The sequence below is a fragment of the Carassius carassius genome, chromosome 1 (genome assembly GCF_963082965.1).
Source record: "Carassius carassius chromosome 1, fCarCar2.1, whole genome shotgun sequence".
Lineage (NCBI taxonomy): Eukaryota > Metazoa > Chordata > Actinopteri > Cypriniformes > Cyprinidae > Carassius > Carassius carassius.
In genome coordinates this window covers 22,206,530-22,350,708 of record NC_081755.1, presented here as the reverse complement: position 1 = coordinate 22,350,708, position 144,179 = coordinate 22,206,530, and the positions used below count along the sequence as shown (strand labels likewise).

The 144,179-nt window shown below is 37.4% G+C and overlaps 6 protein-coding genes across 14 annotated transcripts in view; 2 read left to right on the top strand and 4 right to left on the bottom strand.

Moving 5' to 3' along the window:
* Positions 1 to 4,506, bottom strand: part of LOC132141841 (transcription activator BRG1) — a 20,782-nt gene extending 16,276 nt beyond the window's left edge. Inside the window, exons 1-3 of the mRNA XM_059551506.1 lie at positions 4,345 to 4,506; positions 1,206 to 1,492; positions 958 to 1,090 (exon numbers count right to left, since the gene is read on the bottom strand). Coding sequence (XP_059407489.1) covers positions 958 to 1,090; positions 1,206 to 1,427 — 355 coding nt within the window. The 5' untranslated portion in view covers positions 1,428 to 1,492; positions 4,345 to 4,506. The remainder of the gene's footprint in view (positions 1 to 957; positions 1,091 to 1,205; positions 1,493 to 4,344) is intronic.
* A 1,047-nt stretch (positions 4,507 to 5,553) lies between these two features.
* On the bottom strand, positions 5,554 to 19,563 carry LOC132141831 (interleukin-12 receptor subunit beta-2-like). The gene is made up of 15 exons (XM_059551498.1): positions 19,112 to 19,563; positions 18,395 to 18,694; positions 16,724 to 16,859; positions 16,468 to 16,616; positions 14,097 to 14,242; positions 13,554 to 13,698; positions 13,019 to 13,095; positions 11,722 to 11,968; positions 11,426 to 11,617; positions 11,203 to 11,304; positions 7,713 to 7,844; positions 7,391 to 7,534; positions 7,160 to 7,232; positions 6,627 to 6,702; positions 5,554 to 6,530 (listed from the first exon to the last, which is right to left on the bottom strand). Exons 1-15 carry the CDS (start codon positions 19,185 to 19,187, stop codon positions 6,150 to 6,152), a joined length of 2,376 nt encoding a protein of 791 aa, XP_059407481.1. The 5' UTR covers positions 19,188 to 19,563; the 3' UTR covers positions 5,554 to 6,149.
* Positions 19,564 to 22,456: 2,893 nt separating this feature from the next.
* LOC132111299 (relaxin-3-like) lies at positions 22,457 to 24,485 on the bottom strand. The gene is made up of 2 exons (XM_059518515.1): positions 23,977 to 24,485; positions 22,457 to 22,902 (listed from the first exon to the last, which is right to left on the bottom strand). The coding sequence occupies exons 1-2, from the start codon at positions 24,137 to 24,139 to the stop codon at positions 22,628 to 22,630; spliced, it is 438 nt and encodes a 145-aa protein (XP_059374498.1). The 5' UTR covers positions 24,140 to 24,485; the 3' UTR covers positions 22,457 to 22,627.
* Positions 24,486 to 26,290: 1,805 nt separating this feature from the next.
* LOC132141776 (MHC class II regulatory factor RFX1-like) lies at positions 26,291 to 53,409 on the top strand. Of its 9 annotated transcripts, XM_059551472.1 has the most exons (20): positions 26,291 to 26,450; positions 30,416 to 30,756; positions 32,658 to 32,767; positions 34,819 to 34,914; positions 35,185 to 35,341; positions 35,426 to 35,508; positions 36,261 to 36,358; positions 39,253 to 39,691; positions 42,663 to 42,862; positions 43,024 to 43,143; positions 43,225 to 43,358; positions 43,592 to 43,710; positions 43,815 to 43,924; positions 47,755 to 47,906; positions 48,137 to 48,234; positions 49,692 to 49,841; positions 51,037 to 51,245; positions 51,576 to 51,729; positions 51,913 to 51,958; positions 53,194 to 53,409. In XM_059551472.1, exons 2-20 carry the CDS (start codon positions 30,420 to 30,422, stop codon positions 53,352 to 53,354), a joined length of 2,973 nt encoding a protein of 990 aa, XP_059407455.1. In that variant the 5' UTR covers positions 26,291 to 26,450; positions 30,416 to 30,419; the 3' UTR covers positions 53,355 to 53,409. The 9 variants fall into 9 exon arrangements, with proteins under 9 accessions (XP_059407455.1, XP_059407450.1, XP_059407443.1 ...); XM_059551467.1 differs by having other exon boundaries at positions 35,185 to 35,508; positions 39,253 to 39,640; positions 42,681 to 42,862; XM_059551460.1 differs by having other exon boundaries at positions 35,185 to 35,508; positions 39,253 to 39,640.
* Positions 53,410 to 60,879: 7,470 nt separating this feature from the next.
* LOC132141765 (glutamate receptor ionotropic, NMDA 2C-like) lies at positions 60,880 to 130,407 on the top strand. The gene is made up of 13 exons (XM_059551428.1): positions 60,880 to 61,833; positions 82,312 to 82,753; positions 93,019 to 93,617; positions 103,679 to 103,793; positions 114,460 to 114,671; positions 120,907 to 121,075; positions 121,914 to 122,067; positions 123,171 to 123,296; positions 123,674 to 123,903; positions 126,144 to 126,304; positions 126,403 to 126,590; positions 126,667 to 126,899; positions 128,207 to 130,407. Exons 2-13 carry the CDS (start codon positions 82,328 to 82,330, stop codon positions 129,791 to 129,793), a joined length of 4,200 nt encoding a protein of 1,399 aa, XP_059407411.1. The 5' UTR covers positions 60,880 to 61,833; positions 82,312 to 82,327; the 3' UTR covers positions 129,794 to 130,407.
* LOC132111817 (E3 SUMO-protein ligase ZBED1-like) lies at positions 67,420 to 70,172 on the bottom strand. Its single transcript, XM_059519720.1, has 3 exons — positions 70,131 to 70,172; positions 69,305 to 69,974; positions 67,420 to 68,441 (listed from the first exon to the last, which is right to left on the bottom strand). Exons 1-3 carry the CDS (start codon positions 70,170 to 70,172, stop codon positions 67,420 to 67,422), a joined length of 1,734 nt encoding a protein of 577 aa, XP_059375703.1.
* Positions 130,408 to 144,179: the final 13,772 nt, after the last annotated feature.

The following is a 144,179-nucleotide window of genomic DNA, read 5'->3' as shown; positions in this document are numbered from 1 at the left end:
GCGAGGTCACAGCGTTTGGGTTCGCGCGCTCACAAGGTTTGCGAAAAGTAAAGGGAACAGGCTAAAACACTCTTGTGTGATACAGTGCTTAAATATAGTAGCAGCACATCATCTATGATGTATCACCTGAAAACGCGACACCCGCAAGCCTCTTCGGGTGAGAAAGGTAGCCAAAGCCAACCTACCGTGTCATCTATGCTAGCAGGTAGGAAATGTGACAAACAGCGCTCAGAGACTATTACCCAAAAGATATGCGGAATGGTTGAAAAAGACATGCTGCCCCTTGACTTTGTAAGTGGTGAGGGCTTTCTAGAGCTTAGACAAACGCCTTTATTTTCAAAGCGATCACCTTGTACCCAAACCATTTGAAACTAAGGAGCCATTTGTCCTACGATTACATACAACAAGCTCTTCGGCGCCTCGTTTGCGGGACTCATGTTTCGCGCTGTAGGGGATTTTAAAAAAGTGACGTGAGTGGCTGTGTGTGTGTGTGTGTGCGGGTGGCAGAGCGGCAGAGAGATGCGACAGAGTTGCGAAATTGCAGACGCGGCTCGAAATGGCTGTTATTTCAAATAGCGTACCATATTTTAAACTAATTGGTCAACCGGTTTCAACCGGCTAATGAGGCTCGGTGGTCGGTCAAGAAATTTTTTAGTTTTCGCCATCCCTAAAAGAAACAGCCAGAAAAATACCAAGAATGAGATCGATCGAACAATCGAACCAAAAACAGCAACAGACTTATGCAAAGAAACAGACCGGCAAACAACAGAAAGACAGATTGACGGATAGATATAGAGATGCAGACACAGCCATAGACAGATTGAAACAGATAGAACGCCAGAGACAGAGTAACAGAAACAAAGACAGAAAAAGTGATAGAGCATCAGAAAGAGTGATAGATCGGCAGTCATAGAGAGAGGAAAAAAAACAAGGCTCAGGCAACAGACAGACAGATACCTTGAGAGTGTTGGTCCATAGGACTGGGTGGAGGTCCCATGCCACTGTGGCCACCCTGTCTCATGCCCATACTCTTCATTTGAGCGTAGCGCTGATCTTCAGGAATGCCTTTCTCATGCATGCCTTCCATGGGCTTCAAAACAATACAAAATAAAGAATGACTCAAAGAAACCAACCAAACAGCAGAAACAAAACATGCCACAGAACCACAAATGAATCAGACACATGCCGATCAATTCTGGCAGTACCTTGTGCATCTGGTGCATGTTGTCCTGGGGGTAACCTGAGGGACCCTGTGGAGGTAGCGGGTGTCCTGAGGAGGGGGGCCCAGGGCTGGGGCCCATCATGCCATGAGCCGAGCCAGGTGAGGGTCCAGGACTAGGCCCTAACATGGCCCCTGGAGACGGCCCAGGGCCTGGGGAAGGGCCCGGCCGAGGGGTCCCGCCCATAGGTGGGTCAGGGGTGGACATCTCTCAGCAGAGCCGGAAGAAGGGAGAGGCAGAAAGAGAGCGATCTGTATGTGTTTTCAGAAAGCCTGTAATAGAAAATAAAACTAATTTGAATCTAGCAGCCTTGATGAACAAGATATATAGGGCCCTATGATTTAGGCGATGTGGGAAAACACTGACAGAATCGCAGAATCCAGTCATAAAAATGGAATTCGCAGTTTAATGCAGAATGTCACTGAGTTTGTCAAATTCTGAATTAATTAAAAGTAGGTCGTTATTACACAAATCAAATCGCCATATGAAGTAGTATCTGTAAATATTAAGCCACAAAAGTATATTTAAATATGAATCCTGCATGTTCTTTTCGTCTGTTAATGAATGGTGCAGATGTGCGGTTTCATTTTCTACACATATACTGAAGCGCGCGCAACGCTCACGGTGACTTCAGCATCTGCCATCTCACTAAATGAGGACAAACACAACAACATCTCCAGAACTGCTCTGAGAGTCCACTTCATGAGCATTTGACCCTTTGATTTGAGTAAAACTTGCTTTATATCACATACACAGAACTGTAATGGTATTCACGGCAACCAAGCATCAAAATAGCAGTCCAGTTTGATTTGAAGACATTGTGCCAATTACTTTTACTAAAATGAAACAATTTTTTTTTTAAGGAACAATCACAAAACATTTCTTCCATGTTTTAATTTTAATAGTAAATCCCATTTGTTTGCCAGAGAATTAAGTCTGCTTCATTTTCAATAATTAAAAGAAAAATGAAATTAATGTTTTATGCCTTCATTTGATAACCAGAAAAATTTAAATACACAACACAGAATTACTGAGAAAAAAAATGAATGAGGCTACTTTAAGAAAAAACAAATAAATCAAGTTGTTTTATGCATCCAAATAATTAGACATGCTAAAACACAGAATTTGGTAAGAAAAAAAATACAATTTCATAGGTCCCTAAACACATAGGACTAATTTTTATTAAACTTTCTAAAATATATATTCATTTTTGGTTTAAATATTTATATAAATATTTATTTATTAAATATTTAATATTTAAATAAATACTCAAATATATTTAACAATTTCAGCTAATAATAATAATGACCCTAATGCTTTAAAAGCTCAGTTTCTGTACATATGTAAAAACATATCTGAACTGCATTTCATAAATCTCAGAATTAATCCAATAAGAACTATAAAAGCACAGCCCTTAAATTGAGGCATAAAAGTGGGTTAATTAATCTGTGCCTTAATGCATGTCAATGACTACATTAAAATATTCCAGCGAAGACCCCACAGGGTGTTTTTTAAATCAGATTGTATTTTAGTTTGCCTTTAAGATACCAGTCAAATGTTAATGTATCTAAATGCCAATCTATGTGTGTGTGTGTGTGTGTGTGTGTGTGTGTGTGCATAGACATTAAAATATTTAGAAAATTTAAGGAGACTCTACGCTATTACAAATCACAGATCTTAAATTATCTTGCATTTAAAACATTAACAATTTCAAAGATAAAAGACTATATATTTTTTTAATCAAACTACATTTTACAACAATTAGACAGTATAAAAACATTAAATAACACTATTTTTTGGCCCCGAATGCTATAAAATGTATCAACTGTTTTACGTTTTCAATTTTGCTGATAGTCTTTAATAAAGAATGTCAGGGTTTACTTGTGACAACATGCTAGACCACTGGGGCAAGTTGTCACATGGTTGAATGAACCTTATATTTTTTCCCGGCCAATAACAATGGAAATGTTCAGTGGTGTTTAATAAATAAAAAAAAATAAAAATAAACACAGACACAAACACAAACAAATTCACCCTGAGAAATATTCACTGGAGCAAACATTGTGACAACTAGCCCCGGTGACATTACACAATGCAACTTCAATCTTCTACTGGCTCTTAGCAACTGTTTCTAACCATGTCACAAACATATGTGGTATTTCATTCATGAAACAGCTCAAAGTAAATTCTAATTAATACAAAATAAATAATTGTATCGCTGTAGAAAATGCATATGCCGGTTAACAATATTTAACACATATTTACAAAAACTTATAATTAGTTATAGTATAAAACAATCTTCTATTAAATAAGTGTTTTAATGAACAGTGAGAAAATAAAGGCCAATGTCTGTTTTTTTTTCAATGCTAACGTGAATTAGCAGCCGGCTAACATTGTACAGGTAAACATTAGCCAACAATATCATTAAAGCCCATTTCCAACAGGATAATAAATCACGGTATAATGCTGCAGGTAATCTGTGAAATGTATATAAAATTACGACAAAGCTAGACATTATTGTTATGGTTTTTAAGGACGTGATCCAACTAACGTTAGGGAACAAGAGAAACATTAAGTTAACTTAACAGCTCCATTAAAGCCAAAGACATAACACAAAATGAATGTAAAAACGGCTAAAACATTCCCTATATGTTTTTATACCCCACAGCTTGTGTTGGCGGAGAGTTTAAACGTTATTTACACTATTTAGATCAGTATAAAAAACACAAATACCCTAAAGGAAAGACAAAGAACGGCAAAGGACCCTGTTGTATGTACGTTATGTGATTACAAGTCGGCCATGCTGTGCTTCTCCGTGTCCGTGTGTGCTTTTAAAACCGAATTATAAAGCTCGGAGTCAGAGGTAAACACCGCGAGCGTCTCTTTTAAGATGATTGATCCTAGCCGCCTCCCGTACGCTTGACCCCGGTCCCCCGCTCGAGTTACATTCCCCAAACTTCTTCATTCATTCTGCCACTGCTGCGGCGGTGTAATGTCGGACTGATCCGAGCACAGCAAGCCCGCCAAACAAACATCACACGCGCGTTCTATAACGGCACAAAATGTATCAGTTTAAAAGTCATGTGTTCTACAAACACTGTGACGCGTTTAGAGCGTGACTTACAGTCGAGATTCTCGCCGGCCTCTTCGCCGTACTCTTGGGCAAATCTAGAAACAAAGGGCAGCGCAGCTAGTTCCTTTTCCCTCTCACTTCCCCCTACCATCAAGGAGTGAGGCTATCTCTAGTCGAGAGCGGCCTGAAAGCGTCAGGCAGCGGCTCGCGAGCGCCCCTAACAACAACGAGCGGAAGCTTTGAGCCTCGTGCAGAGCGGAATGTAGGCTGCATGACTCAATGGGGGATGGGTGCTGCTGCTTTCCTTCCTTATGGAAACCAACTTTGGATATTATAGCCTATGCATTTTTTATAGATATGTATGTGTCTATTCATATGTCTGTCTCTGTCGTGAACAGTAGATGATGAGTGCTATTTTGTAGCACAGTAAATCAGGTTCTGAACATACAACCAGTCACCTGATTACAGAAAATTCCAGAGACGCTTATAATATGAAAGCCAGCTGAATCAGCTATGTCTACTACAACATTAAAGGCATTTATAATGTTAGTTGGGACTTCTGTTTCAAATAAATGCTGTTCTTTTCAATTCACCAAAGAATCTTGAAAAAAAGTAACGACTGATTTCCATTCCAAACTATTAAACAGCACAACCAGTTTTCATCATTGATAATAAGAAGTGTTTATTCAGCAGCAAATTATTATTTCAGAAGGATAATGTGACGGCGAAGACTGGGGTAATGATACTGAAAATTCAGCTTTATATTGCAGTATATTTTTTGTGAAATGTATAGGAGTTACTTCAAACTGTAATGATATTTCAAAGTGTTTTTGAACAAATATGCAGCCTTGATGAGCAGAGACTTTTATTTAAAAAAAAAACCCCAAACGTTTGAATGGTACTATATTTTTTATATATTATATATATATATGGGTCGACTGTGCTGACATTCCAGAAGTCTGACTGGGGCAGCTTAAAATATCTTTATGGAATGGAAGCCTGTATAAAAAAAAAAATAAAATAAAAAAAACAATTCAAAATTTAAAAATCAATTTAAAAATCAGTTACAATAAATTATTTGTCTTGTTTTTTTGCATAACAAGGCTTTCATAAAATGGGTAAACTACACCAAAGACTACTACTTGTGACTAGTCCTATGTTCACCTACCAATTCTACATAATTTGCCATACAAATCACTGCAAAACTTGAAATACACTTATATCTATGATAGCCAAAAATAAGAAGCATATTCATATATATAAAAAATATTTATTATGTACAAAAACAAGATTTTTTTACATTCAGTTGTGTGCTGTGTCTCTACTAGTACTAACATCTTATTTGTGTCACGTGCAATGTTTTCCAAGTTAGAATACAAGGTTTAATGTGCAGAAATAACTAGAAGACATTCGTAGGTTGAATTCCCTGAAAAGTGTTAACCACATCTATCAAGACTTTGTTGTTTATCTGAGCACTTGGACCCGCTTAACATTAGCTCAACTTATAGCTTGAGTTTAGTTTGAGGCAGGAACATCTGACCAATGGCAAAAGGGAAGAGTATTCCAGAAACATGTATAGTCCTTATTCCACTTGACGATGCTAGTGGTGCAAAAAATATCTGTCAACTTTAAATGTTGTGGCTAGTGTAGAAGACTGTTAATGTAAAAATCAGTGCATAGTTGTGCAAGACCTCTCTCACGGATACATTTCATTAATAACACTTTCTTAATACTCTTTTCAGTGTCTGATTAAAAAGCACAATTTTGTTCTTCAGTAAAACACTTGGGACAAACACTTTCTGATTGTGTCACTTAAGGCACTACAGTACAGATGAAAAATCCTGAGGTATGAAAAGTTAATTCACCTCAATAGAAGGCAAAAAATGTCTTTCATAGTCCGAGACAAATTGCTGGTCCCACCACTCTTCCTCATCACCGCCATCCTTCTCTTCATCAGTGTCGACCATCTCGCTGTACTCCTTTGCCCAGCTGCCATGCTTTAAAATGCTTCCTCTGTTTGATTCCTCAGGCTCTTCCTCGGGCTCATCTCCACCTTCATTTGTCCTGCCCAGTCTATTTGGCAGCTGAAAATGTTGGAGTTCCACATCGATTAAAACCTTCTCCAGTTCAGTCTCTGATGGAGGAGTAGGTGTGTCGCGATCCAGCTTCTCCACGATCTCCAGCTCAGAGATCTTGATATTCAGTTCAGAAGGATAATAGAGCCGTGGCCATGCATGCTAGAAGAAAAGCCAAGACATGAATGGATATGGTTCTGTTTTTGTAAGTGTGACGTCTCTTTCATCTGGAACACTCAAAAGACTTTAGATTCTCACCTGAAAGTTCATATGCTTAAATGCTTTACTGTTAATTGGATCTGGGATCTTCACAAAACACCAGGTTGGTTGGTACCTAGAGAGGAGATATTAATTTATCACAAAATGTCAAATTTACTGTTTAAACTGCCAGTGATGCCACTGCTGAAAAGCAGAGCATAGTTCAAAATATGCTGAATGTAATGGAAATGATACACAACAGGTCCAAAAGCATATGTATACCACAACTATTGTGGATCCCAACATTTTGTCCCTTTATATATCTGCATATATAAAACTAGGTGGCTTTTTTTTTGTCAAATCTGACACCTTCGAAAAACATGAGACACTGAAAGTGAATGGTGAAAGAAATGCTTGAGACAAGTTGAACTTGAAGCGCTGAACTTATTTTAAGATGAGCACTGCATTTTTAGAGATGCTGCAAAAGATGTCTAGGGCGTATTTATATATTTCTGTGTGAATCAGCCCTTACAAGGGGATGTCCATGTACTTTTGGCCATATAGATGGAATTATGAAGAAAGGTAATACTTACACCAACACAATAACACAAAGTAATAAAACCAGGAACACCAATGCCATGAATACAACCAACAGGGTAACATTACCTAGGAGATGAGATGAATAGAAACCATTGGTTTACTACCTAAAGCTGAATATGTGATCTACATACTGTATGCAAAACAAAGATGTCTTTGGGTTTTGCATTAGATATATAATCCACAATACTAAGGAAGAAAGAAACCGCTCATCGTCTCATACTTACTGGATTTTTCATCAGTGGAGAAAGTGGTGAAGCTCCTGGCGCCTTCACCAGCAGTGCTCACAGCACTCACCCAGACCTGGTACTGCTGGGCCGGCTCCAGTTCTGACAACTGCATACTAGTTCTGATACTGCTTATATTAGACCCTGTTACATAGGCCAAAGGACACAGATATACACTACTAATCAAAGTATGGGGTCAGTACAATCTGCTCAAAAAAAAACAAAAAAAAAACAGTAAAAGCAGCAATATATTATTACAATTTTAAATAACAGTTTTCCATTTGAATATATTTTAAAATCATTCATTCCTGTGATGGCATACCTGTTTCTTTGATGCCCACTAAGTAATGCAGGATGACACCGTTGCTCTCATGTACAGGGATGGGGCTCCATATCAAAGTGGCAGAGGACTGAGAGATGTTCTTCACGTGGATTTGAGAGACTTTAGGAGGAACTAGAAGGGAAGATGAAGAGATGATCCAAACATGAAGGCTATATGACTAGAACATCTGATAACAGGATATCACATTTACTAGCCAAGTACTTTGTGCCCTAAAACAAGTTCAAAGTTAGAAAATGGAATGCACTACAATGTTTTTAATTAAATGTGTTGCAATATATAAGACAATTATCGACAATGCAATATACTTTTACAATGGATGCATTTTTAACAAATAAGATACACGATGTAACCTGTAAAGAGGTGCAAGTATAAATTCATGGTAATAACATCTGTTAAATTTTGCTGTATTTTGGCTCTCAGGAGAAGCTCAATTTTAAATGTTGTCATGTAGATTTGGGTCTATTGTCTTTGAAATAAAAGTGTATTCAGTGATTTAAAGGGATAGTTTACCCAACAATGAAACTTCTGTCATTAATTACACACGCTCACATCATTCCAAACCCGTAAGGGAAGGGATAACAGAAGAATTTGTTCAATACAGTTGTTATTTTGGTTTTCTTTGCACACAAAAAGTATTCATGTAGTTACATCAAATTAAAGGAAAAGTTCACCCAAAAAAGAAAATTTTCATTAATTACTCACCCCTTTGTCTTTCCAAACCCATAAGACTTCTGTTCTTCGTCAGAACACAAATTAATATATTTTTGATGAATTCTGAGAGCTCTCTGACCCTCCCATAGACAGCAATGTAACTACCACGATCAAGGTCCAGAAATGTAGTAAGGACATCGTTAAAGCGCCAGCCCAGCACTGAGGTGATGGAAGGGGGCAATGACATAGCACAAAGTAAAAAAAAAGACGAACAAACAAAAAAACCAAAAACCTTTTGTGGCCCATTCACGTCGCAAGACTACAGTGCCCAGGAGCTGACATTAGGTTTTGTTGTGGCCACAACATAATAACTCATGGGAACGTGATATTATGTCACGGCCACAAGATATTATTTTGAGGGAACGTCATATTAACTCGTGGGAACTTGATATTATGTCATGGCCACAAGATCATTTTGTCGAGGTAAGACATCCTTATGTTGTGGCCTTGAGATGATATGATGAGGGAATGACATTTTTCTTGTGGCCACGAGTTTTATGCGTAAACAAACCTGCGTGATCACAGCAACCCGGGGTTATCAGAGATTGATTCATTAAAAATGTAATTTTGAATTAAAAATTATTATATCAGAAATAATAGAAATAATAATATAATTAAATTATTATATTAACCATATGCCTTGGTCACCGGACTTCATTACGTGCGATAATCAACATTCAATTGAAGTTTATCATGAATAAATGTTACAAAAAGTGCATAATGTAAAATAATAAAACAAGAAAGCATATTTATCCATCCCACAGTCTTGTAAGTCCATTAACTGAATGTTTTCCCCCATTAATATTTGTATATATTATTATTATGATTAGCCTAATATTATATTCATTTTCCCCTTTTTGATCTCTTTTTTTAACGTTATGTAAATGCTCGAGATGCCAATCAAGCTTTGACTATGCTGACTGGAATTTTTGCTGGAATTCAGTTTAAATGCAACATATTTCATTTTGGCTAATTCATAGACCATAATTATAAATACTATAGTGTTTCGTTGAGGAATTAATCATTCACATAGTTTCAGTTGTAAATGAAAACACATCACATTCATTTATCATCTCACATGGGCATAAATACAATCATAAAGTCAAAACTTTATTGGTAGAACTGTCAGGCGTTTATTTGCAAAATATATGGTAGGCTAGCAAATACTAGCATAATTATACAAAAAGTTAACTAGGTAAAGCGATACACAAAAAAAGAGAAAGTGGAAATAACAATAAATATAAAAATATATCCCTAATAAGTTAATGTAATAGTAATAATAATATACAAATATTAAATTAAATGTTTAATGTTAATAAAAATGTTTAATCTATCTCTGACAATCCCGGGTTGCTATGATCACGCAGGTTTGTTCAAGCGAAGCATTCAAAGACGTTGAGTTGCATGTTTACATTGAAATAGGCTACAATGGAAAAGTACAGCAGTGGAATGAAAAATGCGAGTGAAAGACCCTACTATACTTTGCAAATAAAGATGGCAGAGTATTGAATAAAACAAAAGTGAAAAGTGAAGTGAAAGTCACATTTTGCCAAGTATGGTAACCCATACTCAATATTGGTGATCTGCATTTAACCCATCCAAGTGCACACACACAGCAGTGAGAAGTGAACACACCATGAACACACACCCGGAGCAGAGGGCAGCTATAGAACCAGCGCCCGGGGAGCAACTGGGGGTTCAGTGCCTTGCTCAAGGGTGTTGAGGGTAGAAAGAGAGCACTGTTCATTCACTCCCTCCCAACTACAACTCCTGCCAGCACAGAGACTCAAACCGGCGACCTTCAGGTAACTAGTCCAAGTCTCTAACCATTAGGCCACAGCTGCCCAGACAAAATCGCATAGCCACCAAGTTTGGAAATCTGACATCCAGAAAATAAGGCAGCAGGTTTACCACAAATATGGACAACGTGATACCACCACAACCATCAGAAATACTTAATTGTGCCTGCTTTACAATGAAACACAAGCTCATTGTTGCGAGTGATTCCCTGACAATAACACATTAATTGCGACAAATTTAACAGATGCATAATTTTAAGTTAGAACCACTTGAACAGCAACAAAATATAACAATACAGCGAAACATATAACTATAATCTATCCCTCTATCAAACATAAAAATTATTTCATCATACCTTGTGCTTATTTAGTAGTGCTGCATTCTCAGTTGAACCGCTTGCACGGGAAGTTTGTGCGTCAGAGTAACAATTAAAATGTGTCTTTGTGAAATGGACCGTCCAAAATTGTTGCTATAGTAGCATCATATTACTGCTAGAAAGCCTATGCATTTGGCAACTATATATTTTAAATAAACTATTATATTTCATAATTAAAATATATTTTCACATTCATCTTGAGTAAGGGGGTTGGATAGTCCAAGTCCAAATACTCATTGTATGGGTCAAAATTACAGATTTTCTATTTAATATCCAAAAATCTTTTAAGATCATGTTCCATGAAGAAATTGTGTAAATTTCCTACCGTAAATATATCCAAACTTAATTTTGATAAGTAATATGCATTGCTAAGGATTTCATTTGGACAATTTTATATTCCAGATTTTGAAATAGTTGTATCTTGGCCAAATATTGTCCTATCCTAACAAACAATTCAATGAAAAGCTTATTCAGCTTTCAGGTGATGTATAAATCGCATTTTAAAAAACTGACCCTCATGACTGTTTTATGTGGTCCAGGGTCACATTTTTGGGTGAACTGTCTCTTTAAGAGATGTCATACCTCCTTCAAGTGTGTATGCAATCGCTGACTTGAGGAAAGTGCTGTGGTTGTTGAAGACTGCAAACAGTGACACATTATAAGCCGTGTAGTTCCAGAAGTCACCTGTGGATGATGACAAACACAAAATCACTATCAGCATCAGAACAAACTACAGCTTTCTTTCTCTCTCTCTCTCTCTCTCTCTCTCTCTCTCTCACACACACACACACACACACACACACACCTGTGAGTGTGACAGATCTCTGGGTTCGGTTTACTCTGACCCAGTTCAGGCACGGTGAGTGAGGTACTACAGACACGTGCTGGACCACATACTCCAGGACTCTCTCAGAGAACTGTGGGTGTATGGACCATGAGACCCGCAGCTGCTGGCTCTCACCTATTACACTTAGATTCACCTCAGGCGTCCTCTGTCCTACAGGGCATGAATATGATAAATATCATCAAAGCCACGCATTATATGCTGTTATAAAATGCTAATTACTATTAATATTTCATCAGAATATTGCATAGACTTACCCCTCTCAGCAAACAGCATGTACGTGGGGTCCGATGTGCCAGCTGATGTGTTGGCTGACACAAAAACTTCAATAACACCTGGCTTGAGCGGGAAGTGTCTGAGCTGCCGGCAGCTCTGGTCAGCGAGCTGCTGACTTTCAGTGTTTCTTCGTTGCCTGGAGACCTGCTTGAACTCCGTGCCATTTTTAAGCTTCAGAGTTACAATATAGTTGATAACATCCCCTCTAGCTTGAGACAGGGGCATTTCCTGAGACACAGTGAAAGACAATCAAATGTTGATGATCTGCTGAATCATGACTGACCCACAAAAGAAGAACCAATTAGACTGATGCATTATCTCAATATTGTCAAAATTTTTATGATATTTGATATATATCTCAATATGTTTGCATTTGCATTTATATGATAAAAAAAAACATGATTTTCTTTTGCCAATTGAAAAAAAAAATAGACTGAACAGCTAATTTAAGCAGTAAAAAAAAAATCTAGACTAAGTGATAACTTACTGCTTTTGATTAAATGAACACATATGTAACTGAAGTAGTGTAAAACAAGTACAGAAAGTACATTCTGTCAACTTCTTTAGTGCATGCAATTCACAATTTACACTATGCAACTGGAAGAAATAACTAAACTGGGATAAATATTTTATTATTTATTTATTTTTTTAAAGGTTTTTAGTTAAGAACACAAGTCTGTCAACTGTCATATATATATATATATATATATATATATATCAAAGACTTTTGCACTCTCTTTGTCTATATTATGAAAACTGGTGAATATAACAGTGAAAAACCCTAATAGTAATTCCGATCGCCCATAGTCTCGGTTTCTCTATTCAAACATCAGTGGTCGAGTATGTGCATTTATTCAGCGATCACAATGGCAAACAATACAGTCGAGATCTCATGACAGAACACAGACCGGCTGAATGACGCTTTCATTAGCTGCTAAACTCCAGCTTGTTAGAGTTTTCAGATCATCATTTGTGGTGTTTCCGCAATGAGGAGTGAGCATGTGCGCAGAAAATGTATCCTTGTAAAACTGAAGCTCTGATTCATGGATTTAAACTCTTGTTATCTGGCAACCGCTCTTATGAAAGCTCTCGTAGTAGAGGTGTGTAGAGCAGTCTGCAGTTACATGTTCCTTTTTAGAACGTTCGGCGCGTTCTTTTGGGAAAGTGTGCTTGAATTTAAAATATTTGATATTCCCGATATTTTCAAATTTTACATCGTCATCAAAATGATTTCGATATTATCGCTAATATTCGATACATCGCCCAGCCCTACCCTACCTTCCAATAGACGTTACAGACAGTCTCGTCAGAATTGGGGGCACAGTCACTCCAAACATCCAGATGTCCAACCGGTGCTGAAGAGAGAGAATATTACAGACACAGAGTCACCATCACTGATCTCGTTCTGTGGCACGATATTTAGAAAAAAAGGAATGAAAGAAATTATAAATGAATAAAGGGTGCTAAATAAAAGTACTAAATAAATTACATTTTAAATTAGAAAAGGCTCATTTTAAATTTTAATAACATTTCGTTGTTGTTACTGTATTTTTGACCTAATAATTGCAGCCTCTGTGAGTGTGAGAGACTCAAAACATTACAGGAAGTCATTCTGGATACAGAACATGGTGGTGGCTCTTGTTCAAATCTGAATTGCTTTTCTACTTAGGACTCTAAAACACGACTGACATTCACATCCATATTCTACTGTTGAGTGAATGTGCATCATGACCATCTACAATAAAACAATAACACAGCAATAAATGAGTACACCAATGTCTTCAATTAATGCAACAAGGGGTCTTTCTCTGACCTGCAGGGGGCGTTCTGACTGAAAACACTGAACTCCAGTTACTCATGACTTTCTCTTCATATCCACAGTGGCAGCGAACACGAAAACTGTACTGTGTGAATGGCTGGGGATCCTCCAACACAAAACTGAACTGGCAATCATCCACCTGCACAATACGAATTCAACAGAGACACAATGTGCTTCATTTCTGGCAATATATTTGATTGCATTTTTTATGGTAATGGCAAAATAAAAGCTGACCTGGTTTACAATTTCCTTTTTATTTGAACAATCCAATACTGAGTATCAAATCCCAAATATCTATATTTTAATCAACATACTTTTTTAATGGATGTGATTATATTTTCATTATACTTTACTTTTAGAACACCTCCCATCATACAGATGGATTTCCTTCATTACAGAAACTCAGTTGAGTGCGCATGAATTAAAATCGTCCAGAGCTGCACCCCTGAAGCAAGTAAAACCAAAGCTTAAAGGAAAATGTTGAACTACTCTTCCAAATCAGAATGGAGTCAAATCAGTCTCTATTTCTCCGCTCACCTCAGTCCAGTCCAGCATGTGATTGTGTGCACGGTACTGCACTTGACAGCTCACGTCCAAGTGGCCCACTCTGTCACACTCCATGTCCCAGATGAGTTCTATTGATTCAGAGGCGAGGGTTAGATATTTTGGGGGATTTGGCCGGCCTATGAAAAAAATAGGGAAAAGATTAAAAGCTAGCACAAGGTTAACTTACAGTTTTTGCTTTATAGAACACTTCCTTGGGACTTTTAAAATATGTCTTTTGTGTAATACAGTAAAAAGAGAGAAGTACTGTTATTTTTGAAAAATAAATCACAATTATAAAAATATATATTTTAACATTTTAAAAAGTAATGTATTCATGTGATGACTAAGCTGAATGTTTAAAGCATTATTATCATTACTCCACTCCTTCAGAAATCATTCTAATATGCTGATTTGATGCTAAAAACACATTTATTATTATTATCAATGCTGAAAACAGATGTCCTGCTTAATATTTTGAGAAAACAATGCTAACTTTTTTTTAAAGATTCTGTTGACAAGAAAGTAGTGTTGCACGGTGCACCGATACTTCAAAAGTACCGCGATTCTCAGAAATTAAAACGTCACGATTTCTAAATTTATTAGTATCGATACTTCAAAGAATGACTGCGTTCCAGATTTGTAAGTGACGTATTTCATGTTGGTGTGTACAACGCACGCTTCTAGTGCCTCCCTATGGACGGCTGTGTTTTTACTCCTCACGCAAGCAGCAGCAAAAAACACTACAGCGAGATGGCTGCATTAGTGGCTTTACTAAACTGATTTGGCTTTACTAAAATGTGTGCATAATCGAATTAAATAGTTTAAATAATTAACATAATTAACATTTTCATTGTTTGGTCAGACAGTTCATATATAATATTCACATTAATCGGGGATTAAACTTGGAGTTATGTTCTGTATGCGAAATATGAAAACGAGCGTATCTGCACAGCACATATAACTGCGCTTTGTATCTGCTGATTGCTGATCGAGATTTACATCCTTGGCTCACTGACCCGGTATACTCTCAATCATTTCATTTACGAATGAAGATGTATCAGTTCCTTTAACTCGTTCACGAATGAGAAGATCTCTCGATCTCGTTCAGTGAAGGGCGGATTCGTTCATTACATTCAAAAAATCACATGCTCCGTCACATCTTGAGTAACTCTTTGACAGGATGAAACAGTTCACAGGGCTGTTCACGAGCTGCGCATGCGCTGCTAATAGCGCCGAGATCGCGCGCTGCTGTGGAGGGAATGCTGTGGAGAAGAAATATGAGTCTAATAGCAACGTGTCTTCCGCGATGTCCCCGATGCACGGGTCGGGGTGGGTGAAGTCATTTTACTTTATTTGCGGGCTGGGGCGGGCCAAATAATTTCATAAAAGCGGGACCCGCGGGTTGGAAAAAAACCCGACCCGCGCATCACTAGGCTGCATGCGGGAGCACAAGTGATACTGTGGCCGCCGGTCCACGACTGGTAGAAAAAGATGACGCTCATTAAAGCTCACTGGCTGAGTTTTCTCCTCTGAAAGAAAAGGTTGCACAACTGACAGAATAAGTTACAATATCTGAGATATTGCTGCTAAATTTTATTAACTTGTTTATTCATTTTTTTTTTACTTGAATGCCATTGCTTAAATTGATATTATTTATATTTTGACATTTAATCTTCTGAGTTCAGAAACATTGTTTAATATAGTCGCGGTTCATATTTTTATTCAAAGTTCAGAATCAAGATACATTTATTACTCTTATGTTTCTCATGATAACTGAGATAATGCTGCTAAATTTATTCTTTCTTTACCTTGAATGTCATTGCTCTAATTTATTTTTTATATTTTGATATTTCATATTTTGTTCAAATGTTTAATATATCTGCTGTTCATATGTTCATTTATTAGTGTGTTATATGATTAGAATGTGGTCCCGGTTTTAAAATAAAGCAAATCAATGATATTTGAGAGTGTATCTTCCCTTTTCAGGAAAAGTATTCCATTTCTTGAATAGGTATCGGTATCGAAAAAATAATTTTGGTATCGTGACAACACTTCAAGAAAGCACAGTATTTATTTAAAATATGAAAAATTTACTGGATCCTTGCGGAATAAAAGTAGTAATTTCTTTAAAAATATAACAAAACAAAAAATCGCAGCGCTTGTATATATCTAGGGAGATGAATATGAGAGACTCTGGAGGTGATGCACACTTTTTTTACACTTATTCATAGTAATAATCATCAGAATTGTATCTATACTGAATACTGTACAATGCTTTTATTAGAGCCAATAAATTGTGACAAAACTGTGCATGGTATAAAGAAAGCAAGCAATGGTTTACAACAGAGTAAACATGACTAACCGATTCTTCCCGTGTTGAAGTAAGACTTTTCAGACTGTTCAGAACCTAGGATGTTTTTGGCAGTGACCCATGCTGTAGTGTCAGTTTCTTTCATATAATCAAGCCGGTTTATGACTGCACTCTCACTACTGCTCTCCACAGACTTAATCCTGTATATAAATACACACACACACACACACACACACACACAAAAACATGTCAGATGCTCTCATATGTCCATATTTAATGCAATGGTGGTGCTTGTAAGAAAACACACCCATCATAAACTTCCCAGTGAAGGGTGTAAACAGTTGGAATCAATGGCTCATTGGATTTAGTCCAAGAGCAGTAAATGTCTTCTTCTTCCATGTCTTCAATGGCACAATCAGGGCGAGATGGGGGAGATGGTGGATCTGTAAAAGATGGAAAGATGTCAAACATTCTGGAGGGAAACCAAACAAAAGAAGTTGAAGGGAGAAGAAATAACCATTCCAAACAACAAAGTGTGCTGCAAGAGCACCATTGCCTTTCATACTGAGAAAACAGGAAGTCATGTGGGGAAATCCGCAAAAAAAAGCCAGCAGACTGCCGCACACTTCCCCTCCTCGTCTAATTTTGGACAATATCTCAACACACCAGCATTTCTTAAAGAATGTTCAGGTTCAAACTAATTAAGGTCTCTTACCAAATAAAATCATGAACAGTTACATATTCAGCAGATGCTTCTATTCAAAATGACTTGCACTGCATTCATCTTATCAATGCATGTATTCACTGGGAATCAGTCCATGCTGTTTGAGCTACAGCAACACAACTTTCAGTAATGCATGGGTGGGTCACTTACAAATGGACCTTAGTCAGGGTAGCACCATGTTTAATTTTTTACAGGAATGGGAAAAAAGGCTATGAGTGACAGAAGTATAATGTGTTCAGCAAAACACTGATGAAATGCCTTTCCGATTGAAGGTTTTATTAGTCAAAAACTTCATTAAAATAGTTTTGGAAGTTGTGAGTTGTGAAACATCGCATGATCTTGTGACTGCAACTCTATCCTTCACAGCCTCGTTTTCATCCGTCATAAATTTAATAGGGTGTCTAACACGGACTAAAGCCTACTGTAGTCCATTTCTGAACACAGATTACATCATAAAATTGTAGTTGGTGACATAATCTATTCCAATACACATTTTAGAAGATATAGTCAGACTACTTTTTGATTACTTCTGATCTAACATTGATCTGAATGGGATGATGTTGTACTATATTAAAGGTAAAGTTCACCCAAAAATGTTAATTAATTCCTCACCCTCATTTCGTTCCAAACCCGTAAAACCTTCGTTCATCTTCAGAACACAAATTAAGATATTTTTGATGAATTCCGAGAGCTTTAAGACAATAAACCACGCAAAAAATCTTAATCTTTTTTGAAGGTTTGAACGAAGGTTCTACGGGTTTGTAACGACATGAGGGTGAGGAATTGATGACAGAATTTACATTTTTGGGTGAACTAGCTCTTTACTATAAAAATACTAATGTTGTAGGAATAATTTACTGCTTTGTGAATATTCTAATTTTAGAACTTTTGTTATTGGAAGTATTTAATTTTTGGAATCTGATTAAATAATCCAGATGATATTATATAATCCGTTACTACCCAGACCTGTGCGCTTATAATAGAATCAAACAGAGCAAGCAATCCCAGAAGGCTTAGAAACAAAATATGCATATTGTATTTTCATTAAACCCCTTATAGTAATTCTTCCATTTAAAACGTGCGTGGTGTTGTGTGTGATCCCGGTGGAAAACATCTGTTTATGAATACCCAAATGCTGTATTTAATTTGTTTTTCTTGTAAACGACTCCCTTCTAGGACCGGTGTGCGCAGAAAACATTCCCAGAGCTAGTAATGAGACCATCAGAGATAAACAGTCAATTCTGTCATACTCACAGCCTCCTCTTACTGTAACGCTGCACGTCTCTGATGTATTCCCTTTACACATGCAGCGAATATGCTCTCTGTGTTCTGCTGCGATGGAAAAGTTGAAGGTTTCTTCGGTACTGGCACATGTGCTCAGAAACTGATGTCTGTGGTCAAGTTTGATAACATAGAGCTGGCAGAGACCACAACTGTTAGCTCTTCCCCGTGTACTGGTGTGGCACAGAACAGACACATTGTGGCCCACAGGAGCAGCTTTATCCCACAAGCAGTTTACAGCCACTTCAGAGGAGACTAAACAAATAAAAAAGACTAGAAAACACAAGAAGAACAAGTTGAGGCAACGGAACTTGACAAAGACAAAGTTGAACATGAATTCAATGGTCTGTCCTGTGAATATCTGCTGTATTGTTTAATGCAGAACAAAAACACTACTTTGTCTCAATATAAAGTGACCCAAAAAGTATTTGAACTCTTGATGAATAATAATGTTGCAATAGATTGCAAACTTAGTGGCATCTGCCAACAAATGCTGATGGAACTTTTCTTTTCTGATTCATTTTGCTTTATATATGGATTTTTTTCATAAAATCAAACTCAAAACTTACGTTTTTAGGTTTTAAATTACGAAACAAAGCACTTTATTTCACAAATAACAATATATTTATATATTGTTACTTATATCTATATGGCAGAATGAAACATTGAGCACGAAACACTGTTGCCCACCTTGAGAACATATCCACAAGTAAAGTATAGTGACAAAATGCACTTTTACATTCTGCCATGCCATCGCTCGAGGCATTCGAGCACGCAAAAAGTCCAGTGTGACGCAACGTCCCGTTAACCGAGTAATCACACAATCAAGGGAATTCCACGATCAGGCATTTGTTTGTTTCGCTCCACCGTGACATCGCTGTCCCGCGAGACGCACAATAAGGCTCTCCGGCGTTTTCCCCACTTGTCGTCAGTCTTATTTCCACGAGGCAATTAAAAATAGTAACATCGCTCTCTGCATCCTGGAACGAGCATTTTCTGTTTCTTGTGATCTTGTTCCTTTTGGTTTCCTGTATGTTATAATTATAAGTTTAATTTCCGTCGATTAAGTTGCAGACACCGTTCTCAAACCTCTTCAGAAGACAAGCATTAAGTCGCCTTACGCGTAAACAGGGAGAAGTTCACACGTCTGAGTACGCGCATTGAAAGCCTCCGCCCATACGTCACCTACGCAAAGACAGTTGACCAATCAGGTCAAAGGCACTCAGCAAGTTCCTTAGCGCAATGAACTTCAGGGGAAACTGAAACTGACATCCAGGGCTTGTCCAAATACCTACACGTGAGGGTTTGGCCCCTTGAAAGCGAGTGCACGCAACAGAAATTAATTAAGTGCTTTAAGATGCCCCATAATTACTAAACTGTGTCATCTGCTGTTATAGAGACTAATGAACAGACATCTAGACTTCAAAGCATATAGGCCTTATGTGTGTGTGTGTGTATATATATATATATATATATATATATATATATATATATATATATATATATATATATATATATATATAAATTATTATAAATTATGGTCTTCACACTCACATGAACAAATACAGGAAATAGCCTATGTCCTGCAAGTAGACAAGCGATGGAGCCCTTAGTTTCTGTGGGTTTAGGCCACCTGAATAATCAAGGATGATCAGGCTGTGGTCAAGCAAGCCGCAGTTCAGAAAAACGAGGCCTGGCAGCGGAGATTGAAATGAGTGTGCTCTCGTACTAGTATGATTATGATTCAGGAGCAACACAGAAAGAACACGCTTTCAGGTCGCCTTCATGTAGACGCTCAGAATAGAGAGATAATATAACAAGATGTCATGTTTCCACTTTTACTTCTGCTAAGTAAAATAGAAAAATGTAAAAAATGTCAGCGGGAGTGGGCTGGTCCGGGAATCGTAATAACACTTTGACCCCCAACTTATACACAAACATAGCCTACCTGTTAAATAAATGAAACTGTTCGCTTATATTTTAATTCTGAACTCTGAATTCTAATTCTGAATTCTAATTCTGAATTCTACTTGCCCTGTCTCTTTGCTTTGGTGTGGCTGGTTAAGTGAATGACCTATGCGTGACAGACAGATCGTTAACGGTTTGTCTATGTGGTAATACATCGGGGAGGACATCCAAAAGTCCACCTATCTTTCATAGACCTCAAATATAGATTTTCATCTAAAATATGTATGTGGTAACAACTTTACATGGCCGCTCAATCTAATGTTAACCTACAGAAATGTGCGCTATTGAAGTGTGTGTGGAAACTGCACAGCAACGCTCACAGCAGGACAGATGCTCTCACTTGCTTTTAAAATACTCCGTCATTTTTGGTCATACAGATAAAAGTAATACATTTTTACTCAGAATAACTCAGAATAACAATGAAACGTTGTGCTTTTGTAAAATAATTAAAGCAAACAAGATGCGGTTTCTGCCATCTGGGTCATGTGAACTTGAGCAAGAAACTTCTAAACTTTCTGTATGAAAAATAAATCTATAGAGAGTGAAATGACTACTTTCAAATGAAAATAAATAAATAAAATAGAAAATGTGTTTGTTAGCATGGATGATTTACATTAAATTTAATGTGTGTGCAGTGCACAATGTGCATTGTTTAAGATTGCTTTCAGTTCAATAAAATAACAACAACAACAACAACAAAAAAAACTAAATTTTACATTTTTATTTAACTAAAGTGGGCATGCTATGATCTGTACTGTATTTTTTTTTTGTTGTTGTTGTAACTAACATATTCTGGCCAAAAATAATACAACACAGGAGTGTGAGGGAACGGGAGTCATTCTTCCGGGATTGAAACGGGACGGGACTTTCCCCCAGTTTTTCCGTGGGATTGGGACATGACAGGAATTTTTTTTTTTTTTTTTTTTTTGCAGAAGTGGGACGAGAGAGATTTGAAAATTCACTCCCATGTCACCCTCTAAAGACCCCATTTTTCATAAATAGAATAAAACAATGGTATAAGTTGTTATAGGGGATGTCCCATACTATATACAAAGCCTACCTCACATGAAAACTTTTTACTGCAACTTTTTCCAGATATGGGACATTCTACACTTTAGAAGGCTGTAAAGACCTCTTAGAAACCCAATGTTCAGTTCTTACAGGTTATGCCCCATATCGACACACCTCATGTGAAATCATTTGACTGCAGCGTTTAAAGATATTTGTCATTTTACACTGCATATAAAGCTCTAATGTCAGATAAAGTTAAAGACACAAATAGCCAGTTCTTGTATGGGACATTTCAGATCATATGCCAACCTACATATGAAGTTATTCTGGGCATCTACGTGAAGGCGATCTGAAAGCGCGTTCTTTCTGTGTTGCTTCTGAATCATAATCATACTAATTCACGAGCACACTCATTTCATTCGCGGCTGACTAGACCGTGTTTTTTTGAACTGCAGCTGGCTTTGCCACAGTAAAAAAAAATGTGCTTCATACTGTAACCTCTAAATGAATTGACCTGACCTTAACTGAACTTTTTTTTTGTTTTTTTTTGAGTCAGATGCATAAATCATAAAGGACTTATTTATTTTGATTTTACTTTTTTACTGTACAGTTTGGCAAATTTGATAGGCAAATTTATGATCAGTCATAACTCCTGCATCAAGCAAGTGGTCTTTAGGAAACAAATTATTTTCTCCTTTTGAATGGAGCTGACACTAAAAGGATCCAGACGTCTGCCAACACTAATGAGATACTAATAATAACTTGTATTTTGGATTTTTCTAATTTAAAACATCAATAGCTATATATATATATATATATATATATATATATATATATATATATATATATATATATATATATATATATATATATATATATATATATATAATTATTATTATTATTAAAAGTTTTCATAAATTGTTATGGCTAATATGGTTAAATATGCAAATGAGCACAAACTGATTCATTAGCATAATCATTTTTATTCATTTACTCTAGATAAAGATTAAAAAGTGAACACACTGCATTGAATGCAAAAAAATAACATGACTTTACAACATCAACCATTCTAAAATCTTTAGTTAAATTAACTGCAAGATGCATAGGAGTTCAATGCAGACCATTTACAAGTCTCAGGCACAATATATGAATGGAGATTGAAAAAGTCAGCACAGGAGAAGCACACACACACTTTTTATTCACTCATGCTATAGAGCAGTTAGTCTCTCAGCAAAGGGAGCTGATTTCTCCTTTGCTGCAGCCCCACTTGCAGCAGGCGTTGGACAGTCCCACCACTACATCACGTCCTTTTCTGTCCACGGTACGCAACGCTTCAAGCACCTCCTGTGAAATGAGAGAGCGCGCTGGCCTGCTGAACAAGCCGCCTTCCTGTTCCCCTTGTGCCAGTGATGGAAGATTTGAGTCAGGGGCATGCTGGGAGGATGGTGCAGCACTGTCTGGAGCATTACTGTCATACGAGCTGAATAAGTCCAGTATTTCATCTGTGAAATAAGAGATGCTGTTGCATGTAATAGTTGTAAAACTATACATGAATCACTATGATTTCTGGTGAAGAAACTCTTTTCAACTCTTCTTTTTCTAAGTTTTAACAATTCATTAAAGAAATAGCAAGTTACACATTGAATTAAACATGGAATTTTGAAATAGAAAGACTAGTGTTTTGCTTGTGGAACGTACTCCAATAATGATTTATGCACAACTCCTAAAGAATATATTAAGTCTGTACGCTTTGATGAATTTGAAAGATATCAGAGTTTTGACTAGTTTTGAACTTTTTTTCTGATCATGAACCACTGGAATTGACAAGATTTGTGTCTTTTTATGCTCACCAAGGCTACATTTATTCATTCAAAATACAGTAAACACAATAATATTGTGAAAAATTATTACGGTTTAAAATAACTGTCTTTTAAAATGCTTGTTATGCAAAGCAGAATTTTCAGGATCATTACTCCAGTCACATGACCTTTCTGAAATAATTCTTTCTGTCAATGGTGAAAATGGCCGTGCTGCTAAATATTTTCAGGATTCTTTGATGAATAGAAAGGTCAAAAGTTGTATTTTTTTATAACATTATGAAAATGTGTTTAATGTCACCTTTGAGCAATTCAACGTGTCTTTATCGAATAAAAGTATATATTTTTCTTTTAAAAAAAGAATGAAAGAAAGAAATTGAACTTTTGTCCAAAATTTTGAATTTTCATGACATTAGTCCATAAGTTTGAATGTAAAATCTACTAGTTTAAAACATAGTAAAAATACAGATTAAATAGGTATATCTACATGTTTGTAATATTGTTACAACCTAGAATTCTGTATTTAAATGTTTTGGGTTGCAAAAAATTTCAAATCCAGCATTTTTTTTCTGTATTAAAATGAATCTTGTATTTTTAAAATGAATCAACATAGTTAGAGATTAAATATGTATATCCAAAATATTTAACTTGCAGTGTATTTGTAATATTGTTCCAAAATTATTTTATTATTATTATTATTATTATTATTGATATTGTCTTTAAATTGTAAAGTTTTACTAAACCTGCTCTACAACTAACCTGTGTTTGTCAAGGAGCGTTTCCACCGAGAGCCTCCGCAGGTGAAGATGACAGCGCGGATGAACTCCCGGCCGCATAGTTTGACTCCATACGAGGGGCCGTCCAGTGCCTGTACTCCAGCAAGCAGCAGACACACTGCAAGCGCTGTGGTTTTCCACATCATGCTGAGAGCAGATCTCCAATGACAGCAGCTGTTGATGTTCAGAAGCTGTTTCCTGCTGAGCTCCCTTTGGTTTGGAACCAGGTGCCTGTTTAATGGCGAAGTTCTGTGATTTTACACAGACCCCTGTTTCTGCTTATAAAGAGGTGAGGGGCACACTTGCACAAACCCCCCCAAGCAGGAGTCACAGATAACCCTCTAAGATAGTGGCAGAGACCTTTCCAGTAACAAAAGCATGAGCAGGAAAGGTGAATGTGTAATTATAAGGGCATTCTGTTACACGAAACACTCTTTCTTCATTGAAATCGATGAATCATATTTGCCATACGACTTATGTCAGGATATTGCATTATGAACATCAGTGATTTCTCTTTACATGAAGTGATTTAATTAAGATGTCTGACTGTTTTTTCCAATGTATTAAATTCATTGCAGTTAATCTTTTTATTTACAATCTTTTTATTTACATTTACATTTTTATGCATTCAAGATAGACATTTTAATAGTGTTTCACATTTCATTTCATTTGAGATAGTGAAATGCTTTATTATTTTTATTAATTAAAAATAATTAAATTAATAATGAAAGTTTTATTTACATTGCTTTAATAGGGACTTACATTGCATTCAAGATACACACTTTATCAGGAATCGAAGGCATGATCTTGATGTGCCTGTTTGAGCTACAGATTTATTATTTTTATTTAAAATGTTTTAATTAAAAAAATAATTAAATCCATAATCAAAGTTAAAATGTTTAGATGATGTATTTTTATTAGACATATTTTAAGCCATGTTTGTTTTCAGGTTTTGACCTGTGAGTATTTTTAGAAATGTATTTTGCCAAATATAAAAGCTTTATTTATATACTTATAATATATAAAGATTTTATCCAAAGCAACTTACATTGCTTTCATGATACACATTTTATCTGCATTATTCATTACCTGGGAACTGAACCCATGACCTTGGTGTTGCTATAATTCTGTATTCTTTGGATTACAATGCTTTAATATTTTTCTTAATTAAGAATAGTTACATTAATAATTAATGTTAAAATGTACAGTTAATGTATTTTCATGGTCAAAATTTTAAGGCATGTTTCGTTCAGGTTAAATGAAAAGTGTGTTTTATATATCTATATAAAAAAGTGCTATATGTTCATATCCACCAGGTGAAAATTGTAAGGCATATCACTCATGAAAGCAAGAGCACAGCCCCCCACAATCTGTGTCCTGAGTTCACCCGAATGCTTGTTTTACATTCTTTGCACTTCACTGCATAATTTATTTTTACAATTTTTTTCAACAGACCAAGTGATGCCTGTGAGGTGTAGAGGTTAAGAGACAAAGAGATGTAGTGAGCATGGCATTTTCAAAGTGTGATAACACAGTCCATTGCACACGAGCGATCCTTGCATCCACATGGACAAAGGTCACCAATTTCCAAAATGACAACAGAATAATGAATTTTTAATGAATGTGAAGATAACAATGACAACATCGTGACATTTAGAGAGACATTATCCACAATATTTGATGCATGGTGGATGGTGACCATGCAAATATATGTATAATTTAATAGTATATATATATTTAATAGATGGCAATTTAATAGATTTATTAAGTTATTTTAAATATATGCAATTCATACAAAAAACAATATGAGAACAAAATTCTGTGATGATCGAATCATGAACCTGACTTCAATTTCGTAATTAAAATGAATTCAAATAATGATGAAGTGTAGGTGATTTTTATGATCAGATTTTTGAAGGCATATTTTTCAGGTCAAATGGAGTAGAAGTGTGTCTGGTTTTCAAAATACATTTTGTAATATATCAAATTTGCATACATTTATTACATATATTTCGCTTTATGTGGAGGAAGAGTGTGTTGGATCTTGTGCTAAAAGCTCTTATTCAACGAGGATTCAGATCAGCTTTCATTCTGACGTAAACCCTACGGACACGACTGATTTGAGATCAGCACACAAAAGCGTGAGGCACGGTTATGGTTATGATTGACACGCTTCAGACGAACCCGGTGACGTGTGTCGCATTGGCTGCCTGCTTCCACCAATAGGAAGACGCGGCGTTATACTTATTGTACCCAGGCCAATCAGAGCGAAGGAAGGGGGCGGGAATGCAGCGAGTGGGTAGCAACAGTTGCCCGGGTGAGGACGAAGCGCCATAGCCACGGTAGTCGTGGTGACAAGAACCCAGCAACGAGAATCAACAACAACAACAAACCGATTCACTGACAAAAAGCGTATTAAATCCAGAGTACCGCTGGAAGAGTCACTGGAAATAAGAGGTGATTCCGTTTTTTATATTTCATATGAGGTCTCACTGTGTGGAAAACGGAAACAGGTGCGAGGATGATGATGTTTTCAGCGTCTATCGATGTCCAATAATCATGATCGGTGAGCGGTCGTGTCCAGCGCTCGACAGACGCGTCTCTCTCAGGACAGACATTGTTATTATCATCAGCCTCCTCCAGAGCTGCTCGTTGTTATGATCATATACTAGTCAGGTTGTACAAAATGGCGGGTGTTGTTTGCAGTAATACGTGAGTCTCCATACACACACATCGCTGGATGTACCGCTCGGCTAGCGTTGCTATGGGGCTAGGTGTGATAAACACTGTTGGCATAGTTACACCGTCGACCACGGTGACGAACCTGCCGTTATTGCCGGATAAACCAGACGAGCCCCTGCTCTTCGGCTTTACTGACCACTCGATGTCTACTGGATATGAAAGCATCTGTAATATAATGCACCCAGATCGCATTCGAATCAGTCAGTGCAATGTAAATAAGATGCAAAGCAGGAGCTTTGACTGCGCAGGTCGAGATGTTTGCACGAGCACGAGCAGATTGTTTCGTGAGGTGTACACTTCATACTTTTAGGTTATGGAGATACTAACCAGTTCATATGGTTTACTTATTGACATTTCTACTGGTTGAAATATCCCTTATGGTTGCATATGCGTATGTTATAGAAGCCAATACCTGTTAATTTATGTAAATAATACGTTTCTAAGATATATATATATTAGGTTTTATTATCTATCTATCTATCTATCTATCTACGTTATCTATTTATACAAACACACACACACACACACACACACACACACATATTAGGTTATTATGTCTTTATTGTAATTATTATGATATTATATTATATTTGCATTCACGCAAAAAGATCCCCCTCACAATGTAAAGCGCGTTGAGGGCTTACAAATAAATATATATATATATATATATATATATATATATATATATATATATATATATATATATATATATATATATATATATAAATGAAATGAATTATTGTAATAGTTATGTAAGGGCGTTTTTTGTTTATACTAACCATGACAAAACAAGTGATAAAAATTCATAATGTAACGTTATAAGAAAACAAAAGCATCAAGGTGTATACAGGCTTGATATGATTTGATTATAGCATAATTTAATCATAAATTTGGCAGATTAGAGTAACAGCAATGAAGAAAATTAGTACTGACACATGGAATTTGACATTGATTTAGATTTTTTATTGACATTGATATTTGTGACCCTGGACCACAAAACCAGTCATAAGTAAAAACACATCTGTTCCATCTTTATTTGACCCTCTAACTCTAGCACTTTCTATTCTATTTAAATTCTGCTTTATGTATAGTGATATACAGTGCATGTGTACACACACACACACACACATATATATATATATATATGTGTGTGTGTAATAAATACTTTGATATGTGTACTGCATTAGGCTAAGTGAGACTTGTCATTTGCCATGACATTTTGTTGCTCTTTTGTTAAATTTGATTGCTTGTGTTGTCCTCATTTGTAAGTCGCTTTTGATGAAAGCGTCTGCTTAATGACTAAATGTAAATGTAAGTAGCTCAAGTGTATTTGTAGCAATAGCCAATAATACAATGTATGGGTCAAAATTATATCTAAGACACTATTTTTATAGAAATGCACCTTAACCTTTTGTGTGTGTGTGTGTGTGTGTGTGTGTCCAAGTCCCACTTTGTGTTCTTGGCAATAGTGTGTGCCCTCATTCATTTGCAAGCAGTGATCAGATTACTGGTAATAGGACACCAAACTCTCAGCCTTCCCTCCTCTTCTTTTTGCTGGCCCAACAATGGTTGTAGTCTTTAGGGCTTTCCTGGAACCATATGGTTGTGCCAAGGTGGTGATTAGTGATAATAATGAAAACTCAACTAACTTTCTTTGTGTTATTAGCTATGGAAAGCATCTTCATTATTATTGTTCATACTTAGACCTTTTACATCAGGGCATAACTCATCCTACACTATTGACAATGGTGATTCGCTACACCTAGCAAAAGATGAAATAAAGAATTGAGTGCACGGCTCTCTTAAATCCTTGATTCTGACTGGTCATTTGCATCATTAGAGGTATAATATTCCACAGTAATGAGTGCTGTCAATAATTTTTTATTTGGTGAAGATCTGTGTAATACTGTAATTGATTTGACTGTACGTATGGTTTGATTTGTTTGCTTGTCTTGATAATATACATTCAGTCAGGTGTTATCACAGAATAAACCCCTAAAAAAAGGAGATCTGGACCCTTATGCGAAAAATTATGTCTTGCTTATTTATTTACATTGACACCTATTGCCCTAGCAATACACCAGAATTCAGCATTTCCAATCATACAACTGTATCTACTGTGCTGGGAAAAAGTGTTGATTCCTGATTTCTTATTTCTTTGCATGTTTGTCACACTTTAATGCTTCAGATCATCAAACAAATTTAAATATTAGTCAAAGATAACACAAGTAAACACTGTGCAGTTTTTAAATAAAGGTTTTTATTATTAAGGGAAATAAAATCCAAAACTACATGGCCCTGTGTGAAGAAGTGTTTGCCTCCCTGTTCAATTTCTCTAGCCAGGCCCAGGCCTGATTACTGCCTCACCTGTCCGCAAACAAGTAATCTCTTAGATAGAACCTGCCTGACAAAGTGAAGTAGACCAAAAGATCCTCGAAAGTTAGACATCATGCCGTGATCCAAAGAAATGAGAAAGAAAGTAATTGAGATTTATCAGTCTGGAAAAGGTTATAAATCCATTTCTAAAGCTTTGGGAATCCAGCAAACCATAGTGAGAGCATGGAACAGTGGAGAACCTTCCCAGGAGTGGCTGGCCGACCAAAATTACCCCAAGAGCACAGCAACGACTCATCCAAGAGGTCACAAAAGACCCCATAACAACATCCAAAGAATTGCAGGCCTCGCTTGCCTCAGTTAAAGTCAGTGTTCATGACTCCACCATAAGAAAGAGACTGGGCAAAAATGGTCTGGATGGCAGAGTTCCAATACGAAGTCCGCTGCTGAGCAAAAAGAACATAAAGGCTCATCTCAGTTTTACCAGAAAACATCTTGATGATCCCCAAGACTCTTGGGGAAAATACTCTGAGACAAAAGTTGAACTTTTTGGAAGGTGTGTGTCCCATTACTTCTGGCGTAAAAGTAACACTGCATTTCAGAAAAAGAAAATCATACCAGCAGTAAAATATGGTGGTGGTAGTGTGATGGTCTGGGGTCAGGACCTGGAAGACTTGCTGTGATAAATGGAACCATGAATTCTGCTGTTTACCAAACAATCCTGAAGAAGAATGTCTGGCCGTCTGTTCGTGACCTCAAGCTGAAGCAAACTCTCCACCTCTGAATGGCTGAAGAAAAACGAAATGAAGACTTTGGAGAGGCCTAGTCAAAGTCCTGACCTGAATCCTATTGAGATGCTGTGGCATGACCTTAAAAAGGCGGCTCATGCTTGAAAACCCTCCAATGTGGCTGAATTACAACAATTCTACTTAGATGAGTGGACCAAAATTCCTCCACAGCGCTGTAACAGACTTATTGCAAGTTATCGCAAATGCTTGATTGCGGTTGTTGCTGATAAGGGTGGCTAAGCCAATTATTAGGTTTAGGAGGCAAACACTTTTTCACACAGGGCCATGTAGTTTTGGATTCTGTTTTCCCTTAATAATAAAAACCTTCATTTAAAAACTGCATGTTGTTCACTTGAGTTATCTTTTACTAATATTTAAATGTGTTTGATCTGAAACATTCAAGTGTGACAAACATGCCAAAAAAATAAGAAATCAGGAAGGGGGCCAACACTTTTTCACACCACTGTAAATGTGGTTTTCTATTTTCTTCTGTTTTGTTTTATTGTGTATATGTTATCAGGTGAATCTGTGATTTAATTTTTCTTTCATTGCCTTCAGTCCAATGGCAACTCCAGCGTATGTGAGGGAGTTACAGCAGACCTCCCAGCCTCAGGGAGGCGGTGTGACTCCCACATCAGGCCAAGCTGCCACCGTGACGGCAGCTCCCCAACAATACCTGGCTGAACTTCAGACTGCAGGGGCCACGGCATCAACGGACCCGCCCACAGGCCAGACCACACCCCCTCCCTCTCAAGCACAGAAGAGCCAGGCAATCGCCCTGGCACCGCCTGCACAAGCCCCGCCCACTCAGACTCAATATGTCACGGCTGAGATTCAGAGCTCACCTACACAGTCCAGCAGTCAGACTACACCACAGTACATCGTTGTCACAGTTACAGGTAAGAGTAAATGAACATCTTAACTCAACCTAAGAATAAATGACATGCTATAGTCTCTGCTCAGATAAAACTCCAGCTACCAATTCCAAGGTCATGAGTTTGATTCTCAGAAAGATGAGGATAAAACATCTGTCTAATATTAATACTAGGGGTGCTCCGATCAAGATTTGAGGCCGATCGTCGATCACAAAAAGCAGTATCTGCCGATCCGATCACTGATACCGATCTTTTTAAAGCCTTCTTTTATTATGGCGTCAAATCAATGGCAATAATAACCGAGCATACAACTGATGCTTGCGCGCATGGTAAATCACTTCTGCGAGAGGAAAACTAAATTGGACGTGAGGAAACGGGAGCCCGCGAGCTCATTTCAAACTCCAATCCTTGGTCTCCCTTGACCCTGATTTAAAGAAAATTCAAATTCATTTTTTTCTTTACTGTACTTGCCTTGACAGTATGCCAATTTTCTGGACTGCTTCTGAGAATAAATGGTATGATGTCGAGGCCCGGTTGTTATTTGCTGCATTCATGTACACGACCTGCAATTACTAAGGGAAAAAAAATAATGCAACCAAAATAAAATAAGTAAATACATTGGGATTGAATGTATTACAAGTTTCTTTTCAATAAACAGGAATCGATTTTCATAAACATCATAATGAATGGACTGATCTTGATAGTAGATGACTAGTAACACTGTAAATCAAATGCAAACCTGATTAAACTTGCATTTTATAGGAACACAGACTAAACTAACCTTCAAATACACTTCACTGTCATTCCTTTAGCTTTATATATATATATGTGTGTGTGTGTGTGTGTGTGTGTGTGTGTGTGTGTGTGTGTGTGCATCATTACAGTCTGTAAAAGGGTTCATATGGGTATCTCTTATCACAAGACTGCAATCACTAGCAATCAGAAGACTTCCAGTTAATCAAGTATCTAGAAAAGATCTATTCTATGAACAATGCATTAAATGACATTAAATAAAGACAAAAATAAATAAAACAATGAAATGATAACTCACATGTATCTGGTCCACTGATGAAGTCATGTGTCAAGTCAAGTGAATTATTAATCATCTTCTAACAGGCATCCAATACTGACTTCAGGAAAAGGGGAATAACCAATGACATTTGAGATAACAACTAAAACAGCAAGCCCCGTTCCACCACTGACGAAAATAAAATTGTTCGGGCAAGCAGAGGTGAGAAGATCGAGCGCGAGGATGTGTGAAATGACCATGCGCGCGCGAGGGCTTGAATTGCGTGCAGAGGACATGTCACACACGCGCGGGAGTTTGATTTTAAATCCAAACATTGTTACTTAAAAAGCTTTTTCAACATTGTGATTCTTTTTTTACACAGTACAGTAATACAATCTTTCATCAATTATTCAGTGCTTTTTTCTTTGCATTTACTTTTCAAGTTTTAAAGAACTTTAATTAAGAACTTCAAGAACTTTTAAAATTATTGCCTTCTTTATCTAAAATTACTCTTTTCCTTTGAACCTAGCCAAGAAACCATAGCCTATGTGTTGTACTTTAATTATATGCATTTATGGTGTAATTACTAAATTTTTGTGTCAGTGCATGTTCATATTTACCACAAACAATGCGCTGTTACTTTAATTAACTGCGTGCAGCACAGCAAAAAATAGACTCTGTGTGGAAACTATCTCTGTACTGCTGCAGATGCTCCACTCCTTAAAACACTGCCAGACTGCAACCGTGTGTGCAGTGTGAACGCTTCAATCCGTTAACATGAGCACTGCAAAAGGAGTGTGCCTGAGCATTGAAAAACTGTTTATTTAGCAATTATCGGCCGATTGTGATCGGTAGCCAATAAATCGGAGCACCCCTAATTAATTCACTTCTTTTTCTCCATTTTTCCTTCCAATAGAGGGTTCTCTTCACTCCAGTGACTCTGTGTCAGATTCTAGTCCCCCTGCTGCTGTAATCCAGACTGGAGTTCCTACACAGGTGGTGCAGCAGGTGCAGACCTCCCAACAGGTAACCCTAACCCTGTGTGTCCAAATACACAGTAAAGCCACCTGCACCACCACTCCCCTAAACAAGCACTACTTGGATTGCACTACAATAGCATCAAGGGTTAAATCAAGAAATAACTGAACATATACACTACTGTTATATTCAGCACGGATGCACTGAACTGATCAAAAGTGACTGCATAATTCAGCATTGCTATCACATGAATAGTTACTGTGTAAAATATATTCAAACAGAAAACAGTTCTTTCGAATTGTAATAATGTTTCAGGATATAACCTTGGTGAACCAAAGACAGGTCTTTCAAAAACATTTGAATTTTTGAACAGTAGTGTAGATACTGTAGATGAACAGACCGACACAAATCTTTGCAATTATATGGCTTCAAATTCAAGGTTATGATAACAAAATATGTCAATGAAGTATATATCTGTACACAAATAAAAAAAGCGATCAAGGTCACGTATTTAAGTATGTGAATGTTTAAAAAGTACTTAGTTAAAATGTTGAAATGAATGAATTATAATTCGGGTATTTTCGACATGTAATATCTAAAATTACAAAACTGTGAAAATACAGAAATTTTCTTTCATACTAAGTGCTTTTTAAAATAAAACTTCAATATGGTCTAATTAAATGAGATTTCATCCAATCAGAAGACGTGTTGTTGAAGCTTAGAAAATTGTGAGAGGGTTTTTAAACACCTGGGCCTCAGTCAGTCCACAGATGGAGGAAATTCAGCTCTGCTTGTTGTTTGAGTCTGAGTTTTGTAGAACAGCAGTTCTTAGAAAAAGGCTTGCCCTGCAGTCTTCAAACACGAGTTGTGACGAATGAGAGATTTTGCTGTTGTCTACCATCACGAATACCCTGAAGAGAGGTAACCACAGAGTGAACCGCTTCTCTCAAAAAACAAAAATGTGTTAAAGACAAATTGGTGGTTTAACAGTTCTGCTGGAATGTCCAAACGATTCTGGTAAATGCACACCGAGCTAAATAACCTTTTCTACAGGATAACAACTGTACATCATCCACAGTTGAGCAACTGTATGTCCAGGTGAACAAATGCAGACCATCACGCAAATCCATATAATGTGCATTTTTGTCTTAGATTTAACAATAAGATTAATATTAAGATTTAAATGAATGTTCCTGTTTAATCATCACTAAAGCTTCCATTTATAAATGCATTACTGTAATAATTGCTTTAATAAACTGTAAGTCATACACTACTGTTGAAAAGTTTGGGGTTTTTGTATGGTTTTTTTTTAGGAAAAGGAAATACATTTTAGTATGGATGCATTAAATTTGTTAAAGGTAACCATAAAGGGCATTTATAATATTATTTAAAAAAATTATTTCAAATAAATGCTGTTCTTTTGAACTTTCTATTCATCAAAGAATCTTGAGGAAATCGTATTACATTTTCCATTATATATATTAAATGGATTTTTTATTTTTTTTATTACAATTTTTACAGTATTTTTGGTCAAATAAATGTGGTCTTGGTGAGCATAAGAGACTTAAAAACATAAAGTCTTCTCGACTTAATGGTAGTATTATTATACCTAAAACATACTTAAAGGATCATTTAGTCTTATTGTGTTTTGGCTAGGAAGTTTAGATTCACCAATATCATAATAGAAATACTCTATTTACAGTAAGCTGCAGTTTATTTCTCCATAAGGGGAAGGTTCTGAAAACAGGAGGGTTACTGAGGTAAACCGAGGCTATTCAGGTTAACGTGATCATCTCTGCCCCAAATACATTTTATTAGGCCACTGATATGATTTATCTTATTTTAAACACAAGTGCATTTCTTCAGGGGTAAAGCTTTTTAATGAGAAAAATAAAATAATAAATACTAAGTTGAGTGTCTGAGAAGATTCTTTCTGTAACTTCTTTCATTCTGTGAAAGTACACACACACATACAAAGTGTCAGAGCTGTACACCATGGCCCAGTTTACGGAGAAATTAGATTGCCGTTTGCAATTCTCACTGTAGTTTTTTTTTTAGCAAGCTAATGTTTTTCATTCTTCCCTGTAATCTATTAACAGAGGTCAGTAGTTCAAGCCACATCTCAGACAATGAAAACCGAGCCTGGCACCCAGCTGAATGTCACCAGCCTACAATCAGTGCACCTGACACAGGAGGTGAGCGCTCGCACTCATATAAATGTGTGTTATTATGTCAGTAAAGACTGGCTTTGCAGTCAAATTGATGCCAATGATGTTGTCCAAGTTCTCTCTCTTTAAAATGCATTTTATGTGACTCACATTAAATTGTTTGAATGTTCACAGTCAAATCATCTTGAATGTATTGCATTAAAGGAATTTCTCATCTAGTAAAAGTGGCTTAACTATTCCTTTAATGCAAAGTCCACTAAGCTTGCAGTCATCTAACCCTCTGACGGTTGCTTTCAGAACCCCTTTCACAGACAAAGAGGAAGTGATGCACAGAGAGAGAGTGAAGTGAAGAGACAGATAGAAAACTGGTTGGAGTGTAGGCCAGCGGTAGTACTACTAGAGAAAAGCACTAACCTGTTTGGAGACAGTTTATCCTATGCATCTGTCAGTGGAGGTTTGCTGGATTGCTCATCCTGTTTCCCCTCGTCTCTACCTGTCACCTATTCACCCGTCACCTTCTCTCTACCCGTCATGTCAGTGGGCTGGGAGACAGACAGGGTCTCCTACACCTCTGCTCCTGTGCCAGATGTGCACCTCTTTGAGATGTCCTCAGCCCATAGCGTAGGTGACTTTAGTTAAAACACAGTGTTGTAGGTATGTCAGCCAGTGAGAGTAATTTGATTTTGTTAGATCATTTAGTACAGTGATTTCCAAGCCAGGGTATAAATCTAAATTTAAAAAATAAGTGATGCACAGAATATTGTTCAAAAGTTTGGGGATGGTAAGATTTTTTAAAATGTTTTTGAAAGAAGTATCTTTATGCTAATCAAGGCTGCATTTATTTGGTTAAAAATACAGTAAAAACAGTAATGTGAAATATTATAATAAAAACTGTATTCTATTTACATATATACAGCCGCCATTATTATTACTATAGGCTTTATTGTCACATGATCTTTTAAAAATAATTCTTATATGGTAATTTGCATTTCTTATTGTCGTCAATGTTGAAACATCAATGTCGATGTGGAAACAGTGATACATTTAGTTTCTTATCGGCTTTGTGAGTCAATTTTTTCACCCACAGTATTGATTGTTTTTATTTAAAAAGTGAATTGTTGATAGTTTCCATTATGTTAATAATGAAAAATGCTATCCAGTGTAATATGAGTTTAATGTTGAGGACAAGCACTTGATCCTTACTGCTGAGGTTGTTTTTTGGAGTGTACATAAGACTAAAAGGTTGGGAAACACTAAATTAGTGCACTGAATGTGGCTGCAGGCATGTTTTGATTGCAGAATTAAGTTTATTGCAGAACTGTGATCGCCAATTTTGCCTTCTTAATTTGTGTCTTGGTGACTGTGCGCCGCAGGTACAGCAGCAGCTCCAACAGGTGCCAGTACAGCATGTGTATACTAACCAGGTGCAGTATGTGGAAGGAGGAGATGCTAACTACACCACCAGCACCATGTGAGTGTTTACAGGAACCGACATTCAGCCCCAGCCCTGTGCACATGTGCAGGATCAGCTACAGGACTTCCTGAATTAACAGCTAGCTCATGGTTAGCCACTGTTAACCATGGGTTAGACAAAACTTCACACTTGTATTTTAAAAAAAGATTAGCACTGCTTGTAAAATATGAATATCAATTGTGGTGTTAAAAGCTATACAGCATGAAACAAAGTTGTGCTTGTTTAAAAACAGACAGCCAACTAGTGCTGTGAAATGTTAAATCATGATTAATCGCTTCCAAAATAAAAGTTTTGTACTTAATAAATATACACAGTACACATGCATATATTATGTAAACAAAACTTATTTTGGATGCAATTAATCACGATTATATGTTTGACAGCACTACAGACAACCATAAACTGTCATTGAATTAAAGAAATAAGCCTCAAGAACACTCCACATTGTGGCTAACAACGCCCCTTTAGCTGTTATAAATTCACTGTAAACCACGGCTTCACAGGGCTTATTGCTTTTATAAAATGGTTATTCCATATGCATAAATATTCACTGAGCAGCAAATCAGCATATTAAAATTATTTCTGAAGGATAATGTGACACTGAAGACTGGAGTGAATGAATGAAATTGTGATGAAAATGTAGCTTTGCATCACGGGGATACATTGCAACTGAAGGCCAGTTTTAGTAAACAGGGCAAATTAGCCCGAGAGCGCAATTCCAAAACCTCACCGATGGGAGGGGAAATTTCTGCTGGTGATTTACAGACAACATGCAAATTAAACACAGATGCAACATCTCATTTACATACCGACTAATGCAATATACCATGTGCAGTGCAAATTAGCGAATAAAGAAGCCACATTACTGTCAGGGATCTGCAAGAAATGGGACCCAAATGCAGAATGAGCAGTCAAGGGTATTTTATTAACAAAACATAGACTGGAACAGCTGGGGGAATTTGCAGTGAAACGGATCAAACAGATGGGCAGGGCAGACAATACGGGCAGGAGGGATGACCACAGAGAGAGTCCAAGATGACCACGGGCTTGAGCACAGGAGGCAGCTCCAGAGGAAGGGCCAGGCAGACACAGGAAACCCGTAGCTTCAAGTGAAACTCAAATGTCACCAGTCTAGTCGCCAGGTAGAGACTCACGAGACTTGACACGTGAGAGAGGTGAGCTGCTTCCAGGCAGTGGGGTTCAGTGGCCAGGAAATCTGAGTGGGGGCAAGACAGGAGAATACACCAAACAAGACTAGACTCAAAACGACACACAGACAATAGAAAACAAAGAGTGAACAAAAGGCAAAATAACCAAAACCATCCTAAGAAATCAACCAGTTTAAAACAAAAAGCCAGGATTCAAAAAGGAACTGCACTCTCAAACGGAGTAAATGAAACCCTAAATCAAAAAGAGTAAAACAAAAACTAGATTAGGATGTGCACAAATCAAAAAACAAGAACTAGATAAAACTAAAAGGCCAAAAAGGAACCGAGGATATAGACTAACTAGACAAGAGATCAAAAACAACTTGAGCAAGATCAAAAGGATAAATTCTGGCCCAAGAAGCAGGTAAACACCAAAAACGAACCAGCAGAGACACAAGGAAAGAGAACCCGATATATAGAGCAGTACACATGAGGATCAGGTGAAAACGATCAAGCAGACAAGGGCTAAACAAGGGGGCATGACCAGGGGTAACAAGGGGGTGGGACAAGGGGAGCACGTGGCAGACACGAACAAAGACAGAACCATGTGCTTAGACACAAAACAAACAAAGAAACATGGAACAGAGACAAGATGGACAGGAATGTCAGGGCAGGATCCTGACAATTACGTTTAAAAGAACCAGAGGCCAAAAAATGAAGGTTTGCAAGAAATTTTGATAGACCTGGTATTGCGTGACTAGTTCGGGGTTCCAAGTCGTCTTTTATTTCCTGAAGCAAATTAAAAATAGCATGGCTTGGAAAATGATATGTTTGGACAATGTGTTCTTCTTGCTTTCTAAATAAATGAATACATGTGGAAAAAATCATCTCCCTTCCACCACACGCTCTCTGTTCTCCGCGGTGCCTCCTCCTAGAAACGATAATTGAAGCCTTTTCAAGCACAAAATAGTTTAAGACATGCTTTATTTGGCCGTTAAATAATGGCGCAAATACCATTAATTTGATCTGACAATTGTAAACGTTAATAAAACACATTGCATGATTCATTTGAATACTCTCCACCCATACGTTTTTCGTCTGAAAGAAACTCCTAGAAATGAATATTCAATAAGTTCAGGCACAAAAATAACTGTCCATGCCTTTTCAGCGCTAATTCTTCACTGACATCCTGGCAGTACTTCCAAATCCTGACAGTACTATTTTAACTCCAAAAGATGGTTTGCGCTGACGAAAGCTGTTAGTTTAACTGCCACTCTTATATATTTTGAACAGTTATTATAAATTATAATAATGTTTTAAAATATTGTAACTGTATCATTTTTTTTTATCAAATACATAAAGCCTGAAAGACTTCTTTCAAAAAACATTAAAAAAAATATTTTTTTCAAATTGTTTTTTGTCTCTGTAATATTCTTCAGAAATCCAGACAATATAAAATATTAGGTTATTTATTATTAATGTAAAAAATATTTAGATATGAAGTATTGAAATAGTACTTATTAAAAAAGGTTCTTGTGCTTAAATATGTTAATATTCATTTTAACACAGCATTTGAAAAGTTTTAAATCTCAGAACTACTAATTACTAACCCAAGGATACATTTCAAAAGATTTAAATATGCAACAAGACTGTTTGGAATTTTATGTCTGAGAAGCCCAAGGTAGTAAAAGTTGTTCAAATGGAATACTATTCTGAATCCTAACCCTCTTCATTTTCTCCCAGTCGTTCCAGCAGTTTCCCGTACACAGAGACCCCTCTGTACACCCAGACCACTGCTGGACAGTACTATGAGACCACCCCTGCCTCTGGTTCTGAGGCCACGTCCCCCGGCACCCCTCTCACTGTCTCTGTGACCACAGGATCCCCCGGGGTGTCCATGTTTGTGGCGGGGACGGGGCAGATCGTGGCCAATCCCACGACAGCGGCAGTCACAGCTGTAGTGGCAGCCACTAGGACAGCGTCGAACGGTTCTGGAGATTCTGGAGGCGAGGCTAACGGTAGCAGCGGGAGCTATGTGATTCAGGGCGGCTACATGCTGGCTGGCAGCGGGACCGGCAGCAGTGGAAACGGTCACGGTTATCCGCACCCCACTCGTGCCTCTCCAGCCACCGTGAGTATAAACGAAGGCGAGGACAATAGCGTGCCGTCGGCAGACAAAAAGGTATGACGACAGCAGGGGCGGGGCTTAATCGTCGCTCATCGCCACTCACAGATCCCCTCCTCTTCCCGCCATCCAAATGATTTTATACGCATGGTGATCTCATTGCTCTGTTCCACATGCCAGAGAGCACAGTGATACTTCCAAGTCCAAATTTATTTCATTTTCAGTTTTATTCTATGAAGAAAAAGTCATCAGATTGACTTGTCAGAACAGCATGCTATTTCAATGATGACGCATGTCCAGTTGACATGTAGCTTGTCAGTGGTGCTTGCTAAGGCTTTCACTGTGCTTGCGTATTTATTGTTAAAAACATTACAATTCAGTCATAACCATATTCATATCGTCCATGAGCAGCTTTCCAGTTTTGCTGCACATTCTTTTACAAAATTCCTTTAGCATTTTATTGATTTATCGATTCATTGCATACTTGTCTTGTATGCCACGGCACTCAGAAACAGTTGTCGAGAGGCATACAGAGCTGTGCAAAAGTGTTTGCCCCATCTGGTTTTCTGTATTTTTGCATGTTTAGACACCGAATGTCATCAGATTTACAACCAAAACATGGGGATGCATACCATTCTGTAAAATGTGTGTATGTCATGTTGTTTCTTTAAGTACTAGAAATTAATTAGTTATTAAGTTAATAGAAACAAATACTTTTATTCAGCAAGGATGCATTAAATTAATCAAAAGTAACAGTAAAAACATTTGTAGTGTTACAAAAGATTTCCGTTTTAAATAAAACTCTTTTCTATTAATTGAAGAATCCTGAAAAGTAAATAGATATACCGGTATATCTATAGATAGAGATATTTTAAATTGTAATATTACAATATTAAAATTTGTACTGTATTTGCAATCAAATAAATGTAGCCTTACTGACTTCTTTCAAAAACATGAAAAAATCTGGCCCCAAAACTGTTGACTGATGGTATGTGATTTTTTCACCAAAAAAAAAAAAAGAACACTTTGTTGTCATGTCTACCGAACAGTTCTGTTTTGATTCATCTGTCGGCGCACTACTTCAAACTTGATTTATTGCACAACTGAAACCTTGAACTCCAAAGAAATGAAAGACCAGAAACTTTGTTCCTCTTTTACCACCAGACTATGTTAACACAATCATATATGCTATAAACATAATATAAAATGTGCACAAACTCATTGAAAAAAATCAGACAAAAACCTGTTCACAGCACTGTATGCTTTCATGAAGCTGTCAGAACAACAATATTCATATGTAAAGACATTGCTAAATAATGCTATTTGTTGCACATTCGAGGAAATTGTATTCATTTAAAGTCCCCATGAATTAAAAAACAAACATTTCAAACTCACATTTCGTGTTTGAAACATCTGCTTCTTATCATCCAATCAACTCGTGACAATAAAATCAAGCCTCGTTCAACATTGTTTTCCACTTTGAGTACCGTATTTTCCGGACTATAAGTCGCACTTTTTTTCATAGTTTGGCTGGTCCTGCGACTTATAGTCAGGTGCGACTTATTTATCAAAATTAATTTGACATGAACCAAGAGAAATGAACCAAGATAAAAACATTACCGTCTGCAGCCGCGAGAGGGCGCTCTATACTTCTCAGTAGAGCTTAAGATCTTTGCCCAAACCCGACGGGACGCGATGGGACCCAACGGGTTAGGGCTTAATTTATATCATCTTATGCAGGCTCGGGCCGGGCTCGGGCTTGCGCTCCGGTTTGCGAGGTAAACGAGCGGTCATGTGATGTCTTTCGATTAGCGCGAGAAAGATGCGAAAATGGATGCAGAGTAAGTGTAACGGAGGCTTGCCTCTGGCGATTATGTTTTGGTTGCACCAGCAACTAAAGCAAAGTCTGAGGTGTGGAAAAGTTTTGACCATGTTTATAACTAGAATAATGAGTGAATAATGACGCACCATCAGTGAGCGCAGGAACGCGCTGAAGCCATCTACAGTGGATTCAATCATTTTCAAAAACATGTAGGCTTAGCCTAATCGCTGTGAGTAATAAAGTTTTTTTAAATGAAAACTAAATATTCATTGAGTCTTAAATGCATAATGTGGACAGAGTATATACGTACGCTAATGTTGGCATTATTATTTTATTAAATGACAGCTGCTAGTGGCTAGGCAAATCCGGCGGAGCCTTTATCTTAATTTCATTATTGCCAAATACCCATCTTAATTAAAAATTTATCTTAATTTAATTTCAAAAAGACTTGTTTTTATTGGTGCGTTGGTCTATTTATAGGTTAAATGAGCCTATGTCTAGAGTGCTGAGATGTTACGATGTCACAGAGGACTTATTTTATTTCTTTATTCCAACTTCCAAGTGGTGTAGTTAATAAATTATGTTAAAACATGAATAAATGACTCATTCTTGACAAAAGAGCTGTGTGCGTGCATACATTTGAATAATGTCGGGCTGTAAACGGGTTCGGGCTTTTAAAAACCTGTCAATCAAAATGTACTTGTCGGGCTCGGGCCAAAACCTGTCGGGCTCGGGTCCTGTCGGGCCTAACTTTTAAGGGCCAATTACAGCTCTACTTCTCAGTGCTCCTGTAGTCTACCACTGAAACATAGAGTGCCCTCTCGCGGCTGTAGGCGGTAATGTTTTCTCTTGGTTCTTGATTCTAAATAAATGCGACTTATAGTCCAGTCGACTTATATATGTTTTTTCCCTCATCATGACGTATTTTTAGACTGATGCGACTTATACTCAGGTGCGACTTATAGTCCGAAAAATACGGTATTTTGTTTCACTTTAAAATGAACTAAAATGTGGTTTGTGAATGTAGTTTACTGTTGACTTTAAATGAATTACACTATGCATGAGTGTGTGATTACAGTCCGCATGGAAAAGGATATGCACGGGTTTGCAGTTGGTTGTTTGTGCGTTGTCTGTTCTAGGACATCTTTTAGCCTGGGCTCTCTGTCTGAGTGTGTGTGTGGCTGTGTGTGTGTCTTATCCCGGCAGCTGTCCTCTGGCCCTCAGGTGCAGTGGTTGTTGGATAATTATGAGACAGCGGAAGGGGTTAGTTTGCCCCGGTCTACTCTCTACTGCCACTACCTACTGCACTGTCAGGAGCAAAAGCTGGAACCTGTCAACGCGGCATCCTTCGGAAAACTCATCCGCTCGGTGTTCATGGGGTTGAGGACCAGACGCCTGGGCACACGGTGAGAGAAAGAGAGACATAAAAAAAATCTACAGACTCCAAACTCTTGAATGGAGATGTGTTTGAGAGTCATGCATATAGACGTATGTGCGGTTAGAAGCCTCCATGATCCTCTGGTCCAGGTCATGCAGGTGCACTGAAGCTTTGGTGTGTTTGTTCCAGAGGGAATTCCAAATATCACTACTATGGACTGCGGATCAAAGCGAGCTCATCTCTGCTCCGTCTGATGGAGGACCAACAACACCTGGCCATGAGGCAGCAGCCCTTCTCCCAGAAACAAAGGTGGACACGTGCTCTCTTTCATATCTTGCTTTCAGTCTCGCTGGTTCCTGTGTTTCTCAGTCTGGTTCTGTCTCCCTGAAGGCTGAAGCCGGTACAGAAGGTGGAGGGAATCACTAACGGAATGTCGTCAGGATCTGGACAGCAACAGCAGCAACAGCAGAGCTCAGGTCTGTCGGACATCAGCACCCAGGTTCAGCAGTACCAGCAGTTTCTAGGTAAGTGATATCAGTGTGAACTTTTAATGTCAGAAGAGTAAACTGATATGCATGCAAAAGCGGTGCTGATCCCACTTCTAAGTTACAAATGTGAAACGTACCTTTACCCCGGGGTTTAGAGCAGAGTTTCGAAATACCCATAACTCAGGGTTAAACGTGTGAAAAGCCCTCACATGGATTTTTACAACAAATCATTGTCAAATTATATTGTTTCTGTTATCACTGATGTTTAGATGCATCCCGAGCTCTCCCGGAATTCCCTGATGTTGACCTGCAGGGTAGAGCTTTACCCGAAGGCATTGAGCTGGAACATGTTAAAAGCTTTCAATTGCTCTACAGAGAACACTGCGAAGTGAGTCTTCTCTGTTCTTCTCTGTTTGCAACCAGAGATTGACTGTCGACATCACAATGAATATCTGTGATCTTGATTTTTACTGATGTTGTGTTTTTCTTCAGGCCATTTTGGATGTGATGGTCAACCTTCAGTTCCCTTTGGTGGAGACTCTTTGGAAAACATTTTGGAGGTTCAGTGAAAGTCAGACAGGAGACTCAGCAACCCTAGCTGTGTAAGTTTGCTTCTCAGTGCAACAAAATCCAACACTACATGTCAAGGTTTTCACAGTTTCCTGTTCTCACAGTTTCCTGCTTTCAGGACGATTTTATCAAGATGGTTCTTGGGTGGTTCTACTGAGCAAGGGTGGCACCGGAAGTGCCTGTAATACCAAGTTTTAGACATTGTTCAAATAAGTACAAGATAGAAAAAGAAGGAATAAATACAGATAATTTTTTTTTTAATGATAAAGCCAAGTAGTTTCGAAAGAGCTGAGTTTTCAGCTGTCGCTTGAAAATTGTCAGGGATTTAGCATTCCGGATAGAGGTGGGAAGATCATTCCACCAGCCAGGAAAGTGATTTTGAGCCTCTCTGTGATGGTACCACAAGGCCTCACTCACTAGCGGATCACAGACTTCTGGAGGGGATGTAGATTCGTAATAGTGAGTGGAAGTAGGCGGGTGCTGAGCCTGTGGCTGTTCTATATGCAAGCATCAATGTCTTGAACCTGATGCGAACCGCAACCGTTAGCCAGTGCAAAGAGATAAAGAGAGGTGCAACATGGGCTCTTTTGGGTTCGTTGAAGACCAGTCGTGCCGCTAAATTCTGAATCATAAATTCTGAATCAATTCCTAGAAATGACAAGGGCCTGGACAAGAAGTTGTGCAGCATGCTCCGTTAGAAAGGGCCTGATTTTTCTGATGTTGTGCAATGCAAACTTGCAAGATCTAGCAGTCTTTGCAATATGGTCTTTGAAGGTCAGCTGGTCATCAAAGGTTACACCAAGATTTCTGATTGAAGTTGATGTGGAATTGTAGAAGAGCATAGATAGATGGAGAAATCATACTATAAAGTTGGAGTGGCAGGGAAGAAGCTCAGTCTTTGCCAGTTTGAGCTGTAGGTGATATTCTTTCATCCATGCCGAGATGTCTGCCAGACAGCCTGAGATCCGTGCAGCTATCATTGGATAATCTGGTTTAAATCAGAGATAGAGCTGTGTGTCATCAGCATAACAATGTTAGAGAATCCATGTGCCTGTATGATGGGACCCAGTGATGTCGTGTATATGGAAAAGAGCAGGGGTCCAAGAACTGATCCCTGAGGAACCCCAGAGACAAGTTGATACCTCCCCTCCTCAAGCCACCCGAAAGACCTATCAGTAAAATAGTATTTAAACCAGTGAAGTGGGATCACATCCCTGTGAGGGCAGACAGGAGGATCTGATGATTGACAGTGTCAAAAGCAGCAGATAGATCCAGCAGAATACAAACTGATGATTTGTAATCAGCTTTTCCAATCTGCAAGGCTTCTGTGACTGACAGTAGTGCAGTCTCCGTTGAATGGCCTTTTCTGAATCCTGACTGGTTAGCATCCAGTTTGTTATGCAAAAGAAACAATGATATCTGGTTGAAAACAACTCTTTAGTGGGTTTTCACTATGAATGGAAGGAGAGAGACAGGTCTGTTGCTATCTGTAAGAGATGTTTAATGTAGGTTTTTTGAGCAGTGGGGTTACCCGAGCCTGCTTGAATGCAGTGGGGAAAGTGCCTGTGAGGAGAGATGTGTTAATAATGTGTGTGAGTGCTGGTAAGAGTGTAGGAGAGATTGCTTGGAGGAGGTGTGAGGGGATTGGGTCTAGAGGGCATGTTGTAGGATGGCTGGAGAGAAGAAGTTTTAATATTTCTGCCTCAGTGAGGGGACAGAAGGAGAAGATGGGAGTTTTAGCAGTGGGTGTGGTTGGTTTTAAGTCCTGTGTGTGTGGGGCTGAGAACTGACTACTTATCATTCTGGTTTTGTCTGTGAAGAATGTGTTTCGAAGAGATTACGTGTGTCTGGAGGACTGTTGATCTTGTTGTGGAAGTATGAAGATTTTGCAGTATGTACTTCAGCAGAGAAAGATGAAAGCAAAGACTGATACATCCTCAGGTCTGACAGATCCTTTGATTTGCACCATTTTCTCTCTGCTGCCCTGAGTTTGGTCCGGTGCTCATGAAGAACATTGGATAACCAGGGCTTAGAAGGGACAGCCCGTGCTGGCCTGGGGGAGAGAGGACAAATATCATCTAGAGAAGAGGTTAAAGTAGAGCATAAAGTGTCAGTTGCTGCATTCACATCCAGAGATGAGAAATGGGTAGGTGAGGGAAGAGAGGAGGATACTAAGGAGGAAAGATGAGAGGGGGAAAGAGAGCGAATGTTTTGTCTAAAAGTCAACTGTATGAGGGGCGGGGGCACACAGGTAGCAAAATGTAGTTTAAATGTAATGAAGAAATGGTCAGAGATATGTAGGGGTTTTACCAGAATAATGTCTGCCATACAATTGCATGTTAAGTTGGTTGCCTCTAGCCTGATTTGTGCGTGCTTGTATTGGTAAGTCATTTGAGATCAAATGAAGCAAGGAGTGAATGGAAGTCTGTAGCATAAGGCTTATCCAGATGAATGTCGCCAAAGACTAAAAGTGGAAAAAAAACAAATCCCCAGTAAGTGCAATCAAAAATGCAAACGGCAACGAATATACAAAGTAGAAATAGGCAGAAAATGAAGTATTCCTTCCTAGCAGCAAGTGATAATTCGAACAGCAGATCTATAAACGAGTATTACGCAAAACACTCACGTGCAGCCCCTCCGTTGATTTTATATAAAAAAAAATTATAATATTAAAAAAAAAACACACATACATATATATATATATATATATATATATATATATATACACACACACACACAGGACAGACCAAAAGTTTGGACACACCTTCTCACTCGAAGAGTTTTCTTTATTTTCATGACTATGAAAATTGTAGATTCACACTGAAGGCATCAAAACTATGAATTAACACATGTGGAATTATATACATAACAAAAAAGTGTGAAACAACTGAAAATATATCATATTCTAGGTTCTTCAAAGTAGCCACCTTTTGCTTTGATTACTGCTTTGCACACTCTTGGCATTCTCTTGATGAGCTTCAAGAGGTAGTGAAATGGTCTTGAACAGTCTTGAAGGAGTTCCCCGAGAGATGCTTAGCACTTGTTGGCCCTTTTGCCTTCATGTGAAATGAGCCGAAACTTTTGGTCTGTACTGTATATATATATATATAGATAATTTAATTTTTTTCTTTTTTCTTTTTTTTTTGTGCAGAAATACTGCAATACTGTATTTACTGTATTTAACATTTTCTGCTAAATTTAGGCAAAAAAAAATTCTGGTAAATATTCCTTTAAAAATAACGTTTTAATAATAATTGATTAGTAGGCTAGTAGTACTATGATTACATTAAAGAATAGTTCCGTATTTATTTATTTTTTTCACATTAAACTGAACTTCAATTTTGACAGGTTGCTGTGAAGACCTTTAGGTTTCTGTTTGTACATGATATGATGATAGTTTTTCATAAAATAAATGGTAAAATGCTCATGAATTGAGATTGTAGAAATGATGTTCATGTGTTTATGTACTCATATATTTTTAGTTTAACATATAATGCAATGCAACATTCCTCAAAAGCCTGATGTATTTGGTACTAACACCATTTTTCTAGAAAGTCGCTTCAGTCCAGTAAGTGTTCGTCTTGCAATATAACTAACAATATATAAGTTATTCTTATGTTTACTTTAAAAAAAAAAAGATTTTACAGCAAAAAGACCTATGTACCATGCCCTGAAGGTGGATGTTTTTAGAATGAGACTAATAAAGTATCAGTCAGACAACAGATTGTAGCTGGTTTTTAATCAGTTGTATACAATCGTGTTTAAATTTTAGATCAGATTTTATAATCAGATATGCTACAGTAGGTTTAAGGTTAATGAATAATAAGACAAACTTTATCTGTTTTTTTTATTTAATTTTTAGGCATGACGAGTCTGAGAAGAGGCTGCCCAAGTCATGTTTGGTGGTGCTCTGTAAATATGATCCAGTGCTTCGCTGGAGTCGTGACTGTGATAACACACTGTACCAGGGCCTGGTGGAGATGCTCATCCCAGACGTTCTGAGACCTATTCCCAGTGAGTTCCAGCATGTTCTCTCAATACAGATTTACTTTTTACTATGCAGCAGTATGTGCCAGAGCTGGTGGTGATCCATCAGGTGAGTCACATTCTGCCAGGAGTGGCCTATTTTTACTCGCATTGGCATTCGCTAGTTTGGATGTGGGTCGACATTCAGGCTGCTGGGGCACCAATTACTGCCACACAACATCATTTATTTTTCTGAAGTATCTTCATTCTTTTTCCAGGTGCCTTAACGCAAGCCATCCGAAACTTTGCGAAAAGTCTTGAGAGCTGGCTGACTAATGCCATGATGAACATTCCTGAAGAGATGGTTCGCGTGAAGGTCAGTGATCGCAACAAAGTACTAATATTTAGTAACGAATAGCTCACCCAAAAATAAAAGTTTGCTGAAAATGTACAATGAAAATGTTGCCATCACAGGAATAAATGACATTTTAAAAATAACAAAATTATTCATAACAAAGAAATCTTACTTCCCCAAACTTTTGAACTGTAGTGTACGCTTTATTTGCTTTCATTACATTTTATCAGCGACCTTTCACTCTGGTATTTCCTACATTAGTCAGCCACTACAGTCAATACCACAAAACTCCTGTTTTATGAATGACTAATGAAAGTTAGTGCTGACAGGAAGATAAAATGGTGTGCTTGTGACGCATAGTCAGAAATGCAGTACTAAACTAAGACGGTTTGAAAGTGTTTGAAGACTTAAAACCTTTTTGTTTGGGAAAATGCAATGGTCACATCATCTGCATTAAGACATTTCCTTTTTACTCTTTTAAATAATCTTTAATAGCTAAACAAAATCCCTAGATACTACAATACATGAAACATTAGATAATTACATTCTAGAATATCAAAGAGGTCATGACATGGATTGGGGATTTTTTTTAAAATAATTTTTACATGTTCCTTAAGGTTTACTTATAATAATAATAATAATATAATTTTTTTTCACAAAAAACTAATTAATCTGTGGAAAAATTATTATTTTCAACTCTCATTTTGACCCAGGAAACAGTATCAAAGTCCCCTTGATATTGCATGTGTGTTTTCAAAATAAAACTATCATTTCCAGACAAAGCATTATGAAATAACTGAAATAACTGTTTGTGATGCAGCTGCAGTCAAATCTAGTACTTCACGCTTCATCTTTTAAGTATTTCTTTGTGAACTCTTCGTGACACTGTGCCTCATTTACAAAACAAAATGTTCCGATCAGTCCTATGACATGATCTGGTGTGCCACTAAAAATAACTGTCCACTTGTTCCTTATGCTGGATGATATCTGTAAAAAGATGCGAATGAGCTTTTTAAACCAAACGGGTCAAAGCGAAAGTTCTTTCAATCCATTTGTCCTACTGACGACAAAGCAAACTCACATCTGTATACTGTAGTACTGTAGTACAATTACAGTGATTGTAATTTCTATTTGCTTTTGACGCGACGCAACACTTTCGCATTCGCATTCAACGTAATCAAGTGTCTGCCGTTAAGCGACTGAACGGCAGTGGGCGGGGCCTATGGTGTCTTGCTCTAGAGGCAGTGTTTATACAAACGACCGTGCGCTGGTGACATCATCTTGCCCCTCAGATCCAAAATGAGCCGTTTTTTTAACTTGATTAAATACATGCTTTGTTTATAATGAGGAGGATGTTTGAAGCTGTGAAACTTGCTGGATGTATTAATGGTACAAAGACTGAAAGAAGTGAAATATATGGCAAAAATGGATTTTTCTTTCTTATTGCCTCCTTTCTCTGTGAATTGGTCTTTGTTTAGGTGACGTCCGCAAGTGCGTTTGCTCAGACCCTGCGCAGGTACACCTCTCTAAACCACCTGGCCCAAGCAGCTCGTGCCGTTCTGCAAAACACGGCACAGATCAACCAGATGCTCAGCGACCTCAACAGAGTGGATTTTGCCAATGTGCAGGTGTGTGTGACTGGACAACTCCCTCACGTTTCCAGGCAGAGTTGAGGCTGTATTTATGATAGACTGTATTTATGAGGGCTGACCTAGAGCTATAATCAGTCACCATCTGACATGAACTCACTTTTTGACATACAGTTGTGTGTTTGTGGTCTGTCTAGCTGTCAGTGAAACGGAAACACAAGTGCGTGTTTAGCATAACATGCAGTTTCCATAAGTCATTTAAAAAGGGGTTATGTTGTCATTAGTCATTTAGGCGATGATTTTATCCAAAGTGACTTACGGTACATGTATTAAAGGGACAGTCGCCCCTTTTTCTTCTGAACAACACAAAAGAAGATATTTTGAAGAATATTGGTAACCAAACCATTTCTCTTCCCATTGATTTCCATTGTTTGTTCAAAAAACACAATGAAAGTCAATGGGAACTGAAATTGTTTGGGTGCCCGTGGTCTTCAAAATATATTTTTTCAGGTTCCATAGAAAAAAGTAAGTTGTACAGGTTTGGAACAACATAAGGGGTGATTTTTTTCTGTTTTATTATACAAGTTACCAATCCTGGGTGAGGTGTCTTTGTGGGATTCAAAACATTTTGGGTTACAATTTGGTCATAGCTTTAACCGCTACGCCATACCAAAAAAGGGAAATACTAGCCTTTCCAGAAATTTTGAGAGGAATATCAATGTTAGTGGCCTTTGCTAAATAGAATTGAGCTATATCTACAGACCAGAATATCATAAAGATATGGGATAAAGTAAAAGTTAATTGTTAACCAGCATGTTATCTTCCAGTGATTTTGACCGAGAGATTTTCATTTTAATGTTATTGCACTGGTCTAAAACTTACTGACTTTGCTCACACAGGGAACATCTTCCTTCAAAAGTTTTATAATTTTTGTATTTGTCAGAATTTTTTCCCCCAACACTTGTGCCTGGCCTACAAAAAATGTTCATAAATTTCTCATTATGCTAAATTAATATCTGAGAAATTATCAGTTTTTTTGAGTGATCATTGCCACAATTATCTACAAATAATCTTTCTTTCACTCCTTAACTGAGGCCTCTGACCAAATCATGCAGCACAAGCAATTTTGTAAAAGGTAAACAGAATTAGGTAAAGGCTTCTCAGCTCAGCACACGGGTTCATGGATATTTGGTTTAGTCTGTGTTTGTGAATCCCCATGCGCGTTCTCTTGTAGGAGCAGGCGTCCTGGGTGTGCCGGTGTGAGGACCGGGTGGTCCAGCGGCTGGAGCAGGACTTCAAACTGACCCTCCAACAGCAGAACTCTCTGGAGCAGTGGGCAGCCTGGCTGGACGGTGTGGTCTCGCAGGTCTTAAAGCCGTACCAGTCTAGCTCGGCCTTTCCAAAAGCAGCTAAACTCTTCCTGCTGAAATGGAGTTTTTACAGGTGAGCCTCCAAAGGTTGTACCAATATTAGGTTTGTGGACATCACAGGGAATTTGGCGGGAAGGACAAGACGATTATGTGACGAATCAGTTCAGTTCTCAATCCTAGATCTACTATCCACAGTTGATACATAGCACAATATTGAGTTTTTAGTTAATTACGTTAGAGTCAAAAATGTGTAACAGTCTTCAGATTGCTTGTTTGGTTTTAGAAGAGAGTTGACTGTTGGAGCCAGTAACTGTAATGTCAAATATGTTTCTCACTTTTACTCATCAAACTGCTTTCTTCTGGTTTCCACACTTCCTGTATCTTTTCTTTGTTCTCTCTTTAGCTCTATGGTGATCCGAGACCTGACTCTCCGCAGTGCCGCAAGCTTTGGCTCATTTCACCTAATCCGCCTGCTTTATGATGAGTACATGTACTATCTGATAGAGCACAGAGTTGCCCAGGCCAAGGGTGAGACTCCCATTGCTGTCATGGGAGAGGTACAAACACACTCAGAAACAGAAATCTTTACCTGATCTTAGATGCACTTCTCATTTCAGTGTGTAAGACAAAACAAAAGTGCGTCACTTCTCTCATAACAGGATATTAAACTGAGGAACTGTGAAAGACAGATTGTGACTGTAGTGTTTTATATTTCATAATTCTCTCTTTTGCTTCTTAAGTTTGCAAGTCTTGGTCGAAGTTTGAACCCACTTGATCCCGATAAAGGTTAGTAGTTTTACACCCAAACGCCAAATACACAATAATCAAGTAACAGATTTGTAATGGTTTCTTCTTCATTTACTAAATTGAGGTTTTAGTGAAAAAAACCCCCCAACAAATAGTTAATTTCCCAAAGCATGCAAACAACCACATAAGACTGCACTAGAAACTCAGAACACCACATAGGAACCAACAAAGCAAACAGCCAATTGAAAATATAAAAAAAAGAAAATATAAAAATGCAATTAAATTCATAAGAATAATCTTTATTATACGTATAATATATGTGATTATAATTTTAATGCAATTTTAAAATTAAAATTATCAGATGGATTTTATATTTATATATATATATATATATATATATATATATATATATATATACAAATTTTTTTGCCACATTGAATTTTTCATATTAAAACTATATTTTAAAATGAAGTAATGATAATTATCATTTATTTTTATTGTAATTGTGAAATAATAACAAAATACCAGATGGATTATCAACATTTTGAAAGAAGACTAAATATATATATATATATATATATATATAAATTATTATTTACAGTAACTTTTAATTAATGTACGTTGAATGGAGTCAGTTAATGTATTTCAATGCAATTTTATAAATATTTTGAACAAATATTACAAATAAAAATGTATTGATTTGGTAAAATGTATATGTATGTAATATAAAGTAATTATTATTTTCACTAAATTTCAATTTTGTAATTTTAAAATATTTAAAAAGTCTCAGATGGATTAGACATTTTCTGAATGAAATAATAATTCTTATTAATATTAATGATCAATCATTTTTATTTGTAATTTTAAAATACCAGATTATCATTATTTTGAAAGAAGATTCAAAAATATTAATTTAAAATATTACAAATATTAATATAAAAATACATTTAATTTATAATAATATCTTAAAATTGTATATGTACAAAAATAATGTGGTTTTTAATTACAGTAATTTATCATTTAAATTACATTTGAATGTTATACAAAATATTAAATATATTATTCATATTTTGAAAAAAAAATATTACCAACATTGATTTGGTAATAATAAAAATGTATATGTATTTAAAATAAAGTAATTATTATTTTCACGAATGTATAATGTAATTTTAAAGTTTATTGTCATTTTAAAATAATAAAACAATATCAGATGGATTTTAAATGTTTTTCAGTACTGAATAAAATAGATATATCTCCGTGTCTTTGTGTCTCAGAAGAGGAAGAAGAGGAGGAAGAAGACAGTGACGATGAGTGTCAGGAGTTGTCTCTGCAGTCTGATGGGGGCGCTATCGGGGACGAATCTCTGGAACCTCCCGCTAAGCTGGCTCGAACCGACCAGAGGGTGTTGTTCACCACAGGAAGCATGGATAACTAAGAACTTGAATACACACGTGCACCTACAAGCACACACACCACATAACACTCACCCATCATTCTTGCACTCAAACCAACACATGCATCCGAAAAACAGAAATGCTGCCGCTGCATAATTACACAACATTTCTGATGCTCATATGTACATTTCCATGCCTGTTGACGTCTCAAATGCACATATACACAAGCGTTCACTGAAACGCAGAGACACAGATAGCCCTCACACACATTACATGAACACCATCACCGATCATATCAAGATCTTAGACCGGATGAAGAGGTCACTAAAAAATAGCTCTCGAGTCTTGAATCTAAACCTGATTCTGTCTCTTTTAGCTGTTAAGACGCAAGAACACAAACAAAACCTGCTGCAACTGGATCCTAAGAGTCGTTCGCGATGGACTGAACTCTGATTGGCTACTGAAATCTGAATGAAACTGTCAGTCAAGCTTTTTTAACCTGAAATGGTTGTTAGGGAGAAAAGATGGACTGTAAGTGTGAGTGTTGATGTATACTTTCTGCCTATCCGCGTGTTGTTCGTGTGATTGTGAGTGACCCGGGACCTTACCGTTTTTTTTATCGGCTAGCGCCAACGCGTGTGTTTTTGTGCATGTGTGAGCGACCGTCCGTGGTTCTCAAGTGGTTCTCAAGTGTTGATAGTTGTTTTCGTCAGTGGTACCGTTTTAAGTTCTTGATGCCTTCAGTGACTGCCATGTCATTAAATGTTTTAAGCATATTACACCCCGGCTCTTTAAAAACTCAATTTCCCATGAGTCTACTGGGTGTATGTGAATCAGCTGGGTTGTGTAATTTTGCTTTTTTTTTTTTAGGGCTAGTCTATACATACCTCTGCAAATGAAAGCAGTTTACCAGAAATAGAAGGAGAGGGTTTTTTACTGTCTGGTTTTCCTTTCACTTCTTGCCTTTTATGTTTAGTTTTTTTTTCTCTCTCTATTTTGTTGCACTTTTCCTCTTGCCAAACGTCATCCTGAACTTGGCACAAGACATTAAATGTTTCTTTCCTTGCATATTTTTTTCCTATGGTCAAAAAGTGTCAATCTCAATGTGTACAGCGTTGTCTAACACTGTTTAGTGCATATTTGCTGTGTGTTGGAGATCTGGATATTTTACTAGAACCCTTCAAACAAACTTGACACCACTGCCCATAGTAGCTAGGAAAAGTAGAGAGTTAAGTGATCTTTCGGCCATTTCCTTCTCAAGACTCATTCGTTCAATTCCGTTCTCATGTTGTGGCATATTTAATGATCAATTTGAGAGAGCTACAGTACATTAATACTCTAAATCCCATATCATTCAACATATGTAAATGATTTCTGCTGTAGATGCTGACTGATCTCAAACCAGCATGATGCTTTTCTTGCCCTTTGATTCTCTTGACCGAACCACAGGAAACATATCAGAAGATCTGGAGATCCTCTCTGTATGACAGCCGCTTTCATAAAAAAAAATGAATTTCCCTTTTCACTTTTTTGAAGTTGTTTCCATTTCTTGCTCAAAAAAAGGGGGGGGGGCAGTGTTTTGAGTAATCTGAACCATGAGAATGGTTGTGCCTTTGCAGTTATCAAATGAAATCCAGATGTTTTTAATTTAAAATATGAATAAATTAATAATTTCTAAAATTGTGAATTGTGTCTAGTTGTATGTACGGGCATTATTTTTTTTGTCAACTATTCTTGAAACCATCACACCTACGCTGTGATAATGATTCGTCAGTGCCTTACTAACTGCAGTCTTCACATCAGTGTGCCACATCCTGTCCAAAGCATGCAAACGTGACAAGGAAACATTGCATGTGGTAAAGAGAGGGGGTTTATGAGTTCACTTGCCAAGGTACTTTCCTGTCAGATTGTCACATTATGTATCTCCTAGACGTTTCTGAGAAAAGCAGCCCGTTGATATCGAGAAAAACGAGAGGGCAAAGCCAGCCACACTTGATGGGACAAAGAACCAACAGAAAGAAAACTGACTTATTTTCAGAAATGAATTACATGTGTTTATATTACTTACTTCGATCAGAAGTTAGGAGTCAGTTTAGAAACCTCTTGTACTCACCTATAGACTGCTTTTATTTTAATAATTAAAAAACACCCAAAGTTTTTGAAATATAGTGTGTGCATGTCTGAATACAGTACACACACACACACACATATATATATGGCACTTTATACCAAGTTGTCAGTATTTTGGTAGTACTTTATACAATAGTAACAGTTTCAAAGCAGCTTAAACAGGAGAGTAACCAGCAAAGATGGAACTCAGTTGTTAACTAAAGCATTGTAAAGGCATGGACTTGTTCCCTATAGAGGCCTCTGCTGTTCACATTGCAGGAATGTTTACAGTAGAGAGAAGTTCAGAAGGTCAGGTGGAAATTTTCAGTCAGACCACAAAGAGCTGGTTTCTTTTGCTGTTTGCTCACTTGTAGATTTCCCAGTTTCTTATCAGTTGTTCGTAGGAAAGCATACTGTAATTTCTCAAAGATCTTAAAACTGAACTTTGTGGTAGATTTTTATCCATCCATCCATAACACGTGTTTAGCACAGGTACTCCGGGGAGCTTCTATGTGCCATCAATAGGGGGCAGAATAATACTGCTTATTTTTTTGGCAGTGTTGTTGGCACACATGGCATAGGACAGCTATAGTGGGATATTAAAATTAGACATCAGACACCACAGTAAGCTGTGTGTTTATAAAACCTGGCGTTTTTTATTTGAATTGCACACTCATAAAAAATAAAGGTTCTTTATTGGGATAGATGGTTCAATGAAGAACCTTGAACACTGTTCAACTTTTTCACTGCACAAAACATTCTTTATAGTTGGGAACATAAAAAAAAAAAAGATTCTTCACGCTAAAGTTGTGTCCCAAATGACGCTGCACTATACACTATGCACTAATTCTATACTCTTTGGTGTTTTTTTATTTATTTTTTTAATCAGTGCATCATCTGGTGATTTGAAGTGCACGTTTTCTTTTTGGAATTTTCAGTGTGAACACATTAATAACACGTTTTATATAAAAAATGTAATCGAATGAAAAGTAAACAAAGTATTTTGTCTTCACTTGGTGCAAATTCACAGGTTGGAGTTCACCAAACTTGAGCTTTGGCTTCTTTGCATGTGCTTGCGTTTTAGGTCTCCTGCATTCGCATGCATATGTATTCATATATGAACACACATCTGTGGAATGAAGAGTGTACACCAAGTTTAAAGAAGTGCACAACTTTAATGTAGTTTAAGTTTCATCTAATCTGGCACCATCCAACAGCTCCAGTACTTGCAGCTGTTTGCCCAAATGCTTAATCTTTTCAATTATATATTTATATGGTAAGTTATATGTCTTTAATTATAGCTGTACTTCAGGGTTATTATATCATTTAATTAGTTTAAGCTTAAGTACTAAAATCACAAAAAATAAACTAAAACTTAAATTAAATTAATGGAAACATTTAAAATGGAAATAAAGTGTGTGTGTGTGTGTGTGTGTGAGAGAGAGAGAGAGAGAGAGAATATACCTGACCTGACAATGATTTAAGTGTTTTTTCTTTAATTGCTAATGCGACCTTTTTACACCACAGACTGAACAAAATTAAGCATTGCTTGGTAATTGGTTGACCTAAATTGGTATGATCTAACTGTGAACTTAAATTTAACAGCTGAAACGCCATCTTTGACACGCCTCTCAGGCAAGCAAGCTTACAATTAAATTTCATATTTGAAATCGACAATGCGATCTGATATCAACTGTATCATAAAAGTTGTTTATTTGGATCAAATAGCATTAAAAAGTTTCTTTTTCAGGCTAAACCAGCCAGTGTGCATGTGCAGTCCTAAGTGCACGTCTCAGAGCATTGACTGTTTCTATAACAACTGGGACTTCGGTAGATGCAAGGATGTGCTGACTTTACCGATTTAGTGATTGGCTTCTTCATTCAGAAGGCGGGGCTTCATTTGATAGAGCGGCCATATTGACCGTTGCATTTTTTTCCCCATTCAGCACCATATGAGTGACACGTCTTTGATGATACTACTGTACTTCTGATGTGCTTCATGCTTCCTAAATTAAGCACTGGTCACTTTTATTCATTACTTTTTATCTGTTAACATTTTTATATGCACTTGTTAACCTGGAGAAAAAGTGGTACAGTTGATGCAGCTCAACATATGTCAAATGGTGAGGCAAAACACACTTTACTCGGCTCCTGCAATGACGGAAAACAAAGATAAGTCGCAGAATAGAGAGCAAGAGGGCATTGGAAAGAGGGACGTGCAGGTTTGAGGACGTAAGCTGAGCTGCTGTTGTTCAATACTCCGAGAAGTCTGGTTATATTTGGACGTCTCCCCTGAGATCTGGTCCATGCCAAGTTGGGCCTTTCCCCCTCCTTTTCCCGTTTTCCGTCAATCCCCTGACAAATAATACCAATTTTTCCACATGACGAGGAAGCAAGCTTTCTTTAAGTGTCAGGATTTCAAACGCACGTGCCAGCGCTGCCTCTTTACTCGACTGCCTCTTTTATATCTCTCTCCTGTTGTTCCTGTTCGGCGTTCTAGCGTGTGAAACGCCTCGGCCAAGTCGTGGAGAGAGAGCATATGCCCATCTCTGCCTCTCTCTTTCTCTCATCCTGACATGTGTGTCCTCCTCCACCCAGCAGCCACCCGTGAGTCTTCCTGTGTCCCTTCTGCCATTGCTCCGCAAACGTTCAAGCTAATCTCCAACTCCTCGCCAGCGGGAACTGCTGACGTGCTAACGGCCGCAATCAGCGCTGACGTCCGACCGCAGCTACTGCTAAAGGATGTCCTTCTCCAGGCCATTACATTCTTATAATAAGAAAACCGCTTTATTAAAATACATTTGGACTGTTCCGAAGAAAATATAAAGTTTTTTTGTCCATTTCAATAATGGGTGGTTTCATAGTGTAACCATCATAGACTTTAAGGGGGACAATGAATAGAAATGGCCTAATTGGTGTCCAAAAATGTAAACAAAATTTTGGCAGGCCTGCCTTAAAGTAGGCGGGTTTTAATGGCCACAGAAGCAGAGTGCGTAAAGTGTCATCAAAGTTTAACGAGGTAAGATGCTAGTCGCGAAACATTTAATATTTGACAACTGTTTTACAACTGAAATGTTATACGACCAGCAATAATATCTAGTGATGCAAAAACTTTCTTTCTTCCCAAATATGTTTAGCTACTTTCTGATTCATGTAGATTAATTCCTAACGGAATGTGACGAGACAAGAAACGTTTTTCATTTTCGACATTATAATACATACAAATAGTGCATGTGTGCATATTTTAAAATCTGCTAATTATATATGTATGTATCTTTCGTATTTTTTAAACCTCTTACTGGCTATGTCAGCAAAGACTTTTACAGGACTCTGTTGTAACAACCCTATAATGGTAAAAATAAATTTAGATAAGCAAATATCCTAGTATTCTCTATGACCAGATTTATTTTTATGGGCTTTTAGCTTGTATTTTTAGGACAGCAGAGAGAGTCAGGAACAGTAGTGAGAGAGAGATGAGGTGAGGAAATGAGCCAGGCCTCAAACCTGGATCCCATGAACCAACAGATTGTACTGTCCACACCAACAGATGTTATTTTTTTAAAGGTCTTTTTAGACCTATAAATATAGTGTGAATTTAGTCAAAGCAAAAGGGTCTTGATATGACAAACAATGTGCATTGGCCATATAGCCATTACTATATCCACTTATTTTTGACTCCCACGTCCCACTAAATGATGTGGATTAATTATTTGTGAGTTTTGTGATTGGTTCAAACACTTTGACAGAAGATGTAGCATCCTAGGTCATAGCATCCTACATAGCATCATAGAAGGTTATAGCATCCTAAATTTGTACATGCTCATACCTTAAACCTGTTTGGATGTAATAATAAACATAGCAATCATTTACTCCCGACATCTGAGCCGCTGAAGATACAGTGGATTAACATTACTATTGTTTCTGAAGGGAATGCGCCCCCGATCTACCGAAATGTGTCTATGTTCGCGCAAATCATTTGTGAATCATTTGCTTCACCTACAGAAGAAGTGTGTACATTTTTTTTTTATTAATCTTTGCATATCACCTTTCCTAATAATGTACTAGTTAGTAAGTTTCACAATGAATGCGGCAAAAGTTTACCGTCTCTCAAACAACGGCTAGTCAACCCACGGATGAGGGGGGCGGGGTGAGCAGAGCTCACCTGCATTTAAAGATGAGAAATGTTAACCAAAGTATGCTATAGAATTTTCATTAAGACACTAAAGAATCATATCAACTTGTGTCCGATGATTCATATGTAATTTTTTGACTGCACAAAAGCATAAAAACACCATAATACATTTGCAGATATTTAGGAAACATGCTAAGTTCACATATTTATTTCTCCGAAAAACAAAGCTACAGCCAGTTATTCAACTTTGAAAATGTGCATTCCGTGTCGGAATGTCTGTTTTTGATTTGGTCTGTGTGATTCCTCCCACTGACATTTTAACCAATAATATTTAGACAGTCCGGGTTGCCAGTAGGTGGAAAAAACATTGTAATGCAGCCATGAAAATGAGCACATGAACCAGATCAAATATCACACATTATACCAGATCTAAAAAAAAACAAAAAAACGGCATCCAACTAAAAAGCTATATGACCAGAGGCATATGAAAACATGGATAAATCAATGGCATGATGTTTGGTCATGTGACGTGCAAGAACCTAGGAGATTTGATGTTTGCTGATATGTGGAATTTTGGGATCGTGACTTTCACAATATGGACAAAAGCAGCTGAAACATTCTTCAGGAAAAAAAAAGTTTTGAATGACGTGTGAGTGACTAAATGATGACAGAATTTTCATTTTTGGGGAACTCTCCATTTCTAGAACCAATATGCACTAAAGGTAAACAAGTTCTAAAGATGTACTTTTGAGGGTTTTACAGCAACAGCTTCAACAATTCAGCAATTCAGTTCAACAGTTCAACAAGTTGAACTTTGCATATTTGGATGCCAGGATTGCTGAATTAACCAATCAGCACCCACGACCAGAATAATGGATGGATGGATAAATGATGATTGCTTGTACTTGTGTGTGTTGTCACCATTAAAAAAGTGAGTCAGCGAGATAAATACACCTCCTGAGCTTTAGCACAGAGAGAAACTTCAATTAGGCTACAGCAATTGAGCTGTTGGTAGCAAAACCCAAACTAGATGCTGTACACACAAGTATATGGTTACAAACAAGATTAGAAAGTAAAATTTGTGGCGATGCCGAGAATATTGCATTCTCAGAGTATCAAATTGCCACCAATATTATGTCTGGACTTCAAAGAATGAGAGTAGAAATGCCTCCCAATCATAGAAGCCATCAAGAAAGAGTTATTTAAAAAGAGAGAGAAGATGGTCTAGAGGAAGGGAGGAGGGAGGGAGGAGGGTTAGAGAGAGAGAGAGAGTTAGAATAAATCCTTACCACATAATGATTACGGCTCACAAGTCCTGCCTCTGATATGGAGTGCAGAAGGAGCCGGGATTACAACTACAGTAATCTGAGAACCGCAAGTGCACTCCACAGCCACAGACCAACACATCAACTCCAACAAAACATCAAGGGTCAAGGGAAACTGAAATGAGGCATGTGCAAACGGGACATCGCTTTACAACTACAGAAGTCTAGAAAATAATTACAAACTCCAGGGAATCAGAGGCTAAAATATCTGTTGGCTAGCAATCAACAGCCGGCTAAAACAGAAAGCTCCGCTTATCGGCCTGTGCCTCCTGTGTGACCTTTTAACTGTCAGTTTTTGGAGTAATCTGTGGTGTCTTCTACTGGAATGAGGACTACACTTGAAGAACATGTTGGAAACAAGTTAACAAGGTAAACAAAATTTGTTCGTTGGAACGAAAGGACTTAGAATACACAGAAAATTCCATTTTGGAACAACAGCCAATTCAAAATTCTATTTTACCCTAATGTTCTTTTTGACACAAAACTGCAAATTTATGAAAAGCACTGATTGCTCTTATCTGATTTGGACCCGTCCAATGAGAGTTGAGACACATGCGTCCACCTAACCAGTGACCATCCTGGACAAGGAGCTCTATGCGCGTCTGCACCAGGACACTTGTGGACAGTCGTCTCCTGCCTCTCATTTCTCCTCTGGCATCTGCGCTCCCTCCAACTCTCCACGCCACCTCCTCTTTTCCTCCCCCCACCTCCCTCCATCCGTCCCACCCTCCCCTCACGGAAGATGATGTGACCTTCTGCCAAACTGCTAGAGACCATGCCACTGTCACAGTGGGCTGTTCTGTCTACACTGAAATAGAATCAAACAAGAGCCACGAGAGAGAGAGAGAAGGAGGGGGGGACGGGGGAAAAAAGACGAAGAAAAAAATCAGGACGAGTCACGGAGGAGAAAATGTGCTGTCGGGCGTCCGGGCTGGATGTGGTTTGCCAAAGCAGGTAAATGATCACCTTCACTTCTGGCAGGGATGTTGCTGGCACACACATACACTAAGATGCACTTTAAACAGGATTTGTTTTTTGAAGTTGCGTACCTGTTAATTTGGGCTTTTAGTGACAGAACTGGTAATTTGTGCAGTGTGAAATGAATGCTAAGTGTGTTTGGGTTATGAATCATCCAGAAAGTGCCTTACTGTGTTCGGACAGTGCTGCGAAACTGTGTCATCTCAAGCTGGTGCACCCACAGGTTGGATGCTTGTTGAAATAGTAAAGTTTTCATTCATGTGTGATGGACGCCAGAAAACAAACCTGTAGGTTAATGCCTGTTGTTGCTGTAGTATGTCACTCTGTGGTTCCTGACTTGCAGGTACAACAAAGATCAATCACTTCTCACAGCAGATGGAATGCGTTTCCCATTAAAGTCGTGTGCTGGAATGTTAAAGCGACAGAAATTGAATTCTGTTGAGAGATGAACTGAGAGATCTTGGATAGGAAGCAATGAAAGCTTTCAGTAATTACTGGTGGGAGCAGTTATTATGGAGCACACACTGACGCATTTGGGATTCGTCCTGCTGAAGCTGTGATAATGTGCCACTTTCGTGGTGAGAAGAGGGTGCTTCATAAGAACAAGGTGGATGATGGAAAGAGAGGTAGCCTATTTGGGATGGCTAGAAAAAGACAAAAGCTGGTCTATCAGATCCAATCACAAGTAATCTTTTACAAAATGTTCATGGAAAGTTATTAAGAAATCACAGTGGTGGGTGACAGAAAGAGCCCGGCTAAATATATGCTCCAGGGAAAATGGAAAAACATCATCTCGATTATAATTATAACTCTTCAGTCATCACTCATATCAAGATGATTTTCAGGAATAAAATAATAAATAGTAAAACAGGAGATGATTAGTAAAAACAACTGTTGTTTTCAAATATATGTGTGGAATATGAGTAGAAATGTCATTTATTAGCATTTATGTGAAAAATTCAAAGATTTTGTAGAATGACCTGATTGCCCTTGTATCCTTGTTCTCCTTCAGAGCTGTTTTTTTTTAAATAAAACAGTGTTTTGTGAGCTGAGATATGACCTGATATGATTTTACTTTTAATAATAAGAATAAACTTCGCCCTCACGGGAATAATGTCTACCATTAAGCTCATTTGCTGATGAGTTATGTTGTATAGTTAACAGCAAGTAGACTGGATTTAATTGTCTCTGAAAGCACATTTGCTGCAAAATGTACAGAAGATCTGGCACTGCATGTGTAGTGTGTACTATGAAGGACACTGTGTACATTGTAGAAGTGTAGGACAGTTACGTCAAGTGGCCAGCTGTTACGTCAAGACTATGAGGTGTTCTCTCCTCATTCGTGATTTAATTAAAATAAAATTAATTTAATTTAATAAAAAATGACTTTTTTATCATCTTGTGTAGATCAGTTGAGAAATCATGTCTAGTTTTTCAGTTTGTCTTTCAGCCTGTTAAGAAGCACTTCACAAGATTTCTCAAGGTTAACCTCTTGTAAGTCTGCAAAAACTATAGCTTTATCTTGTCATTGGGCTAATAAACTCAAATGTTCGCCTTTGTACCTAATTACAAGGAATATATTAGTGCCTTAGGGGTGCAAATTATTACCTTAAGTTGATAATATGCAGTAGATCATGCACAAAGCTTTACCTTTGAGGAAACCGTCCCAGTAACAAGCTAAAGCTGCAATTGTTCACATTTTTCACACAGACAAGACAGTACAGAGTTTGCAATTTTCACTTGCCACAAAAATTGCTAGTTGGTTGTTTATTGGCCAAAGGTAAAAAAATAAATAAAAAAAAACATAAACAATCAAGTCTATGATATTTTAGGTCCTAGATGTGGCTCAGTTTCCTCCTTAAGGTTTGATGTTTGTTCAGTTGTAGAGCTAATTTAAAGCCTTTTAAAGCTTGACATTTAAAATAATAGAATATTACTGAACCTTTAGATAAAATATTTTTAAAATAATCTAAAAATGCATATGTAATTTTTTGTTGAGTATCATATTTGATGCATCTGGCTTTTATGGCCCATATGATATCAATGAGATCTTTGTAACAGTATAGCAGACTAAATCATTTGTCACTCTTTATCTCGAATATATTGTCTAAGTAAGACGATATTTAAATGCCTAGCTTTATGATCAAAGCTCTGTGGCTTTTAATTGTGGGGCACATCATATAATAATACATGCCATAATAATACAATGATAATTGAGAGACATGCAAATAAACATTGCTCAAAAGCCTGATGTATCATATTTTCACTTTTTTGTGAAAATATTATGAGTGGATCATTTCAATTTTGCTCCAGTCAAGAAAGTTATTCTTACAGTACATTTACTTTACAAAAATCAGTAATAATTTCACAGCAGGAAGTACCACATGTACCACAACCTGAAGGGGGGTGTTTTACTAAAAGCACTTTGATTTGGTAAAAAAGTATGAACTATCAGAAGGCATATATTACAGTAAATAGTGTTTTTCAGCAAAGGTTTGATTATATTGATAATTTAGAGGCTTTAGAATTTTGTGTATCAAATATGATACAGTTAGTTTTTAATTTATTTAAGTTATTAATAGAAACATACAATCTTTAAAAGATACAAAATTGTCCTTCCCAAATATGAGTGAGGATGATCAGAGGAAGAGCTTGGGAAAGTTGAGCCAAGACATGGAGAGGGTGAGTGTGTGCTGGTTCTCAAATGCCGTGTGCTCTTCTGTGTCAGTGTGTGTGTGTGTGTGTGTGTGTGTGTGTGTGTGTGTGTGTGTTCATCCACCCTGTTGTGTGGTGGACAAGTCAGTGCGGTGTGGAGCCAGCGAACCCTGGGATCAATGCATCTGTTCTCTTCTTACACAGAACACAACCAGCATAGAGCTGACCTAAAATTAAAATGAAACCCGAAAAAAAAAAAAAATAAAAAAAAAAAAATAAAAAAAAAAAAAATATATATATATATATATATATATATATATATATATATATATATATATATATATATATATATATATATATATATATATGAATCAAATCTAAAATAGTAATAGTAAATAGTAATAATACTAAAATAATCCTATTTGCAATACACTAGCATCAAAGTGGCAATGTTTGCATGAACAAGCAGCACTTTATTTCTTCATGAACTTTGTATTTCGAATGTAAGAGTTGTTTTCTGTGTAGCAGGGTGTCGACCAGTGCAAATGGGTCAAATCAGCAGTCAAACAGACATTTCTAAACAGATGCTGTCTTAATCCCTACTACGTCCGAACATGCACCACATATCCACCAAACACACACCCATATTCCTCACATTAGATGTGCACAAAAACCTGTTTGTGTAATACAGAGTCAGTAGCACTATGCACCACAGGTGAACAAACACACTCCAGTAACAGTGGGACTAAAACATTTCACCAGTTGATGTGAAGAATTACATTATATTCATTACGTTGTCTGAGATCACCCAATGCGACAGAACGACATTCAATCTTTGCACAGAGACGCATGGAGTAAATGAATTACTCTGGGGCAGCAGTGCTGCTCTTGCTGGCAGTTTAATGAATAGATGTGGTTTTATGGAGACGACGCTGAAAGCTGTAATGACAGTGCAGTACTGTTTGAACTATGACTGGTCACCAGAAATTACAATTCTGTCCTCATTTACTCACTCTTGTGTAGTTTTAAACTCTTATGACCTTCTTTCCTTCGTGCAGCTCAATGGGAGATGTTTTACAGAATGTTCACGCAGCTCTTGAGTCTAAGTGACTGTATTCCACATATTCTGAATTCACACGGTAGCTCAGTGTGAGGATCTGACCAAAACTTTTCACATGAGGTAGTGTTCTCAAAGTGTGGACAAAAAGTCGTACAGTTTTTGAACGACAAGAGGGTGAGTGAATGGTGATGTTTTATTTTTGGGTGAGCTGTTTCTTTAAGAGGGTTTTGTTGTCCAGTATTTTAGATGAGTGACTGGCACTGCTCACACCGCTTGATGCGATCCGTCTCTCAGAAACACGACAAGAGCTGCATCACACCGTACAGGACAATGCCTCGTCAGCAAGTTGTTACAATATGTGTTGCCCAGAGCTGATCAGCTTAATGAAATGTTTCAATGACACTTAACTGACTCCATCAGTGAGGAGAACCTGATAACAACAACACACACTTAACGGTCATTCTCAAAATATGGAGATTTTTGTTTTAACAACCAGCTGTGTTTGGAGTAGCAAGCATACCAACATTCAGAAATGCAAAATAAACGTTTTCTATTACAAGAATTAAATGTGCAATGTGAAGTAATGATAATAATGTAGCATAGTATTTTTTAAACATTTATGCAATAATACCTGCTGTCTCTGTTTTTAAATGTACGCACCATACAGTTTATATTGATAAATGTGCAAATATATACTAAAAAGTATTCAGTAAGCTAGCATTCAATTCATATTTTGAGAATGGAAATGCACGTGATTGTAACAACTCTTTATTATGAACTTATGTTAAAGGGTAGAGAGGTTAGTGATGCAAATGAGTCCAACCCAAAAATATTACATGACAAGCGTGACACAGCCACTGTGGGACAGATGAAAGAGCAGAGCTTGCAGGACTGCTCCAAGGTCATGTAGGGGAAACTGTACATTTTTTAAGCAACAAGCTCCCATGGCCACATGATCTGTCAATCAGTATAATTCCTTTGAGAAACTGGCAGGAAATGAACATTTCTCCTTTGACTACAGGTGATTATGCACGTGTAGGGCTGGGCGATATGGACAAAAAGTCATATCCCGATATATTTAGGCTGAATATCGATATACGATATATATCCCGATATTTTTTCCGCAAAGTGAGAGCAAATGTTCTGTCAAAGCCAAATATGACGTCACAAGTAGTTTTATTGAAACCGGCCATTTCAGTGAACAGTTGCAAAATCAACTGAATAAATAGTAAACAGGTTTCTTCACCTGGTTCATAATTAAATGCTCAGCTGTTCAAATAACAATAAAATTAAAAAAAAAAAATAATAATACTGTATAACAATAGGACAGGAGTACCTTTTTTGAAATCAAAGCTCCATAAGGTGCACATTTAAATAAAAAAAATATCTTAAAAATAGCCTATAAAATAGGCTATTAAAATAGGCCAATCTTTTTCCTAAATAAATATATTTAAATGAGAAAAGTACAATATAAAATTTTTTTAGTTTTACAACTATAATGGCTTATTAAAATCAAAACAGATTTTATTCTCCTTTCTAACAAATCCACAGATGCAAATAACGAACATCACAAAAGAATATGACAAACCCTAGTAACTTAAGGGCAGCATTTACATATAAAGAAAGAACAAAAAGTGATCAGTTTAAGAACATTTTTTTTAAACATCAGCCTGAGGTTACCTTTTCCTTTTTGTTAACTCAATTTCTTATCTGAACAGTCTCAACCAGTTGCACAAGAAACAGATTATCAACTCAATAAACATTTCCCCCCTCTTTTTTTACTTTGATAAACAGTAATGCTGTCTTGAGGTAGACATTAGAAGACAGACAAGCGTATCCTCCTTCGTTTAAAGATTTTGTGCGAGAAACACCAGCCTGTCAACAGCATCCGGCTTCAGAGATGCTCTGTGGCAGGTCACGATATTGCCACTACAGCTGAAAACCCTTTCGGAGGGTGAACTGGTAGCTGGTACCAAGAGATACTTTTTTGCCAGGTGGCTCAGAGATGGAAAGAAAACTTCATGATCCTTCCACCACTTGAGAGGATCAGTGTCACTCTCCACACTTGCGGACTGCAAGTAACTTGACAGTTCATTTTCAATAGCCTCCCTCTTGGTTGGTGCAGTGGTGGTGGCTGTGCGCTTCTTGAAGAAGCTTGCCAGTCTCTTAGCTTTTGGTGCTACTGCTGCTTCTCCATCTGCAGGCTCAGGCACAGTGGGCACACATAGGCAAGGCGGTTGACAGCTGCTCTGATCAGCCAGTAGCGTCTCCACCTCCAAGACAGCTCTGTGCTTTAATGCATCGACTTTTTCACTTGGGATGTAGGTGGCCCTGAACCGAGGATCCACAAATGAAGCCATCTCCAAAAGGTCAGTAGTGGCTGGGTCAGAATATTTGCTGTTGAGGTACTCAACAATGCTGGTCTTGATCGTTTTACAAAGCTCGCTATCACCCTCTTCACATGCCAGGAGACTTTCGTTAAAAAGGTGCAGCACAGGTTTCACATATGATAGAGTGACGTACTCCTCACCTGATAAAGCATCAGTAAAGTCCTGGAGAGGTTTCAGGACCTTTTGGACTGCTTCTAGGACCTCTAAGTCCTGCCAGGTAGGGACAAGATGCCTGGTCTTTTTGTCATTAGACAGGACTTTGGCCAGTGCTCCTTCCTGCTCCAGGACTCTCTCTATCATCTGCTGCCTGGATCCCCAGCGTGTGGCAGACTCGGTTATGAGTTGGTGACTTGGCAGACCCAGCTGAATCTGGACTTCAGCAAGATGTCTCCTTTTCTTCCAGCTGTACGAAAAACAGCTTACAATTCTTTTGCACAAAGAAATGGCCCGGGTGACACGCTTGTCATTCATGCCATGTCCTGTCAGAATCATAAAAAACTATTAAACAAATGTGCTTATGTGAGAAATTTGACTCTGGTTTCACTTTAACACATTCATACAACTAATCCAAAATCAAGCTTTAGAAATATTCTACATTAATATTATTTTCTTGTTTCATAGTTTATTTTTTTAATCAACACCAGTACTAATCATAAATATCAAATATTATATTTTTTTCTGAATTTTAATCATGTAAGTGATTTTAATGTATTATTATTTTTGTATAATTTATAAATGATGACTCTACTGTATGTACATTTACTCGTGTTCCGTTCTTGTTGTTGTTCTTAGTATTTAATATTAATGCTATTTTTTAATGCTACTTCATATTTCTACTCCACTAAAAACTCCACAATGTCTAGGCATATGTGTCAACATTAGTTTCTAGTTACTTTGCAGTTTGCTATTTTCAATCCAGAGAAAAAACTATAGTCTATCATAATAGCTAAATATATATGTTACCTTGATGATAACAACAGGCTAACCAGCATTTTAAAGTCATAATTACCTCACCTTTACCAGCTGTAACATTAAAGTGGTAAATACATCGATGCATCACTAATTCTTATCCAATAACGGAAACCTAATAAAAATGGTTCTGAAATCTACCATTCTGTATTGTAAATGATTTTACATTTAACACTTTAAGTTTTGTGTTTTATTAATCTATTTAACCTATATTTAACAATACATACTGCATTTCAACGGACACCTGGCCAAGACAGCAGCATAAAACACAAAGTTGCAGACAGAAACACAAAGGAAAATAAGGAAAAACTAACATTTTAATGTTTTTGATTAAAGTAAAATATCTGAATACTCCTTACAACACTGCACTCACCAATAGCCAAGTGCAGTCTGTGACCGAAGCACTGCATCCTCAGCCACTCGTTCAGCTCAACCGCTTTGACGATGTTGCTCCCGTTGTCGGTTGTTATAGCAACCAGATACTTTTCTTGGAGTTTCCAGCTTGCAATTGCGTCCTGCAGGGCCTCAGCTATGTGCTCACCGGTGTGGTCCTGGGGGAAATAACTTGTTTGCAGACACGCTGTTTTCATCTCCCAGTCTTGAATGAAGTGAACTGTCATGCTCATGTAAGGCTCACACGTCCTGCTCGACCACATATCGCTGGTCAACGCAAAATGGGTCACGTTAGCGAGCCGGTCAGCAAGGCTCTGTCTGATTTCAGTGTACATTTGTGGCAGTGCTTCTCGTGCAAAGTAGTTGCGACTGGGAAGCTCATATCTCGGGTCCATAGTTTTCAGTAGCTTTTGGAATCCGATTTGTGCCACAGTTGCAACGGGGACCATATCTTTAGCAATGTGGTAGGACACCGCTTTAGTTATATTACACCACTTGACACTTTTCTTTTCATAAGGCACATTGCGGGAAAATGAAGTTTGCAGTGAGCTTTGTTTCGGGGCTGGAGCTTTTTCGGGTTGTCGATGGCTTGCGGCTGGGGCTTCTGCAGCGCGCAGTTTCAAAGACTCTTCGTACTGCAGTTTGTGCCACTGTTTTAGGTGGTGAAAAAGATTTGTAGTGCTTCCACCCCTGGCTGTAACTTGTTTATTGCACTCCCTACAAATAACGTGATGTTGTTGCTCATCTGATACTTTGAATCCGAACCATCTCCAAATTACTGAGCCACTGCTTTTTCTTTTACTAACCAATTCCTCCGTGCGCTCCGCAGACGTAGTTGCTTCCTCCATGTTTGTTGAAGAGTGGCTCTGTGCCTGCACCCCCACCCCCCCCCCCCCCCCCCCCTCCCCTCGAAGAGGAGGGGCGCTGGCGCGGGGAGCAGCGCAAATTTGAACTATATCGATTTATGCGATATGGTCTAATTCCATATCGCGTCTAAAAATATATCGATATATTTTTTATATCGATATATCGCCCAGCCCTATGCACGTGTCTCTCTCTCACACACACGAACCTCCGTTGGCGCTCAGGTGTAACTGTCAACAAAACACGTGTTTGTATTTGTATTCGGAATGCAATCCAAGTGCACCTTGTAACAATGTCAATACTAATCAGTGTGGTACAAAATAACTCCACTGACTTTCACTGTATGGGCACAAAAAGCACAGATAGAAACAGGAATTTGTCAAAACATCTTTTGATATGCCTTGTTTAGTGTCTGGTCCTAAATATAGTAATAAAAAAGTATTTTTTTGTAAAAACAAGTATTTTTCACCCTACATATGTGACTAACACAGCTGCGTCCCTTCCCCGTGCAAAAGGTCACTGAAAGTTACTACATTTTCAACACATGGGAGACCGAGGGGCAAATGGGTGTCAATCCACAAGGCAGATTACAAAACAAAGTGGTATGTTTATACAAGGATTACTCTGTGTGAGTGGGTTGGTGGCAGTGTGAGCTGGAGAAAGCAAGTGTTGTGTGTGAGCCGAGGAAAGCAGATACGCTGCTGTTAAAGCAGTCCAGTGACATCTGGATGAGGGGAGATGCCTTCTGTGGTGGATGCCTCGGCTTCAGCTTAAGGCCGTCTTATCATGATCCCACACTCAAACTGGGGCAGTTTGGTTAGAGAGTCGGACTTGTAACCTGAAGGTCATGGGTTCGAGTCTCAGGTCCGACAGGTATTGTAGGTGGGAGTGTCCAGCGTTCTCTCCACTCTCAATACCACGACTGAGGTGAGACTCTTGAGCAAGGCAATGGGACAACATACTTGGCCACATGTTACTTCACTTAACTTCAAATAGCACACACATCACACACACGTATCTATATATACATGAAAACCCAGTAGATGCTTTTGCTGCGCACCATAACCCAACCTGCATAAGATATATGGAGTCTACGGCTTCAAGTGTCAAGTAAAATGGATCGTTGCCCCTGCAACACATTTTCAATTCCAACGTAATCTGCTGCCTTTAAGATGTTATTACAGTTAAACAGCCTGGAAAAAATCCTCACTCTCACGCTAAAACAGACCAAAATAGAAAATCTGTTTGTTGTGCTAAGAAGGTTGACAGTGAGTGAGAAATGTGTTTGGCGGAAAAGATCTTGATGGATGGACTCTTTGCATCTTTCTAAGACTCTGGGTTAATGGAGATCTTTACAGAATGTCCCAGGCGCTGGACCAGGACCAGATCCGTGTCCTTTCTGATGGTCAAGATTAATGCTGATGAGAGACAAGCTATGTGAAGAAGGTTATAAGCTTTTTTTCTTATATTGAGAGCTTAGGATGAGACTTATGCATAAGGGGCAAGTGTTAATGCTGAAACCAGTTACCGTGTTTTTAAAAAAAGTTTCTTTCTTCCTCGTTCTTGCATTTAATGTGCAATATAACCACTGTGTGGAAATTATTTATTCTACAATTCAGTGAGCATGATTTCCCTGTGATGTGACAGCTTCCCTATGATAATTTTTTTACACAGTTTTTGGTTTGACTGCCTCAATTGTTTTAGTAGGATTTCATTTGAAACAATTTTTGCTCAGATTGCTAGTAAATTTCACAAATAATTACAAATTAATGGCAAGTAACACATTGAATTAGACATAATATTTTGTAGTAGAAAACAAAAACTGTATTAACTCGAACAGTATTTTCTTGTAAAATCTACTTCAATAATCGTTTTATATTTGTGACTCTGGACCACAAAACCAGTCTTAAAGTGCACAGATGTTTGTAGCAATAGCCAACAATACACTGTATGGGTTAAAATTATAGATTTTTCTTTTATGCCAAAAATCTTTAGGATATTAAATAAAGATCATGTTCCATGAAAAGATATTCAGTGAATTTCCTACCCTAAATATATCAAAACTTAATTTTTGATTAGTAATATGCAATATGCAATTAGCAATAATTTTTTATGCTTTGCTAATAACTTAATCTGGCAATTTTCTCAATATTTTTGCACCTTTAGATTTTCAAATAGTTGTATCTTGACCAAATATTGTCCAATCCTAATAAACCATACATCAGTGGAAAGCTTTATTTAGCTTTCAGGTGATCTACATATCTCAATTTTGAAAAATTTACACTTAATGGTTTTGTGGTCCAGGGTCACATATTACATTGGTAACACCAATACAATTAAGTAAAGGGATAAATGTTTTTTTTTTTTTACAATACAATAATTGTTTACAACATAATAAATACTCTATTTTATTTATATATTTTTTTAACACTGTATGAGTTGTAATGAGTTGTAAAATGCAATGCAAATCACTGAAGTCATGCATGTGGCTATTTGACAGAGAGAACCAAGACAGACCATTTTTAATATGTTAATATGTTTTATGCTAATATGTTAAATGTATTGATTTATATAAACTATACAATATGTAACTTTAAAAACTTAAAAAAATGCATGATAACTAGATTCCTTAAACAATTTTAGGATAAAATGTATGATTATGATAATAATAATTTTTTAATAACCTTTTTGCATTGTGCAGTTCACTAAATGTTTCTGCGGTGTGACTAATGAATGTTTACCAGTTCAAATATTCCAGGCAGTCGCTCAATTAACATAAGGTCATAAAATGCATGCATAATAATTAGATAATGTTGTTCGGATAGAGAGTAGCGTGTTACACCGCAGGACACTTCTGTGACTATCACGTCACAGTACCTATGTATGCATGAACTGATGATTTATTATTTATTCGAGGATGTCATGAGTGTAATGGAGGAAATGGATAGCCTTTGTATTTGTTAGACATAAATGCCAAACTAAACGCTTAAATCACTCTTAAGTCACTGACTTTAAATGAGTCAGACTGTAGCGATCCGAGATCTGAGTTAGTAACTTCTTAAACTGAAGTACATCCGGTTTATGATCAATCAAAACATGGGGATTATTACATTACATTTAGTATCTGCCCATACAGATCAACGTCATCCCTCTATTTAAAATATCTCATTAGATCTCTATAAACTGAGAAAGACTTTGATTCTTACACATTGAAACGCAGTAAGATTTGGCCAGCTCTAGAAGGCTTGTTCGTGCAGTCACCTTGTGAGGCGTTTGACTACCTACAGCAGCTCTCAGAATCAGTCAGTGTCATGTTAAGCCAGCACGACTGCTGCATGACTGTGCTTTAATGAGACATAATGGCTCTTTAATGGCTCGTTAAGCCACAGTCATGCAGCAGCCTTAATGAGCGCACATGCACATGCTAAAGTACACTGTCAAACACAATACCACAGAGAGTCAGCACAACTCTTCAGGCCAGACAGGTTACCTTGCTTCCTGTTTCATGTTTCGTAATTTACCTTGGTTTAGAAATTCACACCGCAATTTAGGTTTAGCACCACAAAAGCTTAATATCCAAAAGTTTTCAGTAGCCTTAACCTAGTGTTAAGCATAGTGTGCTAAGCTTATAAGATGTAGGGCAACCAGAGAAACCCTTGATATTGAGAACATGGCTTGTGTGATCTGTTTTGTTTTTGTGGTTAAAGGTTTGTGGATTCAGTTGAGTTGGTCACGATTTGGCAGGTTAGCAAAGGTTTGTGGGTTGATTTTAGGGGGTCTTGATTTAGTAGATTAGTGTGGGCAGATAGCCACTGCCAGCAGATGCTGTATCTACACTCTTCCGCATGCAGAAAGCAATCTATTGACACCCAGAAGTATGGACATGAATAAATATTTACATCAGAAGTATTTCATTATGTTATTGTAGATGTATATAAGATGTTTTGGCAGTGACCATCTTGCAGTGTTCAACAAATAATAATACAAAAGAGAATGTAAACCGACTACATTAAAATCCTGTTAATTAGTAAAATGTAACATTTTTTATTTATTTATACTGTACCAGGAAAAAATGCATTTAATGTAAAAAAAATTCATTAATTATGTAATGACAATTACCTTTTTTTTTTTTTTTACAATGCTATATTGGTTATTTGCCATTAAAATAATATTTGCAATTACATTTTATTTTAATATATTGCTTACGTACAGTATAATAAGTTGCTTTGTCTGTGTGTGTGTGTGTGTGTGTGTGTGTGTGTGTGTGTGTGTGTGAGAGAAGCAAGGTCCTCTATTTTGATAAGCATTGGTCATGACAGATCACAGTTTTTATGGTTAAAGCATAATATTTAACAATATTTGCAATAAATTATTATTATTGTTATTATTATTTTCATCATCATCATCATCACTTAATTCCCTGCTCAACACCTTAAATTTTAAATTAGTATGCTTCTTATTTTTGTTATCACTTACTGTGCTTTGCGGAAGTAATTAATTATTTTTTTCTTCACATTTTGTTATGTTGCTGCCTTATCTTAAACTGCTTTAAATTACTTTTTTTTCCCACATCAGCCTACACTCCGTACACCATAATGACAGAAACAAAAACAGCAAACAACTTAAATAAGTCCATTGCATAAGTATTCAGTACTTAGCTGAAGCACCTTTACAGCATCAAGTCTTTATATGATGCGACAAGCTTTGCACATGTGCATTTGGCTGACAGACATTTTTAGGTTTCACCAGAAATATTTGACTGGGTTCAAGCCACTCTTACTGTGTGCTTAGGTTCCTGTTTGTCCTGTTGGAAGGTGAACCTTCTGCCCCGTGTCTGAGCTTCTGAATGCTCTGGACTGGGTTTTCATTAAGGCTCAATATTTAATGAGCTTTTCTTCTACTTTGATGAGTCCCTCAGTCCCTGCCGCTGAAAAACAGTCCCACAGCATGAGGCTGCTACCAGAACGCTTTACTTTTGGGATGCTACTCTGCAGGTGATGAGCAGAGCTGGTTTCTTTCAAACATGATGCTTGGAAGTGAGGTTCATCAGACCAAATAATACCCTTTCTCACAGTCTGAGGGTTCTTTAGGTTCTTTTTTGCCAATTTCAATTGTGTTTTCCTGTGTCTTCTCTGAGGAGATGTTTGAGTTTGGCCACACCTCCATAAAGCCCAGATCAGTGGAGTGTTGCAGTGATGTTTGTCCTTCTGTAGATTCTCCACATATGATCATGGAGCTATGAGTGACCATCAGGATTTTGGTCACCTGTCTGACAAGCCCCTTCTCCATCAGTTGCTCAGTTTGGCCAGGAGGCCAGCTCTAGGAAGAGTCCTGGTTGTTCCAAACTTCTTCCATTAAGGGTAACAGAGACTACATGCATCTGTGAGCTTTCAGTGAAGCAGAAGTTTTTTCTGATCTCTTCTCCAGACGTGTGGCTTGACTCAAACCTTTTCTGAGCTCTGCAGGCAGTTTTTTGACCTCAGGGCTTGGTTTTTCCTCTGATATGCATTCATCAGCTTATAGACCTTTTCTGAGAGGTGTGTGCCTTTCCAAATCATACCCATTCAATTAAATTTGCCACAGTTTATCTTCTCATGAAGCGTAACATCTAGAAGCGATACGAATGCTCCTGAGCTACATTTAAACTGTGCCAGATAAGGGTATGAATACTTATGCAATGGAATCATTTAAATTCTTTGTTTTTCATACATTTGCAAAGATGTTAAAAACATTTTCTTTTTTTGTCAGTATGGTTTATGGAGTGTAGACTGATGTGGAATAAAGTCATTTAAAGCAGTTTAACATAAAAAAAAAGAACGGGTGTGAATACTTTCGCAAGGCACCGTTTGCACATTAGGGTGTTTTTATGTCACAGCTGATGTTATTAAGTTCATATTTATTGCGTTATTTTGGAGTGATGCGTGTTATGCTGATATTTGTGGTGATAGAGTACAGTACAGTCAGCTGTCTGTAACCTGGGAGCTCAGCGTGGAGCGTGAGAATCATGATGAACGGCTGCTGGAGGAACAGAGAGAAAGTATATCTGCGCATTAATGTGACAGCTTGTTACAGATGTTTATCACGAGGCAATAATGACAGGCATCATTTAATCAAGACAACAGGAGTAAATATGAACCTGGAGCTTGTCAGGGCCGATGACAGACAGCCGGATGTTGAGTTACGATAGCTAAGAGGTGAAATCTGATGGCAGGCTGAATGAATGCTGCACTTCAAACATTCGTCAGCGCCACAGTCACCAAGATTCAGATTAGAATGGAGCGCTGACCTTGATCTGATGTGACAATAATGGCGCCTGTTTATTGACTCCACTGTTTGTCCCAAAATGAGATCAGTGAAGGTGCGTCTAATTTGAAATGATCCTTTCACGTCTCCTACACGTCCATGGGCATTTAATGGGATCAGTTTGCTAAGCAAGCTGCATGGTTAAATCCTTATTTTAACCTGAGACTTTTTTTTAAACCTTACTTAAATCATTTGAAATAAGTTAAATATGGTAAAATACCATATAATAACAACAACAATAATAATTATTATTATATGCTCATATTTTCTATTTATTTATAAATAATGTACTAATAATATATACATTATCTTTTTTAACATTTATCAAAAAAAAAAAAAAAATAAATAAAAAAAAAAAAAAATATATATATATATATATTGCATCACAGTAATGGCTCATATTAATTATCTTTATTTTCTTTATTATTCTTTATGATCTTAATTTAAATTATTTTAAATAAGCTTAAACATGGTAAAGCACCATATATTATTATTATTATTATTATTATTAATACTACTACTACAGCTACTACTACATGCTTATTTTTATTTATTTATAAATAATGTATAAATCATTTAAGCAATAAATAATGTTTTTTTGCATCATAGTAATATCAATATGGAAGTCAAGTGTTTTTTAGTTTTTTTTTCTTTAAAATAATGTCACTTATATTTACCTCATTCAAAGTATTTTAAATAAGCATACAATTAAAAAAAGCCTTATTGTTATTATGAATATTTTTTATATAAACTTTATAAGCCCTTATCAAAGCATTTTAACATGATTAAGCACTTTATTATTACTGTTTTATGGTTATTTGGCATGAAAATAATTGTCACTTTATATTTTATATTATGCTTTTTTAATGATTTGTAATATAGTGATTATATATAAAGCTACACAGTATGTTAAAGAGTCTTTTGGCTCTTGCATGCAGTTTTGCCGGTATGCTGTAATTCTTGTGCAATATTCAGTTTTATTTCATCTGATAGTTCAAGCAGAAGAGGAGAAGGTTTTTTCCGAGCTTATTAAGTTGGCCTAGTAGTTCCCTTTTATCTCTTGATATTACAATCAACTCCTGGATATGTGCCATTTTAAGTAGGGGGTTATGGGAAGGATTGCATCTTTAAATGTCACTGTACCATTATGAGGAATTTGCTGGAGCCGGAGTGTGATGGAACTGGAGTTGGAATGCAATTCCCTTTGCCATATCAAAGGCTCGGAATGCTGTGAATGAATGGGGAAAATGAAATCGGGGATGGATAGAAATACTTGCCAAAGAACTATACTTTTTAAAAAGCTCTAGTTCTAATATATGAGGACTTTACTGGGAATTTTTAATGGGGTTATTTTTAAAAGATTAACCTGTAGAGACAGTGACCTTGAGGTTACCAGTTACAACAATTTGTGAAAGCTTCAGAAAGCAGACTTCAGCTCAGAAACGGGTTGAGCTTACAGGGATATTTTGGTACTCTTGTTAAAACTGATGTACTGTATGGTGTCAATAGCAATCAATAAGACCTTTGTGACTGTAGCTTTTCTTCTCTCTTGCCTCCACTAGAGGGTGTTGAACACTTCTTTGAGGTTTGAAGCACTGTATTAAAGAGAGTGATCAAACCTGCAGAATGCACACTTATTCTCCATATTTTTTGTTTTTTGCTCAAGACATTGCACAAACAAAAGACGTGTCCAAAAAAAGAGTGCTGGCGGATAAGGAGCGGAACACGGGAGGGAGATGGTGGGGCGCTTCATGCCAGGATGCATCTGCAAGCGTTACTTTGATCTAATCTGGTCTATGTTCTCAGAGGCAGCACTGATTTACATGAGCCAGATCAGAGAGGTCACTAATCTGAGCAGACACACAAACTTTCTACTGATACAGCTCGGGACAGCCAAGGACAGTGACACATATTAAACCCACGCAGGGAACGAGAGAATAAAATAGTGTGTGAGAGAGACGAGGGGAATGAAGTATAAATGATAAACTTGTAGATCGGTGGAATGGAGCACAACTCTTAAAGGTGGAGCGTTTTATTCCTCTACATCTGGGAATTGGAAAACATACAAAGCATCAGTGTTTGCATTTCCCAGGAAAAACAACCTAAAGATTGCTAGTTTATAGCTGTCTCTGGATATTAAGCTTAGATAGAGAGAGAATGTTATTATGTTGTGGCAGCCATTGCATTTTAGCACCGAACGGCAGATTATAGGGATGCAGATGGCTCTCAAACATGGTGAGATTTGCCCTTTTACCAAACATTTTACCTCAAAATTAAAGGAAAAATAAAACAATATTTTAAAATCATCAATATAGTTTAAATCATTTAAATAATATATATATTTTTTGCATCACATGAATGATAGTGAGGTTTGTTATAACCATATTGTTCTAAAAACTAAGCACCATGTTATTATTATTTTTATTTATTTATAAGCACTGAATAAACAATAATTTTACAGCAATGTCGAGCAGTAATTTGTCATGAAAATAATATCACTTATATTTACATTATACAGATCATTTTAAATAAAGTTAAACATTCTAAAGTTGCACTTTTATATAAACGTTTTTTGCAATACTCAAAGAATTATAAATAAACTTAGACTAAGGTAAGCTAAGGTAAAGCACCATATTTTTATGATTATAATTACATGCTTATTTTCTATATATTCATTCATTTATAAATACTGCATGAATAATATATGTATTATTTTTTTACATTTCAGTAATGGCATTGAGGAAGTGTAATAGTTATTTGACATTAAAATAATATCACGTTACATATTATATTATATATTTAAATATACAATAAACATTCTTGAAAGGTTTTCGTGAGATTCAACCCAGGTGCGAGAAGGACGCTTATTAATTTCTCATAATTATTAGTCAAAAGATAAAAAAAACGTTTGATTCTACAACCCTATTAACTCATGTACATGACCATTCACGGTCCGTATAGAGTTATGAATAATGTACCTCACTGTCTGCATTCACATCAGTTACAGTAGCAATTTATATCAATGAATTGCTGAACATTTCTCACAGCTGTGATAGTGAACAAGTAAATGTAATCAATCAAGCGAACAGACAAGCTTGTGCATTGAAATGAATGTGTAGCCAGTTTATGTCACAGCTACTGGGAAAAATGAGATGGTGCCTGTTTACTTTTGTTCCACTTGATGGATATTTGTGTAAGTGCTTCAAGGCCATGCAGGCCGAGTGTCGTGCGTCTCTTTCCTCCGAGTAAGCATGCATGTGCAATCTGCCAACTGCTGTGTTCAAATCTGTCAGTGTCACTCTATAAAATGTCCCACGTTGCCTTAGCTCGTGTTTACCAGTAATGTGCTTTAATCAAATTCACCATGTTTTAATTTGGTTCATTTGTCTGTCTGACATATACCTGAATTAAATGGCCATATCGACAAAAGTAATATGGTTGATTAGGTCACTGATTACATTTTGCACTTTGCTGCGTCTCGATAATTCCTCCTGTAGCAGAACTTGATTTATATCCCTCACATTTGGTGCAGAAAATGGCTTTTAAGGGATAGTTTACCCAAAAACAGAAAGTTCTGTCAACATTCACAGAAGAAAGAAAATCATACAGGGTTGGAACGACTTGAGGGCGTGTAAATGACAACTGAATATAACTATTAATTTTGAGGTTTACACATAGCAAGCGTGCAATTTCAAGGTCATAACATCTGGGATTTGATTGACAGTTGAAGTTGTCCAGCTGTTCAGTTTTAGAATGACCTCTGTTACGTCTGATGAATAATTCCGAAATATCGGTTCAAAAGTTTAGGGTCAGTAAGATTTTTTTTTACCAATTAAAAATGTTCTGTTCTATTCAGCAAGGAAGCATTAACTTAATCAAAAGTGTAAAAGACGTTTTAAATGTTGCAGATATTAATAACAGATTTCTGTTTCAAACAAATGCTGTTCTTTTACAATTCTATCGAAGAATAAAATAAAAAAAATCAGTATGTTACCATTTTTATCAAATAAATACCTCAATCTTTTGAACGTTAGTGTGTGCAGTATAAATGAAACATGTGATACAGGGTCGGTGCAGGAATAAAGTTATCTCTGCCACACGAGACCGTCAGATGAGGTGATACCATCAGGCCATGAAGCATGACATACTAGGGGGGATTACAGAGGATTACATGGTGTCTGGCTCATGAGACACGCTAAATTTGGTCAGCATGTTAAAAGTGGCATCTCCATGGCACTCGCCTCCAGGCGGCCGGACAACTAAAGCCATTCAAAGACCTGAATCCCTTTAAAAACAGTGCTCCAAGCATCCATACGGATGTTGTTTTGATATCACTGGACTCAGAGCGTGAAGGAAGATTGGGCGAGTTATAAAAGGAAGATGATAAAAGAAAGCTGAAATTAACCTCAGTTTAATGTCTGAGGTTTTTATATCCACACTGGCGACTTAAAACTAGCTTTAAAATGCAATAACGTTACTTTAAGGCCCACGTTTATAGCATCTATTGCATATTGACTTTTAATTTCAGGGATTATCTGCAAAAATAAAGGCCAAAAGGGCACACAAGTTAGGGGTCATAAATCCCCACGTTCTCCATTTGTTGAGAAAAGGAGATTTTTATATATGTATATATATATATATAGTGGCCACCATCTGTTGGATGTGATTTGAGAGTGGTGGCTCTTAGGACAGCAGCTGGACAACCCATTGACTCCCTGACTCAGAACGTGCAACTCTAATGGCCTTTAACATTTAATACAAAAATAGTCCTAAATGGTTTGCTTTGCTAATGTTGACTGACAATGGAACGAGTCTGACATCTGGATTATGAAGTATTATTGCAATGTTTTTACATGGATGAAACTGATCCTTTTACAACACCACACCTTTTTTTTCTCTGTGTGCAAAACAGCTTAATTCCATGTGCGAATTACACAGTGTAAAAATATAAAAATGAATAACATCCTTTGGAAATGTTTTACATCATGAAATGTCTTAAAAGGTAGAATGAAGAGTGGAGAATGGAGTCAGTCTGATGTTTTTACATTTTAACAAATGATTTACGAAGACAAGCATTTTTGTCTTTGGAATAATGTGTTCCAATGAATCATTCACATTTTTTTAAATTAAATTTTATTTTAATATCTAATGAAATGTTAATGTAACGTCCTTAGGCAATTGCAGCAACAGCTGATTTTTAATTAATTGAATTCAATAATAATTTAATGTTATAGTTTACAGAGGTAAATTTATGTACTGTTTAGCTTTTTTTTTTTTTTTTTTTGCCATCGACAACAAAATTTCCTGTGGATCAATTCTGTGTTATGAACGTTGCCAGAAAAAAAAATCATATTAAAGCTGAATCTCTCAGATGTAATTTTAATGAGACTTAAAGCAGCAAAGCATTGTTTCTGAAATTCATACTATGTTTACCTGCACAAATATTGTTTGTAAGGCCAATTCATAAGACATAAATAAACATGAATGTTTGTAGGCGTAGAAGTGAAACATACTATTCATAAACAGATATACTGTACCTATGCACCAATGCGCATGTGCACAAAATATTTACATCCAAAATATAGTCGTATTCAAGTGTTTACATGCTTAGATATTTCCTGTTGATCAGATCAAGCTCAAACGGATCAATAAAGGTGTTTACATGAAATCTGATTGAGCCACAATCCGATTACTAATGGATTATTTGGGTGCATGTAAGCGTAGTTAATGTTTACTACTTTAATGTTTTGACTTCTTTCTGAGGTGCTTTAAGCCTTAAGCCCCTGTGATTGACACCCGTTTGTGTTTTCTTTCATCCAGGCAGTAGGCGACTGAGATGGGCGTTCATCTAGGCTGTCTCAGCGACACACTGTGGCTGCCGTTGCTGCTGCTGCTGTCTGTCCTCTGTGCCCCTCGCTGCCAGTGCCGCCCGTTTGGGATGGTTGAGCCCACCGTGAATGTGGCGGTGGTGTTCAGCGGCTCCGCCTACCAGATGGAGATCAAGGGGCGACTGAGCCGGGAGAACTTCTTGGACCTGCCGCTGGAGGTGAACCCCATCACTGTGCTGGTGAACAACACCAACCCGCGCACCCTACTGACGCGCATCTGCGACACGCTGGCTGCTAACAGGGTGCACGGGGTGGTCTTTGAAGACAACATTGGGTCCGAGGCCGTGGCGCAGATACTAGACTTCATCTCAACGCAGACGGCCGTGCCCATAGTGGGCATCAGCGGGGGATCTGCTGTTGTCCTGCCTCACAAGGTCAGAGTCCTGCACCGTGCCAGTTTCTGAGGTTGCTTGACCTGGATAGTTAAACTCTGATTTCTGGGTGTTCATGCTGAGATAAGATTCCCTCAGAGTTCTTTCACGGTTCGCATCAAAGATTCGTAAGGGATAATGTTTGCTGAGCAGCACAAATAAACCATGACAAGGTCATCCAGACCCTGATGTGAAATGCAGAGTTCCTGAATAACCCTGAAGGGGGTTATTTTTGGCTGACTGTACATTATCTGGCTAATTACGCGGTTACCTACCAAGTAAATAAATAAATCGCCACAAAATATTGATTTGAGATGAAATAATATTATTTGAGAAGAAATAGAGTACAGAGTACTACAAGAAAAATGAACTAGCAAAGCTTTGTAGTGAACTAGGGACAACGGTCTAATATACAGTTTAATATTAGAATGAAGAGAATGGACAGTCAGAATCAGGTATTCAAAATAGTATTCATTATGTCTTACAAAAGGACTTGTGAGTTATTTGAAATTTCATTCTTTCTTGTTTTGTTACTTTTTGCATTCCTACAACTCAAAAACTCAAAAAGAGCATAGTGCTAGCAATGTCATGGGTTCGATTCCCATGGAATGCATCAACTTCTAAAATACATGAACACAATGCAAGTCACTAAAATGTTTGTGAAATGCAAACTTTCATCTAGTTCTGTTTCCCAAACTGTGCTCCACTTGTCCCATCAACATAAGTAGCATTCCTACAGTTTGAACAGAACAGCATGGAGCTGAAAATGGCATGGTTATGTGTTCAATTCCCAATAAATGCTTGCATGATTAATGTAAGTTGCTTAAAAACACTAAATGTACTTTTCTGAAATGGTGGTATTTTTATGTCTTCAAAATGAGTAGCCTTCCTGTAGCTCAAACAGAAGAGCATGGTTCTAACAACAGCAAGGTCATAGGTTTAATTCCCATGGAAAGCGTGCACTTTAAAAATTAACACCTTAGTGTAAGTAACTAAAAATGCACTTTTGGGTCTGAAACTACTGTCTGTTTGTTTCATCAATGGGTAGTATTCCTGTTGGTCAAACAGAAGTGTGTGATGCTCATAATGCCAAGGTTATGTAATGAGTACTACTGTGATAAAAATGTTTTTTTTTTTGCCATATTATTGAAACACTGTTGCACACCCGATAAAAATACTTTCATGCCAGCCAAACAAACCAACCTCTTGATGTTAAACAGATTTTGGTCCAAACCAAAAGCTCTAGTGTGAAAGCAGTATTATTTGTAGTAGCTGGTTGATTTAATTGGCCATTATGAATTTTCCTATTCCATAAAAAGCTGTTTAAGTGGGGCTTGAATGACTGAGCAGTATGAGTCCCCGTTGAAAGTAATGAAAAAGTCAAATTAGGCACAAACGGCAGGCTCTCAATGCTGAAATATCTTGGGATACAGCATTGTTCATGTTCATTTCCAGAAACCCTTGTATTTTAGCACAGCACTGGGGGAATTGTGGCTAATTAGAGAATCATCATTCATCATGTTATCATTATTTACAAGCTCTATTGATTTTCCCAGCCTGAATATAGTTGGCCATTGGGTTGGTTTTCCAAAGTTTTGTTGTGTAGTAAAAACATTAATGTTAATTTACTTTATATATTATACATGATGCTTTGGAGTGGATAAATATGAAAACGATAATACCGCAATGATAGACAATTTTTTTTGCAGGTTTTTTTTCTGTCATGGACCTTATTAATTTTAGACTAGACAAATTGGAAATTTCTATTTTTAGTCAGCCTTTGCTATTTTTACATGTTCAATAACATCATGGTTTGTAGGGAGACCATAATAGAAAATTGCTGTGCACATGTAAAAGTAAACTTTTGTACACATAACTTTAAAGTTTTACAACCTTGAAGTAATTTTCTAGCAGAAAGTCTAATCTAGGTGGTTTTACCTGAGTTATTTGTGAAAGAGCCTGGGAATGGATGCATCATTAGAGAACTATTGAACATGGACCGTGTAAATGAAGGCCAGTCTTTCTCTAGATGTGCGTAACTGTGTTGGTCAGCCACTGAAGTGAAACAGAGACCAGCTGACCTTTACTTCAGTTCCGAATAGAGCTGCGAGGGACAATAGATGATCCCTGTCTGTTTTATTGCTTCTATGCAAATCACCATGAACAATGACACACAGCCCATTCCAAGAATAAATACAGAAATATAATGTTTATTCAGGGCACAATAAAGTGGACTGCTGACGTCTAGGTAGAGCTGAAACGGCTGCTTTGTGAGTCTGTAGCAGTATTTCAGCATCTGACTGTATTTATATTCCAACCACTCGCTGCAATAGAGCAGTATACTCCTTTTTCTAATGCTAAATCCATATATCTGCATGGCGATGAAAATATTTATTGCTAAGAGGCTGCAGCATGGCTAGTGGAAGAATATTGCAGGTTCAACTTTCAATAAATCTGTCACTGCATTTTTAACCAGACTAAAAATGTTTTACATGTTACAAAACGTTCTTTACGATAGATAGATAGATAGATAGATAGATAGATAGATAGATAGATAGATAGATAGATAGATGCAATGCAAATAGATTATATATATATATTATAATTGTTTTTTCTTCACTAGTTTGTATATAAAATATATTATATTTTAACTTAATTCTCCAAACATTACAACTTTTTGTTATTCTCAAAATGTTATATTTTCTTGAATTTTTATTCAACACTAAAATGCTATTGCAGTATTCTACACTTTTGTAGCATCTGGTCTAATTATAATATTAATCAAGGTTTCTCACACTGAAAATAGTTGTAATTTGACGGTTCATTACCAGTTTCCAAAAGTGTTTTGTGTGTGTCTGTACCTTTAAGACGTCTGTACACACAAGATGATTTCTATCATGATTGGCTAGCATCTTCTTAAAAGTCACTGCATCAGATGAATCCGATTCAGAAATGTAGTTTGCATTCATATTTTGGGTCATATTTAGTAGTCTGTAATGAATAAGTGGCAGGCTCTCCACTAATACAAAGTTCCAAAACAAAATAATCACATTTAAAAGCATAAAACTCAGGATATAATCAAACAAAATCAATGGCTAGACTGAAAGCACTCAAAACTGCAGGACAAAGTCACAATAACTTTAAGACACATTTCCTTTAATCAGTGGTTGATAAACAGAAATGAGCTAACAAATGTAACCATAATAATCTAAAACTGCTGTGATAGTGTGGCCAGCTTAGGCACAGATAAATACAAATGTACTACTTTCCCTAGGTCTTTTTTTTTTTAAAACAAAAACAAAGATGCTGGTATCGATTAACTGATAGGAATCGTTCCAGGCAAGTCAAACGAGTTCTTTCACCTTCATCCATTTCCTGTTTATTAGACATCTACTCCAGGAATAAGACACGGAAGGATATTAGTCCGGAAACCAACTTTGTTCTGAGAGTTTTGTGCAACTCTCAAAAGGTTACAAATGGGAGTTTTCACAGCAATGCCACAGAATAACTATTTTTGGTTCCCCAAAGAACCTTTCTCTCTTTTTTAGTGCGAAGAACATTTTTGCTATAAAGGATCTTTTGTACAGTGGAGATTCAAAGGCTCAATCAATGCCGATAAAAACCTTTATTTTTAAAAGTATATGCATTATTCCGCACCCCTCTTACTGAGCCAAACATGATCATGTGGCCATTTCGGTCATCTGTTACCTTGAAAAACAAAGGCAAAAATCTTTAGATATTCATGGCCATGCCTTTGAGCCTACACAACAACCAAAATCCAATGTAGTCAAAAAAAAAAAAAAAAAATTTATTTGGCCTATGTTGTTCTTGCGAGCCGTGTACAGAATCTAATCTTGTACGAAGCGAGCGTTCATACTTCAAGCGTACTATGAGAATGAAATCATTGTGTGTTTCCTCTCAGCAGTCAATCATGGATCAATGTGGCGCTCGTGCTGTTTTCAGACACCAGGAGATCCGGCAGACGCCATTAACTGTTTTCAGGCATAAGGAAATAGAATAGCAAATGAACTCCTTCTTTGCCAATATACCTTTATGATTTGTTCATAAGTTGTATTGGTTCACTGAGTTTCACTGATATTTGCTTTGCCTAGAAGCTCCTCGGAGACACCGAGCGAGAGATTTGCTTTATCTGGCCGTGTGCAGAGCCACAGTGGACACAGTGGACTCTCTATCTATCACACACATGGAGACACACACACAGAGAAGTTTCCTTTGGAGATAAAACACACATAAGCGGCTAAGCTTTTATATTTCTCCTTCGACTGGACCAGGACACCTATAGTGGAGTAATGAGCAGAGATATCAAGAGAAAACCAAAGAGAAAGGAATATTTGTAACAGTAGCCAACAATACATTGTATGGGGCAAAATTATAGTTTTCTTTTATGCCAAAAATCATTAGGATATTAAGTAAAGATCATGTTCCATGAAGACATTTAGTAAATTTTGTATTGTAAATATATAAAAACCTTTTTTTTGATTAAAAAATAAATAATAATTTTGATTAGTAATATGCATTGCTTAGAACTTCATTTGGAAAACTTCTCAATATTTTGATATATTTGCACCCTCATATTCCAGATTTTCAAATAGTTGTATCTCAGCCAAATATTGTCCTAACAAACCATACATCACGCTTATTTATTCAGCTTTCAGATGATGTATAAATCTCAATTTCATGCTGGTTTTGTGGTCCAGGGTCACATACTGTATGTTCTCATTTGTTAACATTAGTTTATGCATAGTTAACATAAACCATGAACAATATAACTTTACAGCATTTACTAACCTTACAATTGTTCATTGTTTGTTCACAGTAAAAGTTTAATCAAAAAAGTATTATTAAATGTAGAAATGACCATTGAATAAGATTAATAAATGCTGTAAGTACTGTAGTTCATCTTATCAAAATTAATAAACAAATAAATCACTAGTCTTGCTGAGGCTAATATTTTGAATGTATCCTTAATATGCACAAAGAAATCATATTTGACAAATAAATAATATTAGTAATAATAATTAAATAGTAGTAATAATATTAAGATTATATTTCTTAACTTTTTTATGGATTTTCATAGTTTTACATTAAATGTCTGGTTCTAGAACAAGAATTAAATAATAAAAGGAGGGGGAAAAAAAGAACATTTAAACAAGTTTCCCCCTGTTTTTTCCTGTTCTTTTACTGATTATATAGCCATGTTTAAAACATTAGGAATTTCTGTTAGGAAATCTTCCAGAATGACATCAGAAGAATGACAGAAGGCAGGGGAGTAGCCATCTTTTCAGAAGTGAAGGACACACACATATATAAATAAAACATTACGATATAACATTTCTGTAATCTATATAGCCTACTAGTCAACAGTTTTTTAACAGTAAGATTTTTAATGTTTTGAAAGAAGTCTCTTCTGCTCACGAAGCCTGCCTTTATTTGATCCAAAGTACAGCAAAAGCAGTAATATTGTGAAATATTTTTACTATTTAAATAACTGTTTTCTATTTGAATATATTTTAAATGTAATGTATTCCTGTGATCAAAGGTGAATTTTCAGCATCGTTTCTCCAGTCTTCAATCTCACATTAATCAGAAATCATTATAATATGCTGATTATCAATATTTAAAACAGATGAGTAAATTTTTTTCTGCATTCTTTGATGAATAGAAGGATCCACAGATCAGCATTTATGTGAAATAATTTTTTTTTTGCAACATTATACACTACATCATTCAAAAGCTTAGTCAGTATAATTTTTTGTTTTGTTTTGTTAAATAAATGATAGAAATTAATACTTGTATTTAGCAAGGATTCTTTAAATTGATCAAAAGTGATGATAAAGACTTTTATTTCAGATAAATGCTGCTCTTTTGAACTTTCTATTCATCAAAGAAACCTGAAAGAAATTATACTCAGCTGTTTTCAACATTATCATAATACGAGTTTCTTTGTTTGTTTGTTTGTTTTTTTAGCAGCAAATCAGAATTATTTCTGAAATTTTCTCTAATTTCTAGCATTTATTTGGCTTAGAAATCTATAACTGCTGGACAATAACAAATAAAAATTGATTAGTTTATATACTACAAACACTTTTTATCACATAATAAAGGAAGAATAGTTTCTATACGGCAATAAATGCTATGTCAATTAGCATTGCATTGTTCATATACTTTATTTATCACCTGCTGGAGATTTTTTTGGACTTGAAAAAACAAAACCGAAAACAACTGTTTTCATTTAGCGATAGCTGGACGCTTTTGTCCATATTAGGAGTTTCTTGGTATGACTTTCTGCGCGAGAGCGCCCTCCGGCTTCGAGTATGAATGAAACACAAATTGGAAAGGAGAGTTTAGCGCTCTGTGATGTTCATCTCGCCTTCTCGGTCCGAAAAAATATCAGGTCATGCGCAGACTATCCTGTCTCTTTGAGTTTAAATCTATATTTATTCACACCAGCTCTTGAAAACCTCTATACGAACACATTTGCCCGAAAAAGTGCAAAAAAAGGACGAATTTCCATGATGATCAAAGTGGGGGGGACACGTCCCCCGTGTCCCCCGCGTAATCTACACCCCTGACAGAAGGAATGAGTTTCTGAAGGAATTTGAGTGCTGTTGCATACAAAAGAAGCTCTGGGTGGCTTTAGGGTGTTGTGGGTGCTTGCCAGGGCACTGCTGTGTAGTTGCTAACATGGTTGTAGCTCATTATTATGTGTTTATGTGTCTGTTCAGTGTCTCTTCAGTATTCCAGTCTGTAGATATGGCTTAGGTACCACCTTCAGTGCAAGTCTATTTTTTGCCCCTTTCATAATCCAACAGATGGAAGTTGTAAGTTTGAAGTCTGAGAAACACAACAGCACACCTCGTCTCAACAATCCACGTGATGTCTGTGCTGAATTACCTCCATAGCATGCAGAATTTGTGTTCTGTGGTGTAGTGACATGCACAAACTATGTTAACACATTAATATGGTGCAGGATCTGTTGGTGAACTGATCAGTGTGTAATCTTTGAGGGTGGTCATCCTTTCCAAAGCTTTGCGTTTAGATGCAGCTCGTGATGTCAGCAAAAAGGGGAGGAGACAGTATTTTAAAATAAAATGCATGCTCAGACTCTTAGCCAATTACGCTGCAAATGGGTGAGAGAGAGACAGAAAGATTACTTTAAGATGACATAAGCTTGACATAATCTCCACTGGGAATGCATTATTATCATTATGCAATAGACTACAGTCTGTTCTCCATTCAGAGGCGTTCCACATAAGAGTGATTTAGCACATTACGTTTTTTTCTCATTTGGTAAATAGTCTTTTGGTGAAGAGTAAATTAGCGTTTATATTTTTGAACATACAATGATCTGAGTACACCTATTACAGCATCCAGCAACAAAGTGCATGAGTGTTCAAGACTCACTTCTTGTGTGGATCAGCTGCCAATATATATAAAAACAGCAGTTTTATGAAATATTATTACAAGTAAAAATAACTGTTTTCTATTTGAATGCTTCTAAATGTGAGTTATTGCTGCGATACAAGGCTGAATTTCCAGCACCATTATTCCAGTCTTCAGTGTCACATGATCCTTCAGAAATCATTCTGAATCAGTTGTGCTGCGTTCTGTACACTCTCAACTTTCCATAAAGTACATGTTTGGCAAATTACAATAGCAATATACTGTACACTGTAAAATATGATTGATAATCATAATAATAAACTTTATTTTTCTATAGCGCTGGTTGGTCTTTAAGAGTAGAATCTCAAAGCGCTTCACAAGAATAAGACCAAATAGAACATGTAGAAACAATGCATTAATAAAACTGAAATACAGACAAAATACCAAATAAAAACAAACCATGAAAATTTCCACAGGTAGAAAAAATAAGAAGATTATAACATAATCAGGTTATTAAGATTTTCTGAATACATTTGATAAGAAAATACTATTGCAGTCTTCAATTGTTACATTTAATAGCGTTTTTTCTAAACCATTTTTTTTCCAGATTAAAAGGCAGATTTTTTATTTAAAATTGTAAATGTTTTCTGTCCAGTTTTTTTCTCTAACACAACTAGTTCTTGATACATGACCAAATGTCATCATACCTTCAATAATCAGGCAAGTTAATTCAAACAAGATGCAAATAATTAGTTTTGGAAGATGCAATTAGTTTTGGAAGCTGCATATTAAAAACAATTATATATATACAAATCTTTCAGAATCAATAACATTAAACACTCTCCTGACAGATTGTTTCTTTCTTATCTTTGAAATGAGACGCTGCTGATAAGAAGCTTAATTAAGGTGATTAATTAAGCTTAATTAAAGTCTTCATTATTCAAGGTGAACACTCAGAAAATTGAAGGACGCAGTGGTTTCACACAGATTCTTATGTGATAAATATTGAGGTTGGGACCTCAATAGTTTGTAATGGGACCAGATTATAAATACCTAACCCATTATACTGCTCTAACCAATTTTTGGTGTCACATCTTGTACTTTTTTAAATGCAATGGTCTTTCAATGACACAAGCGTTCAAGCACTGTGATTTTTAGAGCAGTTAAAGGGGTCAGCGAACAGGTGGAATAAACGGCAACGTCTCCCGTTCCCAGCCTAATGAACAGGCTTAGCCTACTTTCCCAATGCTTTTGTCTGAAGGACATCACTGTGTTATGCTAAAAGTCTCTCTCAGGAAGCGGTTCAATATGAAATCCCCTTCTGCCAGCAGTTGGCCTTCATCTACTAGATAAAAACTCGGTCCAGTTTAGATTCAGTCCCTGTATACTCTTTCTAAAATGATAAATGTTGTTTAAAATACACCTAAATAAACCTGTCCATGGGAACTGTACATTTGGATGAAACCAATCTTTGGGGAACTGATATTACAGTATGTTTTAAAATGATAAAATTGTTATGCATGGATGATTAAATATGCAACTGCAAAGTCAAAACACATTTCACCTGAAAAATAGTGAAGAATGTGATTATGGGCTATAAGCCATTACTTTTTAATTGCTATATAAATATTTTATTGCAACCTCATTCGCAGAGTGTGCTTTATTTGTGCCACATTAAGCACAACTAAAGAGCATTTATAAAACAAATAGTTATGGTTCTATAATTAAATTGGATGACCTGTATTCAGAGATATTTCGAACAGGCAATATAAAGAAAACATTTATTTACATGTTATTTACTTATATGATGACGACAATGATTATTCTTATATTAATATAAAATTATAGTTAATAAAATATTCATATTTAGTAGTTAACATGCTTTAGTAATATGTAATAGTTATTATATTTAAATATTTAAAGTTAATAATAACAATAATGACAACAGGTAAAATACTATTATTAATAATATAAGTAGTAGTAGTAGTAAATATAATTATATATAATATACAATATGTTTTATATTTTGCATACTAAAATAATTAATAATTTATATGTAGCTATAATTTATAATAATTATAAGTAATGTTGTTATTTATTTAGATGATAATGACAGTGATACTACAAATAAATGCTATAAAATATATTAATATTTAATTTGTATGCTATAGTAATAAATAATAGTTATCATATTTAAATATGTAATATACATTTATAATAATAACATTAATGACAATAATAATAAAAGCAACAACAATAATTATCATTATTCATATTAGTAGTAGGAGGAGGAGTATTACAAATCATTATAAAATCTTTGATATTTTATAAATTAAAATAATTTATTATATAATAACATAATATATTAATATATTATAACATACAATATTAATATATAATAATATGACTATATAATAATTCATAATTATTATATTTAAAATGTTTATTTTGAACAGTCTATATGTAAAACACCTATTCCTGAATATTTTTTAGATTCTATAGATTTAGATAATATGCTGTACTTTTATAAGCTACTATACTTAATATAAATTTATAACATTAATAATAAAAATTCTTATTGGATATTGTAGTAGTATAAAATATTTTTATTTAAAATATTCTTATTTCATAAATTATAATAATTTAATATATAAAGTAATGATTCTAATAATAAAATATAATAGTTGACATTCAAATTTGTACACACATACAGTATATAGCTTTTGCAAGCATATACACACAAAAAGCAATATATTTGAATGCAATCATATTTCAATTACACACAATAAATGTTTTTGGTTTTAACAGCTTGAAGCAATATGGAGAAATGAGGTCAAGCTCTCACTTTGCTGTCTTTCTCGCAGGGTGACGGTTCTTCCTTCCTTCAGCTGGGCTCTTCCGTCGAGCAGCAGATCGCTGGGATGTTCAAGATGATGGAGGAGTACAACTGGGACAGTTTTGTAGTGGTGACCAGCCTGTACCCAGGCTATGACACCTATGTGGACTACATCCGCTCCTATATCGATACGTCTTACTTCCTCTGGGAGATGCAGGACATCTTGACATTTGACATGTTGGCCGATGGCTTGAACGACCTCCGTGCCCGCCGGTTACTTCAGCAGATCGACGCACAGGTGCTGCTGGTGTACTGCTCGCACGACGAGGCCCAGTACCTCTTCACCATGGCCAGGGAAGTGGGTTTGGTGGGTCCGGGGTATATCTGGTTTATCCCCAGCCTTGCAGTGGGAAACCCCAATATGCCTCCTCCAGACAGCTTCCCCATTGGATTGATCAGCATTATCACCGATCGCTGGAAGATGAGCTTGAGAAACAGGGTCAGGGATGGTGTAGCCATCGTGGTGAAAGGGGTGGAGAGCTTCCGCAAACAGAGAGGGTTTATTCCTGACGGACACATGGACTGTCTGAGTCCAGAGTGGCCATCCACCAATGACACTCTCTACAGGTGGGTTCTCACAGTTATTATTTTAGTGCCACTAGTGGTGGAGATATTACCCCTATAGTGAGTTCACCAAAAAAATACAATTCAGTCATCATGAACTCAATCTCGTGCTGTTCCAAACCTGCATGACTTTCTTTTATGTGCTTGCGTAAGAAATAATTCCATACATGTTTGGAACAACATGAGGGAGAGTAAGTTATGACTATATATATATATATATATATATATATATATATATATATATATATATATATATATATGAATTTAAGAATCAATATAATATACAGAATGGATATTTTTACACTTGCTGAAGTTTACATTTAACAGTGTTATTAAATTGTAAGTGTTTTTAAAGATTAGCTTTTATGTGAGCTTTCCAAGATGGCTGAGGTAATCTAAATGTAAAAAAGAGGATACGTTAACAAATAATGGATACCAACAAACTAAAAAAAATTAATATTGCCAGATACTTAATATGGTAAAGATATATTGTGCATCCCTATTAAAAACAACTGCTGAAACTTTGTCTATATTATAATAATAGTCATTTTCTGTAGTGCAAGGGGTTGTGGCCAATATACTTAAAGTCTATAGGAAATAGGTAACACAAATTAAGTAATAATACTTAAAGTCCATCAGAAATGAAATGAAATTCGAATGGACTTTGATTTGGGATGCACTAATCCTAATACCGCTTACTATTTAGTTTGGACACAATTTGGATACAGCCATGGTATGAGGGATTTTGGACAACAGATGGAAGATATTAGGAAAATCCACATGTACAAATGTGCCCTGTTATGAAATCTATGATAAGGTTACAAGAAAACTCCCAAGAACCTTTGGATTTACCTCACCTAAGCAAAATAAGGTGAACGGATGTAAAGTGACAGGAAAGTTTGAACTTCTGCCAGCATTTTTCTGTAGCAGGGCCAAAATCCAGGGTGCTCACTTTGCAGCACATTGGCCAGTCTGTGCCATCCGGATTTAGATACAGGGATCAGAGCGAAGATATAACTTGTGATGTGCCCTTTCTTGCCAGGGCTGCCCAAAAGAGCAATCTGGTGCCATCTGTGCCAGGGAACACAACAAATCCTATTTCGTCAGACAATGTTTTAATCATCCAAAGGGGGCCGAGGCAGAGAGAGGTGCTCTGTGTTTGGTGCAGCCCAAGGTCACTGGGTTATTAAGCATGTGAGAGATCTGTAAATGTGTGTGCAAGGCTGTAAAATACCACAAGTGGATATTATATCATTATTAAAATAAGAGTTTACACATTCTTGTGTAATTCTCCACTTTTTGACTGTCATTTTTGTTTGTGCAACACATAAAAATAATTTACACAACTCTTTGCAAGAACATTCAAATACTGCAAAAATCATATTTGTTCTAAATGTTTTGGTTTATTTTCCAGTTAAAATGTTTAATTGAAACAATACACATTTGCATTACTTGAAAACTAATAAGGAAGTCATGTTTTGTAGGGGGGAAAAATGGGATAATTGTCATAAATTAGGTTCCAAAATGAAGTAATTTATGTTGTAAAATTGTAAAGTAGCTTCACATTTACCCTTTGTGGAGAAAGCAATACTATAATGCCCAGGGGCGCTGCACAAGATCCCGGGCCCTATGCATAGGCAGTCCTAATGCCCCCCCACCCCCTTGAAAATATATATTCCAGACTTCTCAAGGGCCCTCTCTTCCTTTGGGGCCCTGGTAATCAGTACTGGTTTTACCCCCAGTCCGGCGCCCCTGATAATGCCATTACAAAATGGTCAGTGTGAAAATAAATGCAAAATTGTGGATGAGGTGTGAGAACTTTTGATTATAAACAAACAGGTAATTAAAAACTGAGAATTATAAGTAGTCCAGTCCCTGCTGAAAAAAAACATCATCCTAAGCTGGTTTGCTGGTGTTAGCTGGTCTCCCAGACTGGTCAGGTTGATCTGTTGGCAGGTTTTAGAGAGGGTTTGGAAACTTTCCAACATGTCAGACTGTCCTGAACTGTCCTCTCAAGTAAACCACAGCTAACTAGCTTGGACATGTTGAAAGGCTGATTAAAACCAGCTAATGTTTAATTAAAACTCTTTTACCTAATATTTATTAGTACAATGTAGTTTTGTGCTTAGAGTAATGCACCGTTAGCTTATCAACTCGTAAAAGCACTATTTGAAAAAAAATAATGGCAATTAGCATAATGTCTCAGAAAGCAGCTGTCTTTGTAGGCATTGAGGCAACTTGATATGTTCTGCACATTAGCTTAGCAACATGCTAATTCCAAATTCTATTAAATCAATTGAACGTTTGTAAAAACTTACCCTCCTTAGTTACTGTTGCCATCTCCGACAAGCCAAGCCACTCTCACACTACACATGTTTTCACTTAGTGAAAAAAATATTGCAGAGCAAAGATAAAACTGACAACACACAACAGGCAATACAGAACAGGCCACTTCTGGTATGAAACAAGGTCTTAGCTTTAACATTTTTGTCATTTTTTAAGAAATACAAATACAAATACAAAAAAGAAAAGAAAAGATGGTTTTGGTAATTTAATGTAGTTGTTGTTATCATGCTGATATATGTTCAATTGTTAGTTTTTGTGATAAGTTTTTATTTTAGCTAGTAATTTGATGCTATAAAAATGGGGTGTGTCGTCATGGTTGATTGGGTCTGTGGGAGTTTGGGCAGGAGTTTGATAACACTGCGCCACCTCATGACATGAGACTCTGGCTCCAAACGAATCTCTATTGTGCAGACTCTGGCTCCAAACGAATCTCTATTGTGCAGACTCTGGCTCCAAACGAATCTCTATTGTGCAGACTCTGGCTCCAAACGAATCTCTATTGTGCAGGCTCTGGCTCCAAACGAATCTCTACTCCGCAGACTCTGGCTCCAAACGAATCTCTATTGTGCAGACTCTTGCTCTAAACAAATCTCTATTGTGCAGGCTCTGGCTCCAAACGAATCTCTACTCCACAGACTCTGGCTCCAAATGAATCTCTATTGTGCAGACTCTGACTCCAAACGAATCTCTATTGTGCAGACTCTGGCTCCAAACAAATCTCTACTCCGCAGACTCTGGCTCCAAACGAATCTCTACTCCACAGACTCTGGCTGCAAACTAATCTCTATTGTGCAGACTCTGGCTCCAAACGAATCTCTTCTCCACAGACTCTGGCTCCAAATGAATCTCTATTGTGCAGACTTTGGATCCAAACGAATCTCTACTCCGCAGACTCTGGCTCCAAACGAATCTCTATTGTGCAGACTTTGGATCCAAACGAATCTTTACTCCGCAGACTCTGGCTCCAAATCAATCTCTATTGTGCAGACTCTGGCTCTAAGCAAATCTCTATTGTGCAGACTCTGGCTCTAAGCAAATCTCTATTGTGTAGACTCTGGCTCCAAATGAATCTCTATTGTGCAGACTCTGGCTCTAAGCAAATCTCTATTGTGCAGACTCTGGCTCCAAACAAATCTCTACTCCGCAGGCTACGACTCTAAACGAATCTCTACTCTGCAGACTATGGCTCTAAACGAATCTCTACTCCGCAGACTCTAGCTCCAAACGAATATCTACTCCGCAGACTCTGGCTCTAAACGAATCTCTACTCCGCAGACTCTGGCTCTAAAAGAATCTCTACTCCGCAGACTCTGGCTCTAAACGAATCTCTACTCTGCAGACTCTGGCTCTAAACGAATCTATTGCACAGACTCTGGCTCTAAACAAATCTCTACTCCGCAGACTCTGGCTCCAAACGAATCTCTATTGTGCAGACTCTGGCTCTAAACGAATCTCTACTCTGCAGACTCTGGCTCTAAATGAATCTTTACTCCGCAGACTCTGGCTCTAAACGAATCTCTATTGTGAAGACTCTGGCTCTAAACGAATCTCTATTCCGCAGACTCTGGCTCAAAACGAATCTCTACTCCGCAGACTCTTGCTCTAAGCGAATCTATTGCGCAGACTCTGGCTCTAAACGAATGTCTACTCCGCAGACTCTGGCTCTAAGCGAATCTATTGCGCAGACTCTGGCTCTAAACGAATCTCTACTCCGCAGACTCTGGCTCTAAGGGGAACTTTGCAGACTCTGGCTCTAAGCGAATCTCTATTGCGCAGACTCTGGCTCTAAGCAAATCTCTATTGCGCAGACTCTGGCTCTAAATGAATCTCTACTCCACAGACTCTGGCTCTAAACGAATCTCTACTCCGCAGACTCTGGCTCTAAGCAAATCTCTATTGCGCAGACTCTGGCTCTAAATGAATCTCTACTCCACAGACTCTGGCTCTAAACGAATCTCTACTCCACAGACTCTGGCTCTAAACAAATCTCTACTCAGCAGACTCTGGCTCTAAACTAATCTATTGCGCAGACTCTGGCTCTAAACGAATCTCTACTCAGCAGACTCTGGCTCTAAACGAATCTCTACTCCGCAGACTCTGGCTCTAAACGAATCTCTATTGTGCAGACTCTGGCTCTAAACTAATCTTTACTCCGCAGACTCTGGCTCTAAATGAATCTTTACTCTGCAGACTCTGGCTCTAAATTAATCTCTATTGTGCAGACTCTGGCTCTAAACGAATCTCTACTCCACAGACTCTGGCTCTAAACGAATCTCTACTCCGCAGACTCTGGCTCTAAGCAAATCTATTGCGCAGACTCTGGCTCTAAACGAATCTCTACTCCGCAGACTCTGGCTCTAAACTAATCTATTGCGCAGACTCTGGCTCTAAACGAATCTCTACTCCGCAGACTCTGGCTCTAAGCGAATCTCTGCAGACTCTGGCTCTAAACGAATCTCTACTCTGCAGACTCTGGCTCTAAACGAATCTCTACTCTGCAGACTCTGGCTCTAAACGAATCTCTACTCCGCAGACTCTGGTTCTAAACGAATCTCTACTTCCCAGACTCTGGCTCTAAACTAATCTATTGCGCAGACTCTGGCTCTAAACAAATCTCTACTCCGCAGATTCTGGCTCTAAATAAATCTCTATTGTGCAGACTCTGGCTCTAAGCAAATCTCTATTGCGCAGACTCTGGCTCTAAACGAATCTCTACTCTGCAGACTCTGGCTCTAAACGAATCTCTACTCCGCAGACTCTGGCTCTAAATGAATATCTACTCCACAGACTCTGACTCTAAACGAATCTCTACTCCGCAAACTCTGGCTCTAAACGAATCTCTATTGTGCAGACTCTGGCTCTAAACTAATCTCTACTCCGCACAATCTGGCTCTAAATGAATCTTTACTCCACAGACTCTGACTCTAAATGAATCTCTATTGCGCAGACTATGGCTATAAACGAATCTCTACTCTGCAGACTCTGGCTCTAAACGAATCTCTACTCCGCAGACTCTGGCTCTAAATGAATCTCTACTCCGCAGACTCTGGTTCTAAATGAATATCTACTCCGCAGACTCTGGCTCTAAACGAATCTCTACTCCGCAGACTCTGGTTCTAAACGAATCTCTACTCCGCAGACTCTGGCTCTAAACTAATCTATTGCGCAGACTCTGGCTCTAAACAAATCTCTACTCCGCAGATTCTGGCTCTAAACAAATCTCTATTGTGCAGACTCTGGCTCTAAGCAAATCTCTATTGCGCAGACTCTGGCTCTAAACGAATCTCTACTCCGCAGACTCTGGCTCTAAACAAATCTCTACTCCGCAGACTCTGGCTCTAAATGAATATCTACTCCACAGACTCTGACTCTAAACGAATCTCTATTGTGCAGACTCTGGCTCTAAGCAAATCTCTATTGCGCAGACTCTGGCTCTAAACGAATCTCTACTCCGCAGACTCTGGCTCTAAACAAATCTCTACTCCGCAGACTCTGGCTCTAAATGAATATCTACTCCACAGACTCTGACTCTAAACGAATCTCTACTCCGCAAACTCTGGCTCTAAACGAATCTCTATTGTGCAGACTCTGGCTCTAAACGAATCATTACTCCGCAGACTCTGGCTCTAAATGAATCTTTACTCCACAGACTCTGGCTCTAAATGAATCTCTATTGCGCAGACTATGGCTATAAACGAATCTCTACTCTGCAGACTCTGGCTCTAAACGAATCTCTACTCTGCAGACTCTGGCTCTAAACGAATCTCTACTCCGCAGACTCTGGTTCTAAATGAATATCTACTCCGCAGTCTCTGGCTCTAAACGAATCTCTACTCCGCAGACTCTGGCTCTAAACGAATCTCTATTGTGCAGACTCTGGCTCTAAACGAATCTCTACTCCGCAGACTCTGGCTCTAAATGAATCTTTACTCCACAGACTCTGGCTCTAAATGAATCTCTATTGCGCAGACTATTGCTATAAACGAATCTCTACTCTGCAGACTCTGGCTCTAAACGAATCTCTACTCCGCAGACTCTGGCTCTAAACGAATCTCTACTCCGCAGACTCTGGTTCTAAATGAATATCTACTCCGCAGACTCTGGCTCTAAACGAATCTCTACTCCGCAGACTCTGGCTCCAAACGAATCTCTATTGTGCAGACTCTGGCTCTAAACGAATCTCTACAACGCAGACTCTGGCTCTAAAGGAATCTTTACTCCGCAGACTCTGGCTCTAAATAAATCTCTATTGTGCAGACTCTGGCTCTAAACGAATCTCTACTCCGCAGACTCTGGCTCTAAAGGAATCTTTACTCCGCAGACTCTGGCTCTAATCGAATCTCTACTCCGCAGACTCTGGCTCTAAGCGAATCTATTGCGCAGACTCTGGCTCTAAACGAATCTCTACTCCGCAGACTCTGGCTTTAAGCGAATCTATTGCGCAGACTCTGGCTCTAAGCGAATCTCTATTGCGCAGACTCTGGCTTTAAGCAAATCTCTATTGCGCAGACTCTGGCTCTAAACAAATCTCTACTCTGCAGACTCTGGCTCTAAACGAATCTCTACTCCGCAGACTCTGGGTCTAAACAAATCTCTACTCCGCAGATTCTGGCTCTAAACGAATCTCTACTGGCTGGTTTATCTGGTCTTCCAGCCTGGTCATTAGTGGATTAGTAGACTGAATTTAGAGGGGGTTTGGCGTCTTCAGCTCGTCAGGCTGGTGTAACCATTTAAAACCAGGAGAACAGGCCAGGATGGGAGACCAGCTGAACTGGCTTAAACCAGCACTGTCCATCTTAAACCAGCTAAAACCAGCCAACAAGGTTGATTTTAGCTGTTTGTTTGTTTTTTCAGCAGAGTATAAAATATACAGGTGCTGGTCATATAATTATAATCTCATCAAAAAGTTGATTTATTTCACTAATTCCATTCAAAAAGTGAAACTTTATATTCATTCATTACACACAGACTGATATATTTCAAATGTTTATTTCTTTTAATTTTGATGATTATAACTGACAACTAAGGAAAATCCATGTTTTCATGTTCATACTTTTCAGTTGGCCAAGATTTCTAAAAATCCTATCTTTGTGGTCTTAAGTAATATTCAAATTTTTTGAGATACTGAATTTAGGATTTTCCTTAGTTGTCACTTATAATCATCAAAATTAAAAGAAATAAACATTTGAAATATATTTCAAAAAAGTTTCACTTTTTAAATGGAATTAGTGAAATAAATCACCTTTTTGATAATATTCAAATTATATGACCAGCACCTGTATTATCAGTTGTTGATTCTCCCTCAAAACACTACAGTATTTGAGGCACATGAGGCTACATGACGGTTAGCATACTTTCTTGGAAAGCTGCTGCCTTTGTAGACATCGAGGCAGCTCACTAGGTTTTGGAACAGAGCTGAACACATTAACATTCCCCTAGTAGCATGACCTCTTGACAATATAATCTTGCTTTTGAGGGAATTTATTTCTCGTTACTCATTCAGTTTTGAGGCATAAAGATAAAATGCCACTGAAATAATTGCGATCCAGAAGAGTCACCCTCGTTATTGATGGGCCGTTTTTAATTAAGTCTCTTGCGATTAAATCATTTTACCTGTTAATGAGATTACAGCAGATTATCAGATTATGCTTACTTTTCCCACAGATGACTCTCAGACATGCCCATAATACTCAGGGGGCTTTCATCAACTACACTGAGACGCTGTATATATGTGTGTGTGTGTGTGTGTGTGTGTGAGGTGTGTAGATGAGATGAGGCCAATATCCCACCCACAGCAAGACCAAATTATGCTGCACAATGAATCATGTGGCTGCAATTAACTGATTTATTAATGCTTTGAGCATAAGAGCAAATGTTTCCAATAATATGAGGTATGATGCAATCTTCAGTATCAAAACTGTATCAGACTTTCAAAGCGCTAATTGAGTTTGTTCTGATGATATATTCCACTTGATCTGAGATGCTGGTAAACTTGATCTGATCAATTACAGTAATAATGCCAGTGCCTATGTGTAAAAACGATATGAGGTTTTTGGTTTGCATTATGAAGAGAAGTTGCACTTTTGATGTCTCTAATGAGGAGATTTCAGAAGATGTTCCATTCACAGTTTATGGCCAAATTTAAAAGGCAAAAGGTTCAAAGCTAAAATCGTCAATCCAAATTCCACTGAGACAGAGAAAGCATAATGCAAACCATAAAATCTATCTGGAGAACAAACAGAGGAAAAAGAAATGAGCTGGAGAATTATACAGTTCACAATCTTTAGAAATGGATTTTAGTCATTTTCCTAGGTGTTTGCTTATTGGCACAAATCAAAAGCGTCCACCCCTACATTTAGAAATATCAACAAGTAATATAAGGAATTTTCAAACCCCCAATCTAAACATTACAGTTTGGCACATAACTTGTTCTGCAGTGACTGTAGTGCTAGTGCTAGTGAGAGGTGCACTTTAATTTTGATGGTGGGTTATGTGATGGTTTCAGCTGACACTGGTTATGCTCCATGCTGAGGTCTGTCTCTGGTTCCAGTGGAGGTTCCTCTGGGAGGCTGAAGTGGAAGTGTTGGCATGGTTTTGGCATTTTCCGTAGTTGTGGGAATTTATTTTAGCAGAACAGGTTTGCAGAGGTTTTGTTTAAAGCCCAACAATAATTACCAGGATGTTGTGAAACCCAGAGAGTCCAAATATAGCTAAAATAAATAAATAAAATTTGTGAAAAACTCTATATGAGAGCAGGAACACTATGAGAACAGATACACCACAAAACAAAGTCTGAATTGACTGAGCTATGTTGCTAGGGTGTTATGGAGCCAGTTGCATAAACATATATAGCTGATATAAACCAAAACATATATTGGTTTAAATGCATTACTATGTGGTTGCTAGGAGGTTTTTTTGTTTTTGCCTTTGTGTTGCTATGTTGGGTCTCGGACATTTTGGATGCTTTTTAGAATGTTATTTTGTCTGAGATGCACAAATGTCCTTTTCGAGCTTTGTTTGAAACTGTTTTCATTGGTGTAACAGAAAAAAAAAACAGACAACATTGTGTCTAAAATGTAACTCACTCAATATTAACTTATTATTCAAATGTTTTTTGAACTGTTGTATATAGTTAATATCACATTCGCAATCAATCACACATGCTAAAAGGAAAATGCCACTCTTGTTTGCTATAACTTTAACTATATCGTATCTTACAAATCTAAAAAACGAAACCCATAAAGGGATATTTTTTGCTTTCGTAACTTGAATCATAGAGGCATTTTAACTGCATCCAAAATAGGTTTAAACATGCAGTGAATGCTTTTGGTCTCTCAAGATGTGCTTTATTTTTTTAATTTTTTTATTTTTATGCAAAGTGAGTGACATAACTGTTATCGTCAGCTTACATTTTGTTAAAACAACAGTTACAATATTATGTTCTAGGGAGTTCTGTGTGGTTTTAACTATTTTCTTGGATGTTTGTTCTGTATTGTTTCCAGTATGTTATGCGGTTGTTAGGGTGTTTTAGGTGGTTACTAGTGTGCTGCTTAATGACCACCAACAATAAGTACAGTATTAAAGTAAAACTTGACATATCATGCTTTCATTCTTTTTATATTCATATCCTTTAGTCCTAATTGATATGACATGATGTTAATTAAATATGGAGATTGCTGAACATTGTTGAGAAAACATCTGTCTGACTGTTTTCACAGACATATGCTGAATGTGTCCTGGGAGAACACAGACTTTTCCTTCAACAGTGATGGATATCTGGTCAACCCTTCCATGATCATAATCACTCTGGACCGTGGGAGACAGTGGGATAAGGTATGAATGTTTTAACCTGTAAAACTATAAAACATTTCATTTTCTTCCGCCATATTTGATTCAAAAGGTTGCATCTGCAATGGCGTCATCAATTTTAATGCACCTCTGCAGGTTTCTTTTCCTTCAGGCTAGTTGTGAGTCAAAATGCCATAGATAAATAGCACATACACCTTAGCGTTATTAGTTTGAAATGCATCAGCTTTCACTTTTTATGTCCAGAGAATGGAAATTGAAAATGTCCTATTAAACATTTATGTTTTTACCAGAGTTAGATTACATTGTCTGTGCACTGTCTGCTTTTATGAGCAAACCATTCTCAGATGCTCTGTTTTATAGTGGTCACCATGAATGATTGCACATCCACACGGTTGGGTTCGTCTTCACACATCAGTGATAGCAGGCGATACAAATTGAACTGAATTCATTTATGGAAATGTGCACAAAAAAATCTTTCAGTGAGTACTTTCATGCAACCCCAACACTGTTTACACGGCCAGTGGGAAAGGTGCCCAAAAAAGACTGTTTTGGTTCAGGGCCTCAAAAAACTGCATCCAGCAGTCTTTAAGCAATTACTCACTATTGATATTCTCTTCGGGTTGGACTCAGTTCATATTGGGTGTGGAATCTTGCCCAAAGCTTCCTGGCAGAGGCCACGCTTTTTTCCCCTCCAGGTGGAGTGAAGTTATAAAGCCATAAAAAATGGAACAAAGCTCCAAATGAGATGTTGGCCTGCTATTTCAAAACTCTGGAGACTTAGTGGACTTAGATTAAATATCCACTTTATATCAAGTCTCAGAAGTACAGAAGCCCATTTCTGCCACTTATTAAAAAAATAAAAAAGGTAATTGCAACTTTCAATCTCACAGTTCTGAATTTTTCTCTGCATTATATAATATAAGCTCACAATTTCGAGTTATAAAGTAAATATCTTTTTATGACTTTTCTTCCCTCACATTTGCTGGTTCATATCTGAATCAGTTCTCAGTATTGTGAGATATAAACTTGCAATTGGGAGAAAAAAGTCAGTTACGAGTTCATACTTTGCAATTCTGAAAAAGAAAAAAAAAGAGTTAGAATGGCAAGATGTAAACTCGTGATAAAAAAAGAAATTCAGAATTGTGAGATAAAAAGTAATTACCATTTTTTATTTAGTGGCAGACACAAACTTCCATCCAGAAGTTTCTCACTAAAGCTAAGATTGTAGATATTATAGCTAAGATATTACAAGAAATTGGTGAAAAATATTGTTCTCCATTTAATCTCACTGCTGCCTAGGACAGTTGACCCCAAAAGATTGTTTCATTATTTACTCAACTTCATGTCATTCCAAAGCCTTTTGACTTTATGGTAACACTTTATTTTAAGGACAAATTCTCACTTGTAACAAGTTGAAAGTGAAGTGACATTCAGCCAAGTATGGTTACCCATACTCAGAATTTGTGCTCTGCATTTAACCCATCCGAAATGCACACACACAGAGCAGTGAACACACACACACACACACACTGTGAGCACATATTAATGTCCTATTCTGCATGATCATATTTTATATCCCTTAATCCACCTCATACCTAAACCTAAAAACTACCTTACTATTAATAAGCAGCAAATTACAGTATGAGTTTATTGAGGCAAACTTTGGAGAATTGGTCTCCAAACTAAAGTGGAATGCAAAAGGAAAAATTTTGAAGTGTGTCATTTGCTAATTTCTACTGGAAACTCTATAATAATCCATCATGAAGTATTAAATAAGTAGTCCATATGAACTGTGCACTATTTTTGTATGTAGTGTATGGTAGCTTTGTGTAAGAAATAGACAAAATAGAAATAGTATATGATGGCTTATTTTATTTTTTTACGCAAAGCTATCCTTTAGGAGACATTAGAAGTTGTATGGACTACTTTAATGATAATTTAATTAAGTGTTTGCATCCTTTTGGAAGCTTTAAATCTCTGGTTCCTATTGCAAGCGTATGGCCATGAGTCTTTCTCCTTTTGTGTCCCATGGAAGAAAGAAAGTCATACAGGTTCACAACGACATGAAGGTGAGTAAATGATGACAGAGATTTCATTTTTCTGTGAACTCTTCCTTTAACAGATATTTCTCCCTTTGTGTTGCAGTCACTCTAGCTTTGTTATCTACTGTCTTTGAGCCTGATAAACAAAGAGGGAGATTTTTTTTTAACTTTCTTTAAAGAATGAGGCCTCTTTCATCCTGCTCATGTATTCACAAGGAGTCTTGCTGCATGATGACAGCAGGCATGATGAACTTCTTTTAATGAAATGGACCGGCTCTCTGTGTTGTACACATGGCTCTCTCAGCTCTTGTTGACGATCAGTCTCTCATGGTAAAGTTCATTGTCCCTTGCCTCAGGTGGGAGATATACAGCTCTTATCTATGGCTGTTTTGCACATCTATTTCAGCACTGGGCTGAAAGAGTGCTTTTCCATTCCTGGCCTCTGATGTAATTTAGTGTGCAGGTAATTTATTTGGCAGCAGATTGTACTTTTCAAACACAGTGAGGCTGAAGGCCGGTGATAACTCTTTCCTTATGACTTGGCTAGTGTCATCTTCCAATGACAGGTTTTGTCAGAAGCTGCTTAGGTGCCCTCGGGTGCGAGAGGAGGAGACACCAGAGGCTGACCTTGCTTCTTTCGCTGTGCTGTGATCCAGAGTAAAGCTGCAAAGACCTTCTCCACTGTGTGTGCAAAAGAATTACTGCGGGATAGAATAAAATTGGTTGTTGAATTGAGAATATGCAAATAACATATTATAATGCAAAAGATAAACGGATTGCTCATACCTTTATGGAAAATAAGGTGCATGTCCACTTACTGATGCACATCCAGTTTTGGGTATTGATTCTTTGTGGATTTCTGAAAAGCATGCTGCGCATTATAATTACTATGATCATCAATAATATGATAACTAGCAGTATATGCACTATGCACAATAATAACTGACACTATCATAACTATCATAATCAGAACTTTGATAGCAGCCTAAATAACTTTATGATTACTAGCACTGTGATAACCGACATTATCATAACTAGTTCTGTGGTAATCAATAAATACTGATAATTAGCAGTAAGATAACTCTTACAATGTATAAACTAGTACTGTGCAGACATAACAACTTTATGATTACTAGTACAAGGATAACCAGCACTGTGACAACAGACAGTATCATTACTAGTGTTGTTATAAGTACTATGTGACGAGTGGGGCGGGGCCGAGGGACATGGGAGCGAGGCCGGTGGAGTGATTGGAGATGAGCTACACCTGTTCGACCCACCGGTCTCGAGGCCCACGGAGGAGATGGTAGGATATAAAACTGGAGCGACGACAATGAAGGACGAGAGAGAACCAGGCCTGGGATTTTAGTTGTGTTTTGGTTTTATTTGCGCGCACCAGTCGTCCGTGAGGGGCTGGTGCGCTGTTTTGTGTTTATTTTGAAATTATTAAAATGTTCATTTTGATTGTCCGCCGGTTCCCGCCTCCTTCTTCCGGATGAATACAAAGGTTTATCGTTACAGTGGTGCCGAAGCCCGGGAGAAGGAGGGACGCGCTGCTGAAGATCCCTCGCCGCTGTGGTGAATCCGCGGTGCCAACGAGCAGGCGAGGAGTGTGCCGCCATGGACGCTCGAGGCGGTGGGCTGGAGCGAGTTGCCGGGGACGGGCGAGCTCGCTACCGGCCGCCCACGATGTGGAGAGACGGCTGCCGTCCGTGAGGGAGCGGAGGAGTCGGCGCCGTTCGCCAGGTGGCCGGAGCCTGCTGCCATCCGCCGGAACGGGGAGGAGCAGGGAACGGGGGACTCCTGCCGGCTGCCCAAAACCGGAGGAGCCGTCGCCGTCCACCGGGCGGCGGAGGAGTGTCGTGCCGTCCGCCGAGGGCCGTCCAGTGCCACCGCCAGGCACCGCGGAGGAGATCGCCCAGCTGGTGGAGGGCCGAGCAGCGGTGCGTCTGGGAACCGGAATTTTTTTTTTTCTCCTCTCTCCCCTCTCTCCTCCTTCCATCTCCTTTTCTCTCGCCTGTCCTACCCCCAGGTTCCCGCAGGTCCCCGTGAGCGGTCCCCCCCGGAGGGGGGCGGGGGGGGGAGGTTTGGGGTAGAGCGCAGTCTCGGGAGTACCCCCCGGCCTGCGAGGGGCGATGGGGGTATGTGACGAGTGGGGCGGGGCCGAGGGACATGGGAGCGAGGCCGGTGGAGTGATTGGAGATCAGCTACACCTGTTCGATCCACCGGTCTCGAGGCCCACGGAGGAGATGGAAGGATATAAAACTGGAGCGACGACAATGAAGGACGAGAGAGGACCAGGCCTGGGATTTTAGTTGTGTTTTGGTTTTATTTGCGCGCACCAGTCGTCCGTGATGGGGCTGGTGCGCTGTTTTGTGTTTATTTTGAAATTATTAAAATGTTCATTTTGATTGTCCGCCGGTTCCCGCCTCCTTCTTCCGGAAGAATACAAAGGTTTATCGTTACATACTATAAAGAGGAAAAATGCCTTTAAGATTTCTATGATAACTAACACTATCATAACAAGTACTATTGTAATCGGTACTATAATAGCTAGCAGTATAAACAACCTTATAATTACTAGAAGTATGATTATCAGCATAACTGAAATCATAATTACTGTAGGACAGTTGATACGATGATAACTAGCAGTATAAACGTCTATAAGATTACTAGCACTGTGATAATTGACACTATCATAACTATCATTATATGATAACTTGCAGTATAAACAACTTTATGGTTACTAGCACTATGATAACTAACACTAAGATAACTGTTGTACTGTCTTAACTAGTACTGTGATATTCAAGACTATCATAACTAGCTGTACAGTATACACTGCATAATTGTTAGCACTATGATAACTGACACTATCATAACTATTATAATCAGTACTATGATAACTGAGACTATCATAACTAGTACTATTATAATCAGTACTATGATAACTGAGACTATAATAACTAGTACTATTATAATCAGTACTATAATAACTGACACTATCATAACTAGTACTATTATAATCAGTACTATAATAACTGACACTATCATAACTAGTACTATTATAATCAGTACTATGATAACTGACACTATCATAACTAGTACTATTATAATCAGTACTATGATAACTGACACTATCATAACTAGTACTATTATAATCAGTACTATGATAACTGACACTATCATAACTAGTACTTTTATAATCAGTACTATGATAACTGAGACTATCATAACTAGTACTATTATAATCAGTACTATGATAACTGACACTATCATAACTAGTACTATTATAATCAGTACTATGATAACTGACACTCTCATAACTAGTACTTTTATAATCAGTACTATGATAACTGACACTATCATAACTATTACTATATGATAACTTGCAGTATAAACAACTTTATGGTTACTAGCACTATGATAACTAACACTAAGATAACTGTTGTACTGTCTTAACTAGTACTGTGATATTCAAGACTATCATAACTAGCTGTACAGTATACACTGCATAATTGTTAGCACTATGATAACTGACACTATCATAACTATTATAATCAGTACTATGATAACTGAGACTATCATAACTAGTACTATTATAATCAGTACTATGATACCTGAGACTATCATAACTAGTACTATGATAACTGAGACTATCATAACTAGTACTATTATAATCAGTACTGTGATAACTGACACTATCATAACTAGTACTATTATAATCAGTACTATGATAACTGACACTATCATAACTAGTACTATTATAATCAGTACTATGATAACTGACACTATCATAACTAGTACTATTATAATCAGTACTATGATAACTGACACTATCATAACTATTATAATCAGTACTATGATAACTGACACTATCAAAACTAGTACTTTTATAATCAGTACTGTGATAACTGACACTATCATAACTAGTACTATTATAATCAGTACTATGATAACTGAGACTATCATAACTAGTACTATTATAATCAGTACTGTGATAACTGACACTATCATAACTAGTACTATTATAATCAGTACTATGATAACTGACACTATCATAACTAGTACTATTATAATCAGTACTATGATAACTGACACTATCATAACTAGTACTATTATAATCAGTACTATGATAACTGACACTATCATAACTAGTACTATTATAATCAGTACTATGATAACTGACACTATCATAACTATTATAATCAGTACTATGATAACTGACACTATCAAAACTAGTACTTTTATAATCAGTACTATAATAACTGACACTATCATAACTAGTACTTTTATAATCAGTACTATGATAACTGACACTATCATAACTAGTACTATTATAATCAGTACTATGATAACTGACACTATCATAACTATTATAATCAGTACTATGATAACTGACCAGGGGCGATTCTAGGATTTAGATTTTAGGGGGGCTCAGCCCCCATTAAGGGTATGATTAAAAAAATATTATTTGACTATTAGGGTAGGGTGGTATGCTACTAACCTTACTGCAATCCACTATTCCATTGTATTTCCTGTATTTCATATATGGGAGTAGGAGTACTGACTGAGCCATATACAACATTGTAATAAAAAAATAATTATTGGATGTGACCACAAGAAAATAGGGAATGTCGATTTTTTTTTTTTTTTACAATGAAGACCTCCTGATTCATTCACTGTACAAACACACGCACACATGTTTCCAGTACAAACACAACATTTTACTGTTTGCATTTCTATGCTCACATACAAACCTCAGATAGGATTTTTTTCCTTTGACGATACCACTGCTTTTTCTTATAAATGTACAGGGAAATTGGCAGACAATTAAAACAATGGCAGGGTTCAATGACTGAAATGAATCTTGGGAACACTGGTATTATGTGTGTGAGAGGCTGTCTACGTTCTGTTCTCACCTGACTGTTGCTCATTTGCAGACCTACTTCCGCACGACAATAAAAAATTTTGTATATCCATCTACAATGAAACATAAATTATTTGAGTTTTTTTTAGCTTTTTAGCCTTTATAATCAACAATACGATTGGATATTCATAAAGTCACCCCATGAAAATTGATGTCATTTTAAGTATTTTAACTAACCAGCTAATATTCATTAAGAATATAGACAAACCATGTATTAATGTAATTGTCTATTGGTAATATGATTAATCTGTTCTATATTTCTTTCTATTTATTAAAAATAACAACATGAATTATCAATTTGCCACTTCTATAAATCAAGTACAAATCTAGTATAAATCAAGAAAATCAAAAATCCCTTTACTCTACGCTTACTCTAATTTATGTATCATGACACTCCTCCTGATTCATTATTAATTAATACAAAACTATATTTAATAATACAAAACAAAAAACTCCACATTCTCTCTCTGGGCCATCTAATGCTTTCAGACAATGATGTGTGTCTTTAATCATTTCTGTGCATGGCTGCATAATGTAATGTCAAAATACATAATAATATGTCTGTAATTTTAAAAAGTAAATGAAAATAAATCATGATCGTTTTCTGAATCTAAAGTATGTTTTCATGGGTGTTAATCACTTCATTTTTGTAGGAATAAAAAACAACTATCACACAAGGGCTGAAGGTGAACGCAGCGAAACGTATTGGTATTGGATGAGAAACCAAGCCGTCCCGTGTGCTCCCAATGCTCCAGTAACATTACATTATGTAAACTGCAATGCATTTATGACAAAGAACTGCACCGATGCAGATGTAATATCATAGCATTAGCAATCTATCAGTAAATGCACGCACACACGACACACACCTTGTGCTCTCTGATGTTCGCTCTGCAGATTGAAAAATGCGCTAAATCCAAGCAGACTCAGATAAAGGGAGGAGCCGAAACTTGACGCAGCTTGCCGCCGTTTCAAATGAGTTTTTTTAAAGGGGACTGAAGCGATCAAAAATTTATTAATCAAATATTTTTTTGGGGGGGCTGGGCTGAAGCCCCCCTAAAAAGGGCCTAGTGACGCCCCTGTAACTGACACTATCATAACTATTATAATCAGTACTATGATAACTGACACTATCATAACTATTATAATCAGTACTATGATAACTGACACTATCATAACTAGTACTATTATAATCAGTACTATGATAACTGACACTATCATAACTAGTACTATTATAATCAGTACTATGATAACTGACACTATCATAACTATTATAATCAGTACTATGATAACTGACACTATCATAACTAGTACTATTATAATCAGTACTATGATAACTGACACTATCATAACTATTATAATCAGTACTATGATAACTGACACTATCATAATTAGTACTATTATAATCAGTACTATGATAACTGACACTATCATAACTAGTACTATTATAATCAGTACTATGATAACTGACACTATCAAAACTAGTACTTTTATAATCAGTACTATAATAACTGACACTATCATAACTATTATAATCAGTACTATGATAACTGACACTATCATAACTATTATAATCAGTACTATGATAACTGACACTATCATAACTAGTACTATTATAATCAGTACTATGATAACTGACACTATCATAACTATTATAATCAGTACTATAATAACTGACACTATCATAACTATTATAATCAGTACTATGATAACTGACACTATCATAACTATTATAATCAGTACTATGATAACTGACACTATCATAACTTGTACTATTATAATCAGTACTATGATAACTGACACTATCATAACTAGTACTTTTATAATCAGTACTATAATAACTGACACTATCATAACTATTATAATCAGTACTATGATAACTGACACTATCATAACTATTATAATCAGTACTATGATAACTGACACTATCATAACTAGTACTATTATAATCAGTACTATGATAACTGACACTATCATAACTATTATAATCAGTACTATAATAACTGACACTATCATAACTATTATAATCAGTACTATGATAACTGACACTATCATAACTATTATAATCAGTACTATGATAACTGACACTATCATAACTATTATAATCAGTACTATGATAACTGACACTATCATAACTAGTACTATTATAATCAGTACTATGATAACTGACACTATCATAACTATTATAATCAGTACTATGATAACTGACACTATCAAAACTAGTACTTTTATAATCAGTACTATAATAACTGACACTATCATAACTAGTACTTTTATAATCAGTACTATGATAACTGAGACTATCATAACTAGTACTATTATAATCAGTACTATGATAACTGACACTATCATAACTATTATAATCAGTACTATGATAACTGACACTATCAAAACTAGTACTTTTATAATCAGTACTATAATAACTGACACTATCATAACTAGTACTTTTATAATCAGTACTATGATAACTGACACTATCATAACTAGTACTATTATAATCAGTACTATGATAACTGACACTATCATAACTATTATAATCAGTACTATGATAACTGACACAATTATAACTAGTACTATTATAATCAGTACTATGATAACTTGCAGTATAAACAACTTTATGGTTACTAGCACTATGATAACCAGCACTATGACAATAGACGCGATTATAATTAGCACTGTGATAATATATGCTATGATAACTAGCATTATAAACAGCATTATGGTTATTTACTAGCACTTTGATAATTCACACTGTCATAACCAGAACTCTGATATTACTGTGTGAAAACCAATGGTATGATAAGCAACACAATTATCATAAGCAATGCTGGCATTGTTGCGTTTCATATATTTAGATGGTGGCTCACTGAAGCAGGCAGCATTTATTATAGTAATTAAGTATTGCATAACTTTTGACCAAATCTATGTTAAGATTTAAGGACTATCAATTTCCAAATAAACTCAAACATTCTTAACTGCTTATACAGTATGAGTTATTTTATGAGTTAACACAATAAAACTGTTTGTCAGAAAAGAAACCACACGTGGGTTTCCAGTCAGGGACCGATTTCTCACCGGATGACTAAGTGTGGACAGTCTCTTGCTTAATAAAAACAGTCATTAGTTTCACTCAGTGGTTTTGAGTTTTCCCTGAGCTGTGGTCTATATGTTGATGAAAGGAGCTGGCCGATATATTACAATTTGTCTATATTGCTAAGCACCATAAAATCTAATGAATATAATTATTGCACAAAGATTACTTGCATCAAACTAATAAAAGCATAACCAGCAGAAAGTGCTTACTCTGAGATTTGCATCGGCTTGGAGTCATTTAAATACAGCCTTGCTTTCATTTCCTTGATCAGGTTGAAATATAAAGTTCTCATATTGTATATGGCACTTTTCTCTTGGGTCTTGTCTTTGCTCTAACAGGACTAACAATGATGTGTGTTAAACCCATTGAAGAGGAAATTAACAAAAGCCTCTAATTCTGCACAATGAATACATAACAACCCAAGTGTAAACACAGCAAACACAGAAAAATGAAGATAAATAACAGTCCTCCAAGTCCTTTATTTTGTACATTTGGATACTTAGCATGCATAAAATAGAGGTATTTTTCTGCCTTTGTTTTATGAGTGTAAGCTATTTCTTTTATTGAACCCCATGAATGAATTCAAAAGCTTTAAGCACATTAAATTCTCTCTCTCTTTAACAGGTGGGGAATTATGAGTCTGGTATCCTGCAGATGAGGTATCCTGTCTGGCCACGTTATGGGACCTTCCTGGAGACTGTGTCTGATAACCGTCACTTGACAGTGGCCACACTGGAGGAAAGGCCTTTTGTGATTGTCGAAGCTGTGGATCCTGTCACTGGCACCTGCCTCAGTAACACTGTCCCCTGCAGACGGCAGTCAAACAAGACCGAAACGTAAGTAAACGTTGGTTTTCAGAATGATTAAAGTTTAGCTAAAAAGAACATTCTAACATCATTTAATTACCGTCATGTTGTTCCAAACCGAACAGAACTGAATTCGGCATGCTCATGAATCCTCTCATCATAAAGAAATGCAGAAAATACATAATAAAGAGATTTATTTCACAGCTTCCGTGATTATAATGGAATTTTTTGCATAACGTGCGCTAGACTACTCACAACTCAAACAAATACAGAAACACACTGCACATGTGATGCCAAGCTGATGAAGATGTTTTCTTAATTTGCTGGTGTTTTTTTATTATTATTTGCATGTGTTGCAGTGTGTTTAGCTCTCTCAGCCACTGTAGTTCCATAATTTAATGCATTCTTGCAGAAAAAAAACAAACATATAATTTATTGCCAGTGATACGGTAAATACCCAGGAGCCTCTTTGGTAACCTTTTCCAGTCAGAAGCTGCAGTGGTCATTATCAGCCAACCACAGAGCACAGTAAACTCCTGACATGCATGCTTGAGCACTTTATCAAAGGATAATTAAAGGAGACCTGGGCTCATCTTAAGAGATAGAATCTTTATCATATTACTGAACAGAATGAGAAAATGTTGCTGTTTCATTGCTCTTCTGTTGGATATAATTCTGGTTGCAGATGGTCAGGTGTTGCTGTTATTTTGAGATGCCAGATTTTTGCATGAATGAATTAGATAAAGCAATATGAGACAGATGTCAACATGGAAAAGAGAAACTAAAGAAGGTTAAAGGGAACTAATATTATATTATAATTATATATGTCTTCTATGGCCTCTCGGACATAAGACCACACTCTACATGCAGTGCAGAAAAATACTACTAACTTAAATATGTTTTTCAGTATGTACTGTAGCATTGCAAAGTCTGATTAATTTGAGTGATTATTTATAAAATTGTTAATTTGGTAACACTTTAGTATAAGAATCATCAGTCTGTCTGGAATAACATGAAGAAACTGAACAAATCTCAATCCAGAAGAACTGTGGTGACGTCTTCAAGATGCTTCAAGAAACCTTCCTGAAAAACTATGTGCAAGTGCACCTAGAACAAAAGCTGCTTTAAGGTTGATTTGACTTTACCACAAGTGCTAAAACTTTTTCACAGTTCTGTAGATTACAGGTAGGTTTCTTCAAATGTCTTGCAGACGTTGCCACAGTTCATCTGGAATTAGTCTGTCTTGGTGTTTTACTGAATTATTTTGTATTAATTGGCAGCTCTTGTTGTAATGCTTTAGGATCAGTTGTCTGTTTTTGGTCCTTCTCAACCTGAGAACTGCCAGCGTTCAGCTCTGGTGAAGATAACTGGATACTCACCTCATGAGAACTGAGTGGTAATTAGCAGAGCTGATTAAAGCTGCGCTGGACTCAGTGGAGGGTCTCAAACTCCTCACGCTCTGCCTCCCCTCTCCAAACACACACGCTGTTGTGCTAGGCCCATTAACATGTTATTTAAGAGTCATTCCCTCAGGATGTTCTACTCATTACATTCAGGCCAAATCTGAAGGGCTCCCGGAAACAGCAGAAGTATAAAAAAAAAAAAAAAAAAAAAAAGCAAGTTAGCATGGATGAGAAATAGACATACAAGCTCATTTTAAAGTAGACGGAAAGGAATTTAGACACTTACAGCATACTTAGACTGTCAGACTGTCATTGCATTGTCGTCCAAATCTGTCCAGATGTGTTTGGAGGGGCAGGGCTGTCTTTGTTGTACTGCATGTCTGTTGATGCTGTGACTGATGTCAAACAAATAGTTGTGTGGTTTATGGTGATGATAGCATGTGCTATTGTGTGGGTGGGTGTTTAGTGTGACTCATTTCCTCTAATCACCTTTATGCCACACACCATTAGTCAAGAGGTTACAGGGAAGGTTAGAGAGCGCTCTCTTCCTCCTCTCTCCTTTTCTTTCTCTTGTTTTTGTCCATCTTTATTTGTACTGCTTTCTAAGGCATGCATTTGAACAAACATTTTGCCTTAAGTTTTAAGTAACTTTCCCTGCACCATTTGCACTACAGAAATTAATGTTACTTTAGGCGAGGTGTGCTAGACATGAGTAGTTCTAAATATTGAGTTCCAGGAACTACTGTTGCCAGCATTGCTATAGTAGAACCAATATCCCTTTCAGGCCGTTTTTCTGGTTGCATTCACACTGGGAGCAGGAACTGTCAAGCAGCCAACAGTGACATCTTTATTTGTGGCATTTACAAACATCAACAACTAAAAAATGGAGGATGTTGTGTTCCGAGCAGGATTCATGTTAATGGAGATGGAAATGGAAAACACAATTTATGCAGTTGAAAGAGCAAGAAAATCTGACTAAATCTTCTATGACAAATTGCAGTGTTACATATCATCAAGACTGAGAAAAAATCACACTATGCTGAAGACAACAGGCAATAATGCTCTTTTCCATGTTCATGGAGAAAATATTTTTATATGGCTTTTTTAAAAATGCTGGGTAGCCGGTGTTTCGTATGTGTTTGGCCAATCAGCGGACACTTACGTCACTGGTATAGTTCTGCTTTAGACCCTACTCTGAAGCTGGAATGCAATTAGAATGAGAACAGAGCTTATATACTCCAGGTGTCGAGTGATGATTAGCTAAATCTATGAGTAATTAATGATTCCCAGCAGAGCTTGCATTAGAGCTCTCATTTCCTGCAGTGTGAACATGCCAAAAGGCAGCAACTTCCACCAATATTTCTAGGAACTATGAAAAGGTTCCTCCGGTGCTAATGCCCCTTTGAGGTTGGACTCTTTTGACTTGGGCAAGTGTGTTACATCCCACCAGCCGCCTGACATCCCCTCAGAACACCCCAGTAACCATCCAGAAAACTGTTGTAACCTCCTGCCAACACCCAAGGAACCATCCAGAACCAACTAAAAAACCCTAACAATGACCTAGCAACCATCCAGAACTGGTGGGATCTACCTCCCACCTCTATACTGCTTACACACACACACACACACACACACACAGAGAGAGAGAGAGAGAGAGAGAGAGAGAGAGAAAGAGAGAGAGAGAGAGAGAGAGAGAGAGAGAGAGAGAGAGAGAGTGTTCATGCTCCCTTTATTGCCTGCACTCCATGTTAAACCAATATGGAGGCTTGCTGTTGTTTTCCAGGGTTGCAATTCTGTTTGTGAATCCAGACTAAAGATCTGGCTGAAGGCTGTGCTGTTTATTTTTCCCCAACCGTTGTGAAATGAACCGGAGCTCTGAAAACAAATAATGCTCAAATGCAGAAAGCTGAGCCAAAAATAAAGCTCCTGGAGGCACACATTTAAGCTCAAATCACAAGTGCTCGAGAAACATTTTAAGCGTATAGATTGCATTTCTCTGAGTAAGTCAACCTTTTGATGTTGCAGTCAAAGTGTTTCGGATGGCTGTTCTGCCACACATCTCACTAATGTGAACTGGATGGACATTTCTACCACTTCAGTAATGCATTAACCCACTCCCTGAAACTGATGCTCTTCCTCGCTACAACAGCAAGAATCTGCACTTAATATTGATTTCTGCAATTACTTTCTGCTTTTTAGAGAGAGGACAGGATAGATAGATAGATAGATAGATAGATAGATAGATAGATAGATAGATAGATAGATAGATAGATAGATAGATAGATAGATAGATAGATAGATAGATAGATAGATAGATAGATAGATAGATAGATAGATAGATAGATGTTTTTACACCACAGACAAGGTTTGAGAAGGAAAAAATCATTATGAAAATATAATTATATTTTCTTTAAAATGTTCTTCCTAACTTTCCTAACAGGCCTTATTATCATGTCATATATAACTGTGATGTTCTGTAAAACAACAAACTTTAAAATACTTTTTACTTACTGGTGAAAATCAAATGGTCAACTCTGCTTTTTCTCAGGTACATCGCAGTGTAAGCTTCATTTCATGTATGTGTTTTAGTTCCTGTTTAGATTTTCTGTGCCAATCAAAACAAGGTCTAAAACATGGAGTCAGACTCATATAACAAGACTATTAAGTTTACATGTATATAACTGAGTAAATACAACAAGATGTCACTTTCTATAAGAACAAAGCGTCTGAGCAACAGTGTTATACTGACGACAGCATGTACAATCTCTGTACAGTAACAGCTCTTATCCGATTCTGCACACCGTTTTTCTTCCATCTTTATTTGTTTGTGATTAATTTGAGTTGGATTTGTTTTGGCCCGGCCCGGCTGTCCTTCCATCTGTCACAGCTGCGATGAAACACAAGTACCCATCGTGACGGCCACTTTACCCATCCACCCACTCAATGCTGACGTCACGTCTCACCATCGGTGCTCCCGTAATCCCCCCCTTTTTAGTTATTTGCCATTTTTAGGTTCTCCCAGAGGATTTTCTTGTGTTTTCATATGTGCCTTGATGCTATTTAGACAGTATAACCACAAAATCTCCTTGTTATACATCAGAATGCATTGTTATTCCCTGTCTGGCCGTAGAAAAGCGCAACCAGCCTCCGTCACTGCCGTTAGACAGCATAAATGGATTTATTGTTGCTGTCGTTAATCACTCGTGATTGGATGTAAGTTTTGCCTCAACATTCATAATCCAGAAAACAGGAAACAGGCCAAGACTGAGGAAACAATGTAATGTTAATGAGGCACAGCCACCGCTGAAAGATATTTCATTTTAGATATCTCCACAGAAATGGCCCTTTTTGTATTTACTTGTTGACGTTGGCAAATGGATTGGCACTGAACATAATTACAAAACTAGTCTGAGTAACTAATGACAGAAGCAAATAGATTATATCCAAGACCTTGTTTTTGTATTACGTCTGACCTATTTCAAACTTCTTGTGTACAAGCTGCACATCGCACATGAGATTTAGATTCAGATTTGCAGTTCAGATTCAGCTGCTGCTGTGGCAGAGCAAGTACCTATATACATCCACGACATGCTACGGTGAACATGTAGGAAGAGTTTGGAGAAAAAGGGAACTGCAAATAATCCTAAGGCATACAGCCTCATGTGTAAAGCTTGGTAGAGGTGGTGTCATGGCATGGGCATGCATGGCTGTCTCTGAAACAGGCCCTCTCAATTTTAATGATGGCTTGATGTATGATGGCAGCAGCAGAATGAATGCAGAAGTGTACAGAAACATCTTGGCTACCAATGGTCAAGAAAACGCCACCAGATTCATTGGGAAGCGCTTGATATTGCATCAGGAGATTACCCAAAACACCCTGCCAGGTCAGTCAAGGTGTTTATCAGGGCAAAGAAATGGAAAGTCTAAGATTGCCCAAATAAATCTCCAGATTTAAATCCGATTGAACATGAATTTCACCAGCTGAAGAGGAGACTAAAGATAGAAACTCTCCAAAACAAGCAACAGATGGAATTGGCTGCATTAAAGGCTGGAGAAAAGCATTTCAAAGCATAAGACCAAGAGTCTGGTGATGTCTATGGGTTGCAGACTCACTGCTCTTATTGCATGCAAGAGATCTGCAACTAAATATTAGCTTTTAATCTTTTACAGCTGCCTTAGATTCAACTGTTCCAATAATTATGCTCACATCAAATGGTGGGATGAACTCTAAAAGTGCTGTCCTTTTTATTTGGTAAAACATGTATGTGTTGAAACAGCTAATGTGACAAAACGTGACATTCTGTTTTAACTTTTAACTTTTACTTATATTTGCACATTTCTTGTCTCTACAGCAAGCAGAGCAATTTTGTCTTTACTGTTCCAATATTTATGGAGGGCGCTGTATAACATATATACAAAACCCCGATATGTAACATGCATGAATCACCCTGTAGCAGATCTAGACAGGTGGAGCTGGGGAAGGTGGAGGGTTTCTGAAGCATGTCCCAGCAAGTACTAGCCAAATATCTGAATGTTGAGCAACATCTTGTTGGCTGCTGATATGAAAAGAACCAATCAGCTGCGCGACGTTGAGTAATGATGTGATTATATCTGATTGAGTTAGAACCTGCGCCATCTAGAGATTCATGACAGAACTTTGTATTTACGTATTTGTACTTTAATACTATACATCACTGGTCCATGTAGTCTTGTTTTTTAATTTCTTGTGAATACTACCATTGAAAATGACATTTCTGGGTTTATGACATCTAAATGTAAAGAGAAAATATTTTTTTGTGTGTAATTTTGGCATTGTTATCGAACTTAAATAATAGGGTAATGATCCTGTTGTGTTCCCACAGGATAGTCGGGCACACTGAGCCTTACACCAAACTATGCTGCAAAGGCTTTTGCATAGACATCTTGAAAAAGCTCTCTCGCAACATCAAGTTCTCCTACGACCTCTACCTGGTCACCAACGGCAAACATGGCAAGCTGGTACGAGGGATCTGGAACGGTATGATTGGAGAGGTGAGAAAACCAAACATTTCAGTTTTTATTTCAAGTCGACAAAATTTACCTAATTTACTTACTTAATACACGCTGGTCTTGTTTTGAAAGATTTATTGGTCCTCTGCATAATTGGTCCACTGCTCCACTTTAACATCACCAGGCCCTAATACTTTTCAATCCTCTTCCATGTTTTCACCATCCAATCAATTCCTGATGCATAAAATCAAGTGCCATTCTACATTTTGTTAATGTTAATTAATACTTAATTGGTCATACAGTAAGCAAAATGGGTTGCAAATGCTTTTCATATAAATGATTTGATATGGCAGATTCTGATGTAAACTAGTTCTATAAGTTGTTTAGTAAACCTAAATCTAAATGAGAGAAAGACTGTTGACTGCAGAATGCATCTAACAGCTTGTTCATTCAAGCGGACGTGACTGGCATTGAAATGACACAAACAACCTTGTAAATAAACATCTCCTTCAAGTAAGTCGACGTCTGATGCACAGCGGCGTCTAAAGAGTTTTAGATGTGACTTGTGCTCCTGCCTTGTCCATTGTTTTTTTTTGTTAGAAAGACTATTGTGCTCATTCACGCATTATGCATAGTGTGGGTTAACCAGAGAGAGAGAGAGAGTCTGGGCTCTAAATCTAACACACACACACAAACACACACACATAGTGATTACTGGACTAGCACACCCACAACAAACATGTTTCTGGATATTAAAGCAACAATTTACCCATATATGAAAATTCTGTCATAATTTCCAAACCCATATGACTTTCTCTCTGCTGTAGATGTCTACAGTTCTTAATTATCCTCATATATATATATACATCTTTCTTCTCAGGTGTTTTATAAGCGAGCGGACATGGCCATTGGCTCTCTGACCATAAACGAGGAGCGCTCTGAGATCATTGACTTCTCTGTGCCGTTTGTGGAGACCGGCATCAGTGTGATGGTGGCCAGAAGCAATGGAACTGTATCTCCATCAGCCTTCCTGGGTAAGATATAGTAGGATAAAATGAAATAAAGTTAAAACTATTAATGAACTGAATCACACCGTATGACATGTTACAATGATTTTTCAGTATTCAGAAACATAGGACTTTCTGAAAAATGGCACAGCTGGTCATGTTTTTACAGCTAAAACAGTACGTTACTGTTGCTAACTCAAATAGGCCTTTCAATACATCCCATAAAATTTGACTAAGGTTTGCCATGCTGAATGATGTTTATATATATATATATATATATATATATATATATATATATATATATATATATATATAGATTAGAAAAGATTAAAAATAGATTTGCTAATATTCTTAAGTGGGCTGGAATGAATTGTGACATTGAAAGGGTTTTTAATCTGCCAAAGAAACAGAAACTATGCAGAAATCCCACAGTAATGTGATTAAAAAAGAGAAGAGCTGAACGTTTGAATCTAAAACAGTGTTGTTTTAATATTGTTTATGTGTTTATTAATATTTATAATTAGATATTTTTATATTTACGCTTCATTTTAATTGTAGTGTAAATTCTATTCATCTTGTCTTTACATTTTTTTATTTTTTTTATTTTAGTATTTCAACTCTTACTTGCCAAGGCAACATTAACACTAATAATTATTCATATAATATTTCTGTTTTATCAGTATTAGTTAATAACAGTGACATATTTTTGGTTTGCAGTGGTTCTTATCCGACTGTAACAGTGTTGGTTTGTGAATCTTAAATCCTGTTTCATTTTCACTGATGTGGTCAGTTAGCCACCCCCATAAATCCTTTTGCACATTTTTCCCATAACACTGCAAACAATAAACGTTCCCAAAACCCAGAATTCATCGCAAAATACACTAGCATAACTGTCATTTCATAAAACAAGATGTAGTTATAAATATTTACAGTGCTGTCTTACTCATGTGTGTGAGACAGAGAAATCAGTGTTTCTCGTTTAATGGCGTATGAATTGTGTTGACTTTAATTTGCACCTCATTTTGCACACATACAGATTTAAAAAGGTTTTACAGTTCTACAAGAATAAAAAGCATGTCATCCGGGAAATAACGTCATTTGCTTCCTCTGTGTTTGTCTCTCTGTTCCAGAGCCCTACAGCCCAGCGGTGTGGGTCATGATGTTTGTCATGTGTCTTACAGTCGTGGCGGTGACTGTGTTCGTGTTTGAATACTTCAGTCCTGTGGGCTACAACCGCAGCCTGGTCAGTGCCAAAGGTCAGTGTTCACCGCCTCTGCTAGCTCTTCAGGAACTGTGACAGATGTCAGGAACAGTGGCAACCTGAAACTTCATCATACATGACAGGTTTGACAGAACATAAGCTAGGAGAAAAGATCATTCACAGGTAAAATAATTAATTAACTAATAATAAAGCACATATTGTGCATGACTTTATTCTACCTCCCTAATTCTACCAACTTAATAACTACCAACTATTAATAATTAGGAGTTTGAGGCAAAAGTCATAGTTAATGGTTTGTTTAAGGCGAGAATTGGACTTTAAAATAAAGTGTGTACACTTTTTATTTTTGTTGAGTTTATTGAAAGACAATGCAACAAGTAAACCAATGCTTTTGAATATTCTCTATTTTAGATCCAGGTGGTCCGACGTTCACCATTGGGAAGTCGGTCTGGCTGCTGTGGGGGATCGTCTTCAATAACTCAGTGCCCATTGAAAACCCCAAAGGCACCACCAGTAAGATCATGGTGCTGGTGTGGGCTTTCTTTGCCGTGATCTTCCTGGCCAGCTACACAGCCAACCTGGCAGCCTTCATGATCCAGGAGCAGTACATTGACACTGTTTCTGGACTGAGTGACAAGAAGGTAAGAGCTGCCACCATCTCTCTTAGCCAAATGGCCGATCTAGGGCACGAGTTTTAATTAAAGCCGTCACTGTGGAACTACGAGAGGAATCTATGCTGATAATAAATATGGATATGTACACTTTCATGATGAAATACTGTGATTCGAGTACTAATCACTCATTTGTGTCATTTTAATAAGACGTTTATGGACAATTTCAAGCATTAAAACTGTTTTAAATACTGGCAACATGAAAGACTACTTAGAGGTGCAAGTATGATGCCAAAGTTTTTCTTATATATATATATCTTTTCATATGCTGGTGTTGTTAATCATGTAGTGTAAACTGGGTGTTGTTTCAGACAAACTCGTGACTCATGGTAAAAATAATCAAGGATTGTTTTTAGTTGTAATGATTTTGTTGCTTCAGCATTTTAAAATGTGTCTACTAATGAATAGTGTGTAGCCTGAGCTGCCTAGTTAAATATTTATCCTATTTAGATAACTCTGTGACACTATTTTAATCAGCTGTGAAGTGATTTACAATGATACTGAAAGCTGTTATAGCTGACGAGCTTCAGATGGAAACTGTTAAAAGAGCAATTTTGAAGACAAAGTTAGACTTCAAGCCACAAGACTGTCATTAAAGAGCCACACGGGTTGACTACCAGGGAATTAGACACTGACAGCAAGATGTGTTTGTTTGCATTTGGATTCAGGAGTGTGCTTGGGAGGCATTACACAAAGAACGAAACGCCTGAAGGGCAAAATAGCCAGAGGGCAAGAATATCACGCAGTGATCTGACTGTTGCTTTATAGTGTGTAACTGCTTGCTTAGCTGCAGTTTAGTGCACTTGTATTTGTACCAAAATAGTTTTTATTTATATACAACATTGTTGCTGTATTTTTATCACAAAAAACAAAGATGATAAAACATTTAATAAAATTAGTACAACAAAGTACTATTTTTTAAAGTTATTTGTTCCAAGTAGCAAAACAGAATCTGTAAAATAATGTAATGTATTGAAAAATAATAATTATGAAAACAATTTTATTAATTATGTAGCATTATTGTATTAAAATAATATTCAAAGAGAGTGGACATTATATTAATCATGATCAGTGTTGGGGGTAATGCATTACAAGTAACTTGAGTTACGTAATCAGGTTACTATTTTCAAGTAACTCATAAAGTAGCATTTTGTATGACCCCTCTTATTTTGGTAAATAACATTATGCAGATACTGAAAAGTCTATGTAAATTTATACATGTAATATTATATATTAGGTAAATTACATGGACGCGTCACTTTCAACAGGTGTGTCAAAACAAGTGCAGATACATAAACACCTAAAAGGAATTTTCTGCTCTACATTACTTTTTTGTAGTTAGCAGTAAACTTTTGGTGTGGTCAGGGCCACAGGACAGATGAAAGACAACGCTAATGCTGTCAGACGACAGCAAACAGACTTAGAATGAGGCATTCACTGGCACTGGAGTCAGCCAGAATACAATCATGTCCACTCGTTCCTTAGAGACTGTTCTCCTTCATTCACACCAGCAAGGTTACCTACATTACAGCACAATTATTCATGGCTTGAGTTCTGAAGTGCTGTCTTAGTGGCAGTATTACATGTATTTGATATTACATTAAGGACCCTTAATGAACACGGCCAGAATAATGTAAAAACTAAATGAGGAGAAATTTAGCAAGGGAAAAATAATACTGAAAATCCTTGGATGTTTGGTCCGGCGGCTGAGATAATTTCTCGTCTTTGTGAGGACAATCTGAGGTTCAAATATTAGAATATAAACAGAGCTGAGAATTAATTGACTGAGAAGCACTTGGGTGCTTGAGACAGAAAAGAGCATTGATGGCCCAGTGGCTTTTTTTCCCCCCTTCCTGAGGATCAATTTCAGTCATATTCTCACTTGGAATTAGATTGTATTTAATGTGGCATTTGCAGATACAGAATCGTGAGAATCCTTGGTGGAGGGCGAAGACGAAGGCTGAACCTAAAAATTACCATACAGAAATCCAGCTTAAAAGCAAAATCAATCACTTTCCAGCAGCGTAGCATTCCCAGCCAAAAGCCATTACAGGCATATCTAGCAGTCCTGGAATCTATTAACATGCATTAATCCTTAACCAAGTAACTCATCCAGGGATCTATTTTTACCACTTCTTTTACACTTGGACTGCACGTTGTTCACAAATATAAAATTTAACATGCTAACTTGTTGAAATCTTATCTTTCAGTTCCAGAAACCACAAGACCAATATCCTCCATTCCGGTTTGGGACCGTGCCCAATGGCAGCACAGAACGAAACATAAGGAGCAATTATCCTGAAATGCATTCCCACATGGTTAAGTACAACCAGAAAGGTGTGGAGGATGCGCTCAACAGCCTCAAAACTGGGTGTGTTTCCTGTAATTGTCTCTTGAAGCTTTGAAACAAATCTGTCTGCAGTATATTATCTTTTCCACTAACATGTATCGTTTCTGTACTGCTAACAGGAAGCTGGATGCCTTCATATACGATGCAGCTGTGCTTAACTACATGGCTGGTAAAGATGAAGGGTGTAAATTGGTGACAATTGGTAGTGGGAAGGTATTTGCAACAACAGGCTACGGTATCGCCCTTCAGAAAGAATCTCGCTGGAAGCGCCCCATAGACCTCGCTCTTCTCCAGTTCCTTGCTGATGGTAACTTCAAAAAAACATACTTTTGCTGGAGGAGCTCTGATTCAGAAGTCTGACGGAAATTTATTATGTATTACAGGTGACACTCAGAAGCTCCAGACAGTGTGGCTCACTGGTATCTGTCGTAACGAGAAGAAGGAGGTGATGAGCTCTAAGCTCGACATTGACAACATGGCCGGAGTGTTTTACATGCTTCTAGTGGCCATGGGTCTCAGTCTGTTGGTCTTTGCCTGGGAACATCTACTATACTGGAAGCTACGGCATTCTGTCCACAACTCTGAGCACTTGGACTTCCTGCTGGCTATTAGCAGGGTAAATTTAATGCCATCAATATTCTGAAATTATTCACTTTTAATCTTTGGTGTTAACAAATTGTTATGCTTAGAACAAGGTTACAAATCCAGAATGTAAATTAACCAATTCAAAATGATGCATTTGCAATCTTTTTATTTTATTTTATTTTTTCACCAAAGAAACTTGTAAGAACATGTAGCAAAATATTTCAACAAGAACATAGTGCAAATGAGAATTGTACAAAAAAGGTACCTTAGCAGAGACTTTAGCAACACACACATGTTGTGAAATTGATGTTGAGGGGAACTCTGGGCAGTTAACGAGCACAAAAAGTCAAGGAAAAAGCTGTTCAAATTAAATTAGGGTTTTAGGGTTATGGGCATAGCTGTCAAAGTCCCCTTTAAGTACATTCTTAAGCTTAACAAACTTGAAGACCACATTTAAAGGTAGAATATTACAAATGCATATGCAGCTGCTTTTCTGTTGGCTAATTACAGCCACTTTCAGAGATAACTATAATGCTGATAAACAGAGAATCTTATCAGTCACTGACAGTTCTCCGGGTAATTAACCACCCGTAAAATCAGCTAATATAATTTTTATGTGGTAAAAGTGAGTATGACTTTTAATTCATCTACTGTACGTCATTGCAGCAAACTTATAGCAAATCTTTTGCCATTCATTACCGTACTTTGTTTTCCAGTATTTTAAAACCTTTTCCAGTCAAAACATTAGGTACAGTATTGGGATGCACATTTCCATAATAACTGATGTGATGCCCATCTCAATGCACAGCCAATTATATGATACTTTAAAGATACATATGAAGCAGCTACCGATGAAATGCAATACAATTCACCCCTATAATGATGCATTGTGATGCATCATCACAATACGATGCGATGGAAAAAAATGCTAGTGGAAGATGCAGCTCTACCTCTGCCATGTAAATCTACATTTTATGTGACTCGCAGGACACGCATTATATATAAAATATTAGTTACTAATTATTGGTCAGTTTCTAAATAACAAAAGTTTAGCGCATCTACTAATAATTATACATTATTACTGGTGCAAATAAGTTAGAAATGATGCATCGTGATACAAATGCCAACTTGTACCCAGTGTACACTTTTTAAAATCGAAACATTGCATCAACTTTTATACCAATGCACCACTGTGAATCAGTGAATCTTACCATTCCTAATACAGTGGCTTTTAAGTAGATTGATTTTACTATATTGTGAGGTGAGAATTCTGTTTTCCATGGCACATAGAACTTTTAGGTGGATGCCAGCCTCATTTTTCTTATTTCTTCTCTGAAGGGAATCTACAGTTGCTTCAACGGTGTGGAGGACATTGACCGTAAAGGGAACATGCAGAGCCCAGATGTCACCACCAGTTACACTCAGGCCAACATGCTGAAAATGCTCCAAACCGCTAAGGACATTGTCTCATCTGCAAGAGTTGAAAACTCCCTGGACAATGCCACCAAGACCATCGAAAACTGGAGTCGACGTGATCCAGAGGCAGCCAGACCTAGCCTTCCTACCTGCCTCATAGGGACGGACTTCAGCCATAGCCGCCTGCCCTGCATCGCCAGTGTAATGGACAACCACTCGTACCCTCAAAACATGGATAGCACCACACAGCACTTGCTAGAGAAGCCTCACATGGGAACACGGCCTACCTCACTGCGCTACACTCTTCCCGCACGCACCACCCACCACCACATCTACGAACGAACACTACCCATATCTAGCCTCAGCAGTCCCCATATTGCCATGAGAGACCCACCACCTCCCACAGCCCCGAAACCCCACGTGTACGTGGAACAGTCCTGTCACCACCCTACCTCTCGCTACGTCTCTTACCGTGACTTTCAGGTACCAGACATCTTTGTGGAACACCAGGAACCTTCGGGAAGCCAAAAACAATATATGGCAGGTCTGGGTCGCAAAAAGAGGTCCCACAGCTACGTAGCAGCATCTCCGGAAACTGGCCGAAGGGGCGACTACGATGTTCCCCAGTCTTGTCTGGCTGAGCTCAAAAGCAACCACCTAGTGGAAAACCATTCCCATACCACACCCTGCATGAGAAGCCAATTCCAGAGACCTGGCTCTAGCTGTAACTCCTGCACGAAGCTGTATCTAGAACCGGAGATGGATGACGTGCCTCTTCTGGGGAAAGATAAAATGAACCGCCGCTCCTCTTTTCTCAGGGCCACATGGAGTGGTGACAGGATCCGGCAGCTGGATGAGAAGCCCTCCACCTCTGCATCCTCTACCAGTTGCATCAACATGCCTGATCTGTTCCCTCGAGTGGTGGTGAACAATCCCAAGCCTTCGAAGATGTACAGCAGCAGTGGTAACAACCTACGCTACAACATGGCTGTGGAGCCAGCCTATCTGGACCCAGCCCACATGGGCACCTACCCTTACAAGCCACAGAAGTTTAAGTACTCGAAGTCCATCCGCCTTCCTTCATACCGGGAGGCCATTCTAAAGAATACGGCAGCCCTTCGGCGCTCCTCTTCCACATTAGTGCACGGACACTATTCAACGTACCTGAACTCTTACACAGACATGCCAGTGTATTTGGGTCCTCTTCCGCAAGGACCTGCTCACTTCCATGAGCATTCCAAAGACACATGCCACCTGTTTCCATGTGTCAACCATTGCCCGGAAAATGCCGCTTTGGTTCCCCGCTTAGGCAGCAGACCTGTGTTTTACCAGAGCACTGCTGTTGGAGGCTACGAGGGGGCCAGGCGCTCAAACGAGGAGTCGTTGCACACTGTACCAGTCTCTTCCGTGCGCAGGGAGCACAGGCAGGTTCTAGTGGCACGGAACGTACACAGTCCCTATGCCCCACGGCCCTGGGGTAGGGTATCTAGCCTGGAGTCAGAGGTTTGAAGGCTTTTGAAGAGATCTCCAGAGACAGTTTCCCCCAAACAGTGAGGGAGAAACTCTGGGAACTGCTCAAAGAAGTCTGAAGATAAAGGTGGACTAGAGGTGGTAATCTCAGTGCAATAATACCCTCAGACAGCAGGGATGGGACGAGGGAATGTACAAGTGATTACTGTGGAGACTTGTTTCAGTATTAAAAAATATGAGTTGAAGTTGAAAAAATTAACTGTTCTTAATCTATAATCTATTGATTGTTATTTAAACTGTTTTTAAATGCAATTACACTCATTTCTCTGCAAACAATTGGATGTAGCATGTTTTAAGGCAGCTTTACAACCAAAAGGGTTTGAATTTAAAATCTGTTTTTTATTTATGCCAGGGGATTCAACCATTTTAAATCTGGAGAACCACTGGAGAATTTTATATCATAGCCACACAAAAATGTCTTCCAAGAATTTTTCTAAATCCAGAGGTTTGAGAAAGCCATTAAGTGTCCAATTTAGTCACTCCACCGATGTAATTCAGATCCGATTTCAATAATGGTGAAGAATTGATTTGCCATCTGTAGTTCCACTCTGTTTAATAAATGATGGGATGGCCTTGGGGCCAAATTAAAAGAACTACTGTCTTTGTCTCTTCTACAAAAGAAAAACCAAGTGAAACCAAGTGAAAACGATTCATCAAACAGCTGCATGGTTAAGTAATTTCTTATCTTGATGCATTGAACCAAACAAGTTAAATTTAAGATCTTACATCTTGCACAGACAATCTCCCAAAAGGCCTTGTGTTACCAATACAAGGTGCTTATCAACTGTGAAGTAATGGGGATTTATTTTTGAAATTCTAAAATAATTTCTAGTAAAACCAGTGATGAATAAATGAGAGGCTTGCTTTTACAAATCCACCCTAAGAATGAAACTTTTATAAAACAAGAACTAGCCATCAAAATGTACAACCTTCTGAAATATCATGCATTTTGTACTGGTAAGCAATGTTAAAGACACTATCCTTTAATTTTCTTGCTTCCTTAAAATCCATGGAAATATACAGCCTAGACAACCAATGTCTACAAAACACTGCATGGATACATACAGCAGCCATGTAAATGTATGCCAAGATTATATGTGACTAGAACGAAGAATGTTTCATGAATACAATTTCACTCTTCATTCGCTCTACATAGTGACAAATGCATTACTATTAATACTTGCCAAATGGAAAAACCATTACATCTGCAGATTCTGCTGCAGGACTCTGATATATCATTGCAGGGAATGCATGGACTGTATTAAAAAGGCATACACGGACACATTAAACAGCTGTCTTTTATTTGCTGACCTCCTGTTTTGAAGCAGACCATGGTGAAGTCGACGCATGGTGAGTAGGTCAAATGCTGACACAGTGTGCATGCTCTAGAGCAGGGGTTGGCAACCTACGGCACGCGTGCCAACAGTGGCACGCAGAGGGATAATCGCTGGCACGCAAGCAATAAGGAAAACTCTATAATGACGTACAGTTTGATGTAATAACTTCTCATAGTCACACAGCCTGTTAGGAGCTACAAATACTATTAAAGTGTGAGAATTAACTTGCATGGATGCATGTGCAAACACTGCACATACTAGGTGCTTCAGATCAAAGCCTCGGTCTAACAGCACTCGTCAATGCCAAAATGACTGAGATGGCCAATCAGATCAAAGTAGGCGGGGGGGAAATTTTCTGAAATATGGCCATTTTGAGAGAAAGAAAGTGGGGGGGGGGGGTAAATTGTCTCTCTCTGCAGACAATGAAGCGATTTTGCCCCTTTGTTGTTGAGAAATATAATGTAGCGATTCAGTATCGATTAATAAAAGTAGCGTGACAACACTCTGAATGCTACTTTTTGCACAGCACGATCTCAGATCTCTGTGTGCGAGTGGTGTGTGTTGTGTGTGTGTGTGTGTCTGTGTGTGCACGTTCATCAATTAAAGCAGTGCATTAACGTTGATTAAACGTTAAAAAAAGTTTTTTTTTATCGTATAATAAAAAATTGTGTATGTACCGTTTAAATACAGAATTATATCGGGGTGTGTGTGGGGGGGGGGGGGGGGCTGTGTTGGCACAGTGGTTAACCATAAAAATAAAAAATGGCACGTCATGCCGAAAAGGTTGCTGATCCCTGCTCTAGAGAGTGGTTTAATCCCTTTCACCTTCCTATGTCTTTAAGATGTGATGTGGGTTGCTAACATTCATCTTTCTTTTTGAGCACCGCTGTGGTTTTACCCATTCCTGAGAGCCCCAAGAGGACTAGAAGGGCTCCAGCGCTGGGCCTGTAAGTTGCAACGGTCAATATAATAATGGTTGGACAAATGGGCTGATTGACCCTGGGGAATAGTATGTTTAATTACGCCAACTTCGGATGATGCACATTTGGGCAGTGAGCCAATCAGCAGGGACATGATATTGAACTAAAGTCACCACAAGAACCAGGCTCTTGAATGAAGAATGAAACCTTGAACTCTCCTTATGGCAGTACCAGGGGTAGTTGTGTTGGTGGAGAGAGTTAGCACATGTAACAGTGTCATTCAAAGTTGCTGACAGAAGAAGCTTTCCATTAAGTGAGATTTGGTGTGGATGTGTGCAATTCATTTTTCCGGTCATTGTTATCAGAGCAAGTTTATCTGCCAACTTCCCAATCACAAGATTTACTGTCTCATCTCATAAAGAGAATGCAGTTGGCATGCAGAAACAATCTGAGGCTTATCCTCTCATCTCCACACTCCGATCTATGATGGTGTTTGTCTGAGCAACAACATGAATAATTGGACATTGGCAAACACTAGTCAGATGACTTTGGGGCTCATGAATGTACATGAGTGTGAGAGAAAGGCACAATGATAACTGGGACATGATGGATGGATCTGTTTCATCAGGTCCTGCTCAGCCCCTCTGATGGGCGGAGTTTCAGGGAAGAGTGGGCGTGGCTGAAGAGCAGCAGTTTAAGGCTTTAAAGATGACCGCTGAAGGAAACAAACGACATCAATATTGAAAGCCCTTCACTGCTGAGATTTATCAAAGCTTGATGACAGATCTGTTCTTTGGGCGATCAATTTTAAGCCTATATGAGCTATAATTTTTCATAACCGCAGGTGAATAATGGTTTCGAGGGGGCTTATTTAATTGTATCTAATAAGAAAGGTGGGTTTGTTGACATGGCAGATCATACAATGTCATTAAGGCTGTGATCAATGAATGCTGAATTCTGTTAAACAAAGTGAAGCAAAGGAAGATTTTGAGATTGTAGATGCGCACCAGGAACCACTGGGTGGTATAAACTGATTTATAGCTGCATATCGTCGTCAATGTAAACATACTTTGTTGTACAATACATGTTTCTGAACCAAACCAAACAAAACTTATTTCTCTTCATAAATTTTTTCGGTTTGGTATATTACCTCTATATATAAGCTTTTTAAGCATCAATACTGAATCTAGGCTATAACACACAAGCAGACCGTATGAGCCAGACACTATCGCATTAATGCAGGTAGTAAAGACCTCATCAACAATCTGCTTGGCATCCACCCAGGTTCCAACAGTCCCCGGCTGCAAACTATAAGAACTGCCATTTCCATGTGCATTGGCATGTGCCTTGATTTTGTGGGCAGATGCCATGACATCTTGGGGAGCTCATCAGTGTGCACCATGAGTGAGATGGCACATGGGCAGTTAAGCTGGTGTCAATGCAGCGAGCAGGGCAGCGGCAGATTGTGGACCATGATGGCCTCTGATCTTCATCATCCATTACTTTACGGGTGTGCAGATGGGTCTGGCTCCCATTGGGAGGTCCCTCTCTGCTGGTCACTCAAATGGACTTTCACATCTCTCATGGGTGGTTAGAGATGAGCTGTTTGGATAATGGATAAAATGGCTCGACAGATTACAGAATGAAAACTATTCATGCATTTTGTGAGGAAAATCTGAATGGTGTATGCATGTGAAAAATCCAGCACAATGCAATGAGTGTTGCTATGCATTCGATAAGTTCTGAGAAGTGTTAAAAAAAATGTTTTTTCAAGTTTTTGTTTTAATTACATCAATTTTAGTAATAGCGTCATGTTATATTCAGTCATTTTAGTCATTGGAATGTTTAAACGAGTGTAAAATTAAACCAAATGTAAAGATTGTATATACTATTTTAAACATGCATCAATATTTAACAAAATCGACGTAAAAACTTGCCTTGTTATGAAGTCTTCAGACTTTAACTGTCCATATTTAAGTGCTACAGTAGCAAAACTATAAATCTATATAATAAGACTATATAATAAGACTATAATCATATTTTTTATCATTGGACAAAAATATATCTTTGTTGATGAATATTTATGTCAGTAATGTCAAGTTCTAGGTCATTTCGTGTGCACCATATACAGTATGTTATTCCATTCTATTTTCTGGGAGTCATTCCCAAAATGAACCATTTCTCAGATTCCGTGGTGTTGGGATTCAAAAGTGGATTCTGTGTTCAGTACCCTGATTTCCAAACTACACGTCCCAGAAGAGCCCTATACTATGGCTCCCCTAAGGAGTGAAACTTTGTGTTCTCTCGCAAAAGCTAAAAGCATTTTTGCTCCCACCTCACATTATTTCCATAACAGAAGTTTTACAAGTGAATACAAAGTTTCTCTTGGGAACATAAAAGTACAAAAGCACTGAATCAAAATGTGATTAAAAAAAAAAAAAATCACAAGAATGTGGAAAGATAACAAATAGACTTCTTGATTCACTGGAAATGACTCTTGGAATCGAAAAATGAGGAATCAGAATCAGAACAACACTAGATATGGTCCGTCCATCAAAGTTCGAGATTTTTTTTCAGTCAAGGCCATTATCACAGTGTGTTACACCAGATTGAGTCATAACATCAATTTATTAGCATTATACTTCTTTAGGGATTATTCTTTGCTTCTATGACTGGGCAAACTGGCAAACTGCCATCCAATGAAGCGACACATTGTCGCTTAACCAGCAGTTCTACCAATTAAGCACTTGAAGAGCTTGTTCTGATGTATTGAATCTGAGAGGTGCCCTAGTGATCTTCTGTCATCTCATCATGTGTTAATTGTATGATACTCCTATATGCCAAGAGCTAAACACACACACAGTAATTGATTCTTCATACAGAGAGCAGCTATGAAACAGCATTCCCTTCATATCCTCGCCCTGAATAAATTACCTCACACTCCATAAATTTTCCCAGATGTTAAGAGTCACCTTGAGAATAGCTCTCCGGATCCTATCAGTAGAGGAGGATTGTGCGAAGAAAGAGAGAAATGGCTTGAGGCTTGAGAGAGGCAGTGCAAATCCAGCAGACAACACAAAATGAAGACAAAGATTAGAACTGCATGCTAATGCAAAGCATGTGTACACATATATTCACAAGCAAGCTGCCAATCTGATGCTTACATTTGATACAATCTTTTTTTTTTAAATGCACTAAATGAAGTGCATGAAAGTAAAACTTAAAACCATGAAAAATGATCTAAAATGTACAATACAAGTTAATGACATCCTCAGTCAGGATGGAAACTATCAAATTATCTCATCTGCCATAATAATGGAATCTCTTTGAATTACATTTAATTTGGGGTTTTTTTCTCAGCAAATACTGATATGTGAATAATTGAAATTAATTTGATTAATTATTCTGCATATGGTGTAATTAAATTGATTACATTATTTAATCAATTGACTGCCCTACTTCACAATAAATCAGTGAAGACAGTGAGGTCAGAGCAAATGAGCTTTTCTAATATTTCCAAAAATGTCCTCTTCATTTCTCATGCAAATAGAGCATGAACATTTCTTGGCAACACACTGGTACTAATTTATATCATGTCTTCCAGGGTTTGAACTGTCGGCTTATCAGCCCAGACCTTTAGCCAGTGAATCATCACTACACCTCTATGAAGGCTAAAGTTATATGGACTATGGAGGATAAATTTGTAGGCAATAGTCAGAGCATACATACTATTTTAAAGAACAGTTCACCCAAAAAAGAAAAAGAGAATTCTATCATCATTGACTCATCCTCAAGTCATTCCAAACCAGTTTGTCTTCTGCGGAATGCAAATTTAGATATTTAGACGAATGTTCACACTACCCGTTATATACAATGAAAGTATATAGTGACCAGGGCTGTTTAAAAAAATCACAAGAATAAAATCACCATAAAAGTAGCCTAGCAAATACAACCCGAATTCCGGAAAAGTTGGGACGTTTTTTAAATTTTAATAAAATAAAAAAACGAAAAGACTTTCAAATCACATGAGCCAATATTTTATTCACAATAGAACATAGATAACATAGCAAATGTTTAAACTGAGAAAGTTTACAATTTTATGCACAAAATGAGCTCATTTCTATTTTGATTTCTGCTACAGGTCTCAAAATAGTTGGGACGGGGCATGTTTACCATGATGTAGCATCTCCTTTTCTTTTCAAAACAGTTTGAAGACGTCTGGGCATTGAGGCTATGAGTTGCTGGAGTTTTGCTGTTGGAATTTGGTCCCATTCTTGCCTTATATAGATTTCCAGCTGCTGAAGAGTTCGTGGTCGTCTTTGACGTATTTTTCGTTTAATGATGCGCCAAATGTTCTCTATAGGTGAAAGATCTGGACTGCAGGCAGGCCAGGTTAGCACCCGGACTCTTCTACGACGAAGCCATGCTGTTGTTATAGCTGCAGTATGTGGTTTTGCATTGTCCTGCTGAAATAAACAAGGCCTTCCCTGAAATAGACGTTGTTTGGAGGGAAGCATATGTTGCTCTAAAACCTTTATATACCTTTCAGCATTCACAGAGCCTTCCAAAACATGCAAGCTTCCCATACCGTATGCACTTATGCACCCCCATACCATCAGAGATGCTGGCTTTTGAACTGAACGCTGATAACATGCTGGAAGGTCTCCCTCCTCTTTAGCCCGGAGGACACGGCGTCCGTGATTTCCAACAAGAATGTCCAATTTGGACTCGTCTGACCATAAAACACTATTCCACTTTGAAATAGTCCATTTTAAATGAGCCTTGGCCCACAGGACACGACGGCGCTTCTGGACCATGTTCACATATGGCTTCCTTTTTGCATGATAGAGCTTTAGTTGGCATCTGCTGATGGCACGGCGGATTGTGTTTACCGACAGTGGTTTCTGAAAGTATTCCTGGACCCATTTAGTAATGTCATTGACACAATCATGCCGATGAGTGATGCAGTGTCGTCTGAGAGCCCGAAGACCACGGGCATCCAATAAAGGTCTCCGGCCTTGTCCCTTACGCACAGAGATTTCTCCAGTTTCTCTGAATCTTTTGATGATGTTATGCACTGTAGATGATGAGATTTGCAAAGCCTTTGCAATTTGACGTTGAGGAACATTGTTTTTAAAGTTTTCCACAATTTTTTTACGCAGTCTTTCACAGATTGGAGAGCCTCTGCCCATCTTTACTTCTGAGAGACTCTGCTTCTCTAAGACAAAGCTTTTATAGCTAATCATGTTACAGACCTGATATCAATTAACTTAATTAATCACTAGATGTTCTCCCAGCTGAATCTTTTCAAAACTGCTTGCTTTTTTAGCCATTTGTTGCCCCCGTGCCAACTTTTTTGAGACCTGTAGCAGGCATTAAATTTTAAATGAGCTAATTAAGTGGATAAAAGTTTAAAATTTCTCAGTTTAAACATTTGCTACATTATCTATGTTCTATTGTGAATAAAATATTGGCTCATGTGATTTGAAATTCCTTTAGTTTTCATTTTATTAAAATTTAAAAAAAACGTCCCAACTTTTCCGGAATTCGGGTTGTAGTATGCACTGTATGTCAAAGTCATATGATAACAAACTGAGATCGAAGTCAATTGTGCATGTGGACATTGAAACTTGGAGCTACAAAAGCTCTATCCCTCACAGCCTCGGTTTTATCCATGACAAATGAAACATGGCGTCTACTCTGATTAAAGTCTATGTGGAGCTTCTTCGGAAGATTCCCGCTGATGTCAGCATCGATTGATTTCCATTTGCATAGCATAAGCATGAAATCTAATTACTGCCCGCTGTTATCATCTCTGAAGTCCACGCTCTCGTTATTGAAAGCATTGTAGGGTAGGGTAGGTTCCTGGAAACCATTAGCAGAGTGTTACAGGAAACCCTAATGTCCTTATGTGGCACTGATGCCTAACGCCGAGGCCACCAACTGTTTCAGGTCATGTGACGGAGCCTAACGCCAGGAATACGTCCAGCTGCTTTGGGACACTGGGTTTAATCCCTTTGAGCGTGGCAGAGCGTGGACACATACATACATATATACATGTGGGTGAACATATGTATCTACTGATGAACTGGGTTGGGCTGGAGAACTAGTGAAAGAAATCCTCCTCCCTTCAGCTTTGTGTTCCCTTTCTTCCAAGTGACACACACCTCCTCCCTGTTGTGATCATTACCAAGATCTCTCATTAATTGTTTCCAAGGAGGACACAGAGGAGAATATCACATGTTTCTATCACTTCTGATTCCTAATTAGTTGTTCATTCCATGTGAACAACATTTGTTTTGTTGTATTGTGTTTTTTATTGGGGTTATTCCTGTTATGCAGTTCTTTTTGAACTCTGTAACTTTAAAAAATGGAACATGATGTCACTACTTGGAGGATGATGTCATTATGGACTATTAGAAATAGGAACATTGTCTGAAGACCAAACAATAAAGAGCAACAATAAAAGCATTTATTTATTGACTTCACTGATGGAAAAAATGGAATTTGGTTCGTACATGCACAGCAAAGTAACCAAACATGATGCGGAATTCTAATTCTGGATACAAATGAGCTTTGGTGAATGGGAAGACAAATAATGAGCAAATTTTGTGACGCATTATTCCTTTAAAGGCTTAGATCACCCAAATATGAAAATTAGCCCATGTTTTATTCACTCTACAAGGTGACACTTCTGGTAACACTTTGCATGAAGCCTGTATTTATAATACATTATAAGGGTATTCTTAAGGCATTATAATGAATGTATAATGCGTAAAAAAAAAAAGCCTTATAATATGTTGTGGAATCTCATGAATATTCATAAGAACAGTTTTAATATATTATATTTACTTATTTGTGGTTATAGAGTATGATGATTTATACTGTGCAGATCTGCACAGTATTTGTAGAAAATCAGATTGTTAAAAGGATTCCTGAAGGATTGTGTGACTGGAGTAATGATGCATAAAAATTAAGTTTGAAAGTCAGCTTTGATTGTTCCTAATAAACTGTTTAAAGGCAGGGTAGGTAAAAAAATGTATAAAAAACTTTTTTTTCCAAATTTGTTTAAACTTTATTTATTTATCAATACATAATTAAAATGTAAGTACTCTGAAAAAGAAAGTATAAAAATTGAGTGTCTGTAGACATCTCACGACTGTTTTAAAGACAGCTCATTATTTCCATTCACTCCACCCCCTCCCTTCTGGGCTCCTATAGATTATTTATCGTCTCTACTACGGCTCGCTAAGTAATGTTATGTTAGCTACATTACGCAGCTACGTGTGCTAATGACACATGCTTCATGAAAAAATAAACAAAAAAATATGTATGATCAAAATACAAAAAGAAAGATTTACCTGTCCAGCAGAAATAAAGCCATCAAGGAGTCACTTTTCAGCCCCTTGAGTTCCCTCAGTTCTCGCCATCGCTGGAAAGCCACGCTGATATTAACTCGCGTTTTATTTCTTTGTTTATCCAAAGACTTTTTGTTCATTGCCTTTTCTTGTACTGTTACTGTCTTCCTTTTTTTGCCTGGTTTGCCTTCACTAACTGCATAGGCCGGTACTGTGAATTTTGCTTGCTGTTTCTCTGCCATTGTTTTGGTATTCCTATGATCCATGCCTCTTGAATTCCTCAAATCAAACGTGCACGCGCAAGTGGGCAGGTCATGTGTGGCAAAAGGGTGGTTGCCATGGTTGCGAGAGAGTGACAGTCGCCTAAGCCAATCCTATGTTTCGTCCCGAAATGGAAATAATGAGCTGTGTTTAATACAGATCTAGAGTCACTCGATTTTTATACTCTTTTTATCAGAGTACTTACATTTTAATTATGCATTGATATATATAGAAAGTTTAAACAAATTTGGAAGAAAGTTGTTTATACATTTATTACCTACCCTGCCTTTAACTGCTCCCCCAAGTGGATATTAAATTATGTTGTGGGATAATTAAATATATTCTAAATACACTACAAACATAAAATTATATACATTTATTTTGTCCTCACATTCTTTCTTGTAACTCCTCCCTCTCAGTGACACACAGCTGACTGAACGGCTCATTATGCAGCTCATTATGCAGGCCTTTGTCTTCTCAGGTGTAAATCACAATGATATTCATGATAGTTGACACCTACTCGCATATGACTTCTACCAACAAAAAGTTTCTTAGAAAATTTAAATCAATATATTGTTTTCTGTAAGTGGGTAAACAAGATGATTTTCACAATTTAGAAAGAAAAATTCTAGGCTACAAGCTCCAGTTCTCAAAAATCCCGGGAACCATTGTTCTGTATGTTTTATTGCCTTATTCAAGTGATTTTACATTTTTAGTTTTTCACTAACCACACATAACATTTTTTTTTCTCAAAAACACAGTCATGTACATACATGCTGCTCACATATTTTTATAGCCGAGTTTGTGCTGATTACAGTGAGATTAGACTTTAGCCATTTAGATGTTTATAAGCAACTGAAAAAAACACAAATGTCAGGGCATGACAAAACTTCATCAGGCCCCAAAAATACCCTTAGACCTCAGAGGGTTAAAATGATACAACAAAGGATAATAATATGGAAAAAACCAATAAAATGGAATTAGCAATCTAATCAATATTCCTGGAGAAATAGAAAAATGCAATCATTCAAATTTGACCCTATGTCCCCTTCATATTGAAAAGTTATAAGATTTCTATCAACAGCTGTATGTTTAATAGTTTGTATAATACATTTTTAGACAGATGGGTATGATAATGTACTATACAGCAGAAATTACATGTTCAAATTCTGATCTTCAGTGTAGCGTATCAGACCCGAACCAGATAAATTAAAGTTTCGATCAGGAGCATGGTTGAAACATGAGGAGCCGAATTCCACAGAAAGGCCACAGGATGTTGTAAATCAAATCCATGTGCCAGTCAGTCTCAAGCAAGCTAACCAACCAACTCTTTCACAGAGCAACTTTCAACATTAACACCATTAGAACAATTATTGACAATTTTTGAGAATGGCACAGAGACGGTCTTTTATAGATGTAGATGCCCAAAAATGAACTCAAAAAGACTTATAAATGAATATCAGTCCATTGCTTCACTCCATATTCATTTATATGTAACCTACACATTTGACTATCATGTTTCTAATCACTTATTGTGCATGTATTTTTATAACTATTGAATAGCTTAAGGATTCATATTCCTATTTAGTTTGTTTTTGAATCTGCTTGCTTGAAACGTTTCTGACCATCAGTTATTTGTCAAATGTATCATTCTTGTTATAGGAATCATGTCCAAACTGATACCCTACAACAGCAGGAAAATTCGGACCACGTGATTGATAAGATAACATATGATTTATCTATGGGGGTGGAGAAACATCGCAACACCCCGAACAAAGAAAATATCTAGTTGGTCAAGACAGCATTTGAGGTGTGACCGAAAGGCCAGTTTAAAAACTCAGGACACCATCAAATTTAGCTTTTTATCTTTTGCTTTTAGTCATCACTGTTAGCATTCTTTGAGCGTGGTTCCAGCGTACGTCGGCCTGCACGCCTGCTGCTATTTGATGATGAGAAGAAACGCCACCTAGTCTCGTCAAACTTTACTTCTTTTCTTTTCCATTTGAGTTTCGTGTTCTGAGTTAAGTTTTGTAATGCCGTGTCTAACCTCGACTGCCCGTTCAACTTCAACCAGCCCACACAACTCTGCATCTTCAGCCAACGCCCAACCACGGGCTTCCCAAGACGTCACTTCAACGACTACTGAACTTCCAGCCAATCAGCGACATCGGAAACCCCCTTTCAACGACAACTTTACACAGGAGACGCAAGTAGTACCTCCAGACTCGGATTTGTACTGGTGTATCTAATATAATTTTAACCTCATTGAGGAACTCAATGCGAGGGTTAATTAAGTGATTGATGGCTGTTCATGTCTATGCAATTTCACGTATTGCTGTAAACTTGGGATTCCACATTTCCATTCTCTTAAACTCATCTTTCCCTAACTTTCGATCTTCCTGCAACTTGTGTGAATGTGTGAGTGCGTGCGTTTATGTGCTAGATTAGTTTATATGTCTTAGATTTATCTAATAAAGCCTTAATTATATTGAAAAGAGAAGTATCTTGTGTTTTGTGCTTACAAGTTAATGTCTTAAACTGCCGATCTTGTTACTGTGCTAATTGATAGTGTTTTCACTATACTTTGGATATTAATATCCAGCGCAGATTCCCTTTAAAATCTTAAATGATTCCCTTTGAGCTAAATTTACCTGTTTCCCTTACATCAGTAAGTTTCTGGTTGGACACAATTATTTAAGGATTCACATCATTTCAAACCAATCCCTTGTGACCACCGACCATGTACAAAACATTTAAGCAGTCAGTGATAAAGTGAGTAACAAAACGCCATTCATAAACGTTTCATGCATTATGGCTCCCAATTACAGTATTACAGCTGAGAGAAAATGAGGCCAGATTGTTTAAATGCTCAATCATTAATTACCCAGAGCTGTTGATTAAGTTTTCCTTAATTTAAGAGCTTTGAATTATTCAAGTGTAACAAATTTAATAAACGGTACTTGAAAGACAAATACCTGCTGCGGCACCTGCCACTCTGTGCACACTAAAACTGACCTGAGAAACATTTTTTGGTGAATATTTCAGTACGCATGTGTATTTCATTTTTTAGAGAAGCCAAGGAATCATTCTTTTGAGTTGGTTCCTTTTAGTGAATTGGTCAAATGGCTTTGCACAATGGTCGAAATCAATTCTCAACTCAATTCATTTGGACGACTGTCTCACTGAATCGTTTCTCAGTCAAATCATTATGACAGTACAAAGATATGCCAGAACACAGAACAAATAGAGCACGATCAGTTAAAGGAAAATTATACTTTTTGAAAAGGTAACTTTGGGAAACTTAGCGTTGTGTTTTAATATGAGCCTGTTAGCACTGAAAGTTTTCCTATGTAAACATGCACGGGAGGCATTTGCCACTTGCCACTGCATTTTCACTATTTCTCTCTCTCTCTCTCTCTCACACACACACACACACACACACACACACACACACACACACAGGAGTGATGCATTTTGTAGACTCAGTACATGTCAAGTTAAAAAAGTTTTGTTCTGCAACACCTACACATTAACCTTAAAGAAACTTCAAAATAATTCTCTCAAAGTTTAACTGAATGTTTCGGTGGTGTTTTTGCAAACATTTTCTCCAGGGAAGCACACCCTTAGGCCCCTCTTTACATAAGCTATTCTTTACTTTGCCATTTCTGTGCATACCTTCAGACGAAAACTTGCAGTGTGGTCCATCACACCCTTATTGACTCCCATCAGTTTGTACTCCCACACTTCACTTAACGAATGCACTTGCTTGAGTTTTTTATTATTTCACTCACCTGAATCAAAATTGAACACATGCATAGCTGATCCTTTTAGTCACTGAGTTCTCTCGCAAAGCCAAACACAGCTGATGATACTCGCAGGAGAAATGGCAACATTAATCTACTGTAATACACAGACTCATAGTTCCACTTCACAAAGTTTACAAGCAGCAGCGGCTGGCTTAGGAATCGTAAAGTGTTTTTGTAATTTAAGGGGATGAAACTCAATTCAGAGGGGTTTAGTAAATCCATGCTTAAAATATCATTACTTTTCAGTAACACCTAGACGTTCAGAAAAAACATGAATGGGAATGCCAGCAAAACATTCTTATGGCATATTTTTTGTTAGATGGGATGACAACCTCAAATCATGCAATCTAGAGTTTTTGTAAAATAGGCCAGATTAAAAGTTGCCAACATGTCGGCCACATCTCTGCCCTGACATAAACACTATAACTATTTATTCTATTTAATATTTAGTTTAAGCCTCCTGTGGACACAGTGGCATTGTAATAAAGAGGCGCTCACCTGAAGGAAGTGACCCGCACTACAAAGGACAAGCATTCATTTTCTTGCCTTCCGGCATGATGTGAGATGAGAGGAGAGAAATCCCATTGTTTGTACTCTGGGATCAACGTGACTCCCCCTTATAAGTGTTCCACCTTTCTGCCAAGATCTGAAATGGACTCATAAAAGGCCTCAATGCACAGAGA

Bases quoted from the DNA above. Each gene is read 5' to 3' on its own strand.
- LOC132141831 (XM_059551498.1), bottom strand. From the start codon at position 19,187: ATGCCTCGAGCGATGGCATGGCAGAATGTAAAAGTGCATTTTGTCACT. The intron at 14,243-16,467 runs GTTAGTCATGTT...TTTTTTTCATAG, and splicing joins CTTCAACACGGGAAGAATCG to GCCGGCCAAATCCCCCAAAA. The intron at 7,845-11,202 runs GTATGACATCTC...CTTCCCTTCTAG, and splicing joins TGCATACACACTTGAAGGAG to TTCCTCCTAAAGTCTCTCAA.
- LOC132111299 (XM_059518515.1), bottom strand. From the start codon at position 24,139: ATGATGTGGAAAACCACAGCGCTTGCAGTGTGTCTGCTGCTTGCTGGA. The intron at 22,903-23,976 runs GTTAGTTGTAGA...CTTATTTCACAG, and splicing joins ACGCTCCTTGACAAACACAG to ATGAAATACTGGACTTATTC.
- LOC132141776 (XM_059551437.1), top strand. From the start codon at position 30,420: ATGGCAACTCCAGCGTATGTGAGGGAGTTACAGCAGACCTCCCAGCCT. The intron at 35,509-36,260 runs GTAGGTGACTTT...TGTGCGCCGCAG, and splicing joins AGATGTCCTCAGCCCATAGC to GTACAGCAGCAGCTCCAACA. The intron at 51,246-51,575 runs GTGAGCCTCCAA...TTCTCTCTTTAG, and splicing joins CTGAAATGGAGTTTTTACAG to CTCTATGGTGATCCGAGACC.
- LOC132141765 (XM_059551428.1), top strand. From the start codon at position 82,328: ATGGGCGTTCATCTAGGCTGTCTCAGCGACACACTGTGGCTGCCGTTG. The intron at 122,068-123,170 runs GTAAGATATAGT...TCTCTGTTCCAG, and splicing joins ATCTCCATCAGCCTTCCTGG to AGCCCTACAGCCCAGCGGTG. The intron at 123,297-123,673 runs GTCAGTGTTCAC...TCTCTATTTTAG, and splicing joins CAGCCTGGTCAGTGCCAAAG to ATCCAGGTGGTCCGACGTTC.
- LOC132111817 (XM_059519720.1), bottom strand. From the start codon at position 70,172: ATGGAGGAAGCAACTACGTCTGCGGAGCGCACGGAGGAATTG. The intron at 69,975-70,130 runs GTTAGTAAAAGA...CACCTAAAACAG, and splicing joins CGGAGCGCACGGAGGAATTG to TGGCACAAACTGCAGTACGA. The intron at 68,442-69,304 runs GTGAGTGCAGTG...TGATTCTGACAG, and splicing joins CAGACTGCACTTGGCTATTG to GACATGGCATGAATGACAAG.